This window comes from Arachis hypogaea, chromosome 14 (assembly GCF_003086295.3).
Source record: "Arachis hypogaea cultivar Tifrunner chromosome 14, arahy.Tifrunner.gnm2.J5K5, whole genome shotgun sequence".
NCBI classification, from domain to species: Eukaryota; Viridiplantae; Streptophyta; class Magnoliopsida; order Fabales; family Fabaceae; genus Arachis; species Arachis hypogaea.
This window is the reverse complement of record NC_092049.1, coordinates 7,964,221-8,108,399: the sequence shown is the minus strand read 5'-3', so window position 1 is coordinate 8,108,399 and position 144,179 is coordinate 7,964,221. Positions and strand designations below refer to the sequence as shown.

General features: G+C 31.3%; 14 protein-coding genes, 1 long non-coding RNA gene and 2 other non-coding genes across 25 annotated transcripts; 8 read left to right on the top strand and 9 right to left on the bottom strand.

The window, feature by feature from the left end:
* Positions 1 to 3,511: 3,511 nt before the first annotated feature.
* Positions 3,512 to 5,812, bottom strand: LOC140178455 (uncharacterized). The gene is made up of 3 exons (XM_072215538.1): positions 4,993 to 5,812; positions 4,696 to 4,887; positions 3,512 to 4,056 (listed from the first exon to the last, which is right to left on the bottom strand). Exons 1-3 carry the CDS (start codon positions 5,810 to 5,812, stop codon positions 3,512 to 3,514), a joined length of 1,557 nt encoding a protein of 518 aa, XP_072071639.1.
* A 2,470-nt stretch (positions 5,813 to 8,282) lies between these two features.
* LOC112742175 (uncharacterized) lies at positions 8,283 to 11,095 on the top strand. The gene is made up of 4 exons (XR_011871654.1): positions 8,283 to 8,352; positions 8,783 to 9,052; positions 9,162 to 9,276; positions 10,989 to 11,095. It is a non-coding gene; the product is annotated as an uncharacterized lncRNA (long non-coding RNA).
* Positions 11,096 to 30,987: 19,892 nt separating this feature from the next.
* On the bottom strand, positions 30,988 to 31,970 carry LOC112741337 (putative lipid-binding protein AIR1B). Its single transcript, XM_025790276.3, has one exon. It carries the CDS (start codon positions 31,891 to 31,893, stop codon positions 31,501 to 31,503), a length of 393 nt encoding a protein of 130 aa, XP_025646061.1. The 5' UTR covers positions 31,894 to 31,970; the 3' UTR covers positions 30,988 to 31,500.
* A 1,046-nt stretch (positions 31,971 to 33,016) lies between these two features.
* LOC112741333 (uncharacterized) lies at positions 33,017 to 35,192 on the bottom strand. The gene is made up of 2 exons (XM_025790272.3): positions 34,761 to 35,192; positions 33,017 to 34,076 (listed from the first exon to the last, which is right to left on the bottom strand). The coding sequence occupies exons 1-2, from the start codon at positions 35,072 to 35,074 to the stop codon at positions 33,275 to 33,277; spliced, it is 1,116 nt and encodes a 371-aa protein (XP_025646057.1). The 5' UTR covers positions 35,075 to 35,192; the 3' UTR covers positions 33,017 to 33,274.
* Positions 35,193 to 36,632: 1,440 nt separating this feature from the next.
* On the top strand, positions 36,633 to 40,164 carry LOC112741334 (nudix hydrolase 2). 5 transcript variants are annotated; one of them, XM_025790274.3, is made up of 9 exons: positions 36,633 to 36,978; positions 37,762 to 37,973; positions 38,059 to 38,124; positions 38,240 to 38,377; positions 38,692 to 38,769; positions 38,852 to 38,902; positions 39,032 to 39,066; positions 39,285 to 39,393; positions 39,759 to 40,164. In XM_025790274.3, the coding sequence occupies exons 1-9, from the start codon at positions 36,846 to 36,848 to the stop codon at positions 39,951 to 39,953; spliced, it is 1,017 nt and encodes a 338-aa protein (XP_025646059.1). In that variant the 5' UTR covers positions 36,633 to 36,845; the 3' UTR covers positions 39,954 to 40,164. The 5 variants fall into 5 exon arrangements, with proteins under 5 accessions (XP_025646059.1, XP_025646058.1, XP_072069779.1 ...); XM_025790273.3 differs by having other exon boundaries at positions 39,282 to 39,393; XM_072213678.1 differs by lacking the exon at positions 38,240 to 38,377.
* An 8,113-nt stretch (positions 40,165 to 48,277) lies between these two features.
* On the bottom strand, positions 48,278 to 49,940 carry LOC112741335 (nuclear transcription factor Y subunit B-3). The gene has a single exon (XM_025790275.3). It carries the CDS (start codon positions 49,519 to 49,521, stop codon positions 48,982 to 48,984), a length of 540 nt encoding a protein of 179 aa, XP_025646060.1. The 5' UTR covers positions 49,522 to 49,940; the 3' UTR covers positions 48,278 to 48,981.
* A 7,031-nt stretch (positions 49,941 to 56,971) lies between these two features.
* Positions 56,972 to 59,486, bottom strand: LOC112741332 (acyl carrier protein 3, mitochondrial). 2 transcript variants are annotated; one of them, XM_025790271.3, is made up of 4 exons: positions 59,172 to 59,425; positions 58,166 to 58,264; positions 57,565 to 57,770; positions 56,972 to 57,412 (listed from the first exon to the last, which is right to left on the bottom strand). In XM_025790271.3, exons 3-4 carry the CDS (start codon positions 57,757 to 57,759, stop codon positions 57,218 to 57,220), a joined length of 390 nt encoding a protein of 129 aa, XP_025646056.1. In that variant the 5' UTR covers positions 57,760 to 57,770; positions 58,166 to 58,264; positions 59,172 to 59,425; the 3' UTR covers positions 56,972 to 57,217. The 2 variants fall into 2 exon arrangements, with proteins under 2 accessions (XP_025646056.1, XP_025646055.1); XM_025790270.3 differs by lacking the exon at positions 58,166 to 58,264 and having other exon boundaries at positions 59,172 to 59,486.
* A 2,392-nt stretch (positions 59,487 to 61,878) lies between these two features.
* On the top strand, positions 61,879 to 65,504 carry LOC112741331 (SNF1-related protein kinase regulatory subunit beta-2). Of its 3 annotated transcripts, none has more exons than XM_025790266.3 (4): positions 61,879 to 62,563; positions 63,497 to 63,675; positions 63,760 to 63,922; positions 65,025 to 65,504. In XM_025790266.3, the coding sequence occupies exons 1-4, from the start codon at positions 62,375 to 62,377 to the stop codon at positions 65,349 to 65,351; spliced, it is 858 nt and encodes a 285-aa protein (XP_025646051.1). In that variant the 5' UTR covers positions 61,879 to 62,374; the 3' UTR covers positions 65,352 to 65,504. The 3 variants fall into 3 exon arrangements, with proteins under 3 accessions (XP_025646051.1, XP_025646053.1, XP_025646054.1); XM_025790268.3 differs by lacking the exon at positions 61,879 to 62,563 and adding an exon at positions 62,771 to 62,929; XM_025790269.3 differs by lacking the exon at positions 61,879 to 62,563 and adding an exon at positions 62,863 to 63,371.
* A 2,777-nt stretch (positions 65,505 to 68,281) lies between these two features.
* Positions 68,282 to 72,663, bottom strand: LOC112741330 (heavy metal-associated isoprenylated plant protein 7). Its single transcript, XM_025790265.2, has 5 exons — positions 72,449 to 72,663; positions 72,157 to 72,334; positions 71,236 to 71,456; positions 69,657 to 69,747; positions 68,282 to 68,832 (listed from the first exon to the last, which is right to left on the bottom strand). The coding sequence occupies exons 1-5, from the start codon at positions 72,455 to 72,457 to the stop codon at positions 68,465 to 68,467; spliced, it is 867 nt and encodes a 288-aa protein (XP_025646050.1). The 5' UTR covers positions 72,458 to 72,663; the 3' UTR covers positions 68,282 to 68,464.
* Positions 72,664 to 87,104: 14,441 nt separating this feature from the next.
* LOC140178454 (uncharacterized) lies at positions 87,105 to 87,674 on the top strand. Its single transcript, XM_072215537.1, has one exon. It carries the CDS (start codon positions 87,105 to 87,107, stop codon positions 87,672 to 87,674), a length of 570 nt encoding a protein of 189 aa, XP_072071638.1.
* A 6,326-nt stretch (positions 87,675 to 94,000) lies between these two features.
* Positions 94,001 to 95,907, top strand: LOC112741329 (uncharacterized). Its single transcript, XM_025790264.3, has 3 exons — positions 94,001 to 94,724; positions 94,815 to 94,896; positions 95,000 to 95,907. Exons 1-3 carry the CDS (start codon positions 94,713 to 94,715, stop codon positions 95,659 to 95,661), a joined length of 756 nt encoding a protein of 251 aa, XP_025646049.1. The 5' UTR covers positions 94,001 to 94,712; the 3' UTR covers positions 95,662 to 95,907.
* A 2,466-nt stretch (positions 95,908 to 98,373) lies between these two features.
* LOC112745553 (U6 spliceosomal RNA) lies at positions 98,374 to 98,476 on the bottom strand. Its single transcript, XR_003173473.1, has one exon. It is a non-coding gene; the product is annotated as a U6 spliceosomal RNA (small nuclear RNA).
* A 61-nt stretch (positions 98,477 to 98,537) lies between these two features.
* Positions 98,538 to 101,830, top strand: LOC112741327 (pentatricopeptide repeat-containing protein At4g16390, chloroplastic-like). The gene has a single exon (XM_025790263.3). It carries the CDS (start codon positions 99,620 to 99,622, stop codon positions 101,711 to 101,713), a length of 2,094 nt encoding a protein of 697 aa, XP_025646048.1. The 5' UTR covers positions 98,538 to 99,619; the 3' UTR covers positions 101,714 to 101,830.
* A 478-nt stretch (positions 101,831 to 102,308) lies between these two features.
* Positions 102,309 to 102,411, bottom strand: LOC112745435 (U6 spliceosomal RNA). The gene has a single exon (XR_003173364.1). It is a non-coding gene; the product is annotated as a U6 spliceosomal RNA (small nuclear RNA).
* A 5,042-nt stretch (positions 102,412 to 107,453) lies between these two features.
* LOC112741325 (pentatricopeptide repeat-containing protein At4g16390, chloroplastic-like) lies at positions 107,454 to 110,006 on the top strand. The gene has a single exon (XM_025790260.3). The coding sequence runs from the start codon at positions 107,572 to 107,574 to the stop codon at positions 109,702 to 109,704; it is 2,133 nt and encodes a 710-aa protein (XP_025646045.1). The 5' UTR covers positions 107,454 to 107,571; the 3' UTR covers positions 109,705 to 110,006.
* Positions 110,007 to 111,102: 1,096 nt separating this feature from the next.
* On the bottom strand, positions 111,103 to 114,478 carry LOC112741326 (microtubule-associated protein 70-5). Of its 2 annotated transcripts, none has more exons than XM_025790262.2 (11): positions 114,064 to 114,478; positions 113,647 to 113,732; positions 113,501 to 113,566; positions 113,228 to 113,398; positions 112,990 to 113,160; positions 112,746 to 112,901; positions 112,518 to 112,664; positions 112,320 to 112,391; positions 111,710 to 112,222; positions 111,460 to 111,607; positions 111,103 to 111,383 (listed from the first exon to the last, which is right to left on the bottom strand). In XM_025790262.2, exons 1-11 carry the CDS (start codon positions 114,161 to 114,163, stop codon positions 111,376 to 111,378), a joined length of 1,638 nt encoding a protein of 545 aa, XP_025646047.1. In that variant the 5' UTR covers positions 114,164 to 114,478; the 3' UTR covers positions 111,103 to 111,375. The 2 variants fall into 2 exon arrangements, with proteins under 2 accessions (XP_025646047.1, XP_025646046.1); XM_025790261.3 differs by having other exon boundaries at positions 111,193 to 111,383; positions 111,460 to 111,622.
* Positions 114,479 to 124,644: 10,166 nt separating this feature from the next.
* Positions 124,645 to 127,901, top strand: LOC112741324 (putative protein FAR1-RELATED SEQUENCE 10). The gene is made up of 4 exons (XM_025790259.3): positions 124,645 to 125,059; positions 125,244 to 126,358; positions 126,438 to 126,881; positions 126,980 to 127,901. Exons 2-4 carry the CDS (start codon positions 125,339 to 125,341, stop codon positions 127,589 to 127,591), a joined length of 2,076 nt encoding a protein of 691 aa, XP_025646044.1. The 5' UTR covers positions 124,645 to 125,059; positions 125,244 to 125,338; the 3' UTR covers positions 127,592 to 127,901.
* Positions 127,902 to 144,179: the final 16,278 nt, after the last annotated feature.

The window sequence follows — 144,179 nt, the reverse complement described above, 5'->3', positions numbered from 1 at the left end:
TTGAGTTAAAATAAATTTCAACTTATAATTGTGTACCTTGTATATCAGCCTACTACTGCCACTCAATCAGTCACTTCACCTGTGGCACCTGATCAACCAGCTCAACAACAACAACATGACCAGGAATAGACCACCTCTCATTCCTCAATTCAGGTCACAGGATCTATCGAACCGCTGCAAGTTGCCTTTCCTATTCCGATTGGGATGCAAGTAGTCGACTTGACAAGAGAGCATACTTATCAATCTCCAACACAAACTTTGATCCTTAGAAATATGTCTCCAACCAATCAGGCTGCACTTTCTGTTGAATATCAAGTAGCTCCTGATTCTGACTCCCCATCACGAGTTGTGGAGACTACTGGCCCTGATTCAGATTCTCCATCCCGAGTCCTAGAAACCTTGTTTTCACCTCAAAGAATCTACAGTCTCCCTCAACAAACTGAATTTCAGACCCCCTTGGTCAAGGATCTAGACATTCGGGTGCTTCCACTGAACCTACAAGTGCCACCATGGCCAACTTGGTTTCCATTCTGAATCAGGCTATCCAAGAAGACGAAGACCTATTCCTGACCCTGTATTCCCCGGTCCTTCTTCATCTGGCCCTCCATTCGAGCTGAATATTGATGCTTGAGAATAACTTCGATCACTTCTTAAACTCCTAGACCATTCACCTGCTGCCTGGACTAATGATGCAACCCTCAACAAGCTTTTAATCGATATTTTAAATTCTGCCTTTGAATTTCCAGCTCCAACTCCTCACTCTGCCATCGTCCACCAATTTAAACAAATTGCCAACAACAGCTTAGCTACCCAGAACCAACTTCAAGAAATCGAAAATGAAGAAGATAAGATCAGAAGTGAAGCAGAAGGCTATACTGCAGCCCTTCAACCAATCAAAACTTCTCGTGAAGAATTCGATTTGAGAATATCTCAGGCTATTTCTGTTCAGACCCATTATGATAGAGAAGAGATAAAACTTGAAGCAAAATTGGTCCAGATTAATGAAAAACTTGCAAGAGAAGAGCTGACATAACTACGCCTCTGGCCACTGCCCAGCAAGAACAACAATTCATCCAAGAAATTATTTCTACTGAGACCAAACAAGAAGAATGTGGGAGACAAGTTGGCAAGGTCCAATACGAAAAATTTAGGCATGCTGAGGCACTTTCAGCTCTGGACAATGAAAGGGTAAGACTACTTCAGACTTGGCGAAACTCCTGGTACCTTGAGTTTCTTCACCTTAGGCTTTAATTTTTGTAATGGTTTTCCTTTTCCCTGGACTTATGCATTTTGATTTTAATTTGGCAAACAATAATATTGCTTTAAGTACTTTCTATTGACCCAGTTAATTATTTTTTCTAACTCGATATCCTTGATTTGATATGCATTTCCAGAATATGACCCTATCACTTGAAAAGGGCCTTCCCAAGTATGGGACCATTTGCCAAAGAATTTAAATTTCTTTTTCATTGGCAAAATAACTTTTAAAACTAACTCGCCTATACTGAAATATTTCTCTCTTATTCAACGATTATAACTTCGAGCAACACTTTCTTTTTGTCGAATCATATTTTCAAGTGCCAACATTCGCTCTGAGTCTAATTCATTCAACTCATCAAACATTGCATTCCAATAGTCATCGACTGGCAAGTCATTTTGCTTTGATACCCTCAAAGTATTCAAATTAATTTCTAGTGGTAGTACCGCATCATGGCCATAAACCAATTTATAGGGCGAAGTACCTATCAACCCCCTTGGTGAATTTCGATAAGCCCATAATACTTGGCTTAAAGTTTCATGCCACGTTCGAGGTTTATTCCTGATATGCTTTTTGATCAAACTTATCAGGATTTTATTTGTTGCGTCAACTTGCCCGTTAACCTGGGCATAGTAGGGAGTTGAAGTAACCATATTAATATTTCTCGAAGCTATAAAATTTTTAATTCGCTAATCAGTAAACATAATCCCTTGATCAGTACTCAATGTCTGAGGAATTCTGAACTGATGGATTATATATTCCTCGATGAAGTCTATTATTTCATTTTGACTAACTTCTATCAAAGGAATTGCTTCAACCCACTTTGTGAAGTAATCGATTGCTACCAAGATAAATTTATGTTATTTTGATGAAGGGGGATGAATCAATCCAATCAAATCCAAAGCCCAACCTCTAAACGGCCATGGCTTTATTATCGAATGCAACTCAGATGCTGGAATCTGTTGTATTGAACCATGTTTTTGACATTCTTGACATGCCTTTGCATAATCGATACAATCTTTTATCATGGATGGCCAATACATGTGGTTGCGATATAACACCCATTTCATTTTCTTTCCAGTTTGATGGGTACCACATATCCTCTTATGAACTTCACCTAAAGCAATATCTTTATCATCCTGACTTAGACATCTCGACAAACTTCCATCGATCCCTTTCTTGTACAATTCATCAGCCATTATGATAAAATTCATCGCCTGTAACTTTATTTTTCTTTCAACTGGGATGCTGAGATTCTTTAAATACTCAACAATAGGCTTTCTCCAATCATTATCTTCCCATTTGCCTATACATAAAGCTTCCCTTTCATCTGCAGGTACTAAAATCTGATGAATGCTAGCCAGTTTTCTTATCGTTTCTGGACCGATCCTGTATCTTGAAGCAATTTGGACTAACTCATTAGCAATCTCATTATGAATCCTTGGGATGTGAACCAAAGAAACTTTTCGAAAAGAAGTTAACAACTCCCAAGCCATTGCTAAATATTTTTGTAACTTCTCATTATTGCATTTAAGCTCTTTCGATAATTGTTTTAGGACTAACTAAAAGTCCCTTAATATCTGGACTTCCAGAGCCCCTTTATCGATCAATATTTCAAGACCCAGAATCAAAGCTTTATATTCTGCCATATTATTCGAACAGGGATACTTTAACTCGAAAAAGAACTCCGATGGAATTCCTTCTGGCAAAATAATAAGAATCCCTACTCCTGCGCCATCTTTGTGCTTCAATCCATCAAAATATAATTTTCAAAAGTCAACTTTAACGTCGACTATATTTGTCCCCTGGTCATCAGATTATTCGAATTATCCACTAAAAAAATCTGCAATGACCTAACCTTTAACAGCCTTAGCAGGAACATATTGTAAGTCGAATTCTGTCAAGACTAACATCCATTTCCTTATTCGACCTCGCAACATTGGAAAACTCAACATATATTTGATAAGATCGGTTTGTGCTACAACCTTTACCGATTTAGCCACCATATAACACTTCAACTTCATACAAGCATAATACAGGGATAAACATAATTTTTCTATCGGGAAATACCTTGTTTCGATATCAGTCAAGACTCGATTAAGGTAATAAACTGCCCGTTCATGCCCATTCTCATCATCTTGGGCTAACATACACCCGATCGTGCTTGTAGATGCTGCAATATACAATTTTAGGGGCTCAAATGGACGAACATTTGCTATAATCGGAGCCTTAGACAAATAATCCTTGATCGAATCAAACGTTTATTGTCCATTCGAACTGTGAATCATTCTTTAGTTTCACTAAAGGTGCAAACACTCGATTTTGATAAGAAAGATTCGAGATGAACCTTCGAAGATAATTCACTTTTTCCAGGAAAGACTGAACTTCCTCTTTCGATTTTGGGGCAGACAATGCCAAAATTGCATCAGCCTTGCTTTTATCGATTGCAATTCCTTTTTTATGAACAACAAAACCTAGAAAATTTTCAGCAAACACACCAAACGCACATTTTAAATGATTCATCTTTAATCCCTTCTTTCTCATGGTGACAAATGCCTTCCTTAAGTGATCAATATGTTGATTCACTGAGATCGATTTAACCATAACATCATCAATGTATACCTCCATAAATTTCCCAATGAATTCATGGAAAATAGCATTCATTGCGCACTGATAAGTTGCACCAGCATTTTTCAAACCAAAAGGCATAACCACCCACTCATAAGTACCTGATGCCCCAGGACAATGGAAAGTAGTTTTGGACACGTCATCTTCTGCAATGAAGATTTGGTTATATCCTGAATAACCGTCCATAAAACTTAAAATTTTATTTTCCACTACAACATTGATCAACATATCTGCAATCGGCATAAAGTATTCATCCTTCGGAGTAGCATTATTCAAATCTCGAAAATCAATACATACTCTGAACTTCCTGTTTTTCTTCATCACAGGGACAATATTCGAAACCTACTCAACATAACGTGCAGTTTGAATAAATTTTGCTTTAATCAAGCGTTCTATTTCTTCTTTAATTTTTTCATTGATTTCTGGAGCAAAACGTCGTGGAGTTTGCTTCACAAGTCGAGCATTTGGTTTTAATACTAACCGATGTTCTACAAGAGAACGATTGAGACCAGGCATCTCATGATAATCCCAAGTAAAACAATATTTAAACTCGTGTAAAAGATGGAAAAGTTTAGTTCGAAATGGATCAACAAGATCTTTACAAATATAAGTGATTTGAACATCCTCAGAAGACTCCAAATTAATTTCTTCTAAGGGATCTTGAGATTCAAACCCTTTGAAATATTTCTCATCTTTTATAGAATGTTTTTTGAAACCCAAAGGTTCTAGATCATAGATGCAATCAAAAGTGAAATCAACAACTTCGTTAGAAATAGGATGAACTTGATTGTTTACTAAATTAATATTACTTCGATTTTCAACACAATGTGCCTCTGCTATTAAATCAGCAGTTTGACTCGTAACATCACTTTCATTACATAAAGAAGAAGAAACATTTAAACTATGACCAAAATCAATCGATGACATCGATTTGTAACTACTAATAGAAATACTTATATTCCTACATGATTCCACCCTATTAGAAGAACCACTTTTATTCCCTACAGAAAAAGAATTACTTAAATAATTAGGCAAAGTTACCAGGTATCGGAAACATCCTGAACCTAGTCCATAGGGTGATCCTTCAGAAAATCCTGAAGAGAGACAATCCCAACTAGTCAGGCTTACATTCAACTGCGGGTAGCGCAACTTCACCGATAGGCCTTCTGAAGACAAGTAACAACCTTCACAATTATAAGAGTTCAATGTCCTATCAACATTCAAAGGCTTCAACTTAGGATTATGCATCCTGAAATCAACATGCAGTAGTTCGACATAAAGATTCGAATCTGCCTTAATAACGTCAGGCTTGCCATCCTCTGTCCAAAGAAGAACACTTTGATGCATAGTAGAAGGCACAACTCCCACACCATGAATCCAATCTCGCCCCAATAAAGTATTATAACTTGCTTTTGATGGGACCACCACGAACACAGTGTTTTGTTCGGATGATCCAACCTTTACATCCAAAGTAACCAGACCTTTTGCTGGAGTCGAAGAACCACTGAAGTCTGTTACAGCAATGTTTGTAGGGACCAAGTCATCGAGATGCTTTCCAACCTTCATCAGCATCCTCTCTGGTAGGAGACTTATTGCTGCTCCACCATCAATCAAGACTTTGTTCACTCTAATCCCACTCAGAGTAGTGGTGATATGGAGCGGGCGGAGATGAGATTTTTGTCTTTCAGTAGGTCTAAGAAAATAACACGGTTCATCCTCATATCGGATGAAGGAGAAAGCTTCCTCAGCTTCCATGTCATAGTCTTCCTCTAGGTCACCTTCATATTCACCCAGATACTCAGTTGGAATAATCAAAATCGTTCCAACCATCTCGTCATCTCCTTCTTCGAAGTACTCTTCATCCAAATCAACTTCCTTTCCTTTATCAACTCCCGAAGACTGAGCTATTGCTTTGCCTTTCTCCATCTTTGCAGGAGATGGAATTCTCTTTGGGCACGTTTCTTCATCAGAAGGAAAAACAATTCAGGAATGCACCAGAGGCGTTGCCCCCTTGCTTACATCTGCTTGAGGCTTCTTGTTTTGATTGAAGTTTCTTCTTCCTCTACCTCTTGGATACCCTCTGGCTCGACCACGATAATAGGGATATTGGTTTCGAGGTGGTCCTCGATGTCCCTACTGTGGGTTGCATCGATAAAGAACATCTCGCTTCTGGAACTCCTGACAGTTTTGAATCCATTGAACACCTATAGCCTGAGACCGACTCAAAGGTGTCGTAACATTTTGTTGAGGGGTCTTAGAACTTTGCCCATCCATATGCCTAATTGGTTGCCTTTGTCGAGCTTACTCTTCTCTATGGGCTAACTCCTTCTTCATCCTTTCTTTTTCAAAAATTGCTGCAGTTTCAGCATCGAATACAGCATTACAACATGGACTTAAAGATACGTCCCGATCTTTAATCTTTTGTTGTACTAAGAAATCTAGCAAACCATCTCCCGCTCGGGGATGCACCGACCGAACTTGTGACTCAAAATCATCAAGAGCCATATCAAAGTCATAAGACATTCCAACCATGTTCACTCCGAAACATGGTTCAATAAAACTAGCATCTGCATCAAAAGGATCTACATCCACTTTCATTTCCTTCTTTCCATCATCAAACTTCAAATGTCCATCCATTATTGCTTCCTGAATTAAGTCCCTGAAACGAATACAACTGTTAGTTTAATGACTAGTTACTTGCTGAAATTTGCAATAAGGTTTCCCTTTTAAATCTTTCACCAAAAGTAAAGTTCTACCTTCAGGCAGAATTAATTGTTTATCTTTAAGCAACACATCGAAAATCTGATCAGACTTTGAAATATTAAAACTATACTTGTTTCCACTTTTAGTTTTGATTCATTCGACTTTTCATTACTAGAAAGCTTTCTAAGTAAAGAGCAAAAATATGGAAGACCCTTCTTGAGCTCGGCCAAATCGATCTCTGTTTCGAAATCAAATTCCTCTTCTGAGGACTCCATAGTGATGTAAGCAACTTTCTCTTTTCGAGTAAAAGGTTTACTCTTTGACTTCTGCTCATTCCTATGTTTATCCTTTTATTTTTTCATGAGTTCGACCTGACGAACCTTTTCAGCTAGATGGACTAAGTTAGGAATATGCACATTAAGCAACTTTCGACGCATATAAAATCCTAACCCCATAACTGCTATTTTCACCACTTCACTCTCAGGTAATGAAACATAGCATCTACTTCTAGCATTTTTGAAACGTATCATATAATCATCGATGGTTTCACCATCCTCTCGTTTTAAAGCTACTAAATCAGTAACTGCCACATTTAATTTCCTTCGATAAAATTGGGCGTGAAAAGCAGTTTCCAACTGATTCCATGTTGTTATCGAATTTGGTTTGAGATTCGAAAACCAAGTAAACACATTCTTCGTCAACGAAAAAGGAAAAAACTTCATTTTCAAATTCTCATCATTGGCTAAATTTCCAATCTTGACCAAGTATCGAGCAACATGTTCAGTGGTTGATTCTCCTACTTCCGCTGCAAACTTTGTAATTATTTTTGGATTGTTCATCCCTTTTAGCACTTCAGCCATTTGAACAACTTAGGGAAAAACATACACAAAATGGGGTTGATTCATAAAACCAACATTCAAACCAACTCGATTGAGTACTTCTTCCACAATTTGTAAGACCCAAGACTTTTGAGAAGTCCTATTTTGAACTAATCTCAAGTCATATATTTATTTATATTCTTAATTTCATAAATTATCTTATTGAAGGTAATTAAAGGTAGTTTTGATTAATTGGATTTGAAATAAATTAAGGTTTTTATCCAAACTCTATGCTTATGGAGTATTTCTCTATTTACAACTTAAAGTTCTAGAAATCTAAAAATAATGAGTTTGGGCTATTTAAATTAAGATTTTATCTAATTTTATAATTATTGAGTTATTTTATATATTTAAATTGTAAAGTTTGTAGTTGTGAAATAATAAGGATTTTTATATGATTTGGACTAAATAATTAATATTTTAAAATATTGATACTACTGTTTTGGAAAAACAAAGGATTTAAGTATATTATTTCTAATTATTTTATTTGGACATTTTATTGAAAATAATTTGTAAAATTGACGAGCAAATAGTATTTTCTATATACAATTAATGTTGGATTTAACTTGGGTTTCAATTATTATATTATTCCCAATGTTATTTGAAATTACCAAGTTACCCCTAACCCTAATTTTCAAAATAATAAAACCCTAACCCAGCAACCCGTTACCCGACCCGGTTCCCTTTTTCCCCACACCCAGTAGCCACCGAAGATTTCCCTTTCCCCTAACTCATCAGCAAGCACCCAAGGTTTCCTTTTTATGAAAGAAAGAAAAGAAGAAAGAAATGGGGGAGCTGGGAAAAGGAGCGCCGGTATGAGAAGAGAGAAAGGGACGGCGCCGGCGGGCGTCACTGCCGCCGCGCCGCCGTGTTACACTGGGGAGGGTGAGAGAGCGAAGAACAGGCAAGAGAGGGAAGAGAGCTGCGCCGGGAGAAGAGAGGGAAGGGAGATCTGAGGGGAGGAGGTGTGTCACCGACCTGGTGCCACTGTCGCCGTCGCGTCCTGCCGTCCCTGCCACTATGAAGCCGCCGAACTAGGCTGAGGGAGAGGGAGGAGGAACGAGCGTGGAGAGCTCAGCCGCGAGAAGGGGAAACGCGGGTCTGACCCGTTGCCGCCGATCCGTCCCGACCCAACACCATCGCGAGGAATCTGCCACCGTGGGTGAATCGCCGTTGAGGAGCCGTCGCCACCAGATCCGCCGCCGCCTCTGTTCGTTGCGTCGTCACCTCTAGCCGCGCCGCCGTCCCTACGCCATCGCAGAGCAAACAAGAGAGAGATCTGAGGCTGAGTTGGGAGTCTAACCATCGTGCCCAGCCGCCGTTCGCGTCGTCGGCGCTGCCTCCGTCGGAACTGCCGTCGTAGGTGCCGCTGCCGGAGAAAGGAGCTGCGTCTCCGCCGGGAGTGGTTCTGTGACTTCTGGGACCACCGCCGGAGCCTCTGGCCATTTCTGCCGTCGCCGGAAAACTCTGCCGCCACCATTGCCGAAGTCCGGGTCGCCGCTGCCATTTGAGGTGGCTGTCGGGCTGCCGCCAAGCCGGTTCGGAGACCGCCGCTGTTTCGGTTCAGCCGTTCCTTCTTCGTTCGGTAAGCGTCTCGATCTGAAAGCCCTCTAGTTACTGCTCCATTATACGTTGAGGTGTTGTAGCATTCGTTGTTATGAGAGTTAATCTCGGCTATTATATGTTGCGATTAGAGTGGTTGTGGTTGCTGAGAAAGCGGGTTGGAGCTGAGGTTTTGACTGCAGTCGATTCGGGTCAATACGAAAGGAGTCAGTTAGCGAGTTTGGGTTGTGATTTCAACGTATCGAGGTAGGGCCTTTTTATACAAACTGATTCATTTTAAAGTGGAAGTTGTTATAAATAGATATGCTGTACAAAATGCATTTCTGGTGGTTATGTGAGTCTTATGAATTGTCTGGTTTTATCTTGAATGAATATGGGTGCTTGTTTGATTGTAACAATGTCTGATTTTGATAAATTGGAGATTTCTGGATTGGTTGATTTGAATGATTTTTGATAATTTGAAAGTTGAGTTTTGTTTTATTGGAAACTGATTTAGTCTTGAACCCGTCAGAAAGGATTGATGATTGGTTTTGTTGGGACCCGAAAAGGGTGGCAAAGTCCAAGTTTTAGGGGAGATGCTGCCGAAATTTCTAGAAAATCTGAGATTTTGATTGGAATTGTTATTTTGGAAAAGAATGAATTATGCTTTGACTTAAATATTTGAGAAATAAATTATGTTTGAACTTGCCTTAGTAGGAAAATCTCTATATCTTGGATGTAATTATTAAGAAAGGAATTATGCCTTAAAAATCAATTTAAATATGAAATTTTTATGTTTTGGAAATTGATTTACGTAAACAGATTTTGGAGGGGGTTTTAATGGGTTTAAAATAAACGTGGTTTTCAATTAATCTATTTCACTTTACGACATTTAGGAAGAGCTTGAAGTATTTTCTGGAACTTTGATTTATTAAAATTGAAACATTTCCCGAGCCCTTGGAAACAGATTTAAGAATGAAATTGAAATTGGTTTTCGGTTTAAAAATGATTTGGTTTTGGCTTAAGTTTGGTTGGTTTTGAAATTGGTGCAGAATAATTGGAAACACGATTTGGTTTTGGGTTTAAACCCTATTCTATTTATTCAACTCAAGAAGTTAAAGTTTCGGAGGTTTTCAAGGAATTTAAGAAATGAGTTAGGTTATTCTCCCCTGAAGTCTTGAGACTCCGCTGAAGAATCTTACGACCAAATCTTGATTTAGAAATGAATGATTTTGAGTCTTTCAAAGAGATTTTGAACTTGGCATGGTTTTGAGATCTTTGGAAGTATTGGAAAGATGTGGAAAGTGGTTCCGTTTTGAAAAGTGATTCTTGGCTAGCTGTGAATTAACTACGTTTGTTACTTAAAAGTAAATGGGCCAAGAATGATTTTGAATTAAGATTTTGAGCCTGATTGATTGTAGATATCATCAAGATTGATGAGTTATTGTTTGGTAGGCGTAAGGGCCGGGTTCGTCCCGCTTATGCTGAGAGATTTGATAATTGACGAGATTGTTGATAAGTCGTTTGCGCCTGGCAAGGACGGTAGTTAATCTCGCTTGTCGAGGTTGCGGCGCCCGCGTAAGGACGGTGGTTAATCCCGCTTACGTGTAGATGTGAGGTCGGAGGCAAAGTATCCCGCTCACATCCTTTCGGATCACAGGAGTGTGCAGGCACTGACATCCTGGACCGTGTGGCGGGCACGTTATCCCAGAGGGTTCCCATTTATGCGTGATCGAAAGGCAACATTCCCATGGGAATGTGTCAGGTTGGCAATTGAACCGATAATGTGATATCACAGCCAGTAGGACAGGCATTCATCATTTGCATCTATGTGATATTGTTTGGGTGTGCATATTGTATTTGGTTTGCCTATGTGAATACTTATGTTAACTGCTAACTGTTATACTTGTTGTAATTGCTCTTGATTGTGCTTGAACCACATTAATTGTGATTGTGTTTGAATTGATTGGTTTGTGAAGAGTTGGTTGCTGATCTAGCTGTTTGGGCCGGGGGCCGTGTTGGATTGGATGGGCTTGAGGCCGTGATTGGTATATTGAGTCCTAGTTCTGTATAAAGTATCTGATCGGTTCAGCATAGACTTAATGAACCTATGCTTAGAACGGGATGATCATTTATACCGCGTAGGTAACTGCTTTCATGATTGCGGTCTAGGAAAAACTTTTCAGACATTTTTTTAAGGAAAAAGGTTTTGTTTTAGAATATTTGAGAAATTTAGCAAGTCTTCAAAAATGAATTTTCTGGATTTCGAATGTGAACCTATGGTTTTTGGAAAGACTCATAAGACGAGCAATGATCACTGAACTCTAAGAATGATCTTATCTTTACGTATCTTGTTATAGCAAATTCTGTAATCCTATAATGAGAACAAGCGAGGACGACGTTCTCACTCCCCTACAGGTTATTCCTTTTCAGGATATGGAAGACGAAGCTTCAGGAGAGTTATGTTTACTTTCTGTTTATTCGGTCTTTTTGTATCACCGTAGCTATTATTTTTCCCTCACTTTTATCTTTATGAAGCTTGTAAGAGGGATAGGAAATTATGATATGTATAATTTTAAACTAGTGTTATGTATATGTATATATATATATTTTGAGGTTATATTTGAATTGTATGTGCATGTATGTTTATGTTTTCACGAAAAAGAGTTATCGAAGTGTTATGCGGTTTTAAGTTTTAAACAGGCTCATATTTTAGTCTTAAATATTATATAAGTCGTGGTAATACTCGAACTATCAGAGTGGCGCAGCCGAAAGCGTGACATTTTGATAGTTAGGGTGTTACACAATTCTTGTGACTTGATAACATTCACCGCCATGATTAGCACGTAATCTGGCGAGAATCTCATCTGCATTTTGCCCACGAGGAATAATATGAGGATTTTCTCTGTTAAAAATATTGTTTTCATTTTGAAACACATTTTCGAATCCTTCATTATTACCCCTGGCATTATGCCTTTCACCTTCCTCATAATCCACAATTCGAGCAATCTGTTTGACTTGTCTAGCAAGGCGTTCGAATTTCGATTCGTGATCAGCCATAATAGGATTTAGAATTGTGGTCATTTGCTGAGTCAACAAGTTGACTAAGTCATGATGACTTTCCTCTACATGTTGTCGATACACTGCCATGGAGTTAGCGGCGTTCGATGTAGAGCCCACATTATAATCACGAGAATACTCGTAATGCTGTTGTGGGTCTTAAGCATTATTCACTCCACTTATACCTCCAAACCGAACATGAGGAGCAAAACCACTCACTGGTGGAGTATAACCAGGAGCAAGACCATAAGGAGGCCATCCAGTGGTCAGTGGGGGCTGGATTGGTGGCAAAGTGCCACGTGGACGAATGTTACGTCCGATACTTCCAGTTTGTACAGTAGTAACTACAATACTTTCATTTCCAACCACACCTTCCGAACGTGAAGTCACGTCTGCAGATTGCACAGTTACTGGTATATTGTCATCGGTGGATGAACCACCATTCACATTTGACAATTCATCAGCCATGTGAATGATCTTTCCACTTCGCAATCACATACACCAAAATGACACTAAAATTTATTTGACACACTTCGATTTTAAAACTATCCCACTAGGCGTGCCAATTTGTTTTTTCGATTTTTCGCAAATCGCTGGTGGTTCGATATCTAATAGTCTGGGAAACCTACTCCTCTTTTGCAGGTACCAGTTTTCTATAAGTGCATCAAAGCGTCTCGAATTAGACGAGTATCGAAATGGAAAATAAATTGAAATTTGTAAAAGAATAAAATAAATGAGAAAATAAAGCTTTCGAAAAGTAAATTGATTGAAATCAGAAAAGATCGCGTTAAAATTAAACGAAGCGATAAAATGCCTTCGAGTGAATCAAAGGACTTTCGACATGGAAATTAAAAGATGTTGGAATGTAAATTTGACAAGAAAACTAAAGTTGCTTGAAAAATAAATTGAACACGGAAAGTAAAGTTTTACAGAAATTGTAAATTGAAAATAAAGACATGTGAAAAGAACCCTACTGATAATTGACTCGAGGCAGACTCAGAAAGTCGCTGGGATATGAGTGTGCGTGAGTAATTTCTGAAGCAAAGTTCCTACCTCTATTTCCTAAAATTTTTAGTATTTATAATCCACTTCTGTAACCGATCATTAATCACATAGTGCTATCTTGTGTACGCACTCCTAGATAACCATTCCCACTTCTTTGCCAATAACGTTACCCATAAATTTCTCATATGGTAAAAGCCCTCAACTTCTCCACTTATATAACCGTTCGATTCACCTTTCAAACCATTATTCAATTTCTAATTCAAATTCCTTTTCGACTAGACCTGCTCGATTTGGTCAAAGTGTCCAAAATTAAATCTGTGCCGAATAACTTCTGACTAATACTTGCACGTGCTTCTTTTTGACATCTACTTCTATTTCGAATTAATTCATCTTAATCGAAAATATTTTTCAACTAACAATAAGCTATATATGTCCACAAACGTTGAGCAATATGGTCAAAGGGACACCGCTGTTTCAAGGTCAATTAGACCACTAATGAGGCTACAACATGATTCGATGGACCCAACCATGATGTTTGCCAAATTCAATCAAACATACAAACTTATGGTGTCAATGGAACAAGTAGTAGTGACCTAATAGATTCTTGTGAAATGATTAATTATTATTAGTATTCTCTTTTTTTTTAATTATTATTATTATTATTATTATTATTATTATTATTATTATTATTATTATTATTATTATTATTATTATTATTATTATTCCCTTTTTGTGAATTGGTAGTAGTTCATGAAGTTGTACATAATTGCGAGTGAATTTATAGGCTAAAGATTTATATGTGTGTTCTTTTATCCATAGAAGATAATTTAAATGAGGTGAAAATTTATGTGCAGTTAATTTTATTGCACATACATTTCTACCTTCAAATTAAAATAATGTATGTTTTATTTGGAATTCTTGTAAGACTTCTCGTTGATAGACTTCAATTCCAAATGACACATCTTAAATTGGAAAAACAAAATATCAAACTCAACTCAACTTAATTCAATTACGTATTACAAAAAAATTATGAATATTTTGATATGTTAAATTGGATTAGATTAGTCAAATTCCTCATCATAGTATGACTCGTATGTTGCTAGTTAGTTCAATTGGTACCAAAAACATACACCAATAAATATTGCTTATTTTTTTGTTTTCATCAATAGAAATGAATAATCAATTTGAGAAAATATAGAGAATTAATTTTAGTTAGTCTATATTAATCAATTCTAGAATTTAAAATTATAATTTGAAATTTAGAATTAATATTTTATAATTTAAGATTTAAAATTAAAGAAAAATAAAATAAATTTAAAAAGATCGATTAATGTTAGCAACAAAAATTAATTTTCTAATATTATTCCATCGATAACAATGGAAGATTGTGTCTTAGACTCTTAGTATGTAATAATTAGTGCGATCTATGTTAAATTTCATTTTATCTATCTACTTAATATACTAAAACTGGGTTTTCCCCCAGCTAATAAAGGTGACGTGTCGATCCCTCGTGACTCCATTTTCCCTCCAAAATGAATACAATTTTCTTTATTCTAAATTATTTTATAAAAATATCTTTATTATAATTTATTATAGTTAATATTTAATGAATAATATATAATTATACTAATTTAGAAACATATCTTCATTATAATTATATCAAATCAATATTTAATGCGTAATTACTGTATATAATAAAAAATTACCTTAATAATAAGTAATTTACATATTTATTTTTGTTTTACTAAAGTCTATATATAGTGTTTTTCTGTGGTACATGAATCTAAATTTGAGAGTCAACTCATAATTTTTTTTTTTATTACTTCATGTAATAAGAATGTATTCTTCGTTTTTTATTGAAGTTGATATTTTTTTATAATATTTTTTATATACTCATTCTATTATATTATTCTTTTGATAATTTATTAATTGTTGTTACTCTAAGTTATTCTTATCTCTAATGTTTCAATTCGATTGTCTTTTGCCACAATCGTTTTACAATGCATCACATCCATGAAATAACTTATCGAGTTGTCTTCACTGATTCGGATTCCAACTACATGGATGTAAACGTTCAAAGAAGGGGCAATAATCTCTACTTTACTGATAGATGGTTGGATCTACTCACCTATTATGACCAACCTCCTAATGGAATGTGGTTAAAGTTAGCTTTTTTGGGAGGAGCTCGATTTTTTATTGAGGAATTGTTTTCACGAAACTTTATAGGCCAAGTTCAAGTTCCATCCCCTCCATGCTTTTTACGTCTGTCCGAAAATCTTTGAAGTAGAGCACATAATGAGATTGAATTTCTTTTGTTTAAGTTCAATTTTGCTAAATTCATGACAAACTCAAATATGCAATTTCAACGATTAGTAATATATTTAAATTTTCTTATTTTAAATTTTGTGAGAGAGGGGGTAAATAACTAGGTTAAATAACTAGGTAAGATTGAAAAATTATCATAAAAATTTGTCTTGATAAAATTGAATCAAGAGTTATGAATAAGTTATTATTTTTTTACTAATTATACGGATTAAATTATCAAAGAAATTATACGGATTACACGGATTATAATTTATTTGATAAAATTGAAAATAATTAACTTTAAATATATTAATTAAGTAATAATCAGTACATGATATAATTTAGAGTAATTACCCGTGGCAAGAATAATAACCCATGTTAATAGTTTCAACAGCTATCTAATAATTTTTTCCGTGATAATATAATCTTATATACATAACACGGATTATTACTCTTTGATAATATTCTCATTTAATACTTTCATAATATTCTCTAAACTTAACCTTATCTATCTACTTAATATGCTAAAATTGGATTTTTCCTCAACTAATGAAGGTGAGGTGTGTCGATCTCTCGTGACTCCGTTTTTCCTCCAAAATTAACTTTTCTATTCTCTATTCTAAATTATTTTATAAAAAATATCTTTATTATAATTATATTATAATTAATATTTAATAAATAATACATAATTATACTAATTTAGAATATCAAATCAATATTTAATGTATTATTAAACTATTTATTAATTATCAATTAAAAATACTTTTAATCATTTTAATAATAATAATAGTAATAATAATAATAGTAATAATAATAATAACAATAATAATAATAATAATAATAATAATAATAATAATATATGATAATGATAATTATCCGTGATATCATTTATTGAAAAAAATATAACATAAAAAAATATCGTTTATTTAAAATATCATTTATTGTATATAATTCATAAAAAAATATATTTCACTTTTATTATTAATTAAAAGATAACTTATTTATATTATTTCATTTATTATTATTAATTTACAGAAAGATAAATTAATAACCATATTATTATTTATCAATATATTAATATTGATAATGATTACATACAAATTATTTAATATTTTGATATATTTATAAATATTTTTTATTATTTTATATCAACTAATTGATTTGATTAGATATTTAAATATCACACGATTTATTATAATTCATATCAATCAAATAATTGTAATTTATTATATCAATTATTTTAATTCATTAATTTATAATGTACATAATAGCATAGATGATTTGTTACTTATAATGATTAAATACAATAAATAAAGATTAATTTAGTTAAAAAAATCATTGTCTCATATGTTTTTCTATTTATTTTTTTAATTTATTAAATCCAATCAATTATAATAAATTAATTATATCAACTAATTAATTTAATCAATTATTTTCTAATTTATTTTTTTGAATTCAATAAATCAAATAAAATCAATTATACTAATTATTTGTATCAACTAACTGATTTGATTAATTCTTAAAACTATTTTTGTTTATTTTATTTTATTTATTTAAATATATGAATTATAACTGATTAGTTATTTAATTTTATTACGATAAATATCAAATTCTATTCCGAATATAAAAATATAAATTTTATTCCTTCTATTTTTATTTTACCACTATAAAAGACCATATATGCTAGAAGAAAATATCATTCATTTACCAATTATTCTTTCATTAGGTAGCTTTTACAACAATTCTTTTTCTTCTTATGAAGCGTCGTCGCAAGAAGTCAACTATCGTGGACACAAACCACCACACACTCTTCAACTCCCGTGCTCATCATTCAGAGCAATATATGATATGTTATCCATGGTGTTATCATGTATGCATAAATAAAAAAAATTCCGTAATTAAGTTCAAGTCATTTATCTGTTTGTGTGGTATATTATATTGTGAAATTACTTTCAATTTGTGTTGTGCAATGATATTATGGTTTAATTTAAGCTTTTGTTTTAGAACTGTGTTATGATTTTATCTCATCATTTTCTCTTAGATATCAAGTTGATGTATTTTTATTTATTATTATTGAAACGGATGTGATATAAAATTTGTAAAAGAAAAATAAAACTCTCACACTTCATATCATTTATTTTATTGTAGTCTTTTATCTCTTCTATTTCTTTTTATTTTCTTCTTATTCATTTTATTTTTTTTAAATATCATATAATTTATTATAATTCATACCATCTAATTAATTATAATTCATTATACAGTTAGTTTAATTCATTAATTTATAATATGCATGATAAAATAGATTATTTGTTACTTATACGTTTATTCTTCTAAAATCTAAATCTGAATAATTATATTTTTAGTTTTAGTTATGAATAAAATATTATTAATAATAAATGATAATTAACCACTCATACTTTTAATCAAAGTGTTTGGATGATTTTTATATTTATTAATATTAATTATTGATTATTTTTCGTCAATAAATTGTATTATAATTTTATGTTAGTTCATAATTGATTAATGATTAATATTCATGAAGCTATATTATTCTAAATTTTATATTTTATTTAAATGTATTTTAAACATAAAAATGTATTATTTTTAATAATATCATACTTTTACTTTTTTTAATTATTCTAAATGAATATTTTATCAAATACTAATTAAAGCCATCCTTCCATTTGCTTTTACTAATTTATTATCTAACTATTATATAAAATTAAAATTGTATTAATGAATTTAATATTAAAATTAATTTGGCTTTTTATTTAGAGTGATTTTCAATTTTTTTAGTCTAATCAACCAAAACTATTCAATTATAAATAGTCACTTCTATCTTTTTTTATATTATTAACTAATTAAAATTACTAAAATTTAATAATACAATTCTGTTTTATATTTTTATATTTAGTTCAATCCATCTAAGCTATATAATAATCGTTTTAATTTTTATATTTTATAATGTAATACTTCATACATTAATAGTAAAATAACATGGTAAATTTTCATGTTTTAATATTAAATATAAAATTAATACGTACAAAAATTTTTAAACTTTTAAATTAATACAAATCATTGTAAATAATATTTATTTATGGCATAAACAAAGAAATACAGAATCTTAAGTTTAGCAAATAAAAATTTAGGAACATATTATATGTACAAATATAATTGTATAGTATTATTTTTTTAGTGGTGTAGACCAACAACTCTAATTTTATTTCACGGGTCAAATTTTTAAAAAAAGTCGTAATTTTAAAGGTAGTCAGAAAAAATAACAAAATTAATAAAAAAATAGTTAACTTATATTATTCTATTAATTTATTTAATATATTAAATTATTTTTATTTATATTAAGATTAATTTTAAATATTTAAAATAAAAAGGATAATTAATTATAATTTGCATTTTAAATTATGTTAAGTACATGATATTCTATTGTGCTGCTAAAAGTAAAAATAAGATAACAAATATAATTTTATCTCTTAATTTAGTATATTTATCTATATTTTATACTTTTTTATGATTAATTTTGTACGGTGTTGTTGGTATATTAAATAAAAATACCTGTTATAATAACAAAAAATAAAATAAAATTTCAATCAATAATTTTATATTCTTTACTTTTTTTTCAATTTTATTTTGAATTTTAATTTATTACTAAAAGGTAGTGAAATTCTATTGATACTGAAATAAAGTTGCAAAAAGGTCCATAGGATAGAATAAGTAAAATAATGTGATACCCATATTATAACATCCAAATGAAACAACCTAAGATCTAAAATGTTTATCTTTTTCTTTCTCGCCGTCTATTATATTATTGATTCTATTATATAAAAATCGATTTTTTTACATTTAATGATAGAGTCAACGTAGCATGTTTCTGAGAGTATTTCTTAATTTATTTTATTTAACTCATTAAATACAATTCATTATGATGCATTAATTATATCAACTAATTGATTTAATTAGATATTTAGGTATCACACAATTTAAAATTATGTATATTGATTTGATTTTTATGATTTATAAATTTAAGGAATAAATTAAAATAATATAACTTATTACTTATTTAATTTGAATACAACAAATACAAAATTAATTTAGCCAAAAGTTTATTATTTTATAATCTTCTATACATAAAAATGATAAAACAAAATTGTAAAAATAATTTTTTTTATCGTTTTTGCTATTTTAATTTTATTTTTTTTGCTTTTTTTATGTGTACTTTTATTTTACATTAACTTTGTAAATTTAATAACAAAATATACTCATATTAATTCTATCATATAATAATATATTTTTCTCCTATGTTAATCAAAGAATTTTAATAGTTATCAACTACATCTAATAGAATGACTGAGAAGTAAAAACTACGACAAGTTAAAACCAGATTCAAAATGCTGAAACGAAGGAAAGAAAACAGTGGATATATGATTAGAGAAAAATATATAATAACGAGAAATATATTAAAACTGAATTTTTCCTCCAACTAATAAAAGTGATGTGTCAATTTCTCATGAATTCATTTTTCCTTAAAATGAAATCACTATTTTCTCTTCTAAATTTATTTTAGAAAAATATCTTTATTATAATTATATTACAATTAACATTTAACGAATAATGCATGATTATACTAATTTAGGAAAATATCTTTATTATAATTATATAAAATTAATATTTAATACATTATCAACTAATAAAAGTGAAGTGTCAACTCCTCATGAATTCATTTTTCCTCCAAAATGAAGGCATTATTCTCTCTTCTAAATTTATTTAAAAAAATATATTTATTATAATTATATTACAATATTACAATTATATTACAAGTAGCATTTAATGAATAATACATAATTATAGTAATTTAGAAAAATAAAATAAAGTCCAATAATTTATCTTTCGACTGCACACGTATGTAGAATAACTTTTAAGAAGGAGTCACGTATAGTAAATACAGTCGATGATTGTAAAACTGTATACTAACATTGATATAATATTATTTCAGGTATATGTTTTGCAGGTATCAAAGAAAAGTGTTGAGTTATTTTTTAGTTGGTTTAAATTATTTATTGTTTATTAGAGAATTTTGTGCATTAGAATTCTTTAATAATTTATTATTTATTTTGAGCTGATTTTGATATGTTCTTATTTGACAGTAAAACAACATATAAAAAATTATTGGTGGGTCTAAGTATTACTAGGTTATTTATGGTCACATTGAGCATATATGTTTGATTTATTAAAAAAAGTAAATTACTAAAACTAATTAATAACTATTTTAGAGTTAATACATTTAATACTAGATTAAGAAAAAATAAACAATACATAATATGTTATATTTTTATTAATCAAATTATTATAATTCAAATTAATCTTAATAAAAGAATTTAAAATTATAATTTCAATCTTATCACATGCATGGCACGGGCTATTACACTTATTAATAACTATTTTAGAGTTAATACATTTAATACTAGATTAAGAAAAAATAAACAATACATAATATGTTATATTTTCATTAATCAAATTATTATAATTCAAATTAATCTTAACAAAAAAATTTAAAATTATAATTTCAATCTTATCACGTGCATGGCACGGGCTATTACACTTGTTTACAATTATATACGGGTTTTTAGAAAATTGTTGTACTGCTAATTAACAAGTTACTCTTATTATAGTAGTAATTTATAAATTATAATCTTATAGATAAAATCCAAAAATTATATATATAAGTTAGAGTAATATTATATATTTAAGTTTTTTTATGAACTAAGTTAACCAAATTAAATAATAAAACTTAAAATAATGTTACTCATAATTTACTTATAACTCATTTTTTGTTGATGTTAGATTAATTTAATTAGATTTGATTAACAAAAATATTTGAATGTGTAGAATTTTATAAATTAATAAATAATAACAATAACAATAATTAGACAATTTTATGAAACAAAATATCTTTTGAAAATGATGATTTTCATTGTGAAAACGGAAGCTGGAAAGGGGGGTTGCAGAGTTGGAATGGTGAAGAAGAATAGAAAGGAAAAGTAGAGAGAAGGTTCTGAAATCTGTTTTGGTAGAGAGAGAAAGTGATGTGGATAAAATGGAAGCTAACAGAATCAGTTAGCAAACCCTGCTTTATATAACAACTTACATGATAAATATCTTAGACTAATTGAATATGCTAACTAGTGACTAACTATCAATTATAAATGCTAACTACGCTAAGTATGCCAATCTGCTATAGCTAATACATTCAGGTAACATGCCCCCTCAAGCTGGCAGTGCTTGGTTGATGAAAATCAAGCATGCCAAGCTTGGCCACATAAGAATCAAAAGGAGCAGGGGATAGAGGTTTGGTGAATAGGTCCGCCACTTGATCTGTAGTGGTGACTGGTAGGAGATGAAGCAGGCTGCTGAGAAGCTTATCTCGAACAACGTGACAGTCGATATCGATATGTTTGGTGCGTTCGTGGAATACAGGGTTAGCTGCAATATGCTTGGCTGATTGACTATCACAGTACAGGGAGATTGGGAGTCTGTGATTTATGCGGAGGTCCTTCAACAAGTAGCTGAGCCATTGAACCTCACAGGTGGCCATAGATAGTGACCTATATTCAGCCTCAGAAGACGATCTGGAAACAGTAGATTGCTTCTTACTCTTCCATGAAATGAGTGAAGAGCCCAAGAAGAAACAAAAACCAGTAATGGAGCGTCGCGTGTCGGGGCATTGTGCCCAATCTGAGTCAGCAAAGCCAGAAATGCGAAGCTCAGAATCTGCTGCAAAGAATAGCCCCGAGGCCGGAGCTGTTTTGATATAACGAAGGACACGATATGCTGCTTAGAGGTGAATATTAGATGATTTGCTGAGAAATTCACTAAGTTTACCCACTGCAAAACTGATATCTGGACGCGTGTTAGTGAGGTACACTAATCTGCCAACCAATCTGCGGTATTGTGATACGTCAGAGAGTAGCGTTCCTGAGTCCTTAGAAAGCTTGAGACTATAATCCATTGGCGTGTTCGATGGTCTTGTGCCTAATAGGCCACACTCATCCAAGAGATCTAGAGCATACTTCCTCTGATAAAGAGCAATTCCTTTGGCAGTTCTTGCAACTTCAAAGCCAAGAAAATATTTCAAATTCCCTAAGTCCTTAATCTTGAATCGGTGATCAAGGATGGTCTTGATGGATTGAATCTCAGCGAGATCATTTCCAGCAAGGACGAGATCATCAACATAAGCAAGTATCACAGTGAAGGAGGTCTCGGATTTGTGTTTTGTGAACAAAGAATAATCATTCTTCGATTGTTGGTACCCGTGAGCACGGAGAACAGAGTAAAGCTTAAGATTCCGCTGCCTACTAGCTTGCTTGAGTCCATAGAGGGACTTGTCAAGTTTGCAAACCAAATCGGGAGAGGAGAGCGGTAATCCCGGGGGAGAGGCTTCATATATACTGTTTCCTTCAACTCACCATGAAGGAATGCGGTGTTTACGTCCAATTGGTGGCAGTGTCAACCCTTGATTGCAGTCAGAGCAAGTACCAATCGCACAGTAGTGATCTTAACCACTGGACTGAAAGTGTCCATGTAGTCTAAACCATATCGTTGTGTATAGCCCTTTGCAACCAGGCGTGCTTTGTGCCTCTATACTGATCCATCAGGATTGAATTTGACTTTGAACACCCAACGGCAGCCAATAGTTTTCTTCCCTGGTGGTAAAAGGGTGAGAGTCCAAGTTTTAGTTTGCTCAAGTGCCAGAAGTTCTGCATTAATGGCATCTTTCCAACAGTCTTTTTGGATGGCTTCTTCATAGGTTTTTGGCTCATTGTGTGTGGAAACAGCAAGAGAAAAATTCAATTGGTTAGTGGATAGAAAAGAGTAAGACATTGAATCTGAAATTGGATATTTGCATTTTGAAATTGGCATAACTTGTTGAGCAGTGGTATTATTTGCACAGTGAAAGTCATTTATATATGCTGGTGTTCGCCTAGTCCTACTAGACTTCCTAAGAGGTGCAGGGTGAGGTGATGCATGAGTGTCCATGTGAGTATGTGAATTAGACAAGGATGAGGCTTGTGCATTAGGAATTGAGTTTGCAGTGTTATGAGAAATAGAATCAGTGACGGAAGTCGGTTGATGCTGATGCAGAATTGGAGTTGAATGCACATGTTGGTAAAACGAAAGATGATCATGATATGCAAAAGGGTCTGTCCATGGGACATGTGATGTGGTTGTGACAGCAGCAGGGTTGACATCTGAAGAGGCAGGGTTGGTTTTGAATGGAAACTCAAACTCATAAAATATGACATTTCTAGAAAGGAAAGTTTGCCTTGTTTTTAGATCATAGAGAAAAAATCCTTTGATCCCTTCTTTATATCCGAGAAAACAACATTTTTGAGCTCGTGCATCTAACTTCTTCCTATTTTGAGTTAAAGTGGATGTAAAGGCAAGACAACCAAAAACTTTGATGTGGTTTAGATCAGGTAATTTACCATGTAATTTTTGAAAGGGGGAAAGATTTTGTAAAATGGGACTAGGGACTCTATTGATGAGATGCACAGCGTGTGCCACTGCTAGATCCCAAAAAATCTTTGGAACATTTGATTGAAAAAGTAGAGTTCTAGTCACCATAAGAATGTGTTGGTGCTTCCTCTCAGCTATCCCATTTTGCTGAGGGGTTTCCACACATGACTTTTGCTGTAAAATTCCTTTAGAAGCAAAGAAATTATGCATGTTGAATTCCGGACCATTATCTGATCTGACACATTTGACAGTTTTTGAAAATTGGGTTTCAACCATTTTAATGAAGTTGGGCAGAATTAATGAAACCTCAGATTTATTTTTCATGAACTTAATCCAAGTAAAACGGCTATTGTCATCGACGATAGTAAGAAAGTACTTAAAACCAGAGGTAGATACAATTGATAGAGGGCCCCAAATATCAACATGTATTAAATCGAAAGGCGAGTCAGCTATTGAACTACTGATAGGAAAAGGAATTTTCTTCTGTTTTGCAAAATGACAAGGTTCACAAGCTAAAGCATTATTGTTACATTTGATGAAAGAAAAATCTTTTTGCAGTGTTTGCAAAGCTGAATTATTCAAGTGTCCTAGTCTGTTGTGACTGTTGTGTAGATGAGACCGTGTTCTCACAAGTGTGATGTAGTGTTTGTGATGAATGATGTGCAATGCAGTAAGCTACAGTTTGATCATTTGAGTGACCCAGTACATATAAACCAGTGCTGCTTTTAGCTGTGCCAATCATCTTCAATAGATGGTGATCCCAAATCTGGCACCATGTATGTGAAAATAAAAATAGACAGTTCAATGCCTTTGTAACTTGTGAAACTGACACCAAATTGAATTTAAAAGTAGGGATGTAGAGAACATTCTCTAAGTAAAAATTTGTATTAAAAATCACTGTACCAGCAATGGTAGTAGTAGCAATAGAGCCATCAGGCATGTGCACAGTAACAGGTTCAATATTTTTGAAAGATTGAAAAACATTTAGAGAAAAACAAACGTGATCAGTAGCACCTGTGTCCACTACCCAAGTATCTGATCTAAGAAATTTTTGATTGACAGATAATGATGCAACTAAAAGGGTACCTTTAGTGATCTGTAAGTCTTTTGGCTCAGTTGATGTAGTGAGTTAGTTGATAATTTGATTAGATTGGGTTGACTGTTGTAGGATGGACATTAAAGTAATCCGTTGATCATTGGTCAAGCTATAACTTGGATTCTCACCATTTTTAACAGCAGTTGAAGGTAATGCACTGATTTTATCATTCTCATCAGTGAAAGTGTTATTGATGCTTCCACGTTTCTGCAAATGCGGGGGAAGGCCATGCTTCTTGTAGCATGTATCAACAATGTGTCCCGTTCTGCCACAAAAGGAGCAATGCTTTGTGCTATGAGACCTGCCTGGACTTCTTCCTCTACCATTCACACCCCCTCTACCTCTGCCTCTGCCTCTGGTGGAATTGTGACCAGAATTAGCAGCGTATAGAATTTGTGAATCTGGAGTGGCAATTGAAGGGTTGAGTTGGCGTTCTTGTTGGGTTAGCAATGCAAACACAGAATCCATGTCAGGGAGGGGTTTCAAGAGCATAATTTGGGTTTTGGCAGTTGCAAATTGATTATTGAGGCCACGCAGAAATCTTGCAATGTAGTCTTCATTGCGGTACCGTCGCATTTCTTCCAAACCACAGATACACTTGCTAGTGCAGGTAAAACACATGGGAATTGGCCTGAAGTTATCAATTTCTTCCCAAATTGCTTGCATCTTGGTAAAATAGGAAGTAATTGAAAGATCACCTTGTTTTGCACTATACAGCTCCTCATACAATTCAGAGACATGGTACAAATCTCCCTGGTAATAGCGTTTCTTTAAATCATTCCACAGATCTGAAGCCACCTTTCTCCAGATGACACTCTGAAGAATATCGTGTGAGAGAGATAAGTGTAGCCAAGAGAGGACATAGGTGTTGCAACGGCCCCAAGCCGCATACATTGGATCGGTAACCTCCGGTCGAGGGAGAGAGCCATCAATGAAGGGAATTTTGTTCTTGGACTCGAGCACCAATGAAATCGAGCGGGACCAATTGGTGTAATTTTGAGAATTGAGGCGGAGAGAAATTAAAAGATTACCAGGACTTTCAACTGGGTGCAAGAAGTATGGACTGTTCTGATCAATAGGAGGATGCACCGTTCCTGAACTCGTGCGATTCTGCAGTTGAGTGAGTTGGAGGAGAAGCTGCGAAAGAGTGTTAATATCGACATTGGAAGCTGCAGTGGAGCTGACGTCACTGTAAGTGGAATCCATTGAAGAGAAAAAGCAAGAATGTGAGAAAAATCCAAGAGGTGATTCGGTACAAAAACAGATCACGATTAATGAACAAATTCTGTCGAATGAGTTCAAAAGAAGGGGAAAGAACGAAGAAGAAAGCAATTCCAAGACATGATTCCCTAACTCGCTGATCGGAACACTGTTACCGAAACCCTAGAGATTCCATGAACAGCTCTCATCAGTCTCTACTGTGTGAGTCTGGGAAAGATGTTGGATCTGGAGGTAGATGAAGAAGCTTAGAATATGGAAGATGCCTGGGGTTATTTCCGGTGATGATACCATGTGAAAACGAAAGCTGGAAAGGGGGGTTGTAGAGCTGGAATGGTGAAGAAGAATAGAAAGGGAAAGTAGAGAGAAGATTCTGAAATCTGTTTTGGTAGAGAGAGAAAGTGATGTGGATAAAATGGAAGTTAACAGAATCAATTAGCAAACCCTGCTTTATATAACAACTTACATGATAAATATCTTAGACTAATTAAATATGCTAACTAGTGACTAACTATCAATTATAAATACTAACTAAGCTAAGTATACCAACCTGCTATAGCTAGGGGTGGCAAGCGGGGAAGCCCGCCCCGCCCCGCCAGAAGCCCGCCCTTTGGCGGGCTGGCCCGCCCCGCCCCGCCTAGTGAGGCGGTCCCAGAATCCCAGCCCACCCCGCCTAACGGCGGGCTGGCGGGCCGGCGGGCTAAGCCCGCCAAGTATCCTCTTTTTTTTTTTTAAACTTTTAACTATTAAATAATATATATAAAAATATAAAAAAATCTTTTCTATTTTTTACTTTTAACTATTATAATTTCTAAAGGCATAAAAATTATATTTTTTATATTCATAAACATTAAAATCTTTTTAATTATAAATATCTAATAAACATAATTATAAACCAAGTTTTCATCCAAAACATAAGTATAAATATTCTCTCCAAAGCAAAATAAACATAATTTAAAACATAATTATAAATATTGTCTCCAAAGTAACATAAACATAATCCAAATCACTCAATTTTTATCTTCATACTCTTGTAAGTTAGGTTGGGGGAAGTTAGGTTTTGGCAAAAAAATTGTAAAAATACCCTCTCACTAAAAAAACACAAAGCCCGGCGGGGAAGCCCGCCCCGCCCCGCCAAAGCCCGCCAAAGCCCACGGTTTAAGCGGTGCGGGTTAAGCGGGTTTTTGTTATTTGGCGGTCCCAATTTTCCAGCCCGACCCGCCTTTTTTGCTGGGTTACGCGGGACGGCCCGGCGGATTTAGGCCCGTTTGCCACTACTAGCTATAGCTAATACATTCAGGTAACATTCATATTATTATTTTTTAGATGCATGTTTGATTGTTAAGGAGCTAATTACAGTTATTTACTCAACTAGAGATATATTTAGAAGTACAATATCATAAATTTGGGACTAGTGAGTGCTACGTACGTAATTAATTTGAGTTCTCAGTTAATTATCAAAAGATCTTAACTACTGCAAGCAATTTTATTTTCTGGTTACGTTAATAATTAAAGAAAGATATAATAAGTATAAAATAGTATTGAGATTGGTAATAATTTAAAATTATCTTAATTTGTATTTTTTTAATTTTAAAACTTAAAATAAAGCTAAGAGGCAGGACATATATACTTTCTTCTCATCCTTTTCAATAAAATAATTTATAATCCAATAATTTGGATTTTAAGGTCAGCCACAGAAGGTATCTGTTAACGTCTATCCCACGTCATCATTAAATAGCCTTATTCCCCTTTTAATTAAAAATTGCATTAGCGGTCATAAAACATAAAACTAATCGAAATAAAGTAAGTCTTATGCTAAATAAAAGACAAATATGAAAAGGAGAAGAAATAGTGACAACTGACATGCATGCACTCACTTTCCCGAGTAAGAACCTGCAATTTTAGGTAAAATAATAATGTTGCACATATTAATTACTAAGGGTGTGTTTCATTTAGGAGTATCTTTAAAATCAGTCCAATCATTTTTTTTAGTATTTATATTGTAATTTTAGATTTTTTAAATATTTTATTTTATTGTGTTGAATTTTTTGTTTAAAAAAAAATTAGTATATAAATACATAAATACATTTTAATACAGAATATTTTAAAAATGGTAAGTATAATCTTTTACTTTAAAATAAATAAATATAAAACATATAAATACATACAAAAATATTTTTATTTATTAAAATTAATTATTATACAATACTAAATAATTTAAAAGTTAAATTATTTTATATTACTTAAAAATAATTAAATTATTTTATATTATTTAAAAATAATTAGACTATTCATTAAAAATATTTATTAATAGTTAATTTTATTAAAAATATATTATTAAATAATAACTTTTTATTCAAATATTTGTAAACATACATTTTTTAAAAATAGTATATATAATATTATTTTAACAAAATTAATTATTATATAACTATATATTTTCTAATGTTACGGATAGTTTTAAAGCAAAAAAGAAAAGAGATAGAGAGACTATTTTTTGTACTATCTATGCCAAATTGTTTCATCACCCCATAATTTTAGGAAGATTTTCAAGTATACTGTCATACCGGTATATCAGTGATTTTTAACTGTTGATCTTAATTATATATATTATATATATTTTTTATAATTAAAATCAATGGTTAAAAATCACTGAAACACCGATATTACGGCACACTTGAAAATTTTTCATAATTTTATATACCTGTAAATCATAGTATTTCGCTATTAGTACTTTCAAAGTCTATAATCTGCTCTACTTTCTATTCTCTTTGCACCATATTCTTGTAGTAATTGGTACCATAAGTCCACAACTATCACGACGTTGTTAGAAAAAGAAAATTTATATCCTTTGATATTAATATATGTTTAATATATATATATATATTAATTTATGATTTTTATAAGTTTGTGTACAATAATTTTTTTGTATTTATTAAATCTCAAATGAGTCACAATAAATAATATTTATAACAAACAAAAAAATAGATAAACACATTTTTAATTATATAAAAATATTAATTATCATTAATAATTTTTATGTCATTCTATAGATTTTGTTTGTTGTGTAGAAATAAATTTTATCTTTATTTAAAAAAGTAAAAATTATGTTTATTTTCTATTTCTATTTTTTAAGAGTATAAATAAAAAAATTCAAAAATATTTGCTTAAAAGTGTGAAAAAATAAAAAAATAACATTTTCATATATTATATATAATATTTTAAATAAAATACATGTTTACAAATATTTGGATAAAAAAATTGTATTATACAATGCAATAATGCGTTTTTAACAAAATTAACTATTACCATGTCTTTTAATTTTTTTATGAATAAACTAATTATTTTTTAGTAATAATAAAATAAATTATTTTATATTATATAATTAAAAATAATACTATATAATAATTAATTTTAATAAATAAAAAATAATTTTGTATGTATTTATATGTTTTATATTTATTTATTTTAAAATAAAAGATTATACTTACTATTTTTAAAATATTTTATATTAAAATATATTTATGTATGTATATACTAATATATTCTATATTTATAAAGTCTATCAATACTCCTCTTTCATAATATCATTTGATTTTCATTTAATAAAATCTAATTGTTCATAAAAAGTGGCACATCTAATGCACACAAAATAGTTATGCTGATTTTAGACATACCCTTGGTTTAGCGTTAAAATTATAAAAAATATTGTTTAATCTTTTTGAAAGATAAAATTTTTTGTTTAACAAAATTTTTTTCTAAACGCAAATACGAGTCTGAGTTTTAATTCCCATTCACTAGAAACAACAAATGGTAACTTTTGCATTTAGTATTTGAGTTTAATTGTTAGATTAAAAAAATAATTTAAAAAAATTATTTTTTTTTGCCAATTTTATCATTTAATCTCATTTGTAATAAGAGATACTAAAAATAATCGTTAGTGTTCTTGAATTTTTTTTATTGCTATATTTAATAAATAAATAATTTTCAAGATCATTGTTAGTATTCTTTGTTAAGTTTTATCATTTTTAATTTATTTTTCTTGTTCATAGTATAAATATTTTTATTTAGAGTTTTTTTGTATGTTCACTAATGTATATTATTATATTTTTTAATAAAAATTTTAATATTTTTTGTTCATATAAATTTTTTTAATCATTTTTATTGATACATATTTTTTTATAAAACTTTATTATTTTTTTATTTGACTTTGTATAATTTTTACTATGCATTTATAAAATTAGTATATATTTTATTTACTACTGTTATTTTTTTATAATATAAATAATTGATTCTATTAGAAAAATCTAATTGAATACAAAAAGAATACTAAAAAAATTATGACTGAAAGAGTATTAAATTTCAACACATAAATTTAAATTTTTTTAATTATAATTGAACAGTGTTAAAATAATATAATTTTAAATAATTTAAATTCATATTTTTTTTTAGTAATTTTTCATCCAAAACTTAATTTTGAATAATGTATTTCAAACAATATTTATTTTACTATAATACACTTTGATACAAAATTAATAAACATAAACTATATTAACACTAACTTACTTTTTATCAAAATTAAATTTGTAAAATTAATTTGATACAAACTTTTTTTTACAAACTTTAATCCAAACATGTGCTCCTCTAAATTCATTTGGACATTTGGTACACTTTTTTTACTCATTTTTTTGAACTGTTAGATGTAAATTATATGAGAAATATTTGCATGCAGGTTAATTCAATGAGAAAAAATATATGCAAATGCGTAACAAGAATAATTACAAGTAGTACATTTTTTATTTTACTCAATATATACATTATTAAACCATGCATTAATTAAATAGACAATAGAAGAAACTGATGAGAGCAAGGAGGATGAGTAATCTTCCATATACACTTGAAAAACACAAACATGCATGGTAAGCACTCAAGAAGAAAAACTACATTAACACACAACTAAAAAAAACACACACACACACACAAAATTAGCAACAAACATGCACATATATACTTGTTTGACAAATGAGATATGATATAAATACAAAGACAAAGAGACACGAAAATATATTTAGAGTTAAAAATATGAATATAAAATAGCCTATTTCTTAATAAATATTTTTTTAAAATAGAAAAGTAATTGAAATACATACATTTTCGATCTCTCTGTCTTTGTATTTGTGTCATGTCTCAATGACCAAACGAATACCAGACATACTAGATATATATATATAAGAATACTATATAACAAATTAATTAAACAACAATGATGAGTTTAATACTTAATTACACTTGAAAGCACTGTTGTTAATTCCACAATTGTTGAGAATGAGGCTCAAGGAAAGAGGAACATCAAGGTTGAGTCCAAGGACATTGGCTTTGAGGGCAGTGCAAAGGCAAGCAGCAGCTTCAAGATCAGCCAAACCCTTAATGAGATTGCAACATGGTAGGGTTGGTGGTGACCCTAATTTGACCTTAGCCAAGTTCAACACATTGGCACACACCCCTAACTTAAGGGCATCTATAGGGCATGTACCCTTTTCAATAGGTATTGGAATTGTAGGAATGACATAGTTGGAACTCACCTTAGTCAATGATAGTAGATTGAAGCATAACATTAAGGCTACTACATAAGTTGATGCAACATTGATGCCCTTATAATAAGAAGCAGCCATTGATGATATATATCACACAATTTTGTTAATTGGTTTTTGTGTTTGTTAATTTGATATGAGTGTGATGAATGACTAGATGGTTGAAAGGGGGATTATATATAGAAATAAATGTGATGAATGATTAGTTTTATTATATTATTTGTTAGCAAGCCCGTGAACACAATTGGGATTATAATTATTGACATTCACAAAGCTAAGGTTCATATGATAAACAGTATGTACTAAATTAAAGTTGCTTTAATCTCCATAGCACTAATATTATTAGATTATTGTTATCTCAATTAGTGCCCATTGTTTCCTTTCAACTGTCTTAATTTTGGCATTTCATCCCATGCATCTTTCTGACAAACAAATTTGATACATCAACATCAAATTCCACAATGATATAACTTTAATTTTCCTGTATTTTTTAAAAGCCAAATCAGTATATCAATAAGCCTTGGGTTCAAAACTTCAAATGTAACTCTGAAAAAAGAAACTAAAATAAAGAATCCTTTAATAGTGACAGTACTAATGAATAAAAATACTTGGAACCGAAAAAAGAATTGAGAGAGAGGGAGGAGTAGCTTTTGCAAACTCATGTGCAACTCTGTTTTCCCTGTTTCTAAGTTCTAACATGATTAAATGAACAATTTTCTAAGATCACTTAAAAGCATTAAGCTTAGAACCTCTGCTACTGCCACACCAGCCCCTTAAAGCGGCGCTAGTAACGCATCAAGGAGGCCACCTTGAAGTGAAGGCGTCGCCGGTTAGAACTCTGCTGGTAACTCTCCATTTTCCTTTATCAAAAGATGTCAGATGACACAATCTAATGAAAGGAGTAATGGATCTGTCACCATTTTTGAGCTGCCATTTGAAATTGCCTTTCTGAGAAACTGCATTATTTTAACCCAAAATTTCCATATGCTTGAAGCATATGAATAATCATTCCCTTGCATTAATTTGAACTTAGTCATTCTATATAAAAAAAAAAAAAAAAACCATTCCGTGCTAATACTACGGGTCTTCAAGCAAATAGTTGGTTTAATTGCCAGAAAAGCAAAGGAAAATGAAGAACTTGGTCTGTATATCCTTCTTATCCTACTACAACAGTCATGACAATTAGACAGTTGCAAGTAACTGCTTTCTTTAAATAATATTTAATAATTTTATTTCTATCAAATAAAATTTCAAGTATCATAGGATCCTTTGTCACTATGACTTTAAATATACAAGAATCATGTTTGCTCCTACAAAGTACAATCAAACAAAGTTCCCATTTTAACTAGATGGATTATAAAATGTTTCTAACAAAGTTTCATATAGATGAGATGACATAATAGAAAAAATCACTAGCACATTGTAAGTGAAAGAAATTTCACATCATCCATCTTTGTGATAATCAAGTTTCATTTTCCTCCTTTTCAATCTTGGACACATCATTGGTACTACTGCTCAAGGGATTTCCAAGATTGAGGAGACCATTGCTATATAGAACATCCAACTCATTAAAGTAAGGGCAGGATTTACTATTTTGACGCCGCTTCTTGCCACTCCCTATCGTCCTTTTATAGTACTTGTTGATGTTCTCCCATTTTTCCTTGCACTTCTTTGCAGAACGGTGGTATCCCATTTTATTCATTGCTTCAGATATCTCCTCCCATATTGATACCTTGGATCCCATAAGATGAAATTTCTGCTCCATTGAAGTTCTCAAGGTTATCAGCGCTTGAACTTCAACATCAGGCCACCTGTTGTTACTTCCCTCACCACTGACGCCGAGACTCTTTTGAGCATTCGCTTCCTCGCCTTCGTGTCCCGGTTCGTCCTCTTCTCCTTTGCTGCTTACCTCTGCCGGTTGCGGGATTTGAATCTCATGGCCAAGCAGATTTTGGATGACAGATATGAGGGCTAAATTTCGTGACCTCTCTTGGGTTCTGGCCTCTTCGTCCTTCCTTATTCTCTCGATCTCTTGCTGCTTCCAAGCTTCTTCTCTCATTACTCTTTCCTTCTCCTTCTTTTCAATCATGTCCACTAACTGTTTATGCATCTGGTCTTGCTTTTCCATCACCTTCTTTACCATATTCTCCACGAAATCTTCGAGTCTTCTCTCCATCTTCCTCTTTCGCTTTGGCATGCCTGGGTGTTTGCCACTCCCAGATGAATTTTCAATGTCATTACCATCATCATCATCCAAAGATGAGCTGAAACAAAGAAGAACAAATCAAAATAACAGCTCAAAACTTACATGATTATTAAGAACATTGATTAAAGGTGAATAGTTCTGCTCATTATGTCATCTCCCCATGCTGCAACAACATGAATTATGCAAACAAAACAAACACGTTGATCAACATTATATTGTTTTCTCTAAACTAACACAACTTTTACACATAAATAAAACAGTTCCAATCAAGAAAAGTATGAAACAACTTAGTGCCCAATTACAGCCCCATATGTTCTCTCTATCATAATAATGAAGCATCCATCAAAAGGACAAGAATTCTCCTCCAATAAAATCTTCATGGTACAATTCCCTGTTCCCCTCTGTGCAGCAGGGTTTAACTTAAAAGAACCACACACTTTGTCATCACCACAGAACACAAGTTTCACACAATATCCAAAGGCTAAAAAGTTCAATCATTTTTCTGTTGGAAGTTTTAAAAAAATTTGTTTAAAAATGAAAAAAAATAGATCATTTTTATTTATTGGTTGCCCTGCCACCATATGGCAAAGATGATATTAATATAATAAAAAAAAGACATTTAAAATAAAATAAAGGAAGGAAGTGGAGCTGGAACTGAAAGAGCACATTTTTTTTAATATGATAATAAAATTCAAAGTTATTAACTTTGTGCTATGATTCGATTAGGAGAAGTGAAACTCACCCAGATTCCTGACACAACGGAACAGTGCGCCCGTCATCGTGACCCGACCCGGAACCAAGCCGATCTTCTTCAACCGAAGGGGAACCACCGGTATCGGGAGGTTCTGGAAGCTGGCCGTTACGGTGGAAAGAGGATGCTCTAGCGGCAGCGACGGAGCGGATTGGGCGGAGCTTTTGGGGGTTGTTGCTGCGGAGGGATGTGGGAATGGCGGCGTAGAGGAGGTCGCCGGAATCGGGGAATGGGGCGACGTGGTCAGGGACCGGGAAGTTGTCGCCATCGGCGGCGGCGGCGGTGGCGGCGGCTAAGAGGTCCATGGTGTGATTGGGTGGTAAAAAATTGAAATTTGCGGCGCGAGGGTTTCGGAGAAGGGTGAAAAAAAATGAAAATGGGTTGGTAGGGTGGTTACTGGGAAGTGACTAGCGAGTAAACTTGGTAAAGTAAAAGTACTATTTAACCCAACTTAATTACCTGGACTAGTATGTTTTCAACTCCATTTAAGTTTATGGCTAGTAAATAAATTGTTACATATATAAAAAAATTTAACTCTTTATATTTGTTTAAAGTTTAAACAGACAAATCTTACTAACTCAGGTTAGTTTTTATTTTTTCTATTATTGTATGGTATGTAAAGTTCTTAACTTTAAATACACACACAAAAAATCTTTTATTTTATCAAAATATACACAATTATACATTAAAGTTATTTTTGTTTATTAATTATAAAAGATGTCACTCTAATTATATAAAATAGAGAAAAGGATAAATAGGTCCCTGACTTTTTGTCGCGCGGATATTTTCGTCCCTAACCATTGAAAAATACTTTTAAGTACCTGGCTTTCACAAAATTTGGATGGATCAGTCCCTCCATCCAAATGCCTCCGTCAGGGACTGATCCGTCCAAATGCCTCCGTCTGATCCGTCCAAGTTTTGTGAAGGTCGGAGACTTAAAAATATTTTTCAATGGTCAGAGATGAAAATATCTGCAGAACAAAAGATCAAGGATCTATTTGTCTTTTTCTCTATAAAATATGTATCTAGCATCATCATCCATAATTTCATATAAAATTATTATTTAAATTTTAAAGAATCAAGTTAAACAAGATTTAAGAATTCAAATCTAGTTTGTTTTTTTACCGTATCTTATTGGCCAAGAACAAACCAAAAACCATATAAAATTGTTAATTAATATTTATAAGAAAAATGAATACAAATTATAAATATATTTCAGATAATTCTTTCTATTCTTGTACACGATGTATGAAATACGGACATTTCATTGAGTTGCCGTATCCGCGTGTCGAATACACGCGTATTTGCCGAGTACACTTAAATACCATCACGCGTCAGTGTGTCCAGTCTTATTCTTAACATATATTTTTGAAATAAATTTAGATATAATATATATTATTATTTATTAAAACAAAAAATATTTTAAATATTTAATATAATTAAAATAAGACATTAAAAATAATTTAAAAAATTAATTTATATTTTATATGTATACATGTCCCCGTATCTTATAAGATTCTAAAATTCGCATATCGGAATGTCCCGTGTCGTGTCGCGTTATGTGTCTTTGTCAGTGTCCATGCATCATGGCATACGATTAATATATATATATAAAATATTAATTTATGTAAAAATAAATTTAAAATTATAAAGTTTAATTTAATACTCCAAGAAAAATATTTTTTAATAAAAAATAAAAAAAATTTATAATATAAAAAATATCATATATAATATATACTTTTTAAAAAAATTTAATTACAATCTTCATTCTTTATCCAATTATTTTTTCACCAAAAAAAATTCAGGAAAAAAAATGTAGTGAGGTTTGTGTAATATAAAATTCTGAAGGGGCAAAACCGTAATATTGAAAACCAAGTGGAAAGTCCGTCGAATTTGATCATTTTGTGTGGCATTGCTTGTGCGTTGTGGCTTCGTTTATCGAGTAACGCCAATCTCGTTGGGTTCTTCAACTTCTTCAACCTCCAACTTTCAACGTCAATATCTGATTCACTGAGAAGAAAACCACAATAAAGTTGTTGTTTTTCTTGTTGGATTATATTCACACGAAGACCAAACATGCTGAGATCGCTGCCAAAACTCTCACCATTGTTATCCTCAGCCAGAACCACCAACATTCCTCGTTTCCTTGCAAATTCTCTCCGTTTCGTCTCTTCAGCCCAGACAATAACAAGAACTAAAACTTCAACAGGTATTGTAAGCTATGCTTTCTAATTTCATTGCTGAATCTTTTTTCGTGGCTGATTGATTTGACCCAGCTTTAAATTCTGTATCCTTTTCATTTTGGGTGTCGCAAAGTTTGGCCTTTTTTGTCTATTGGCTCCAATTTAACTTCTTCTATGGTTTTTGATTCTGTAATCAAATAGTGTTATCCATTCCCTGTTAGAAAGTGCTCGTTTCTTTCACATGTTGGTGGTGGTAGACTGGTAGGTAGAGTAGAGGTAACCGAAAATTTTGAGGAAAATGAAGGGAAGTTTAGCTAATTTTTACCCCTGTATAACCTTCCTTTTTCTTAAGCTTCATAGCTGTCTTCATGTTTTTCTTAAATTAAATTTGAAGTTTGTGATTCATGCATCCAATGCGGTAGCTTCAAATTCTATAGTTTTCGTAATCAATCGGTAAAGTGTTAACAAGGAATTGAGATAAGAACTGCTAGCTCCTAACTTTTTGTTTCCACTGGATGCTGGTAGGTACTGTTTCCATTTATTATAGAGATTGCTTGGTATTCTGCAGGTTTTGTTTTGAAAAACTAAAAGATAATTGATTGCTGGTCTTTGTATGAGGTCTATAATTGAGTTTGATTTCGATGCACGAAGTCAAATTCCTTTTCTGGACGACCATTTAGATATTAGTGAGTGTCAAAGGTTGTTTATTTTGTTGACGTAGCTTTATATGATTGGATGCTTGCATGAAAAGCTTTTACACGGATAATGTATGCAAATTAAATCCTAATTGTTTTCTACTTTCTTAATAGGCAGGATTGCAATGACGACCCGTGCTCCAATTCGACCTATGTCTTCATCTACAGTTTCATCAATAACTGCTGAAGATCATGTTCAACAGCCTAAGTTACTTAAATCAACTGATGATGATCATGATGGTGTTATCGTGGAAATGGATCAACCTATGGATGCTGCAACATTTGTACTGATTCTCAGATCCTCAATCTCTCACTGGAAGCAATTGGTAATATTTACTCTTTAATACATACTGAGAATCCGGAATCTATCATTATGGTTATTTGAGTTAATAAATCAGCATTCTCTTGCAGGGCAAGAAGGGTGTATGGATAAAATTGCCGATTCATTTAGCCAGTCTTGTTGAACCTCTAGTTAAGGTGACTACCTTGATAAGTAAAAATTAATGAAAATTGGAGTTTCCTTAATTGCCATGTATCGATTTTAATTGTATAATTTGTATTATCCAATATTTCTTTGGAACTTCTGGTGTAGGAAGGTTTCTGGTACCACCATGCAGAGCCAAAATATTTAATGCTTGTATATTGGATTCCTGAAACTGCAAATACCATTCCTGTCAATGCCACACATAGGGTGGGCATTGGTGCATTTGTCATGAATGAAAAACGAGAGGTATTTCCCCACAATTAGATGATTTGGTTACTGTCCTAAGATAGAGATGTTGGGAATAGAAACATGTTTGGAGACAAGCACTTAAAATTTTCTGTCTCAAGACAATCTACAAGATATTTTCTGTACTTTCAAAATAAAGGCATGCAAGAGAAAATGCTATCATAGGCCCTTAATACCTAGTTTCTGTCTTCTTCATTATCATTGTTTTTACTATAAAAAGAGTAGTAGCCTCATACTATGTAAAGTTTTTCAGAATTTAGTCCCGTTTGCATTTGGTGTTCACATCCAATTTTCTAATTATTTGATGATCTTAGGTCCTAGTTGTTCAAGAAAACAGTGGACATTTTCGTGGATCTGGAGTCTGGAAATTCCCTACTGGAGTTGTTGATCAGGTAAAATGTCTTGAATTTCTTTCTTGTTATGGTATAAGATGGTATGCTGTCTTTGTTTAATGTACTCACTCAACCTATACAGGAAGAAGATATTTGTGTAGCAGCAGTAAGAGAGGTGAAAGAAGAAACAGGAGTAAGTAACCTTGTTGCCCTACCAATTAAATGTAGGTTAGCCCTGAATTTGGCTATTTGATTAAGTCTCATTGAAGTTTAATGCTGTTCTAAGCTTAATAATTCTGTGTTCTCAAATATCAATTTTTAGGTTGACTCCGAATTCGTTGAAGTATTAGCATTCAGGTAGCATGTCTATCAATATATATTGATATTAGATGTAGGGAATAGTTGTGAAGCAAATGTGTTGAGACCTGAAACTTGTATATTTTCCTATTTAATTTTTAACTGCTGATAAGTTTTGAAACTTTTTTCTTATATTTAAAGTTTCTTGAATTCTCATGAGTTTACAATTTACTTGACTGAGCATTCCTTTATTTTCCATCTGAATATTTGATCAGCAGACAAAGTCATAAATCATTCTTTGACAAGTCAGATCTATTCTTTGTGTGCATGATGCGGCCCCTTTCTTCCGACATCCAGAAGCAGAGATTAGAGATAGAGGCATCACGGGTATGTATATATTAGTTGAAGCTAAACAGCAATGATGATTTGATTTCCAGGTCTTAGAAAAATTTCAATGCTCATGGATCACAAAACTATCACCATTTCTTCTAAACCTTCCATCACTAAGTAAATTTTCAATGCTCATGGATCATAATTTCTGTATCCAAAATAGTTGGACATAAGACACGTGTTGCGGACTCTAGGATAGGAACAAAACACCATCTAACTCTGAATCACTTCGCCCTCGTTTAGGTTTGAAAATGATTTATACTTTCGGAAAACATACTAATTCCTGGGGAAAGGGAAAATCATTGAAGCTTAAGACTGAAGACTGATAGCTATCTGTGCTTTATGTTTTCTCTCTGCTGCAGTGGATGCCATTTGAGGAGTACTCAGCTCAGCCATTTGTCCAAAAGCACGATCTTTTGAAGTACATAAGCGATGTATGCTCGGCAAAGATTGACGGGCGATATTCTGGATATAGTGCTGTATCTACTTCATCAAGCTTCTCTGATCAGAAATATTATTTGTATTTGAATGCTGGGGCCTTAAAGAGTTCTTTGTAAGCATAGTTAAAAGACTACACAGTATACACAACTAGGAAGGATATTGAAGCTTAGTTACTTGAATTTGTACCATTTGATTCATTATGGGAACAAATAATACAGATCCTCATCAGGCCAATTACAATTACTGAGTGATAATCTTCATTAGAGATAGTTATTTTGTGGTAATTCATTATGATTATTCAATAAGAAAGCAAGAAATATTTAAGTACCTTTGCCCCAACATGCTCTACTAACTAACGGTAACGGAACTCATTATTGGTAGTATGTTTGGTTGAATTTTCTCTCTCTTTGGGCCACAATCATAGTTTTGGTGTTTCGGTTGAAAATAGAAACAGTACACAAACAACAAAGTTTGATTGATTTAGCAGTTAGCTCGTTAGTCCATTTAAACAGTGTCGGAATTTCGAATTTTGTCTTGTGTATGTAGCAATTTATTGGTCAGTAGTAAATTCTTGAATAGAGCTCTGATCTGCGATGGATTAATCCAAGTCTATCGGACTGAAAAATACCGTAAAAAACTGAAAAAAAAAAAAGAAAAAAAAAAGAAAAAAGGAAACAGTACCCAAACATGTAGCATTATTATGTGGTATGATGATCAATGAATGAAAGCTAAGCAAGGTGGGGCTTGTGTGTACTTAGAGTCATCATAAAAGAAGCTGCATGAAAAGTTGACATCATCAATAACTTGAGTGTCTAGATAATGCGGATTATAATGCGAACATTGCAGTGCACAACATTATACTATGTCATTAATCATTAATTGATTAAATGATTAGTTTGATAATGTTGAACAAGAAGCAATTGCCATTTGGCACTGGACTGGACCACACACCTCTCCTCCCAAGTTATATATATAAAATTTTGATGTCGGATCATTATAAAATAGTTATATATATATATGGGTGGAAACTCAGGTGCAGTTGACTTCACGTGAAGTTGATAGTTGAGAAGCGTTAGATGGTTTGACTGATTGGACTAAATTTTCATCTAACGACTCTCAACTGTTAACTTCACGTGAAGTCAACTGCACTTGAGTTTTCACCATAAGTTTTCACCATAATTATGTAATATTAAATAAAAAATAATAATTTTTTATATTAATCATGTAAATAATTATCTAAAAAAATATATAATTTGACAACTAATAAAATGTTTTATATTATTAGCGTATTAAAATTAAATTATATATTATATTGTGTTGTTTTTATGCTGCTCCTATTTAAATGCTAAAATGGTCAATTAAAAATGTTTAGATATTTGTCAAAGTAAAAGGTTTTGTTTATATATGTTAGGAATTTTGCTAACCAATATTTTAAGGGCACTTATTAAAAAGTAAAAAACAAATGTTTTTATTGAACACATGAGCTTAGAGTCTCATATATTGAATACATTGAAATTTTTTTCTAAAAAGAAATTGTCTTTAGGTTGACCTTTATATAAGGAGAAATGATATGTATTCCAAAATTAAGATATTTCTAGGTTTTTTTTTATTTTTAAATTTGTATAATTATTACTGAACAATTAGTTGAAACTATATATATATATATATATATATATATATATATATAAAGAGTTTCAAGTGTATCGGAAATATCAGTGTTTCAATTGTTTTAACCGTTGATCTAAATTATAAAAAATATATATAATATATATTAATTAAAATCAACGATTAAAATAATTGGAATACCAGTATTTTCGGTATACTTAAAATTTTTCCATATATATATATAAGAGAATATATACAAATACTTTTAATTTTTCTTTTCACATGCCTAGCTAAGGCTTAAGGTCAAATGTAATTTTCTGCTATACAATTCTTTAATTTCACACATTATTTTGGTTGGTTATTATTGTCTCCTCTTTTCCTTACACTTTTAATTAATGCAACTACTAATAATGTGCTAATTAAGGGAACATGTACATATGTACTCCATCAAAATAATCTAAAAATAAATAATTTCTCATTTTCTTATTTTACAAATATTTTCATTTTAGAAGACATTATTTCTAAAGTAAAACTTTTCTCTCCTGTACATATACTAAAATTATATCTAAAATTTTCATTTTTGCCCACTAATGTATTACCCAAGTTCCTGAAATAATTATCTCCTCTCGTATTATCGTTATGTCATTATTCAGGGCCATGAGTTTCACAGAAGTCATTTTCATATAAATTTTAAAATTATTTTGGGCATTTATTCAAGCACGCACTTGATGCGTATGCAACTGCCAGATCAAAATTTTTGGTGTAGTTCAATATAAAAAAATTAATTTAAATATACTGATAATTGTTAATTATGAAATTTTTTTAATGTATTTGTTATATCAGTTGCTAACATACTATCATCAATTTAATTTTCTAGCTCACTATATACCCAATATAAAATCATTTTACACTATCATGCATACTAACTAAATTTTAAAAACTGTATACTACGTCAAGTTATTTACATATGAGAAATTAAACATGATGTGAATCCTGGTTTTATTACAATTTTGATTAGTTTGTTGATTTGGAACCCAAGTTTTTATTTTCTTTAATGTAAGAGAATATAAATATTATTTTAGCCAATTTTATAGTGCCTTTCACTTGGTGTTTGATTTTTGATTAACTTATTTTTTTACAGTAAATTTTAATTTTTTTTATTTTTTTATACTTTTAAAATTAAATTAAGGGTTAAGAACATTTTTTTTTCTTTAACGTCTTAGGTCAAAATTAAAATCATTTTAAAATCATTGTTTTCACCTAAAATATTAATTACATAACAATTTTGCCCCTAATAAAACACCTTTTTCATTCACTAACCACTCCATCGTCATCGTCTATTTATCACCATTATCTCTTCTTATTTCTCTTTTTCTTCTTCTTTCTCTTTCTCTTCAATTCAAGCTAAGCTTATGTTACTGTTGGATTCGAATTTCGACTTTCTTTAAGATAGTATTATTGAAACAGCCAAAATAGCTGCGGTCTCCAATGACGACAACGAGAGTGATGAACAAATGATGATGATGATGGGGTGGCTAGTGAATAGAAGAGGGTGTTAATTAGAAAAAAATTGTCCTATAATTAATAATTTATGTGAAAAGGATAATTTTAAAATAATTTTTAACGTTGAAGCTAAGATAATATTAATAAAAAATTAATTAGGGACAATTTTAATTTTGACTGAAACAAATGTTAGGAATGAAAAAATACTTAATTCCTTAAAATTAATTATTTAACCTTTTGTTATAATTAAACAATAATTTTTAAACACCATAATAAATATCTATTATTTTACACAATCATATCAATGTTTGAAAATTTACTCTTAAAATGTAAATCCAATCTTCTGTGAAGCTTCCCTAATCTTAAATTCAAAGAAGGTGGAAGTTTTTCCTCTATAAACTAATTTGTCATGATATATTTTCACCTAATTAATTCCACTTTTCCTTTTCATAGACTTAGAATTGAGAAGAAAGTTATTTTGTTTTCTTCGGTAGCGCTAACCAATTTCATAGTCATTTCTCCTTATTTTCTTCCATCTATAAGAAAACCACATCCATTGACAATTTTTTTTTAATTGAAATAAACTAAACAAAGAAAATCTCTTATTTTAAGCACTAATGGATGAATAAACTCAAAACTATCTTAGTGATTAGTAATAAGATTAAATACTTATACACAATTCATCTCACAAATAACATCTCGTTAATATTCACATCCCAAGTTAAGAGATATCCTCTCTAAATAACAAACAATTCCCCTTAAAGAATACTATTACTCTCAATCATTCTCAAACACCCTCTTTGTCAACTCCTATTACAATCTCTAATAACACAAGCAAAACTAACACTATCACCCAAATCAAGATAACTAGCATTATAATTAATCTTAAAAGTACCAATAGATGGAGAATTCCAAAAATCATTTAGAGTAGAAGAAAATGACATACGTTATAATTCAAAAATATTCTAAGCTCGTCATTTGAAGTTAATGCCAGACAAATCATTTTTTTTTTAGGCCAAGTTTCATGAGGATTAAAAATAGAGAAAGTATAGGGAGTTAATAGAGTATCAGTACAATATGTACAATGGGATATAGAGATGTTTAATTCAATAGAATATTACATGTTTATTATTCCTGGTACCCGGATGGTTATGCTGGATAGTATGAGTATATTGTGTTTGAGAAATTAGCAGTATTTTACTCTGAATATTTATTTTTTAACTCATATTAAACCAAATAAATAGCTTATTATACACATTATATAAATACTCCATTGACTACTCAGCGAAATTTTTAAAAATATCATTATTCTTTGTTCGCCAACATCCATTGACAATTATCATCACTTCAAACGTTCAATATAATAGAAAGGAATAAAAAATAATAAAAAAATCTTTAATCATCCTTGTATATGATTTTACATATATTAAACTAAATCAAGTCCCACTTATAAGACGTACCCTTTTTGCCATATATCATGGCACCCATTACCGAATTCCATATGTTAAAAGTTATCTTATTCAACAACCTTGTTCCTCAATTGCCCTCCATTCATCAACTAACAACTAATAAGTCTTTTAAATTTTAAATATGATAGTGATACAAGATTTTGATGTTCCACCAAATCATGTGTCCATAATCTATTCACCATGGTAAAAGACTAGCTCCAATATTTAATATAAAATATTATGAAATTATTCGTTTCAAAAATTAAATTAACAGAAAAAAAATATATGAATATTTTTAACATATTTTTTTAAGTAAGGACTTCTTCTTTTTTGGATTTGTATGAAGTTTGCTTAGAAAAAATATAGAAAATCAACTTTTACTTAGTCAATATTAATCAATTTTTTTGCCATTCTAAACATTTTTTTAGAGAATTTAAATTTAAAATAAATAAAATAATTTTAAAAATTAACTGATATTAATTGGAATTTAAAAAATGGCTCTTTAGCATAAATATTTTTACTTTTATATTTGTCTAAAATTCTTTCTTTTAGGATTCACAAAGATTGAACTCAAACTTTTTTTAGTGATAAAAACTTTAATATAATATTATAAGATCACTTATTATAAATTAATAAAAAAATATAAATAGTTATATTGTTAATATAAAACAACATATTAAAAAACAGTTTATGATTTTTATAGATCCACATATATATACAGATATGAAAAAAATTAATAGGGATTGAAGAAATATTCTTCGCCCATTTACCTATATTCTAATCTAATTTCAAATCAACCTTTTCCATCATTTTGAATAAATAACAAACAATCAATCATCAAATTGAGATAGATGTGCTCCATTATTTTTAAGCTAACTTGGACTTTAATGAGTGTGGTCCTGCCTTCACACTGAGTTGAAGCGTCAAAAGATAAAGTTTAATCTTCTTCAAAAACAAGAAAACTATTAATTTACCCAACATTATAATTAATTAATTAATTAATTAATTAATTAATTAATTTAGCCTAAGGGAGTGGCTAATGGCCAAAACCTCTTGTCAACATATTTAAATAATAAATATATTTATTTTCATATTTTTTTTGTTGTTGACATTAATTTGATGACCCCGCCCTTCTTAATTTTCCATGCGAAATCATCGAATGTTTATGGATCATTATAATTAAATTATGCTTATCGTTATATTATATCATTTATTTCAACTAATTAACATATAAGATAATACAAATTAAAAGTTATTTTCTATATTTATTGATATAAACTTGATTCGTGGTTGAACAATTAACAAATATTGAGTGCGATGAGAACGTCTTTGTCTATTTCTATTTCCTTTGATTTGTAAACTTTACACATGGATGCATATTTATGGACATGGAGATTATTATTGAAGAACATGCAAATATACGTGGAGGATAGAAAACATTGTTGAAAGCAAAAAGCCAATAATCTTCGGATAACGCCAGAAAAGGAATATATTTTCCTGTTGAATACTTATATCTTTATATAAAAACAATTTTTAAAATTATTAGATAAAAAACACTTAACAAGTTAATTAACATATAATAAGTATTAATTTTTAGTTATATCTTTATATGAAAATATTTCATGTAAATAATTATTTATTTTCCTACACAATTATATTGCCTTTAGATTTATGGTAAATTTTATAATCTCTAATTTTATATGACTCTTTCAATGAGGATATTGTAGTTAATTGTTTATTCAATTTAATATATTTTTTATTAAAATAGTTATTTTATATGAGATAAAAAAAAACAGTCAGAACTTGCCTTATTTAGCATTTATTAATTGTCGCAACAATTAATGAATGCTAAATAAGATAAGTTATGATTGTTTTTTGTTAATTTTCTTTGGTTACCAAATATTTTCGTTTCTTTTTCGCAGATGGAAGAAACAAAAAGGCATAGTTTCACATCCACGTATACACTATATTAATTTATATCTACCATATATATTTTGCCACTTTTCACATATATTTGTTTGTTTATTGTGATAAAAAGAAAATGAAGGCTAATAATCACATTAATAGACGTTTGATTTGAACCAAATGAGAACAAATTAAACAAGTATACATTATACAAGAAAAGAGGAAAAATTAAAAAAATAAAAAAGGGATGAGCCAGTACCTGATTGCTATTTTTATATAATTTTTAGGGACTTATACATATAACTATATACATAACATTATTAATATACATAACATTATTAAAAGAAGTTTGAATGTTTTTATAATTATTTCCATAATTATAAAAACTAAATCAAACTTATCCAGTTAACAGTTAACACCTTCTATCTTAGCTTCTATGCATTATGATATTTTGATACTTCAAAGTAAAATATTTATACACATACTATCAAATCTAATAAATGAATAAAACACAAAAACTTAAAAATAAAAGTTAAACGAATTGGAGTAGTCGAGTGACAAATTAGTCTTTAACATATCGAGTTAGAAGATATAATAAAAATCACAAAAAAAGTGTTGTTAAAATATTTGTTAAGAATACAAGAATAATGGAGACTTTATATAAAATATTTTGGGTCATATAAGTTTTTAATTCCTACATTTTTTTTTTTTTGCTTTAGTCTCTATAAATTTTTTTTGGTTGTTTGGTCAAGTAAAATTTAAAAATTGTCTATTTTAATTTTTGTCATTATTTTGCTTCGTCAAGTGCTAAATTCTTTATTATTAATTAATTTAATATATCATGTCAGTATTTAACAAAATAAATTAACAATAAAAACTAAAATGAATAATTTTTTAATTTTATTTGAAAAAAAAAATAGATACCAAAACTAAAAGACAAGTAGTCTATAGAAAACAAATTCAAAATTATTTAAGCCAAAAAATTTAAGATTATTTTGATAATTCTTCAAGAAAATATAATAACGGATTACAATTAAAGTTTGGTGTATATATATACAAAATTTCAAGAGTATTCTTATTATAGCAAAAACAAACCCTAATTAAAAATAATAATGTGTGGTATATCCTAATTAATTGGACAAACTCTTCCTTTATTGAGTTATTCCTCGGATCCTCTCCTCTTATCCTTCTACTTTCATGGCCTACCACTTCACTTTAACCCCTTTAACTCATCCACCGACAACTCCTTCCATTAAATAACATGTAATCTAATCTAAACTAACAATTCTAAGATCATATCCCCCAATTTTATGGATCATAGAGTTTCTCACAACAAGCATCCAGGTACCATATACGATGATCATATTTATATGGTTTGAGGAGTGAAAATACAAGTTCCCTGATGTGATGGACAAATTTTGTGTGTATTGTAGAAATAGTCTATTTCTTAATTGAATTTTATAGAAAAAAAATTAAAAAATAGTAACATTTTTTTAATGTTTTAAAAATTAATTTTTTTTTTATATTTTATTTAAGAAGAAAAAAACTTTTTATTTATCGCCTCAAACTCATATTCTATAGATATGGTAAATTGATATCCACCTCAATCCACCCATATGTGAAAATAAAATGCAAATTGTTAAAATAATTATCTAAATCCCAAAATATAATTAAATAATTCACTATACACATATATACTAACCAATCTTAGATTATTCACTATAATATATATATCAATAATCTTAAAATCTAACTTATATATTTACAATGTGTATATTATATTATGTTTGGAATATTTTTTTTTATTCGCCTTTAAACAGTTGGGGAACAAATAAAGAAGTTAGCGAGTTTCAAAGTGTAACCACACCGTCATTTTATAATTAAGAATTGAAAAAATTAATTGTGAACCACCAATAATACAGAGTCAATCACGTCATAAGAAAAAACAAAAGATCAGTCCTCTCACCTTATTACTTTAATTTCGTGAAATGAATAATATATCCTCAGTAGAATAATGTCATTAAAAAGCAAATACAAAAATAATTATCTGTGTTCAAGTAAAATTATAATTACACATACATCACCATTCCAAATGTGTTCAAGTAAAATTACAAGCAAGCAGCAAATCGGTGTGCATTCTAAAATCAAACACAATATATGAGCATCATTCAAAGTACTAAAGCTTTTGTGTATAGTTTTCAAAACAGAAATACAAAGAAAATAGAAAATATAATTTGTCTTCATATGGTTTGTTTTATAATTTTTTTTAAGCGACATGAAAAGATAATAAATAAAAATTATTAAATAATTAATTATTTAATTAAATTATTATCTAATAATTATTTATTATTATTTTCACACGTAAATAACTTCGTACCAATAGCCAATGAGTTATAGCTCAAATGGCATAATCTCCCCATACTCAATTAAGAGGTTGCGGATTTGAGTCTCCTATCTTTAGTAAAAAAAAAATAAAAAAAAAAACTTCGTACCAATAGTTACTGTTTTGTTTTTTTTGAAAAATTTTAATTTTATATAAAATTAATAGTTAAAAACCGTTAAATAATAATTTATTCAAACTTATCAAATTATTTAACAGATTCTTAACTATAACCTCGTATAAAGTTAAACGCACTTGAGTTTTCATGTTTTTTGCGAGAGAATCCAAACGCAATGAATAAAGCTACCTAGTGATCCTTCGAGAAGATGCTGATCCAGTGCCTCCACCAGATCCAAACATGTGTCCATGAGACTGATGCTGATGCTGATGCCCCATCATCATCATGATATGTGATGGCACCATCCCGCCACCACCACCAGCACCACCGTCGTTGCTCTGATCAGCACCAGCATGCTGCCTAGTCCCTCCAATCAAAGCAGTCCTCTCACCCTCCATCTCCCTATACTTGTGTAGATACACCTTAAGAGGCTCCACGTACTCCTCAAATCCAAGGGTAGTCATGGCCCACAGCAGATCGTCGCCGTTGATGGTCTTGCGTTTCTCCTTCTGGCACTTATCGGAGGCTTCACCCGTTATGAAGCTTATGAACTCCGACACACACTCCTGCACCGTCTCCTTAGCCTCTTTCGAGATCTTCGCGTTCGCCGGCAGCGCCTTCTTCATGATCCTGCTCACGTTCGCTATCGGCAGGAACCTGTCCTGCTCCCTGAACTCGCTAGTGTTCCCTCCTTGTCCTCCTGACTCGTTGTCCGATTCAGCCATTGAAGCCCACAAAAAGCATCTATATATTAGGGGGAAATTTTAAATTAGGGTTCATGCTGTAGAATTATGTGTGGAAATATGTATATATAAGTAAGAAGTGAGATTAAATATTAGGCTTTTAAAATGGATAAAGGAAGGAAGGATGGTGAAAAAAATTGGCGGGTTGGACTTAAGAGTTCACAGGTGAGTAGGTATGTAAATTGGTGGAGACTTACGTGCAATTTCACGTGAAGTTGATATCTGAAAGTCTTAGAAAAAATTTAGTCAAATTAGTTAAATCATCTAATAACTCTCAAGTATCATCTAAATTTTTATCTAATATCTCTCAAGTATCAACTTCAAATGAAGTCGACTTTACCTGAGTTTTCACAATGTAAATTAGATCATACTCTATAAATTAATATATGTTACAATTGTTATATTAATTCCTTTGTTGGTAAACATAATGATTTAAGTTTTAATAAATATTTAAATTTATGTTCAAGAAATTTCGGATCCAACACTTTACGTTCTAACAATTTTTAAATATATTTATTGGATAAATTAATTTATGGCAAATTTAATTATAAGATAATTAAGTTAAAAAATTATTTATTTGTCTAAAATTAATTATCGATAATTTTTAGAAAATAAAAATGTCATGTCTAAAATTTTTTAAAAGTTAATTTTAATACATACTATTTAAGATTTAGTTTTATGTAATATTAATAGTAAAAGCATATTGAAAAAAAAACACACATTTAAAAAAAAAAAAGAAAAAAATTCTATGAATAGCTCTGGTTCTTCATTTGAAATAATTAAGATTTAACATTTTAAGGTTGTTTGGGGATTCATAATTAATTATATTACAGCCTGTTCTTAAGAGCAACGTGGATTGTACCATGATTAAAGGTTTTTGAGATATGTAATAAGAAATTGGCATGTGTCCTTTTATGCTTAGTGTTTGATTAATAAGGTTAAAATTAAAAAGATCATTGTGCCATGGCCCGGCTGGTTGATAGGTTAACAAAGTTTGATTAGTTATTTTTATGCAAACTTTGATGTTGTTCCTCTGATGTCTTCTTTTTTTTTTTTTTTTTTACCAAATATAGACTTAAACTAGCAACCTCTTAATTGAGTATGAAAAAATTATGCCATTTGAATTATTACTCATTGACATTCCTCTGATGTCTTGCTTTCTCTGTGTTTTGATACTCACACAAAAATTAAACATTAATAAAAAGGATCAAAATAATCAAATAAAAATATATCAATAAATATATATATATTTAATTAATATCCTATCGTTACACACTTATTAAAAAAAAAGTAAAAACATTGTGTTTAATTTCATTGCCTTTCCACGTATTGAAAATGAACCTTGGTTTTTGAATAATAATAATAATAATAATAATAATAATAATAATAATAATAATAATAAGAGAACAAAAGAAAATATTGGATTTAAAATCATTAGGGGTGGTAAAACGGATCGAATCTGTCAGGCCAATCCGCCGAACCGTTAAAAAGGCGAGTCAAACTAGATTTTGGAATCCGCCAAACTCACACCGCCAATTTTGCGAGTTTTGGCGGACGGGGAGGGCCGGCCCGCGCGGGCCACGGATTTTTATTTTTTATTTTTTTATTAAATAAAAGAGTGACTACTACTACAAAATTAATAATTATATAATTTTTAAACACTTTTTTATTTTTTATTTTTATTCTTCTTTTAGTTATTAACTTTATTTATTTTATTTTACAATTTCGTATATATACTTAAATTATGTGACTTATTTTTTAAAGTAAAGATGATTCTATTGATTAAATATTATTTTGAACAATTTTATTAAAGTTAAAAGTTAAAAAAATATAATAAAAAAATTATATTATATTTTGACTATTTTTTTATTTGTATTTAATTTTTAATTATTATTTTTTGATTAATTTTAATAAATTTTATTAAAAAAAAAGAATCAAGGGACTAACCCGCCAGCCCGCCAATCCGCCATAAAACGAACAAACTAGCAATTTTTTTTGTACACTGGAGACCCTAAGACTAGGAACAAAACAAAAAATAAAACAGATTAACGGAAAAAAGAAACCCCACTTCTATCAGCAAATAAAATTAAAGTGGTCACTGTTTTGATTTAAGAGTGAATTTGTAATGCCATCAGCTAATTGATTAGCCTCTCTATATATGTATCGTATGTGCATTTATCATTTTCTACTAAAAAATTTTCTAATTGATGAGACGTACTAATCTGTCCTGTTTATAGTACGAACCTAAGTGAAGTGAAACGGAACGGAACGGAACGAGACTATCCGCTTTGTCACTCTTAGAAATAATAAGCCTTGTGGAGTTGTGTTCGTCTTTGTTATTTGTAATGTTACTTATATATTACATATAACATTAGTAATAATAAAATAATGTATAGTGAATAAGAGAAGAATTTAAAAAGTGCAATAAAAGAAGTAGAAAAGAGAGACATATGTTGATGAGTGTGGTAGAGTATATGATTATGAAAACTCAACTTCCTTCTGTAAAACTCTTGCAATCTCAAGTAATTATGGCAAGTACTATTATTAGTTTGACCAATCATGAGTACAAGTTATCATGACTTGTTCATAAGTTGTTAACCCTTATGTTTTATTTTCAGCTACTTCCTATTTTATAATCTTACAATTTCAATATTGAAAAAGTTTTTCTCTAGTTACATATGTCAATTTATATTTTAAAAATATTCTAAATAGTTTTTGTATAATTTTTTTATTTATTGATATCCTTAATCTTCTTTTATTCATTTGCTATTTATTGAAATTCTTAAAAATAAAATAAATATTTAAATTAATCTTTAGAAAATGGTAAATTAAACATTTTGATTTCTAACGATTTTTATGTAGAATTTTTTGAGAATCGTTTTTATTTGACAAATTAGTGCTTCTATCATTTTTAATCAAAATTTTCATATGTGTATTGGATAATAAATAAATTATTAATAAATTTTATTATAAGATAATAAGATTTTTAAAATATTATTATAAAATAAATTACTCTCTTTTAAAACAATGACAAAATCATTTTTTTGAATTTTTAGAGAATAAAAATTTTAAAAAATCAAAATATTTTATTTAAAATTTTTTAAGAATTAATTTAAGATATTATTGTTAAAACCATTATAATGGTGGAAAAATTATATAAAAATGTATTTGAAAAATGAGTAAAGTGCCAATTAGGTTTCTAAAGATTTTGACTTTGAACTAATTAATTTTTAAAAAAGGTATCAATTTGGTCCTCGAGGTTAGCAAATGGTAGATACATGATGTCTTTCTATCAATTTAATTAACTAAAATTTAACGATGATATTTATATGTCTTGTTAATTACTTTCATGTGTCTATCTATGAAAAATAAGCATATAGATTATAACTTTTGGAACGAAATTTAACTTGTTTTAATAGCATTTATGATAAATAGAGGGGAGTGGATCCTCTCCAATGAAAAAAAAAACTAGATGCTGTCCAGGTGTTTAATCTAACCATTTATTGCTTTTTCTCTCCTATTTAATTTTGGTCCCACTTAAAAAATTAAAGGTGAAAGATCGCACTTTATTCTCTCAAGTGTTTTTTCACTGTAGTGGATCCATTTCCTAAATAGAGAGTAATTGATAAATGGCATATAAAAACTTAAAAGATAATAAATATTTCACTGTCCAAAAGTACATCGTTTTCATGCTCATGTAACAGTAACAAGATATGCACTATTGTAAAATATATGGACAATTCTATTTTGTTTCACACTATTCATTGACAGAAGGATATACATGTCTACGATTTGCTATTTTGGAAGACCTAATTAGTACTTTTTTTATCTTTCAGAACTAATTAATCCATGTTCAACATCTTTAAGGATTTAATTGTCACTTTATTCTAAAAATCATTAAAAAAGTTTATATTAATAAAAGATATTATTCGTACACTAAAAATAATCACTAAAATTAAGCATCAATATATTTATGTATAAATACATATATGGTTTAGTTTATTTTTGAGTAAAATACTGTTTTGTTCTCTAACTTACGAGGTGAATTCTATTTTGGTTTCTAACATTTTAATCGTCTTATTTTTATCCTAAAACGTTTAAAATGACATCAATATTATTTCACCATCAAATCTCTCACTAACAAGTAACTGAATTGATGTACTGTTAATAATATTTTTGTTAAAGTTACTTTGGATCAACTCTCTTTTCCTAGCTTTACCTCAATAAGTTTAAATCTCATTCTTTTATTCTCTTCTTTCTTTTTTTTTTACACTATTAATTCTCTAAAAAAGATTAGAAAAGAAAGAACGAAAAAAAAAAAAAATTGTTGAAATGATAAATATAGAAATAGAAATTGAACAAATATAATTTTAACAAAAATATTATTAATAATACATTAATTTTTTTAAGTGTTAATGATAAATTTGACGGTAGAATAATATTAATGTTATTTTAAATATTTTAGGATAAAATTATCACAATTAAAATATTAAAAATTAAAATAAAATTTATCTAAAATATTTAGAATCAAAATAATATTTTATTTTTTATTTTTAATATGTATTTATATTTTAATAGTTTTATTTTAGTATAGATATAGTCTAATCGTATATTAATTGGGGGCTAATGAAGTTTGTATGAGCGCAAGCGAACAGGGAAGAAGCTAAAGGGTCGTCAGCGTTACGAATTAGCGATAGATGAGAGGCATATGATGGCGAATGTGGGTCCCTCTCATTGATTACCGTGGATGCTTCGTCACTCAAATCCAACGGGCACTGTTCACTTGATTGCCACTAATTTTGATGGTCCTGATGTCAATACTTGATTCCCAGAACCACCTTATATTCCACAAATACCATTCCACCTGTCCCTATAATCATCTCAACGTGATAGTTTGGACCCCACTATTTTTTTTTTTTTCTTTTAAGGTCACCGTTGAATTGTTGATCTAAACCCCTTTCACTACTAATTACTAATTACTACTCCTACTCGATTAGACCTCTTGATTAATTATAAAGTGTGATTTCCGTGTAATTTTATTGGCCACTATATCCTTTGTAAAGTAATATATCATTTATTCTTTGTGATGTGTCACTTTTTAATCAGTTATTAGATTAACTATAATTAAATTATTTTATAATTAAATTAATTTTTAAAATAGATAATTATGCAAATTTTTAAAGTATTAAAAATTAAAATATGACTTTTTTTTTTCAAATCATTTTTAGAAGATGTTTTCTAATCTTCTGTAATGGCTTTTGGCCTTTAGCTCTTCCCCATTCTTTCATTCTCGTCGCGCCTCCCAAGTAGCACTGCCTTGTTGATTGTAATCAAATTATAAGTCAACTGAATAACTAACAAAAACTGATAGGGAGTTTCAAGAACGCAGAGAAGAGAGAAAACCAACCTGTCCAAGCACAGCAAAACAGACTCTGGCCAGGGATGACAACAATGACAGACGAAAGACGCATCGGAACAAGGAGACGCGACAACACAGAGCAGGGGAGTCACAGATGCGACGGCGCAGTGTTGGAGACGCATCAGAGCTGGCGAGACGAATCAAAGGAGCAGATCGTTACTTCTGGACTCTGAAATTCGGGAGAGACTGACCGATGAGGAAGAGTTGCTGAGTGACATTGAGAGAAAACGAGGAAGAAGAATTTATGATTAGAACCACCGTTAACGTGATTTAGAAAATAAAAAAAATTAGTTTCTAATCTTTTAATAAATTATACATTTATCCCTTTTAAAAATTTAATTACAATATAATCTAACTATGGTTAAGATAGTAACTCAAATTAAAAGTAAATATCCAATTAAGATGTGATATACATAGAAAATAATTTACATATTATTTTAGAGAGAATTGGATAGAATAATTCACTAATTTTATTTTGATATTTAACTGGATTTAATTAAATCTAATTATGTAAATTAAAATAATTTAGATAATAAGTATAATATTTGATTGATTTTATTTCTATATAATAGTGCAAGATTGAATGTTAACAGAAAATAATTAAATATATATGAATTCTAATTGTTATTGGTTAGTACTTAGTAGTATAGTATTAAGGTTCTCATGTAATTATTTTTATATAAAGTTAATAATTAAAAATTATTAGATGATTTAATAAATTTAATTAAATTATCATCTAACCATTTTTAATTATTAATTTTACATAGAAATAAATTACATATGAGTTTCTACATAGTACTAATTAGTACCTGCTTATGGTGGTTTTTAATGTTGGAAATAAGGCAGGTGTCTCCACTTTCACAACTTATACACCAAAAATTAACCAATAAATTATTTACTTATATAAAAAATTATTAAAATATAAAATATATATTTAAAACCAATTTTTTTTTAAGACAATATTTAGATGATGATGATAAAAGAGTCATTTTACTCTAAAATATTGTAATATTGTAATTTTGGACGTTAGTTTCGGTTTTGTGAAAAAAATATAAAAAAATATATTAAAAATAAATTAAATAATATATATATTTATATATAAATATATATTAATTAATTTAATAATTAATTTTTTTAGAATAGACTAGAAATGTAGATGTGTAATTCAACTCGGAAATTGGTAGTATAATTCCTCGTCCCAATTCTTTTTGTTAGAGGTCATCGACAAAGTATAAGTAGTACGTATAAACTATACCTTGAATTATGGTCAAAATAAAATCATAATAGATGGGGTATATCTATTACAAATTTGAAATGAATTATAATGTTAAGACCAACAAAATCAAGTATAGTATAACGGATTGTACTCATATTAAGACATTGATGTCTTTTTTTTTAACTGGGACTAAATAATTAATTTCTTAATTTTAGGGGTTAAAGTGAAGTGTGCATACAATTCTATAAAATCAAGTGAATATTTAGCCGTCACCAAAAAAAAAAAAAAAAAAAAAGTGAATATTTAGCCGTTATTATTATATACTAATAGATTCTTCAAAACACCTCAGCATGCAATTTATATTTTCTTCTGGCTTATTGCCCTGCTTATTTATTTTTAGGTCAGCGGATAATATAGTATCTCTATGCTCTATCCCCAAATAATTATCATTTTGACCTTACCAAATTGATACTTTCAAAATATTTCTGCAGGGGATGGAAGTAGTAGTAATTGTGTTTGTTGCCTATCTGCTTGTTCTGTGTTGACAGTTACCCGGTGTGAATACTGATTCAAAGATAAAGAGAAAAATAATGTCTCTACAGAATCTCAAACAATTCGAACATAATTAACAAGGTTAGTGAATTTTCATAATTAGGTCACTAAGATGAGGCATTGAGTGATGATTCACATCATAAAATGAGAGTAGAATTTGAAAATTTTGTCGAGCTCAATGGCGTCATTTAATCCATTTAGCCATCTCCACCTAGTAGGATAAGGCTTTGTGGTTGTTGCTCAAATTAAACCTTGAATAGTTGATCATATAGAAAACAAAGAATGATCATACAAGTGTTCAATATTAGCTAAGATCAATTATTTGGTATTCTTCAAACCAATTAAGGCATTCCCATATGAAGCACACTATTAAGTAAACTAACATCAAGTAATATATGCTACTAAGCATACTTAACATAGGTTCATATATCACAATCAAGGAAAAAGTAAACTCAGAATGCCACATCCTAGGAGAATAACAGAGTGAAGTTTCAGGGCTTTTCCCCAATCTTCTGGTCAGCTTTAGCCGAGGCTATGTATTTCGCAACATCAGCGCAGCAGGCAAGCTTATCAGCTTTCTCATCCGGGATTTCGACTGAAAACTCTTCTTCAAGAGCCATAATGAGTTCCACGCGGTCCAAGCTGTCCAGGTTTAAGTCCTTTTGAAAATCAGCTGTTTCAGTAACCTACACAATGGACAAGTAGAAAAATGTAGAAGTAACAGTAAGCTCCCCACGATGTTATCCCTCAGCACAAGAAACAATTCAGCAATATCTTGAGGTATTCATATATAAATACAAGATTTTCATATTAATCATTAATTGTTTTTTTCTAATACCTTTGAGGCATTGATTTTATCATAGTTCTTGGCAAGTGCAATTACTCTGTCCAGTATCAAATCAGAGCCCGATCCTGTTGAAGAGCACAAGTATCTGAATTGCATATTGGCACACTCATTCCCAGAAAAGCACCATCTTTCAATTGACCTCCTCAAGTTCACATGACTCAAGATAGATTTCCTTATGCTTTGCATATTCAAGATACCTAACAATGCAAGTATATATAACCTGGTTAGTTTCAAACCATAGAGCAACAATCTAGAGCTCTGAGGTTTCCACTCAATAGGGACCCAGTTTGGCAGACGCAAGCCGAGAAACTGTTTCCAAAATTTGAACCTTTCAAGATAGTAACCTTGCTAGGCTCATCATCAAGTTTGAGCTACTTCAAAAGAGTGCTAATTCTTTTACACAATTAAAATAAAGGCACTTGTCCTGCCCCCTACATAATGCTGACACCCCCTCCCCCCCTTATATTATTGGATGGGGATATGGAACACTAGAATCTGATATAAATTTTGTAGGACCAATACCTGAAAAAGAGTCTTACATGGAGGGGCTAACATTTGAAAAAAAAACTTATAAGATCTTAGGCTCTCTTACCATAATAGCCAGCTTTTGTGGTGATGGTTTTTCCAAGTTCTTTCGGCTCGTTAGAGAATCCAAATCGGATAAATCCTACACTCTGCTCGACTTAGTATACTAGACAGACAGTGCATGAAGAGAAGTGGTTAATTATTTAGTATGGTCCTTCAAAATCAAAACATATGCAGATAAGGTAAAATAAACTTCACAGGATCACTATTTTACAGGCTAGCAAGATATGAAACACCAACACCCACACCCCTTCATTTGTTTTCAAAGATATCACCATTAAGAAACTATGGTAGATTTTGTCTTGTAGCTATTTACACTAAGATATCACTGGTGGTTGGTCATCACATAGTTGACAGTAAGCAGCATGTAATAGTTACATCAACAAGTTTTCCTTTGAGCTTTATTGAAAGAGACACTTGCAATATGATATCATTTGCTCACACATACCACACCCATATTATTACCTGTCCACTTTAATTTCAAAATCAATATCATTCATTGATTTTTCAACGAATTAAACTAATTAAAACGACAATTATTTTAAGACGAAACAACCAACTTTTTTTTTTGCTTTCCATGGTATCTCCCAACTCGAACTAATCCTCGGAGCTCCATTTAAGGAATGGATTGCTACATGCACAAGGCGGGATTCGAACCCCGATAACCACTAGACCAATCCAACTTAGTTAGAGGAAACAACCAACTAAACTAGCAAGAATGACTAATACACTTAGCCTGGTAGTAACAAAAGAAATTGGCCAAACCTAAGAGCTACCGAAAACTCCATCTATGTTACATAGCCGGATCCAAGTCTAGATAAACGAAGAGGATTGTGTTAGGTCGTCGACAGTTAATATAAAAGCTTTGTCGAATCTTCGAGTCTTCACATCTAAGAGCTATTGAAAGTGACAAACAGTAATAATGGCAGGCACCAAATAAAAATATAATATTATTATTAGCACGAGTGCGGTGAAAGCTTGAAATGAGACAGAAGAGAGAAGTGGGCACTCACGAGATTCTCCGCAGGGACTGGGATTTGATCAGATGTATGTATATAGTGACAAAGGTGTTTGATAAAATGTCACAGAGAGAGCTAAATGCTTGATATGATATGATATGCACTTGTTATTTCTCTGCCTCAAATCATTTTAATTTTCATTGTCTCCTGTTCCTCTTATATGCACATATCCTAGCATCTATAGCATAGCATCTAGGTCTTGTTTTCTTAAGGCACCACAATATTTCCAGTGATGCGTTTGAAATGTGAAATGTCATATTTAGGCATGATATATAATACAATACTATATGTTCTAATATTATTTGTTCTATGGTTAGTGCATTGCACAAACTTATTTATTATCAATCTTGTTAGGTATATACAAAAAATTAGTTTTTTTTTTTACTAAAGATAGAAGACTTGAACCAGCAACCTTTTAATTGAGTATGAGAAAATTATGTCATTTGAGTTATAACTCATTGGCTACAAAAAATTAGTTATTACATCAATTATTTGTATAAAATATATATTAAAATATAAAATATACACGTTAAAAATAAGTTAAACAACACGTATATTTATACGCAAATATAAAAGCAAATATAAAAGGAGTTATTTTAAAAATGAATTAAACACCGGGGTTATTATTGATTATTTTTGCCATGGACCGTTTTGGCTAACTAATACCATGTACTAGAGAAAATAAAAAGAGCGAGATCTTTAACACTAGAATGAGAATGTAGTAAAAAATTGATGTTTTTCAAGAGTTAGAATTTAAATTATTTATACACTGCTATAGTTAACTCAAATTTTAAGAAGAAAGACTCTAAAAATAACATAATTAACTCTAATAGTTAAAATTGAATCTTGTAAAATCAAGAAACTTGCATTAATACTGAGATACTACTAGAGCTATATATGCTAATATAAAAAAAATTAATAAGAAGTAGATTATTTAAGAATTGTTTGATATATAATTATTCGTATTTTTTTTATTAATTAAATTTTTTATAATAAGTAATTTTATAATATAGTATCAAAATTTATAAAATATTGATATTATATTATTATAATATCTTATAAATAATACTATATTTTATAATATCTTATATAAATTTTAGGACTTCTTAAAATTCAAAAAGATAAAAAGAAAGTAATGAAAGGCAAATATCAAATATCACTGAAACTCATACTTAGGATACTTAGGAGTGTCCAAGGAAAAGACATGGTATAATACTAGAGTGGTGATTTCTTAATCGTCACATCAAATCAAATGATGAAGTAATTAATTAGTCCTTTGAAACTAACTAACAATTTCTAAAATACAAGAGAATCTCAATCTGTGAGGTCAAATTAGATTAACTAAAAACACTAAAGAAACAAAAGTTTCTTAATTATTTAAACAATCACAAAATAATTGTACCTAACAAGTAACAAACATGTTTAGTAAGCAATGATAAAGTCGTCACAATCAAATGGGAAAATGATGGGAGGGAAGATGGTAACGTACTGCCTCCTCCATTCTTTAATTGGAAGAAGAAACAACAAACAAAAACAGAAACCTGAAAACAAGGCACACCCATAATCACGTAGACACAATGTTCAAAAATTTCAGAATTTTTTTCCTAAATATACTTATGAACATACCAAAATGCCTAAACAATTATTATTATTATTTTACAAACTATAGGGTTTTAGGATTGAGTTAATTAGATGCACTCAATTATGAGTTGTTGTTAATAATCAATAATATGATGATGTAACCAGCATCCCCAACAGAGTCACAAGTCTTCATCCCATTTCACTCACAACCCCATTCTTCTTCCTAACTCATCGGACAAAATTATTATAATCCCACTCACACTCTTTGCTTTTCTTCTCATTCACTTACTCCCTTATTATTATTTTTATTTATTTTCCTTAAATCATACAATCACTAGTTAAAAAGATTAAAAAAAAAAAAACTCTTCTGATCTTTGACTATTTGTTTAAAAAGATAAAAATATCCTTTTACAATTCCAAAATTTTTAATCGATCTTTAACTATTTAAATAACTGATTGAAGTGTTTTTTTTGGATAAAATATATTTTTTGTCCTTAAAATTTGGTAAAAGTTTTAAAAATACTTCTAAATTTTATTTTGTTTCAATTTTGTCCCAAAAGTTTTCGATTTGCATCAACTATATTCTTGACGGCTAAATTTTCAAAAAATTTAAGACCAATCTAACAATAATGCATAAAAATTATGCTTGATTTGTTTGTGTTGAGGGTTGTTCTTATAAAATTATTGTTGAGTTGGTCTTAAATTTTTTAAAAAATTAGTCGTTATGATGCAAATAAAAATTTTTTATGAAAAAGTTGAAACAAAATAAAATTTAAAGATATTTTTAAAAACTTTTATCAAACTTCAGAGACAAAAAGTATAGTTTACTTTTTTTTTTTTTTTTTTTTGTTAACTCTAAGTAGCCTCTAATACATGAGGCCATGAGCAGGTCATGATTTAAAGGAGTTGTTAGATAGTTGAAAATTGATTACGGATTTTTAAATTATAAAAAAATAGTGTATTTTAGACAGATAATTAGAGAATAAAAATGATATTTATAAAAAAGAATTACATAAACAAACTTAAAAACATGAATAGGGATAGCTTTATATTTTTATAATTTAATTATTTTTGTGTATGAGTTATAATATAAATTAAAATGGTTATAAGTTATTATTTGTCAATACATAAAATTATTGATATTCTCTTAATATCACCAAAAGATAGATATTCTCTTAATTATTCTTGACTTGGGTAGTCTTATTCAAATACAAAAATTTAAATATTAACAAAATTAAATTTAAGAAATATTTTTAGATGATATTTATAAATTTTAAAAAATCTTTATTAATTGTCTCTAATAAACTATATTTTTTACCATAAAAACTAATGATATAAATTAACTATATAAGTATCAAAATAAAAAGTTGATTGGGTGGTTTACTCAATTGTGGTGAATATATATATTGTTTTTTGGACACATAGAATTGCCCTTTTTATTGTTACTCATTTTCCTTACAATATTTTCTATTTTTTCTTACAGCGTCACCCCATTTTCCTACTCCCAAATGGAAGCATCTTCTGTTTTCTGCTGAATCCTGTGTTTGCTGCTTGTGGGAATCAGCATCACATTTGAATATTTCTCACCAAGTCCCTCTCTCTCTCTCTCTCTCTCAATGGGAAATGTGAATGAGAGAGAAGAGATGAATGGAACTCAAACAGGTGCAGAAGAAGAAGAAGAACAAGAAGGTGCTGAGAGTGTTGTGAGTGATGGAGCTGCCAACCTTCCCTCTTCTGAGTTAATGGGTCACTCCCCACCTGCTAGCCCTAGAGCCACCCATTCTCCATTGATGTTCACTCCTCAAGTGAGTTCTTCAATTTCCCACTCTTTCTTCTTTTTACCATTAATGGCTTTATGGAGTTGAATTTTTTTTTTTTTTGGAGAGGGGGGGGGGTGTTCTATTTTACTGCAGATTGTAAATAATAATAAAAAAGGTTCTTTTTTTTGGGGGTGGTGGTTCTTCTTTTTGTTTGCTCCCTTTTTTGTTGAGTGGAGTATGTCTAAATCAAATAATCAAAAGCAACTATGAGGTCAGATTGCATTTTGGAAGGTGAATGGTGATATCACCCTACAATATAATTTCTTTAAAAGAAAATTTCTGGGGATATTTTTGGGGGCAAAAATTTAACCACCATTGATGCACACTAGGTGTTTGATGCAAAGCCACAAGGTAGATGAGGATGTTTTCAATCAAATTTCTCCAGCTCTTTCTTCTGCTGCTGCTTCTTTTTTTATTCATATGCTACTTTAGAGTTGTATGCTTTGAAGTTGTGGGTTTTGGTAATTGCCTCACTGAATCATAGCTAGTTCACAACATGCTGACCTATGAGTATGACTAAGACTAACGACTTTGGCTTTCATCAATCAGTGTGTATGAGAACGTGGTTTGGTATAGCTGTAATTAATTGTGAAGGAACCAAGTTGCTTGTGGTGTTGGGATTATTGAAAGGAACTATATTCGAATCTTTATAGGTTCTTGTCCATTTCAAACCATATCCTACTAACTCCTTTCTATCTCCGTGTTGATTATGGAAAGTACTGAATGAGACATTTGAGCCTCACCGAAACCTTGTTGTCAATCATATTGGATGTGCTATTTGTTCTCTTTTAGAGTTTGGTTCTGAATTTGTTCTTTTGGTTATATACCTTTGGCTGTGGCCTGTTTTATTCACTGCTTTTGTGGAATCTCTTTTTGTTAGTTGTCACTTGTCAATCACCCCCCTTTTCTTGTGTTTAGGTCCCGGTGGTTCCACTTCAAAGACCTGATGAGATGCAAGTTCCAAGTCCTTCCTGGATGCAAACTACTTCAGGGTATGAAGATGTGGACAGTGAACTTGGTATTCCAACAATGATTACTTGGATTTATGATGGCAAAGAGGTAGCTGTGGAGGGATCATGGGATAATTGGAAAACAAGGTTTGAGAAAATATGGTTTCTTGTTTATTTGTCTTCAAAGGATGCTATTATGTGATTCATATTCTGATATTCCTTGTTCATCAGAATGCCTTTGCAGAGATCGGGGAAGGACTTCACAATTATGAAGGTACTGCCTTCCGGTGTTTATCAATTCAGATTTATTGTGGATGGACAGTGGAGGTATGCACCTGACTTGCCTTGGGCTCAAGATGATGCTGGGATTACTTACAATATTTTAGACTTACAGGTACTATCTCTTTACATATTTTGTATGTGATCCAAATTATGTAATTGTGATTATATGCTTAATAATTGATAGTTGTTTCTTTCAAGTTTAAAAAAGAAAGTGATGATGCTCTGAGTAACTAACGTATACTGGTGATTACTTTATCTCTAGTCCAGTCTTGTTCACTATATGAGCCCTGTATGAGTGAATTTGAGAGTACCTCATATTTTGTTTGTTTTACTTTTTATTTCTTTCTTTAAGGTGAAACACTATTTCGGTCTAATTTACCCCTTGCATGCAATTATCTCCTCTGGATGCCATTTATTTTATTTTTATTCTATTTTTCATTCACTTCTTGCTTTTTGTTTCAATTATGTTTTTGCAAGAACTTTGTTCTGAATGCACATGATAGATAACTCATTTCAGCAATGTCTCTTTCCACTTGAGGGAAAGTACTGGCAAGCAGTGAGACTATAAACTGCTTTCTACTGTTTCTTTTGTATGCTGGTACTGCTTGATGGTGCTTGTTCATGATAATAGATGTGATTCTTTTAACTTGTACTGTTTGTGTGTCTGAGCTTGCATTGAGGGCTGAATGCATTTAGTCCTTTTTATAAACGTCATTGATAGACAACTAGAACTAGATTCATTGGAACAGAAGTCATTACAAATTGAAGTTCTGGTATTTGTAATTTGTAGGCTCAAATGCTATCACGCTGCCTACTGGACTACAGTTTCCCGGGTCTGGCTGTATGGAAATACAATTTTTAAGGGGGAAAAAAGGGTAGAGTAAAAGAAACTTAAATGCTAAAAACTTTATGTTGCTATGGAAGCTGTATTATTTATCCAGGATAAGATATGATATTGCTAGTTATACAATGTGTGGTCCATGTTATTCAATTTTGTCTTGATAGTTTCCGTCATTTTGGGATAATCATTCTTATCGCGTGCGAAATTGATTATTGTGATACCTCATATTCAGAAACTTTTCTCATGGCACCCTACTAAAATTGATTGAGTTGTGATTCTTGTATGACAGAGTAATGTTGGCATTATGTATGTTCTACTGCTAGAAGGGATTGAAATCTAAACCTAGACTAACAATATTATTGATTATATGCAGGATTATGTTCCTGAAGACATTGGAAGCATTTCTGGTTTTGAACCTCCTAAATCACCAGACTCTAGTTATAACAACTTACAACTTACTTCCGAAGATTACGCGAAGGAACCGCCATTGGTTCCTCCATTCTTGCAAATGACACTTCTTAATGTTCCTTCAACAAATATGGAAATCCAACCTCCTATATCAAGACCTCAGCATGTAGTGCTCAATCATCTGTACATGCAGAAAGGAAAGGGCAGCCCTTCAGTAGTTGCGCTTGGTACAACTCATCGGTTTCTCGCCAAATATGTCACTGTAGTGCTGTACAAGTCTTTGCAGAGGTAGACATAAAATGAAAAGCTTTGTGGTGTAGCCTTTTTATGAGTTAATATAGCTTCCTGTAGTACAGTTATAAGGGAGAGAAATTGTGAGCTCCATGAGGATCATTGCATTAAAGTCATGATTATCTTACACATAATGCAATTTCTTGCTGATCAATCATCAGGCAAATTTGTCCCCCCCCCCCCCCCCCCAATTTTTACCTCTATATATTCTTTATGAATATTGATTGATTTAGCCTCTAAAATAAAAAAGTTAAAAAATAAAAAACAATTTTATGACAAACTGTTTGATCAGTCATTTTGCACTCATAATCACCACACCACTTAGTTTTGTGATATGTAATTTTCTAAGATTTATTGTTTCTCAATTGTTGGGTTCAGATTTCAAGCTTAAGCACATGTCTTTGTAACATATAAGTAGACATGTTCCTGATGCATCCTTGAGAGTTGGTGGTAGAAGGTGGCATATAGTTGGTGGTAATAAGATGTCAATCTGATAAGTAGTTGGATTTTGTGAAATGTTATAGGCTTGATCTATATGTTTGGGAAATTGTTTTAGTGAAAAGTAGAATCACTAAGAAAGAAGAAAATTAATTTAAAAAAATAATTTTCATATTATAGAAAAATATATTTTCTACAACAATTAAAAAATGTTAATAAAGGAGTGACAAGTTTTATTTATATCCTAGAATCTAACTCAAATGATGTTGAATTTTGTGAATGAAAAAAAAAAAAGGAAAAAAACTCTACTAGTCTTCCCCTGCATATTGAAATATTAAGTTCAATTAAGAAAAAAAAGGTGACAATTTATTAACAATGAATCTGTTTCCCCTTCCATTGGAATAGAAGTTATAAAATGAAAAAAACCCCATAAATTTACCCCCTTTAAAAATTCATCATTTATCATAGTGAACATCTCTTACTTTATAATTATAGGTAGGTCAAAACAACCATGATCTATGAATCTCCATAAATTGTTGATAGAAGTGGAGCTGACAGCAAAGCTAATTCAAGCATTCATGTAGTTTCACTTTCAATGCATCAATGCATTGTCATCAAGATTAGTCATTCATTTCATAATGAATTAACTTGAATTGTCCACAATACACAACTTACATTCATAAATGTTTTTTTGCAAAGAAAGGCATAGTTATCTCATATGGTGTCTTATCAACAAATTATCATGCAATGAAATATAAGCTAGTCACTAACCAACTTGGGTTGGTCGAGTGGTCAGCTCACTCGTCCGCTTAAGAAAGTGTTAGGGGTTTGAATCCCACCTTGTGCATGCAGCAACCCATTGGCCAGCGGCAGACCCTTAAATGAAGCTCCGATTCTCAACGGATTAGTCATTGGCTTGTCGGGCTAGGAGATACCATGAGCAACAAAAAAAAAAATTATATAAGCTAGTCACTAGTTTTTTTATTTTTTTTATTTTTTTTCCCTCCAAAATTTTTTACTATCTAGTCAAATCATTTAATAATGATATTCCAAATCCATGGCATCATTAGAAAGTAGAAAAATCTGAAGCACTAGCTAGAAATTTTTGAATGAAGATCTGGAATAAGGGATCTGAAGTAGTGAGTGGCTCTTTAATGATTCAAGTTGGTTAGACACAAAGTACAATGAGATGTACACAAGGCCTAAATTTGCCTTTAGCACTATTCAAGATTCATCTTTTGGTATATGGTACCACTACTCCAATATCTATCTCTCTGTTTATAAACCCTAATAATCAAACCTCCTCCACCCTTTGTTTTCTTCTTCTGTATGTAAGCATGTGTTTGTCCCCACTATATATACCAAGCAACTTTCATTTTCCATTATCAAATATTGTTCCTCAATGCCCTTGTGGTCCAAATTATTGCACATGCCACACCCTTAAACGTGCTCCACTACATTATTAGTCTAAATTTTATTTAGCAAATACAAATAAAAAGAGACACAAAAATGTGTTTAGATTTGAAGACAAGTATAAGACATTATGTTCTATGTTATAAATTTAATATTTTTTTTATATACATTTTTAGACTTAGGACCAAGAGACATTTTTTTTTTTATTCTGTTTTATCTCTAAAATCTTAAAAACAATGTTGTTGAGCCCTAAAAATAATTTTATTTTTTATTTTTCCATTGCTGATTTCTCAAACAAAACAAAGTAGGAAAAAAAAAGATAGAAGAAAATATCAAAACTTCCAACTAACATAATTAAACAACACGATTATATATATATAATTAAATAAAACAATAATATTGTCGCTCTTATTTTTTAGGGTAAAGTATACTTTTTGTCCTTGAAGTTTGATAAAAATTCCAAAAATACCCCTAAATTTTATTTTGTTTCAATTTTGTCCTTTTCGATTTGCATCAAATATACTTTTGGCAGCTAATTTTTCAAAAAATTTAAGATCAATTCAACAACAATTTCATAAGAACAACCCTCAACACAAGTAAATCAAGCATCATTTTCATGCATTATTGTTAGATTGGTCTTAAATTTTTTGAAAATTTAGCTGTCGGGAGTATATTTGATGCAAATTGAAAACTTTTGGAACAAAATTGAAACAAAATAAAACTTAAGGTATTTTTGAATTTTTTGCCAAATTTAAGGGACAAAAAGTATATTTTATCCTATTTTTTATAATGTCACTCCACACATACTTTATACATAATTTTTTACATTGCATATTTACATAAATTTATGTATAAAACATAAGTGACATTACCAAAATAGGAGTGATAATGAGTTCTCTATTAAATATGATCAGAACTTCATTTGCTTCATACAGAAGTATTTGCAGCCTATGAATACTTAAAATGGCTACTGCTAAATGCCCGAACAAATTCTAAAGTTGGAAGATGCAGGTGAAGTGGGATTCTCAAAGTAAACCTAACCACTAAAAAAATAAAGTAAAATTTTAAGTGCAGAAATCATAGGCCAAAATTCAGTGATACATGTTAATTGTTAAACACATACATTTAGCTAAAGGTCCATAATTTTCAACAACTGACATTACATTATATATTATATAATGTTATTGATGACCATAGCTCTAAAAACATGATGCCTAAAAATACATACATACAAATAGTAGAGAAAGAAAAACCAAACTTTGTCTACATTACAGAACATGCATTTGGGTTCTCATCACTGAAAATTTGAGGATCATATGCATAGTCAACAAAGGATCTTGATGGCCAATATTCACTCCTCTTGATGTCAAACTTATTATGATCATCATCATCATCTTCTTCTCCTTTCTTTCCTTCTCCTTCACCTTCTTTTTTCTCTTGTTCTTCTTTCTCTTCTTTTTTCTTCTCCTCCTCTTTCTTCTCTTCTTCCTTCTTTTCCTCGTCTTCAGTCTTCACAACAGAAGCATGCTTCTTGGTCCTCTTGTACACTTCATCAACAAGCTTTGCAGCTTCAATCACACCCTTTACTATCACTTGATCTTTTCCTAATTCTGTTTCCACCGACTCAACTCCTGCACTTACAAAATACAATTCTCAATTACTTCACTTTCTCTATACCTACCTATAAAGAGAAGTAACACATCTTCGTTTACATTGACTGGGTGTAAAACGTTTTATACAGTTGTGTAATTACAACCGTTATTTTTTATGACTATTTACGCAGTCAACGTAAAAAATAATTATTTTTGTTAATACGACATTATGTGATTGAATGCACGTATAACACGGCATTATGTAATCACAATTGTTCTCTTTTGATGACGATGACCATTCACGCGGTCATGTAAAAAGTAATTATTTTTGTATGAGTAAAACGATTTTACACTGACTGTACATTAAAATTAAATTCTTATTATTATATAAAAAATAAGAAACAACTCAAATAAAACCGTCTGAAAATCAAACCGATTATTGAATTAATAAAGTTAAAGGTTTTAAAAATTTAAAGATTCAATTAAGATTGAATTAGATATAATAAAATAATATGTGAGTTATTATAATTTATTTTTTACTATTATTGTGAATGTAAAGACCCTTTTTGATAGACGGTTTTATGAATTTCTAGAAAGTGCTCTTTGAATGATCATAGAAAGATGATTGAAATGAAATCTACTAGTTACTATACATGAATCTAGGCCTCTAGGGTTGGTATGTTCCTCGAGATCCCATAAAAGTGATGAATAATGATCAAATCAAAGGTTTTTTTTTTTTTTTTTCAGTCAAAAGATTGTGCGGTAAAACATCTAAAGAGACGACATTAGTGCCATAGATTATGATTATTAATAAAAATAAAAAGTATATAGAAAGACATAAAGTAGTGAATTAATATTGTTACCTTGAATCTTACGGATACGCTTTTGTATACCTTGAGCACATGCTTCACAATGCATACGCACTTTGAGGACTATTGTTACCACTGGAGGGGGCTGAAATAATATGAAATTTGATTTATCATAACATACATTATCAAAATAAAATGTACCATAACCAAAAGGAATGTTGGAGAAATGGTAGTGTGTCAATATTTTAGTTAATATTTTAGCGTATAATAAGGAGGAGAAAGTGAGTGGTGTTACTATTGGTGTATGGAAGTGTAGTGTGACAACACATTCAAAGAAGAAATGGGGCCAAGATTGTACACAAAAAAAAAAGACCAAAGAGGGAGGAGGGACCATGCTGATTTCATATCCAATGTATGAACATGATTCAGAGCTTCACCTTCCCCACATCACATGCTCATGTTTGAAGCATACTTTTTATATATACATATAGTATTTAACATTAGTTACATTAGCTATACACTTATATCAAATGGTGTGAAAAATGTGGGACGGTAAAACTCTAACTCTCTAAGAGCCCGTGACCCCGTACATAAGAAGGGTGTGTGGTAGGGTCAAAGGCTTCTTAATTGTCACCATAATTTGGGCCTCGTTACATGTGCCTTTATTGGATTGCCATCATATTTTTCCTGACTCTGTTTCGTTACTTTCATGCCAGCATCCTCCATTCAAACACAATTAAAGGACTATATCGTCATTTCATTACTATGTCATGCCCCATGCTCACTCAATTTCTCTATTTGCATCCATACAATAAGTGATGTTCTAGTAATGTACCTCTATATCCCATTTAATTTGTTGGATCTTGTTACTTTTATTCTTAGTTTAACTCATTTTTAATAACAATTCCGCTACCTTACCAACATTTCTTCCGACTTCTGCCAACTCTTATTTATAACTGTGTTTAATAAAAGTGTTTTTGTGGATATGTCTAATAAAAATATCTTTTTTATGACCAAGTCTAATAGAAGTGTCTTTATAAAGGTATTTTTTATATGTATCTTTTTATACATGTGTTTAAAATATAATAATTAATTATTGTTGACAATAAATTGGCAGATAATCTATTGGTGTCCTATACTTTTCTTTTTAATAAATATTTCATATTTCAACCATACTAATAGTTGATTTTAAGAGTTAAATTTTAATGCACTAATAGAATAAACCATTTTACATTGTCATTCAATCATATTTGTTCTTTTAGATGATCATTCACTTGTTGATTGTTAAAAATAGTTATATTTTTCTAACATGATGATATATAATCAGATGGACGTGTAAAACTCTTTTACATTATTATTACATTAAAATTTAATAACTAATTTTAGTGTACACTTAATATAATTATTTATATAATAATTAGCATTTAGCTAATATCTGACTTAAAAATATTATTAATAAAGAATTAATTTTTAAATAAATACATAACAAATATATTTAAAATAAAAAAATTAAATTTTAAATATTTTTTATTGAAAAAATTCAATTGATAATCATAACACATATTTTTGTAACAATGTTAGCATCATAAAGAAAGGTTAGTAGGTGACAAAGAGAATGAATAAATTGAAGTACCTGATCTTTGTTCTCTTGAGGTGGCTGCTGAGGTTCTTCTTTTTTGGGTGGTTCTTCCTTTTTTCCCTGTTCTTCTTGTTGAGGTTTAGGCAAAGGTGAAATGAGCTCCACTTTTTTACCACTTTTCTTTTGAAGCCTCTCAACCACTTTCATGGGGTCTGCTTCCTTTCCTTTCACCACCACTTTGCTCCCCTTGCTATCTGCACTCACCTCCTCCACTCCTGTTTTCTCCAAACATTACAAATATTTTAGAAATATCGGTGTTCCAGTAATTTTAATCGTTAATTTCAATCATTCTTGAAATGTTTGAAAATAATGACTAAAACTACTGAAAAAAACAGTATTTTTTTTTAAATTAATTTTTTTTCTATTTTATTTTGAGACAACTAATTTGATTTAATTTAATTGAAATTCTAGAAAAAGATGAGTAATGTTTCTTTTTTCAAAATTCAAATCAGTAAAGCATTTATAATATAAGATACTACTTTCTTTCTTTTTTTTTTTTTTTTTTACTATCATTGATCTTTTCCACCACCTTAGCTTAATCTTTAGATATGGATATCCTTTGATCATTCCTTTGTATGAATCTAAATGCAATGATGAACATTGTCTTTATTTGAATGAATAAAACATGTGAAAATTGACCTGTAAAAAGTTCAGAATAAAGCACACATGACAAACTTATTTCACCATTTATGTTGTGAAATTCAAAATCAATAATGGAAAGTAGATCCCCTCTTAACAAGTAAATTAAAGAAAGAGGTAAAAAAGAAACATACAACTGTGAAAAAAGAGTACTAGCAAGCTGACACAAACCCATTAATAAAGAAATAACTGAATTCAAATATTGTTGCTTATAATTGCAATATAGGATTAAATATTTATTTTTTTTAAAAAAAGAAGAAGAAGAAAATGAGTGACCTTGAAAGCCTTTCAATGCTTTTGCAACTTTCCTTGCACAAGCTTCACAATGCATATCAACCTTAAGTACTATTTCTTCTGCTGGAGACTCTTCTTCCTTCTTTTCTTCCTTCTTCTTCTCCTCTTCCTCTTTTTTCCTCTCTTCTTTCTTTTCCTCCTCCTCCTCCTTCTTCTTCTCCTATAACACCAAAACACAAAACCTCATTTAATTTAAATGCATGTACCAAATAAAGAAATAGAAAAAAAGAAAGAAACAAAATGAATGAAAGTAGAGTGTAAGGAGAATTCTTACTTCACCCATTTCTGTGGTTCTGCTTCAAAACTATTTGCAACTAAGAAGAGATATTATTATTATAATGGAAGCTAGGGATAGTAGTAATTGAAGTTGGGTCTTGTTTTTTATTTTTGAACTTTGCTCTCTGTGTGTGTTGTTAGTGGCTTGGATCTTAGAGAAGAAAACATTTATGTAAGGTGGTGGGTGGGATTCTCAAAAATCTGAGGTGGACCAACTTATTGAGAAATAATATTTCAATTATTTATTTTACATAATCTTTTTATAATTTTTTTCCATTATATAAAAAATAATTTTTTGTTTTTATTAATTAATTTTTACATTAGAATTAAGAATAATAATACTATATGGTCAATAAGTATTATTATTTGTTATCAATATTTAATCAATAATAATTTACACATAAAAATATATAATTTATATTTATATTTACCATAATTTTATATAAATAAATCAATACAATTTGTATTTATATTTTTTAGAATTTGTATATATAAATTAATAAAATTTATTTATTAAAAATAATTTAATATTTATATTGATTAAATAATAATTAAAAATATTAAAAATTACTAATTCTAAGAATTTTTCTAAAAATATATATAAGTGATATAAAAAAAAATGGTACATTGCTCTACATCATTGGATGTACCACCCCTTAATTTATTATTCTTCGTTTTAATTGCTTATTTCTCTTTGTTTTTTTTTATAAAGAGTTTATCTATCATGTATTTTAAGGGTATAGATTAATATTATAAATTAAAAATTATTTTATTAAAAATATAAAAAATTTAAATTTTTAATAGATTTATTTTATATTTATTAAATAAAAAAATTTAAAACTTTTTATTAATGACAAATTTATTATATATCTTAAAAATAATAAACAATTTAAAAGAATATTATTATTATTTAAAGTAATTTTATAACTTATTTTTAACTTTTATTATTTTAATATATTTTAGTTTTTTTTCTAATTTACATAAAAAGGAAAAAATATATATTTAATTAAAACCGAAAGGAGTACTAAAGTCTCTTGGATTGGAGTCAAATATACAGGAAACTTGTAATAAATTGATTTAATTGAAGTTAGACTAATTGACTAAATAACCATAAAAAAGTTACGTAGAGTAATTTGTATCATGATGTATGTGCCAGTGCCACATCATACCTGACTCAGCATACGAAACTACTAGATAACATTGTTTATATTTATTTCATGGGATAAACTAATTTCTTCTTTTTATTTATCTATTATTTATTATTTTCCTTTTTCCTCTTTTTTATTGTATTAATTTTTTTTTCAGATAAATATATGCGCTTTTTGTTTTTACTATAGAGAAGGGATTAGGATAGGACATGTATATATATATAGAGAGTGTGTGAATTTTACAACAGTGTGAGATCAGGTAAGAACAAATCGGATGGTCCGAAATTTCTATTACAAATCGAACGGTCTACATTAAAAAAAAAAACAGAACAGACAGTCCGATTTACTATATCCAAAATTCAAATTTTTTTCTATGCAAATCGGACTATTCAATTTGTCTCTATTATTTTCCTTTTCATACAATTTGCATGGTTCGTTTTGTGAGCTTAGCATGTCAAAAAATTCTGTCCCACATTAATATTAAACACCACTATAATAACATAACTCAGCACAACACATTCATCACTCCAATATAAAAAAAATGAGCCAAATATATGAGATCATGAGATTCTTCATTATTTTATAAAATATAAAAAACTAAATTGTGTGTTAGAGTGACTTACATAGTCACATGTAGCTAGGCCGTAGAATAGATATAGATACTGTGTAGTAGTAATGCTCCCAACATATAGATACTAGAATGTTCTGTATTCTCATATTTTATTTATTTATTTATTTATTTTACCAAAGTTAAGAAGATTGGAATTCACGACTTCTTAATTGAGTATTTTTATATTTAATGGTGATAAATTATTTTAATTTATTATTTAATCAAGTTTGAGATTTATGAGAAGTAAATTTTGTATTATAGCTTAACTAAGTATTAATATATAAACTAAGAAAATTATAAATAATACATATTTTTTATCAATAATATTACACCATTAATAAATATTATTATTTTAAATTAATATTTAATTAATAATAATTTTTATATTTATATTTATAAAAATTTATACACATAAAATATATAAAATTTGTTCATATAAATTAATATAATTTATACATATATTTATTTTTAATTTATACATATAAATTAATAAAATTTATATATTAAAAATAATTTAATATTTATATTAATTAATTAATAGCTAAAATTATTAAAATCTGCTATTTCCTATATATATATATTTCTTTCTCTCACACCACAAATCCGCATTCATATGTCATGGCATAATGGAATTGCAAATATGGTGGCTGGTTTTTTTGGTAATGGAACTTTTAATTGTATTATTTATTGTTATTGAAAAAATTAGGCTAAAAGAATTTTGATAGGGAAGCAAAATAAGTTATATATTTTAACATGGTAATTTTTGGTGTTTTTTAAAATGGTGGGAGTACACAAATCGGAGGCGATTTGTGTTTAAAAGTGAAAAAAATTCAGAGTACATAAATTGGACCATGCGAGTTGTTTGATTTTAAAATTTTGCTTAAGAAATTGCATGGTCCGACTTGTGGTTGGGCAAATATGAATTTCGGAAGTTAGAAAACGGATCCTCCAAGTTGTTTGTTGTTGTCAATTTTTTCACAAAATGGAATATCCAACACAACTTGGACCCTCCGAGTTGTTCTACTGACACCACATGGCTGTGAAGCACTGTATTCCCCATATTTGAGTTCAACACCACTTTTACTTCCATATTCAAATTAAAAAACGGAAAAATTAAATGTTTTAATTTATTATGAATATTAATTTTTATTTTAATTTAAACTTTTAAATTTGAGTTTCAGATTTACATGAAAAAAAATTAACAAAAATTAGAGGTTTAGAATTGTTGCAAAATAAGTTTAAATTTTTAAAGATTCTCAAATCGAACCCTTACAAATTAGAGAGGATTCGATTTATGGTAAAATAATTTTTTTTCACAAATCTAAAGTTAGATTGTGATATTCATAAAAAAAAAACTATCTTTTTACATTGTTAAAAAATATCAAAAAAATATATATATCAAAATAAAAAAGGGGAATATGGTAGATAGGTCCCAACTCCCAACACAATTTGAGAGAAATAGACTAGCTAGCTACCAAGTAAATCACTCAAACATGTGCCATGTTTTGTGACATGAATTTTTATTTTAATTGATAAAACAATTTAGTGTTCATTTTTTTTTTCCATGTCTTTTAAACTTAGTCACGTGTTCAAGATTCTCACTTTAATTTCGTCTCAATTTATTTTGGGGGTAAAAAATGGGTCCATGTGGCTATAGCTAAATAGCTATATATAATGCTCCTTCCTCAATGAGTGGTGCCACGTATACTTCTGATTTGATCTCGAATTAAAATCCTTGGGTTGATTTTCTTCACATCCTATCATATGATCATATGACAGTCACACATATTTAATTTAAGTAATACGCGAGCATTTCTAAAATTTTAAAAAAATTTCATAAAATTCAATAACAGACGCTGAAATTTCAGAAATTATTTTTAATATAAAATAAAAATAATATTTTGGTTGAATATTAATATTTGAAGTATATTATAGTATTATGAAAGTATAAAAAATGAGTCCAACGCACCCGACGTATTGTCAGGATAATACGTGTTGACTCTCTACCTACAAAATTTACTTACATATAATTACATTAGATAATTTATTTTTAATAAAAATACCAATATTTTTTCATATAAAAAAAATTAGCCCTAAAATTTGATCAATATTTTAAAAAATATATACAGTATATACTGGTGAAAAATGAAAGCTGAGAGAAGGGGAAGCAGGTTTTCAAAGAGGCATGCGATAAGAGCAGAAGCAACCAGATATAGAACAACAAAAGCTGATGCTGAAATCTGATGTGGATTTCCAATAAGAGAAATTAACATACATCATCATCCATCTGCTACTCCTGCAAACACAATCTATCTTGTTATTTGTTTCTAATGTTTTCGTTGAGGTACACAACTTGATTTAAGGAGTAAATTATCATTTCAATATATATGTACAAATTTCAAACATTGATACATTTATTAACGACTACATAGTTTTATTGTATGCACCATCTTAAATACGTACAAAGTTAATTTTATTTGTTTATAAATAATCTTTTGTTCTAAATTTTCATGGATAAGAATAGTTGTCTACTCTAAAATTATCAAATCTATGCTATTTTAAAATATGATCTATGCCTTAGAAATAAAAATAAAAATAAAAATATAATTTTTGGTTCTATTCACCTTTTTTAGGGAGATCAGTTCTAACCTAGGTTGGATTTTTTGAAAGAAAGATAAATAATGGGCTTTATTTGGATGGTGAATCCAATACAATAATGGGCTTTTGATGGACCTACCTAAAAGGATGGCCTACAATAAAAGCCCAAAATCCTTAGTAGCTGATTCTGCTTCTCTCTTTCTTTCTTTTTTTAGTCATAATCTCTCTTTCTTTTGATCCTCTTGTGGAACAGCAAAATTTTTATCCAAGACTTTGCTTACAAGACCCAAAAAAAATGCTAATAATATTTTTATTCATGTAACTATTTCAAGTCCAAAAAAAAAAAAATGTATGTAACAATTTGCACATCAGCTTTAATGGTGAAATTCTTTGTCTTGTAATAAATGTATTTGGGTTTGAGAGTTGGCTGAGGTCAATAATAGATAAAAATATTTAATATTGTGGTGTGAGTGTGTAATGTGTATGAGTATTGTGATGCTGTAATATATAAGATTGGAGATTGTCCAACCCAATCTGATAAAAAAATATAACAACCAAATAATAATAATAATAATAATAACAATAGCATAAATTGCATAATTTAATTAGATTTTAGTTCTTTCATTTCATGTTTAATCAATTAATTATTCTTATTCTATAATATCTTAAAATATTGATTTTTAATCTATTGTTAGTAAATCTAAGGACGGATTCAGAAATAGTATTATGGGAGCCAATAATATATATAATATTAAAAAATTATGTAAAAAATTATATAATGTAAAATGCATTACAAAAATATACTGATAGAGAATATATTTTAAAGTACAAAAAATATATTTATTAACAAAGTGGTCGATTCCTCATTTCATAAAATTCATCGATAATAGAATTTGTGTCAAATTTTCTGTAATTTTCTTTTCAATATAATTAAAAGACAATTAGCAAGAAATTTATCTTTCATTTTGTTTTTGAATTATTCTTCACAATATTCATAGCTGAAAAAGAACTCTCAGTTATAGTAGTTGAAACAGAAAAAATTAATACCAAATAAATCAAGAAGGACGCTCACAAGAAGAAAAAAATCTACTTTATGGGAATTGAAAAATTTTATTTAATTAAAAATATTAGTAATAATATCTTTTCATATTTTTTTAATATTGTTATTTACTTTTTAGATATTAGAAATTATCAATATTTAAGTTAGACTGAATTTTTATTTATATTAGACTAAATACTAAATAAATTTTTAAAAAATTAAATTGTACTTAATAACTTATTACTATTAATCTTTTTTAAAAAAGTTGCGGGTGCCCGAGGGCTCCACTCGCCCGTAATTCCGTCCCTGAGTGCATCCGTACTCTAAGAGTTTATTTGGAGTGTCCAAAATCAAAATTCATACAAGAATAGAATTCTTTTTTTTAAATACATAAAAATAAATTCTTTTAATTTTTTCGAGAATTTCAATTCTAATATATTTATCATTTATAAATCAGACTAAAGAGAGATCTATTTTTAAATCAATTCTCGCAACATACAAGTTTAATATTTAAAATAACAAAAATATCTTTATTTATAAATAAATATTTAATAAAAATAATTTTTCAAGAATAAATTAAAGCTATAAAAGAAGAAAATTCTACTCATAAAAAATTGAATTCAATTCTATCAATATATTAAATTTATTTCAAATCATAAAATTAAATTCTATATAAAAATTAATTTCTTTCTCAATAAAATAAAATTCTTTTTTCACCTTAAAAAACTTTTCAAACTCACTCTAAATAACAAAATCCTTGTTGTGCATGACAGCATGCAATTAGATTTTCCTCTTCCTCCTGGATAAAAAAAAACTATAAACAATCATAATTTTATTTTATTACTAGAATGACATTATATTGTTAATATTACTGGATAAAAGAGTTAGTGAGTTACCATTAGATTTTAATTACTACATGCTACAAAACTTTGATTCTGACAATGTATACTGTGTATAGCATACATTTCTCTAATGGCCTGATGGTTTGAGATATCTATCATTCACTCATTGGCTAGAAGGGAAAAAAATATCATCAACAACTTGCTTGTCAATTTTCACTAACTCATAATTAAAAGGTGATTGCTATGGTACTTAAAAAAGTGTTTGTTTAATTTATCAAAAAGAGTTAAAAATTAATATTTAATTTTAAAAATATAAAAATAAATAAGTATTAAATATTCAAAAGTTATTATAAAAAATAAGTTAGGCTAAAGTTAGACATCAAATTATATCAAATTATAGGCACCATAGAATTTATTCCGTGACAATTAGAAAAACTTAAAATAGTAATAAAAAAAAAAGATAAATTATTAACATTATAATATGAATTTAGATCCTCTAAATTTTAGATTTTTACTTTAGAGGATAAAATAAAATCTCTTATATATTCTCTTAATTCCACCTATAAAATAAATGATAATAAATTATATTTATCCTCTAAAATTAAATTCAAAATTTAGTCGATCCAAATTCTTATAATATAATGACATGGAATTTTGACTTGCCAACATACATGCCAAATAATAAAAACACAGGTGCTACTAGTAGATAAAGAAAAATAATTAAGATGCCTCTTTTTGGTACACATGATATGCTTATTATTTGGATTTTAAGAAGAAAAGACAAATCTTGATTCAACCCTAAACCAAATAAAAAATAGGGTAAAGTACTGAATTGGTCCGTTTGGGCGTAATTCTGTTTTAGTCCTTAAGGTTTAAAGTGTTCTATTTGAATCCAAAAAAGTTTCATTTAGCATCAATTTAGTCCCACAGTGAGGTCAAAATTAAATAATTAACAAAATGTCCTACATAACAACAGTTCAAGAACAAAATCAATAATTTGGAGAACAAGTACAAGCTCTAGAGGCACAAAATCAACCATTGATGCATCAATACATTTATTTATCATTTTCTTTAGTTTTATAGAAAATATTTTATTTATATTATAAAAAAAATAATAAATAAATGTATTGATGTATCAATAGTTGATTTTATGCCTCTGGAGCTTGTACTTGTTCTCCAAATTATCGATTTTGTTCTTGTACTGTTGTTATGTAGGATATTTTGTTAATTATTTAATTTTGACCTCACTGTGAGACTAAATTAATGCTAAATGAAACTTTTTTGGATTCAAATAGAACACTTTAAACCTTAAGGAGCAAAACAGAATTACGCCCAAACCTAGGGACCAATTTAGTACTTTACCCTAAAAAATAACACAATCAAATAAAGGCAGAAGAAGCGTGTTATATTTTGGCTAAGGAATACTACTCATATTCCTCCCCTATCTTGCAATTGCATCTGGGGCGAACCCTACCATAGTTTACAATAATATACCCCTACACTTCTCTTAATTCAAAACTTTCACAATTCTGTATATACATTTAGCTATATAATTTACATAATATCCATGATAAAGAAAAAAAAAGGACAAGAAGTCAAAGGGAATAAAAAAAATACATTCAAATTGAAAATAAAAATAATCGATGGAAATTAAACACAAAGAGTTATTTTATGTTTTATCTAATTTTTTGATACAATAAAAAAAAATTCTTCAATCTGGTTCATATTTCATATCATAATTTAAAAATTGAATAAAAAAAACTTATTCAATTTTTTTTATCGAATTTATTGATACAATAAGAGAGGGACTCATCCAACTATCCACATCATGATTTTATCAGAAAATCTAAAAGGAGGAATTTTATTTACACCTCTAATCACTAATGACTAGTACATAATTTAAAAAGTATTTATAATCTCTTATTAAGTTAAAAAAAAAAAAAATCCTAAGTCCACAAATATAAAGCACAATTTAGTAACTAAATAAATAAAGTCAAAATACATCAAATTAAATTGAACATTCTAAAAATATAAACTAGTAATTTCTAAATTAATAATGCTAGAAAGACAAAAAAAAATAATTCAAAAATTTGTCTTATTTATCTTTTATTAATTGTTGCTAAAATTAATGAATATTAAATAAGACAAATTGTAGTTGTTTTAGTTAATTTGTTTTGGTTACCAAATATCTTCGTTTTTAAATACTAGTTAAATCCTTCATATCACAAATATTTATAATACGTATTGATCCAAGTACTATTAAAATAAATGCATTAATAACATAAAAAAATCATATGATTATTTGATTTATATATTTAGTTAACCATTTAAATAAGGTGAATTCTACTTAATTCTTTCTAAAATAACATATAATTTATTCTCTATGACATATCAATTTTTTATTGGATGATATCTTAATCATAATAGGAATATTTTATAACTAAATTATTATTTAAAATAGATGATTATATAATTTTAGGTTTAATTATTCTGTTGGTCCCTATAGTTTTGCAAAATTTTTAATTAGGTCCCTATATTTTTTTCCCTTTTAATTGAGTCTTTACACCAATTTTTTTTAATTAGATCCCTATATTTTTTTTTCTTTTTATTTGGGTCTATGTACCAATTTTTTTTTAGTTAGGTTCCTATACAATTAAATCAATTACTGTCAAAAGAGACCTAATTAAAAAAAATTGGTACAAGGACCAAATTAAAAGAAAAAAAAGTATAAAAATTTAATTAAAAATTTCGCCAAACTATAAAAACCAACAAAATAATTAAATCTTTTTAAAATATTAATAACCAAACTCCTCTTTTCTCCAAATTATTCTTCTTGAAAAAAAAAATTCTACTCTCGTCTTTCTAAACAACACCACCATCTTTAACTATCTATCTCAATCTCAGTCTTGCCACTTATAATTAATTAATTTTATCAATGAAAAATTAACTTTAATTAAATTATATAAACAAAACTAATAAATTACACCATATATGAAGTAGATTATGCTAAAAATGTTATTCATTATTTATTTGTGATTTTTTATAAGAAGGTGTTGAAGTGCAAAAACTACTCCATGAATGAGTATAAGTTTGTGATTAATGTGCCACTGAATATGAATGCTGCTGTTAATTTCAGTAGCTTATTACAAATGAATTACACTAAAATTTTAAAAATAGAATTTCTTTTAAATCGTACTGCACCGATTATCAAACTTTGAGAAAAGTAGTGGAGTACGGTGCAAATGTGATGGTGATCTATTTGGTTATTAATATTTTAAAAAATTATATAATAATTTATTTTAAATAATAATTTAATTATAAAATAATTCTATTATGATTAAGATATCATTCAATTAAAAAGTGACATATTATAGAGAATAAATTATAAACTATTTTAGAGAATATTGGATAAAATTTATCTATAAATAATTATTTAAGTAATTAAATATCTGTATAGAATTTTTTTTAATTAACACTTGTAGTATATTAAATAAAAATTCCCTTAGACAAAGTAAATAAAGAATGATTTTTCATAATGGTACAACCAATACTAATGATATATCCATTTTTTTAACTGAAGAGATTGATGTCTTTACATCATTGCTAAAATCAGAGTAGTTGCTTGTATCCATTTATTTTGAATAAACAGACATGATTATATATGTTAAGATTTGTGTATCTCTAACTCTTTATTCAAACAACAAATTAAATTTGTGCATGTGTATTGTGTACCTTTTCATTTTAGTAGATTAACAAGATAAGTTTTCCTTTATATATGGAGTATGGACAATAGAAATATATCTATTTATGGATGCACACACATCTTTAAATAATTCAGAAACAATGATTCACATAATAATTGATTATAGCTGTTAAAAGAAACAACAAATTAGTACACGAGATGATCCACAAAAGGTTGGTACAACCAAAATGTTTTCCAATATTCTCTTTTTTTCTTGATAATATAATAGGCTAGTTATGTATACAAAAACTTATTTTATTCACTTTTAAAAAAAAAGGATATTGCTAAACATAATTATCAAATAAGAAAAATGTAGCATTATTTGTCTATGGATCAAACTAGCTTCTCCAAAATAAATGAAGATGGGTTAATTAAAAAAGTGAGGAGTTTAATTATCCTTACATATGAAAATCACAAACTTAATCATAATTAATTCTTTATTTTTTTACTTTATTAATCTTCTCAGTTTAAATGATTTTTTTTTTTTTTGGTTTAGGAGTAGGGACGAAGTTAGGTTGAAATTGAGAGAGGGGCAAAAAATTAATCTTATAATAGAAAAAGAGTAAAATAAAATTTTGAAGGGAAACTAAAATAAAATTTGTACACAATTTATAAAAAAAAATTGAAGTTTGGGAGGGGCCATTGCCCCCTTTTGTTATATGTGGCTCCGCCTCTGTTTACGAGCTAACTATATATATATATATATCACCTTTTTCTGATCTTTATATATGTTAGCATCACGTTTTATATTATTTATTGATTTTAGAGGTTACGAGTTATTGTGACAAAAAATACTATTATTAAGCTTATTGAGGTAATACTCAAAATGATTTTTGAATTTTGATTATGATTTAATTTAATTTTTTAATTTTTAATTGATCTAAATTATATCTAAAAACTTTAAAAATGACTTAAGTTGATTCTTCTATCTATTTTCATCAAACAATGACAATCTGAACAACAGATTAAAAAAGGAAGGTAAAAATATAATTAAAAATCAGATTGTTAATTAATTATTTAATTTCATATTTTAAAATTTGAAAAATTAGGATTAGCAATTAAACCTATTCATACTACGTATAATTACTCCTAATCTCATCACAACCTCCCAATAATCTCCGGTTTTCCTCTCGCTGCCGCAGCTTCACCTGCGCCGTTGCAACCCCCTCCCCCCGCTGTTCTTCTGTAATTGTGACGGATCCCTCCGCAGCCGCCCCGTGCCTCCCCCTTTCTGCTGCACCCGCCATCAGCCGTGCCGTCGCCGCCACAGCCACCTGCCGACACCATTGTAGTCTCATCGTGAATAACAACCCCTGTATTCCCCTCACGTAATCGTGGATGGAGTTTACTATAGGTGAATAAATTTTTACTGTACTATCCTCATTAATCATTGATGATTCTATTCTTTCAGATGGCAAGTGCGCTGTACTGGGTAACAATTCAAGCAGGTAATGAATTAAAGTTTTATTTTGGATATAGAGGTTTAGTTTCCTATAAAATCGGATAGTTGTTGTTGGTGCAGATGGTTGTTTTAATGAATAATTGGATAGTTATTTTATTGGATTCGGTTTAAGTGTAAATAAGTGGGATGTTCAGTTCTCTAGAAAGTTGGATGGTTATTTTAAGTGTTACGTGAATGGTTGTTTTGTGTACAGGAGAGGCAAAATCCATTCACTCAACTAAATACATTTCATGAACACCCTTTTGAAAATTAAAACCCTGGCCATCAACTAACCTATTGAAGTAGCAAGTGGACAGAGTGCGACGCTGGTGATGGTGTCTGCTGTGCCAACCCACGACGAATGCAAGAAGGGGTCCTGCAACAAGTATCTCCAGTGAGCGGGTGAGCGTCGCGTGGTTATGGTGGATGGTGAGCCAAGCAGTGCGTCAAGGGGGAGCATGGAGCTGACCTTCTTTCCCGCTGTGGTTGAAACCGATGCCCAGGTTGGCTTCCAGGGAGGGAGAGAGAGACGCGCGGGGAACGACGGACGCGCAACGGGAAGGAGGAGTCCGTCGGCTATGTTGGCTGCCAGTGAAGGAGAGAGAGACACGCAGGGGAGGGGGCTACTTGTGTAAAACCCACGAAATTAGTGAATAATTAGCTAATAAATTAATTATAAATAAAATAAATTAGAAAATAGAATTTTATAATTTAGTGAGGTAGAACTAATTAAAATAAGAAATTTAACACTACTTTATTGAATTTGGCCCAAAATTGGGCCAAACGGATCGAATCGGGCGAACCAGACCCATATTGAGCCCAAGGCCCAAACTAATCCATTAAAGTACCAAGAACTTAGCTCTCTTTCCCTTTTCCAAATGAGAATCACGCTGGGAAACTTTGGGGGTGAAGGAGCAAAAACCTAACCCTTGTTTTGATTTCAAATTGTCATAACTTTCAATTCGGAGATCCGATCGCCGCACTGTTTACGACCATACTACCACGACAAGTTCTACAAAATCCACCGAACAATTTAGTCGGTAAGTCACATTTTATCACCCAGCTGCTCCTCCTATAATTTCGAAAATTCTTGAGCCTTAGTGTTGAGATTTCGTTAAATCTTGATGTTTAGGAGGAAATTAATCTTGAGATATTGCTGGGTCTTGCTCCAATTTCGCGTTGGTAAGGTGAGACAACTCTAATCCTTGTGAAAATCTTTGATATAGTGAAACCCATATTAATTGAGTGATGTTTAATTGGTATTAGATTGAGTTGTGGGTCATTTGAAGCATGTTGATGGAGTTTGTGATGTTAAAAGCTTGAGGTTGGATTATTGTTACTGGAAATTCTGTTTGGAGTACATTTTTAGAGCTTTGGGCATTAGAGAGAAATCGGCCAAGGTATGGTTTTGGTTTCTCATATTTAATATGTAATATCTCGTAAAAATATAGGCTAGATGACCATAGGATAGGTTGGAATGTATGTTTATGCTAATGATAGTGGCATTAATAAAAATTGATAAATTGTGATGATTTATTATGGATAATTGTGAATACGAATGTTGATAAGTTGAGAATTGATGTATGATGACGAATTATTTGAATTTGAAGGAAAAATGGGCATTTGAGTGATTAGTTATGATATAAAGATAGATATGTGTATTGTTGAATGTTTGATGTTGAATTATTGAGAGAAGAAAGTGAATTGAATTGTGAAGGTTGATTGTTGAAGTTGAAGTGTGATGTTTATAATGATATATATAATGAGCTAAGTGTATGTTGATTGGGATGGGGAAGGTTGACTTGATTGAGAAGGTTGAGGTAAGGGTGTGATAGATTTTGGAGCTATGATATGGTATATCTTGGTGTTGATTATGAGCATAAAAAGTTGGTTTTGAATGATGAGTTGATGAAAATAGAGGTTAGAGCATTTTTGTGAAAATCTAATTTTTGGCCGAACTTTGGTGAGCCATAACTCGGATTTTGGACTCCCAAATTGTTTCAAACTTCTTTCATATAAAAATACTAATATAAGAGTCATTTTAATAGGAGATTTGAAGCAGAAGCTAACAAGGCTCCTACAAAAAAATTTCGACCTCTTCGCTTGGAAAGCCTCCGACATGCCTGGGATAGATACCGAGCTCATGACACATAAATTGTCAGTATATCCAGGGTCCCGACCTGTCCAATAGAGAAGACGGAAGCTCGGTCCTGAACGGGCTCAAGTGGTCAAAGAACAAATACAAGCCCTCTTAGAGGCCGGCTTTATTAGAGAAGTCAAGTATCCGTCCTGGCTGGCAAACGTGGCGCTAGTCAAGAAGCAGAATGACAAATGGAGGATGTGCGTCGACTACACCAATCTAAATAAGGCGTGTCCAAAGGACCCATATCCTCTTCCAAATATTGATACCCTAGTAGATTCCAACTCGAGATATCAATACTTGTCGTTTATGGATGCATACTCGAGATATAATCAAATCCCGATGTATAGACCGGATCAAGAGAAGACATCCTTCATCATGCCTAGAGCGAATTACTGCTATGTAGTCATGTCCTTCAGGTTAAAAAATGCAGGAGCCACATACCAGAGGCTGATGAACAAGGTGTTTGTACCTCACCTTGGGAATTTAATGGAGGTATACATGGATGACATGTTAGTAAAAACTAAGGATGAAGCCAACCTCCTGACCGACCTCTCACAAGTCTTCAGCACCATAGGGTGCACGGGATGAGATTAAATCCCGCAAAGTGCACCTTTGCAGTAGAGGCCGGTAAATTTCTAGGATTTATGATGCTAACACAAAGGGGGGTTGTAGCTAACCCCAATAAGTATAGAGCAGTCTTGGAAATGAAGAGCCCAACCTACTTAAGGGAAGTCTAGCAGCTGAATGGCCGACTCGCAGCTCTCTCTAGGTTTTTGGCAGGATCAGCATTGAGATCCCTACCACTTTTTTCTGTACTAAATCAGGGAAGAACTCGTCTTGTATTTGTCTGTAGCCAAAAAGGCTGTGGCATCAGCACTAATACGGGAGGATGAGGTCGGACGGCATCCTGTATACTTCACCAGTAAAGTTCTGCAAGGCCCTGAGTTAAGGTACTAAAAACTCGAGAAGTTTGTGTATGCCTTAATAGTGGCATCTCGAAAGTTGTGGCCTTATTTTCAAGCTCATACAATAAAGTTCGAACGAACCAGCCCATGAAGTATATTCTTCTAAAAACAAATATTGCGGATAGAATGGTTCAATGGGCTATAGAACTATCCGATTTCGACCTAAAGTATGAAACTCGGACAGCGATTAAAGTCCAGTGCCTGATCGACTTCATGGCAGAATACGCGGGAGATCAAGAGGAAGCCTCCACAACTTGGAAGTTGTGCGTGGATGGCTCTTCCAATAAAATCAGAAGCGGTGCAGGCATAATACTGGTCAACCAAGAGGGGACCCAAATAGAAGTCTCCCTGAAATTTGAATTCCCGGCCTCTAACAATCAGGTTGAATATGAAGCCTTGATTGCCGGGTTGAAGTTAGTAGAAGAAGTCGGTGCAACCAAAGTAGTGGTCTTCAGTGACTCTCAAGTGGTGACTTCTCAAATCAATGGAGAGTATCAGGCTAAAGACCCAAATATGAAAAGGTACTTGGTTTTGGAGTACCTTAGGCGATTCTCAGAGACCGAAGTCAGACACATAACTCGAGATCTTAACAGCAGAGCAGACGCTCTCTCCAAATTAGCAAGTACCAAACCAGGAAAAAATAACAGAAGTCTGATCCAGGAAACTCTCCAAGAGCCCTCTGTCACGAAAACATAGGCTAAACAAGATGTCCTAGAGGTATCTGGCTTGGACCTCGGGTGGATGACCCCATTAATTGAATACATAAAGTTCAACATCTTACCCAAGGAAGAAAAAGAGGCCAAGAAAATTCGAAGGGAGGCACAAAGTTACACCTTGGTGAAAAATATCCTCTATAGAAGAGGAATATCTACACCATTGTTGAAGTGCGTCCCGACCTCAAGGACGATAGAAGTTTTAGAAGAGTTGCACAATGGTATCTGCAGAAACCATCTCGGAGCAAGGTCTTTAGCCGGGAAAGTTATCCGAGCCGGGTTCTACTAGCCGACCTTGCAGAAGGATGCCACAGACTTCGTGAAGAAATGCCAGCCATGCCAAGTTCATGCTAACTTTCATGTCGCTCCCCCCGAAGAGCTTATCAGCATAACTTCTCCATGGCCTTTTGCAAAATGGGGGCTGGACCTACTTGGACCTTTTTCCCAAGCGGCTGGACAAGTAAAATACCTCATAGTGGGAGTAGATTACTTCACGAAGTGGATCGAAGCAGAGCCCTTGGCCACCATCACGGCTCAGAGAAGTCAGAAGTTCCTCTACAAGAATATCATTACCAGGTATGGAATTCTCCATTCCATCACCACGGATAATGGTACCTAGTTCACCGACTCTATATTCAGAAACTTGGTAGCCAGTATAAAGATCAAGCACCAGTTCACCTCGGTTGAACACCCACAAGCAAATGGACAAGCCGAGGCAGCCAATAAAGTCATACTAGTTGGATTGAAGAAAAGGCTTCAAGATGCAAAGGGGGCTTGGGCCGAGGAGCTCCCTCAAGTGTTATGGGCGTACCGGACTACACCTCAGTCTGCCACTGGAGAAACACCCTTCCGACTTGCAAAGTCCAAGGGTAAGGTTCTATGATGAAGTCGGCAACCTTCAAGCACATAAAGAAGAGCTCGAACTACTCCGTGAAGTCCGAGAACAAACCCGGATAAGGGAAGCAACGCTCAAGCAAAGGATGACGAGTAGATACAACAAGAAAATCATTCGTAGAAACTTTGCTTTAGACGACTTGATTTTGATTCGTAATAACATTGGTGTAAACAAGTCAGGTGAAGGAAAGCTCGCCGCAAACTAGAAAGGGCCATATAAGATAAGTGAAGTCCTTGGAAAGGGATATTACAAAGTATCCGACTTGAGTGGTGCCGATCTCCCTAGATCGTGTCATGCCTCCAACATGAGGAGGTATTATAGCTAGAAGTGAACTCCGCTCCCTGATGTACTCTTTTTCCCGACTTCATGGTTTTTTTCCAAAAAAGGGTTTTCCTGAAGGGGGGTTTTAACGAGGCATCAAAGTGGGGACTAAGGGTTAAAAGTTTTAAATCCCTTAGTAGCTAACAACAACTTTTATAAAAAGTTATCTCCATCAATTAATAAACATTTATTTTATCTCTTCATAATTCCATTAGTAATATTATTCTATGAAACGCACCGATTTAAGTTTGAAAAAGCGTGAAAATCCCTTGACCGACCTGAGTGGTCGACGAGATAAAACGACGAGGTACAAATCGGTGTAAAGATGTTATAAAAGACGATCATGATAACTCAGAAATAATATCGCTAACGACTCATAAAGTCGGAAAGCCCGAGAAAAAACAAAATGCCTTGCAAAAATGACCTAAGTTATGAAAAGAATTTGATAAGTAAAATTGAATATGTAAAGTCAAAATAATGGAACACAAAAAGAGATACGAAAATTCCTCAAAAATAGAAGAAAAGGTTTTCTCAAAATTTTCCTACAAAAAGTTTTTGGAAAGTTCTAACTTAGAACAATTCATATGACGAAAAACTTTTTTCATAAACCGGGAAGATCAAAACAACAAAGGGTTTTTTCGCAAAAAGCCTTATACAAAATCAGGCAACAAAAATTATTTTTTCCAAACATCAAAAAACGCCCGCAAACATACATAATCAAAATATTTTGTTAAAAGGTCCTTATTCAAAAAAGGACCAGCGAAAACAAATAAATTTTGTTAATGTCCGTATTAAGGGACAAGTGTCAGAAACCACCACAAAAAATAAACATATAAAAATAAATTGTTTGAAAAGGGCCCACAAGCCGGGCCCTAGTAACTGGAAATCATTGGAAACCGAGAAGAGGATTGGAATCATTGGCAGGAGTGGAAATCGGGTCTGCTGCAGGAGTCGGAAGGGTCTGAGGGGTCTCTTCGGCAGCAGAAGTCGGAGCTTCAGAAAAGCTCGGCAAGAATCCTTCCTGTTGCTCCACCTCACGAGGAGGAGACTAAACAATACGCTGCCCACGAGTCTTCAGCTCAGAATCGGTTTCAGGACGAGGAGGAGAGACAATTGCCCCATCAATAACGACCTTATCGGGATGGAGAGGTGAAAGGTCCAAGTCAGGAGCGATAACTCCGACTTGTTCCTTGAACACCCTAAAAGCCTCCTCCGAGCTCTCAACAATAGAATCATCCAAGTCCTGATAAGCCTCCCGATTCAACTCTAGTTGCTTCTGCAGATCAATATTCTCAGAAAAAAGCCTAACATAATATTGCTCCGCCTTCTCCTTCAACCCCTCAGCCAGTGCACATTGAGCCATAAGCTTTTTTCCCCTATCCTGGAACCGAGCGAGCTCCTCCTTCAGTCAGGAATTCTCCTCCTGCAGCCTATTCTCCTCTTCCTGATACAGGACAATTCTCCCCTGAAGGTCTTCTATGGATCTTTGAAAATAACTCAAAGGAGTTTTGTCGAGTATGTCAAGAAGGGCAGTACAGACCCCAGCCGTCCGAATTTTCCCCGTGCAAGAATTTGAAGATGGTTTCGCAAGGAAGCATCATCCATGAAAATTTGTCTAAAAGGAAGGATGTGCTTCCTTGCAAACTTCGGACCATCAAAGTTGGCCTCCCCAGCAGTGGAAGAACCAGTCTTCGAGGTCTTCCGCTTCTTCTTTTCAGGCTCGGTGGAGGGCTGAACGGGTGGGGCAGGAGCAGGAGGAGGAAGAGAAGAAGTATGAATATGGTTTACCAGAATAGGACGAGAGGAGGAGGTCCCCAAACCCGAATCTCGGAGAGGAGGAGTGCCAGAAGCTCCGACCTTTGCAGCATCAGTTCGGGTGCGGGCCTTCTTCTTCGCCTCTTGTACCTTTTGATAAGCAGCACTCGATTCACTCTTCACCATTTCTGGAAGGAAGACCAAAAATAATTAGTATACAAGCCAGATAAATGCTAGTCGGAAGATATCACAAATGGCGACAAAATAAACCAAAAAAAAAAAATCTACCTAGCTCGATTTGGACGAAACTCGGAGGGCCAATGAGAAATTTCTTAGTATCCAGATTGGATCTCTCCCCCAGGCCTCTCGAAAAAATTCAACAACGGCCTCCTCTACCTCATTCAAGTCATCTAGGCCATATTTATCTATGGGGGAGGCCTCCGACCAGTACAGAGGAAATCGGGGCTCGTTATTCTCGTTTAGGAAAAAATGATGATGGCCCTCTACAGCTCGGACCTTGAAGAAAAAGTTTTTGAAGTCATGAAAGGACTCGTCAAAAATGAAAAATACCTTCCGACCCTAGATAACTCGAAAAGATACCCATTGCTGTGTGTTCTGCTTACTAAAAGGTCGGGTAAGGTGGAAGAGATAGAAAAAGATTTTTAAAGAAGTCGAAAAGTCAAGCTCTTGGTTGACAAGTTAGTAAATCTTCAGGAAACTCCAGGAATTGGGGTGAAGTTGAGTAGGAGCAACTTGGCAGTGGGACAAAACTTCCATTTCAAAATCAGAAAAAGGAAGAAAAACCCTCAAACGGGTGAAAAGGCAGTAATAGATGAAGAAAAAATGAGAACCAGAATCAACAATCCTCCCACAGCAAACCCGGTCCTTAGGATCCGGGGCCACTAATTCATACTTAAGCTCGTCAGCCTCAAAACTACAAATCCTATGATGGGTACGAAGCTCGGTTATGAAGTCAGTATCCACTAGAGGTTTCTCAATAAGTACAGAATTGTCTACCCATCTCAAAAGGGTCTCAGGGATACGAGAAGATATTTTTTCAGCAATAAGGAAGTGTATATAAAAGTAATAAAACCTACAAGAAAAAATAAAATCATAAAAAAACAGGAACTCCAAAGACAAGACAGTTTCTTCCAAAAACAAATAAAGAAAATAATCACCAAGCGACAAAAGAAGCGATTTTTGTAAAATAAACATACAAAAATTCTAAAGCTTCGCACTGCAAATAAAGAAACAATAAAGGCATAAAACCCCCGTCAAACACACAAGTGCACCAAGCAGAAATAAAAAGAAAGCACTACACGAACGATGGAGGGAAGCAAGGAGAACTAACCTTCTTTGAAAAAAGGAGGGGGTTCCGGTAGCCGACCTGAAGTACCCATGAACGAAAGGTCAAAGGGATTTTTGGAGCAAAAAAGTGAAAGAGCAAGAAAGAAACTTCGAAGAGAAGACGAAAGAAAACAAAGAAAGAAGAGAGAAAAGTATTTATAACAGACCAGGAGCATAACGGTAAAACGACGCAGTCATTAAAGAAACGCGCCGTTACCAATGTAACTGCCCCCACGTGTAAATGCAAAATCCCAAACGGACGCGACGTTTGATTAGACACGATGATTGAGAAATTAAAAATCACGTCAGTTGCTAACAAAAATCACCTCGTTAACAAAAATCACGTCGTTTTCCGACTTGAAAGAACCCGAGTTCAACTAATACTCGAATCCAACTCATAGCTAAGAGATCGGACTCGAGTAGGGGCACTGTTCATGCCCTGATCCAATATTATGATCCAGGCCCAAGTAAGCCAAAAAGGACCAATCCAAAGGTTGGCCTTTACCCCCTACCCGACCTCTTCAAAGAGGTCGGGTTCGACATAAGCTCCTCTCAAAGAGGTCAGGTTCAACATAAGCTGACATATAACACTTATTCAAATAAGTAACTGCCTCCTAAAATCTTTCATCCACTTCTAGAGAAGATATCTCAACAACCCTAAGATAAATGGACGGTTACCACCTTCAGAAGTGGAGCTAGTCCAACAGTGGTTATTGGATCATCACCTATAAATACACTGACACACTCAGGTAAAGTTAAGTTCCAATATTCTCTGAACCTGCTTACCCCCTTGTTAACTTAGACATCGGAGTGTCTTTGCAGGTACCACCCCCCATTCTGCCAAACGCTTACAGTTCGGGCGGCGTCTCCCAGATGTAAAGCAAGTCGAAGACTATCTTCTTCTAACGTTTGGATCTAGCCTTCAAACCCAATCCACTTATCTCACGTTACCCACATAACAGGTAGGTATGAAGTAATTTCTGCTTATGTAATAGTACTACTTAACTGATGAACAAAAATATTAGTTTGAGAGTCATAATTTAAGAACCATAAGTAGTCATAACTCTTCTTTTTTTAGTTTTTGTTTGCATTTATTAATTAGTACTAGAATATATATATATATCAAATATAATAAATATGTAATTATAAATATTATATACATAAAATTATAAATATTAAATTAAATAAAAATAATTTTTGATTACGATCTCTCTAGTATTACTCAACTAAATATATTAGTATAAAACACTTGATAGTTAAATTAATAAGAAACTGATCTGGATAAGAAAAATTAAAGGCGATCGAAACCTGGAAGAATGAAGAAAAAGGCACCAATTATATATGGGTATGGGTATGAACTGCAGCCAAAAATCACATTTCATTTGTAATTTGTTGATGAATGGATGATGATAGATTGAACCGTGTTTACACCAGATTTGGAAGAAGTGTGCATCACATTCTGTTATTATTGCAAAACACTCGGTGTCTCGGTGAGTAGCTCAAAGGAACATGTGGAGACTTTCTTGGAGCCCACAAATTTCGACTGGTTCCTTCTCCTAATCCTAAGGCATATATAATAATTATAATTAAATATAGAATAAATAAATATTGATAAAAGTATAAAACACTAGGTATACAGTATTTATAAATAATAAAAATATTATTTTGTACACTAAAATCAGCTACTAAAATCAACTATTAATATATTTGTATATAAATATATGTGTGGTTTAATTTATTTTCAATGTGTTTCAGTAAGTATTTGTGTATTTCAGGATATATTTTATACTGATGGTTGATTTTGGTGTACACGTAGCATAACTCTTATAATAAACACCATCTTGACACCAAATCTTATAATAACTGAATACGCATTTTTTTATTTTATTAATTAAAAAATAATTTAAATATACAATTAATTAGGAGCAATTGTATTTTTATACGAATATAAAAAATATTTGGTTTATAAATAATATTTTTCTTAAATCTTTGATTCTGAATTAGGTAGTAACATAATTCAATTCCCAACCTCTTCAGCTAGAGTTTGGTTATGGTCAGTGATTACTGATTACTGATCGAAGCATGATCTCATTTAATATACTGTATGGAAATAGCTGACACTATTAGTAAAAATGAACATTGGGAAAAAAATCTTTCAAATACCTAATTAAAATTATTTGTTGTGTAATTATTATTATTATATGTTTTCTGCTTCTTTGAAAGAAATTGCTCTTAACCATTATTTTTGTTGCTGACAGAACTAATAGAGTAACAAAAATAGTCCAATCCAAAAAAAAAACCATACAAACAGTATTGAGCCAAAAAAAAATAATATAGAGGGTGAAAGCAGTATTTGTGTTTCTCTTAAAGCGAATTTTGACATGATTTGTTACGTTCCAAAGTAGAGTTGACACGTGTGTTTGTGTGAGTTGTGGGCATTAAATAACCATGGTAATTGGGAGCGAGTGATATAGGGATTGAAGAGAGAGCATGCATTTGCATTGTGAATTAAAAGGAGCACATGGTATTCAACCTTCTCTGCTGATTCCATCTCAATCCAAGCACAAGCAGAAGCAGCTCCACCTCCCCCACGTGTTGTCATCTCATTGGTTTCAATAGCGGTAGTGCTCAGCTTGCTTTCTTACATTTGCATCCCATCATCATCACCCTCAGATCTGAACCTTTAATTTCACTCCCATCACCATGGCTGAGAAGGTATGTATATCGTATCTTTATCTTATAGATAATCAATTAATTGAAGTCACTATAGTTTCTAATTGGAGCACATTCATGCATTCAATATAGGTGACTGTAATGAAGCTCAAGGTTGACCTTGAATGCCACAAATGCTACAAGAAGGTCAAGAAGGTTCTCGCTAAGTTCCCTCGTCAGTTCTCTTCTCTCTTTTCTTTCTTAACAATTTCAATCTCATTTATTTTTTTTGCATCAAATTGAGTTTATTTTATTTCCTGTCATTTTGTGAACAAGAGAAATTCGAGACGAGAAATTCGACGAGAAGCAAAATATCGTGACCATCACGGTGGTGTGCTGCAGCCCCGAGAAGATCCGGGACAAGCTTTGCTACAAAGGCGGAGGCTCCATCAAAAGCATTGAAATCGTCGACCCGCCCAAGCCCGAAAAGAAGAAGGATGCTGATGACAAGCCCAAAGCCCCCGCACCTGACCCTCCAAAGAAGAAAGATGCTGCTGCCGACAAACCAAAGCCCAAGCTCGCAGATGAGCCCGACAAGAAGAAGGATGCCGGGGACAAGGAGAAGCCTAAAGATGCTGCTCCCAAGGAAAAGGCTGATAAGCCCAAGGGTGACTCCGAGAAGCCTAAGGGTGACCCCGAGAAGCCCAAAGACAAGCCCGCAGAGGCAAAACCCGCACCTCCTCCCGTTAAGATTGCGGATCCCGTGGCGGCGTACCCGCCCGCGCCGCAACCGATGATGGTTCCAGTGGGTATATGCGTGACGGGCTATGAAGGTGGGCCTGGGCCGTGCGTGAATGGTTACGCTGGGCCCGTGATGTGCTACGATGGGTACTATGCAAGGCCCGTTTACGATAGTTACGGTGGAGGGAGACCGTATTATGTGAACCGTTGTGATCAATATTTCAGCGATGAAAACCCGGCAGGCTGCACCGTCATGTGATGTGATGATGTCATCACATCTCAATCATGTTTATTATTGTTCAATCAATCTTTTTCCATTTCTTTCTTCTTTTCTTATTTGTTATCTAAATGTGCCAGCGTCTCATTATCATAGGAAAGAAACAAGTGGGGGAAATAAAGATGAACACAATATGTTTTTCTTTTTTATTTTTACTTTTTTGGTTTTGCAATTTGTAATTTAATATATGATATAATAAACTCATGGAATTCACCAAGTGAAGTATAATTCCTGTGTCGGATTTATGAAAAGCATACCTAAACTCTTTGTTTATTTAATTTATTTATGTGTTGATATCTGAATGATGTGGTAATTAATAGTATCTGAAAAGCTAGTGTCCAAATATGACGTTAAGGGAGATTATCTTATTAATTAAGTTCTTTAATTTGATGTCACTACTATAGCCGAAGGAATTAAGGTTAACCCTTTTCCCATAACGTACATGATTTAATTATGTATTGGTCATTTTCGTGCAAACGTATGTGCACTAAAAAAGTTGAAGTCACAAGGAGGGGCCTAATAATAACTAGATCAGGTGGCTATGGAAGGCAGAGTTTGTTGTATGTATATAGATGCTTGAGAAATGAGAATGTTTAGTTAGGAAGCAGCCAACAAAAAATGATCACATCACACATTGTATCGTTCGGTCGACAAATTTGAACAAGTGTTTAGATAATTGCTACTCACTGAGTCATATGTGCTTTAGACTTTAGTGGTTATAATGGCATAATGTATAATATGTAGACAAAGACAAATTGACAACCATGATTCTCTTCTTTTCGGTAACCACTGTTTTGGCTTCACCACCTCATCATTAGATCCATGAACCTACATTACCAAATTAGCCAATACAAAGAGATATATATGACTCGCATCTTGTCCCACTTTCAAATAGATTATATGTTTACATGTGAGTGATTGAGATTATCCAGTTATTAAATAAAAATAATAATAATAGGCGCAACAGCAACCAGAAGCTAAGTATATAATAATAGGGACCAAATTAAAATTTGAGAACGAATTGAATAAATGAAAGGGTCATAATATAATATATAATGAAATGATTCGGTAGTATTCTTTCGAAGTTACGATGCCACAAAAATTTGTCTCCTTGCTTCTGTTGCATCACATGCTTTTGCATAGATGATAGATGTTGAAATCGATTAAGTAGTATATTTGAAAAGAAAAGTACGTAGGTAGGTAATGAAAATACTAAATAATATGAACAATAGATATATTAAATGTTTAATTTAATAAGTATGCAGATGATTATATTTATTATTTTTAATTAGATGATTATTTATTTTGATTTGATTTACATAATTAATAATGATTAGATATTCAATTTACTAGGTATATAGATGATTATCATAATGTTAAAATTTAGAAAGCAATTGTAGAGTAAAATATTTTTTTATTTTATTAGATTAATTCTAAAACTCATTATTCATATTATTTACAAAAGTTATTGTCTACCTAACAAAACCAACTTTAAAAATAAATACTTGTAATCATAAACAGCATATATATATGGTCAAACTACGTTTGCAGATCCTAATGTATGTGTCGGCACCGTCGCGTAACTCGTGCTAGATCCATATAATTAGAGGAATCGAATCAAAAGTTTAAGTTGAACATTTTAATTTTTGATTAATTTGATATATAATATAATTATGTATATATTTTTATTTGATAAATAATAATTTAAATTTTTAAAATAAATAATTTCTTTATATAGAATATCTGTGTATGTCTAGTGTCTACATACAATTCACACTTTAAATCTTAAATAGTGTAAAAAAATTCCGCATGATGTTAATATTTTACGTTTGAACTCATATTATAATTTTATTTTTAATTTTTTTAATTCATTCTTTTGATTTTATGTAAAATTTTCATTTTAGGAACTTACATAATTTTAGCAATGGTTACATAAATCATATACAAAAATGTTATGTATACATTAAAATTAGTAACTAAAATCAGTCAATATATATATATATATATATATATATATATATATATATATCGTTTAACCTATTTTTAATATATATTTTATATTAATAGCTAATTTTAGTAACTGAACTTAGTGTGTAAGTATAATTGAATTATATATGTGTAGAATACAAACAAATCTTTCTCTCATTTATTTTTTTACCTACCTAGTAGATAATTATGCTTGGTTAGTATACCAACTTGGAAAAAGAAAAAAAAAATCTTACGTCAGCATTTTTTTATCAAAATTTGATTATCTTATAGAAAAATGTGTATCCTCTGCAAAATTTCTGGTAAATGTGTGTAGATCTTGTTACCATTGTATCTTATCTAACCACATTCTTGATTTGCAGTGAGAAAATCTTCAAACTGAGTAAAATTTACATATATAAAGAACAAGACTACAAATAGAAAAGAAGCATATAAATGTGGATCAACAGCCAACTCTACACTATATTTTCTTAGCCGAGTATTCTGCACAATATTTTCTAAGCATAAATATTCTGCAGCATCCAATATTCCAACATCTGAAGCAATTTACATACATGAACATGATTACATGGAGAGCAAGAACCATGCATTTTTTAAATGTATATGAACCCAATGAATTTTCTAAGCAGAAGTATAAATATTCTGCAGTATCCAATATAAACATATGAAGCAATTTACATACATGAACATGAAGAGGATGGACAGGAAAAAAATTTGGACCATTTCTCGATTTGTGCGTGTCATCCTTGCGCAGGGGCCATGCTAATCTTCTCTGTATCGTTCCAATTTTATCGGATGTCCCCGAAGGGACGAGCCTTCTTTGCACCCTCTGCTATATATATTGTCAGAGTTATATGATGCTACTCGATGTGGTACTTCTAAAAGAGCTTCTTTTGATACCCACAGGCCACAGCACAAAATAAGGAGGATATCATACATTTGGGTCAAGTTCTACCTTCCACTCAGCTGAAAATAATTGGAATCACCTTCATGAAACCAAATAATGGAGAACCAGAGGCATCACCTTTCTCTCAGAAGCAGATGATTTGCTAGCCAGAATGTATCAAACATTTTGATGTAATTTCAGTATCTATGAAATCATTTTACATCAATCTCCATATCTATGAATTAGAAGAATGAGAAGAGAACATTGTAGCTAGGGAACATGTGTATATTTCTATTAGAACTTCCCATTATTAAGGCTCTACCAAGAAAGGATACATTTGAATCATACCTCATTTATAAGTTGGAAGAAATAAAAATCAAAGCTTTGCCAGCATATGAACATCATCTATCAAGGAAAACCAGTCCAAGATGGATAATATTTGACAAAGGTTTTTTGCTGAGATGCTAGATTATATTATCAAATTTTTTATTGTAATGCCAAATCTTAATTCTATGGACGATAAGTGGAAGAGGAGGAAAGAGGACTCATAACATGCAAAGAAATAAAACTAGTCTTTATGTAAGAATTAGAGTCCATGTTCATTATTCTTTTCCATGCAAATACCATATTCTCTGTGTCTAACCTTAGATTCATTCATTGTTTTCCATGCTAATCTAGATTTATGTACATGAATTTTTCTACTCCATCTCCATATTCCTTCCCTGAACCTGAAGTTCTTTCTACCATGCAGCTTTCTCTAAAATAAGATTACCCAACATCCTAGTTCCTATCATATTTAGTTACCGAATTCTACTAACACCATGAATAAAAACGAGACTAAAGCTTGCATAACCAGAGGAAGAAGCTAAATTCTACTAAAACCATGAATAAAAATGGGAATATAGCTTGTGTAACACTTACCATAGGTAGAAGAAGAGTTGCAGGGGCCATGCCTCTGTATATATTCTGTCAGAATCATTTGATGCTACACGATGTGGAACTTTGAAATCAAAACATGAAAATAGCTTTCAGTCACTGTCCAACACAGAAGACAGAACACACCCAAACATGGCTTCGCGCCTCTGTTGTTCTTCCCCTTCCCCTCTCTCCCATCAACATCGCTGTTCTCAAACCCATTCCCGCATCTCCCCTTCTCCAACCACCAAACCCAAAACCTCCCTTCAACTTATTCATGTCTCCTTACAACAACACCAACACCCAGAACAAGAAGCACCCTCGTCTTCCTCCAAACCCCGCATCTGGGTTAACCCCAACAACCCCTTAGCCAAACGCCTCCGCCGCAAATCCAACTCCTCCAGGTACGTCTCCCTTGTCAAGTTCGCCCAATCTCTCGATTCCTGCGACCCCACTTCCGAACAAGTTTCTACGATCCTTGCTTCTTTCGGGAACACTGTTCTTGAACGTGATGCGGTCTTTGTTCTCAATAAGATGGAGAATTCTAACACAGCGCCTCTTGTAATGAGACACTTCAGGGACAAGATTAAACCCTCTAAAGACACCGAATTGATTCTCTATAACGTTACCGTCAAGGTGTGTAGGAAATCCATGGATTTCCAAGCTGCGGAGAAGCTGTTTGATGAAATGCTTCAGAGAGGGATGCAGCCTAATAACATTACATTCTCCACTTTGATCAACTGTGCCAGGATGTGTGCTTTGCCTGATAAGGCTGTCGAGTGGTTTGAGAAGATGCCGGGCTTCGGATGCGAGCCAGACGGAATTACCTCTTCGGCTATGGTGTATGCTTATGCACGCACTGGTAATGCTGACATGGCCCTGAAGCTATATAATCGAGCGAAGGAGGAGAAGTGGCGCCTTGATGCCGTGACATTCTCGGCATTGATTAAGATGATTGGAGTGTCCGGAAACTATGATGGATGCTTGAGTGTGTACCAAGAAATGAAGGAACTTGGTGTGAGGCCTAACATGGCATTGTATAACACGCTGTTGGAGGCCATGAGGAAAGCTAGGAGACCCCGGCAAGCCAAGGCTATATATTCAGAGATGATAAGTAATGGGTTCTCACCAGATTTGGTAACCTATGCATCTCTTATAAGGGTGTATGTAAGAGCACAATTTAGTGATGATGCTCTAAGTGTTTATAAGGAAATGAAGGAGAAGGAAATTGAGATGAGTTCAATTCTTTATAATGTGCTTTTGGCGATGTGTGCTGATGTTCACCGTGTTGATGAAGGTGTTAGGATTTTCAAGGACATGAAGAGTTCTGGGACTTGCCAGCCTGACAGTTGGACCTATTCATCCATGATCACCTTGTATTCGTGCCATGGCAAAGTTTCAGAGGCAGAGGCAATGTTGAATGAGATGATTGAATCCGGAATTGAGCCTACTATCCTTGTTCTGACATCGATGGTCCAGTGCTATGGAAAAGCCAAGCGAACTGATGATGTTGTGAAGATATGTAATCAACTCTTGGATTTGGGGATGGTTCCGGATGACCGCTTCTGTTGTTGTCTTCTGAATGTTATGGCTCAAACACCAAATAAAGAGATGGGTATGCTGACAGATAGTGTTGAGAAGGGTAACGCAAAACTTGGGTCTGTGGTTAGATATTTGGTGGAAGAACAGGAAGGTGATGGAGATTCTTTTATAAAAGAAGTATCAGAGCTTCTTAGTTCAGTTGATGCTGAAGCGAAAATGCCCTTATGCAATTCTCTCATTGATCTTTGTGTGAAGCTGAATGCAAATGGCAGAGCACATGACCTTCTAGACTTGGGACTGAAACTTGAGATATATGTTGAATTACAGCTCAGGTCTCAAACTCAGTGGTTGTTGCACCTGAAGAGACTCTCGGTCGGAGCTGCTCTTACTGCATTACATGCTTGGATGAACGACTTGTCGAAGGCTTTTGAATGCGGGGAGGACCTTCCACCATTGCTTGGAATTAATACTGGGCAGAGGAAGTACAAGCCTTCAGACAAAGGTCTGTTTTGTGTCCTTGAATCACATTTGAAAGAGCTCAATGCTCCATTCCATGAGCATCCAAACAAGGCTGGCTGGCTTTTGACCACCACTGCAGAAGCCAAGTCATGGCTGGAGTCTAAGGGTTCAACCGAATCAATCTCCACTTCAAACTCCCTAACTCAAACAAATGAACAATGGCCTGTCACCGTTAATAATGTTTAGGAGATGTATAATGTAGTTATGCATTTTCTGATTCATTTTTGCAGAAACGTTGTATTAGTTTAATAAAGAGTAAATTATTTTTCGTATTAATAAATTTTGAAGGTCTTATATAGAGTACATGGATGCTGTTATTACTGCAATATTCATGAACATGCATTATAAATTTATAATCAAAGTCTTTAACCTTTTTATCCTCATTGTCATTGTACATGAACCGGAAGAAGACAACAGCTTAGGGCAATTAGGAAAGATATGAAAAGTACTTCAGTTTCACTTTCATGTAATTTCACCAAATCAAATTACCCAACATTTTATCATCTACTTGTGATTTGCATGTTTAGTAAAACGTTCAGCAGCAAAATAAAAACGAATTAGTAATGGATAATTACTCTAACAATTCAGGGCATGTAAATCGATATAATAGATATAAACAAACATCTTCGTCAAGAAAGTGGAAAACACTTATAGTTAATATACCATGCTAGGAGAGCATCCAAAATCTGACTGAACCTGATAATAAAACCATAAATGGGTCTAAGTTACTTCGAAAACATGATAATGGGTTTGCAAGGAAGGAAGAAAGAGGGGTAGAAAAAAAAATTTGGACCATTTCTCGATTTGTGCGTGTCATCCTTGCGCAGGGGCCATGCTAATCTTCTCTGTATCGTTCCAATTTTATCGGATGTCCCCGAAGGGACGAGCCTTGTCTGCTCCCTCTGCCATATATTCTGTCAGAGAGACGCGATACTACCCGATGTGGGACTTTACCGAGTCAAGAAGAGAAACTGAACATGAAAATGGAGGACGATTAACATGTCCATCACAGTTTGCATGAGCTCATAACCGAGTTCTTTCACTCAGTTGCAGGGAGGGAGCTGGGACATGAAGAAGAAGGTGACCGAAACTCTACAGTGGTAACTTTTTACATTTGTGTGGGCTCCATTATATGCGAGAATTTACCTTGCTTTGCTTGTGTGATTACAAAAATTTAGTGACTTTTAAACAAGTTTTTTAAATATACTAATTAAGGGAGAGATTTTATTATTTTTTATGGAGTTTAAAAGTTGAATAAATTATCAAAAATATTTTTTAAAAAATTAAAATAATAAAAATTTTCTAAACAATTTAAAAGTGCCTTAAAATATAACTAAACAAACTATTTTTTTATAAATAGTAAAAAAAATTGTATTTAAAAAATAATTGATGCATTTCGTCTGAAATTTATTGGAAACATATTTAGAATTTGTATGAAAAATTGAAGCAAATTTCATTTTTTAAATCTCATTTTTTATTTTTAAGATTTCAACCATTCACAACATAAAATTATAAATATTTTTTACTTGGTATAAAATCAACAAATTTTAAAGATAAAAATATTATAATTTTTTAATTATATTTGATAATAAATTTTATCTTTAAAATTTATTTTGATATATATAATATAATATAATACTTTTTCATATTTTAAAAATTTTAGGAATTTAAGTATTATGAGTCTTTCAAAAATGTTAGAAGTTTATCCTATAAAAGTTTTATGGTTTATATTTAATATTTTTTATTAAATAAAAAGTATTGTACTTATTTATCATCTTTAATAACAGGTAATTTTTTTAAAAAAAAATACTACATTCTTTATTTTTTTAAAATGCATTAATATTGAATTCTTTTATAGCACTTCTTGAGGTTCATTTTTTTAGATATTAAATAAAAATTAGTGTAATTTTTTAATATTGAAACCACGATATTTTATAAAATTTTGGAGACCGTAAAATTCGCAGAAGGGGAATTATTAGAACAGATTTTTTTTAGTTCATCAACAGAAATATTTATAAATACAATACACAAATTACGTATTGTAATATTTTAATATTAAAATTATAATACACAAATTGCGTATTATAAATATACAAACTGCGTATTGTCAGTACAATATGTATTCTGTGTATTGTGCTTGTACAAAAAAATACTCTCAAAATAATGTAAAATTCTATTTTTTATAATATCAACGTAAAATTTTATTCATTCTCGAATATTAAAATAAAAAATCCACTTCTTGATAATTCATTAATAGAAAGAAGAATAATTTTTTTCAAAGTGTATATAAAAACTTTTTCTAATTAAAATTATTACAAGCAAAAAATTTGATAAAAATACACGTTAAGTATTAACCTTTTATATTTATCTTTTATACATTAAATTATTAAAAAATATTTTTTTTTCCATTTAAAATACCTTTTAGTATTGTGGCTTAATTTTATCGTTATAGAAGCCTTGTATGTGATGTGTCTGGATATAAATTTATGGGGTACAAGACAAATTTATGAGACAGCTTTTTGTAAGTGTCAGGAGGTAGAACTCGTACCGTGCGAGTTGTTTGTTAAAAAAATTTGCTGAACAAATCGGATGGTCCGATTTGATAGAGAGAAATTTGAATTTTGGAAGAAAAAAATTGGACCGTGTTGTATGTATATCTGAATTTTCATATGAATGGGAAAATCAAATCGCATGGTCCGATTTGATTATTTTAAATTTTTTTGAATCAAGTTATGAACTAATTGAGGGGTCCGATTTGCATAGACGTACATATAAAGTGTGTAACTGGTGGAAGAAATCAGTTTGCGTCTTGTTCGGCTTCTTCTTTTGGTTTCTTCTTATTGTGTTTCTCTCTTGCTTGGTATGAAACAAAAAAATCTGGTAGTCAAGTTTCTGTTCTTGTTTAAGTGAGTGAGGGAAATTGATGACAGAGTTCTTTTAAAAGTGTATTATTTTGGTCAGATTTTGTTACAAACATCTGAAGGAGTAAAATTTGTTTGTGAAAATCTGTTAGATGTTGTTATTCCCTTCACAATCTCATTTGAAGAGTTCAAAGGTGTGATATGTAAAAAGATTGATTCGGAGAGGTCAAAAAAAATATAATGTATTTTATATAGATATCCCATACCGATGTTTGGTGGATTCGTCCAATTTCAAACCAAATATGTAACGGACAAAGCGAGCTTGGAAGAGATGTTTTCAATGTACATTGAAAGCCGGGCTCAAATCTCGTTCATCGAGTTGTACGTTGAATTCGAACAATTTGAGGCTGACCGGAATATTGTACGGGAAGATTACAATAGTGACAGCGAAGAAGAGTTCGAAAGTAATTACGAAGTTGTTGTACGTAATTACCCATATTTATAAAAAGGATTAGAATTTTGTAATAATTTATCTTGATCGATGGGCCAAATAGTTAAGTGAAGTGCGAAAATATACTCAATTAGTATTTGTTTAAAACGAGATACCCTACATAACGCCCTGTAGTGGTGTACTAGGCATGCCGATCCCCAATTGTACTGTCCAATACTGCCAAAATCACGAAATAAAGATAGAAACTTCCAGTGCACAGATGCCCCAGACTTATCCCCAAACAATTGTCTCGATCAACAACATAATGTGGCACTTCACGTACCTCTGTATACTGTTTTCATCATTCAACTGTAAATTTTCTTTTAGATCCCGTAGCCACGTCAGTTTTATGCAGCTTCCTCTACAGTTCGACTTATGCGGTGCAACTCCAAATTGGTGTAAACACTCCGCCTCCAAGACTTCAAAAATACTCATTGTCATCCCTGTGACGGGAAGACTGTCCGTCGGAAGACCAAGAATTATAGCCACATCTTCAAGCGTCACAGCACATTCACCAATCGGAAGGTGAAACGTATGTGTGTCTGGGTGCCACCTTTCGATTAGAGCATTCACCAGTGCTTTCTGACATTAGACTACCCCAATCTGAGATACATGATAAAAATCAGTAAATCGTAAATGCTCCTCCACCCTATCATTGTACCGATTCGGAGGGACTGGGTGATCACGTGAACATTCTTAAACTCTACAAAAACATAACAAATTATTAGTCAACTCAGATAACAATTACTAACTTACTACTAAAAGATAATAATTTTCTAACTAGAGGAACTAAAATATTAAATTCATGCTAAACTTTTTGTTAATTACAAAATTTAGTAATTACCATGTACTAACCTACCAATTAATGAACTCTCATTATTAAAAAATTTGCACAACTGACTCAACAACACATTAATTGAAACCGCATAACTATCATAAATTATTTTACTAAATCCAACTAAAACAAATAATTCTAACTTCTACATTTAATAATTAATCCTTAAAATTATTCATAACTAACTATTAATAATAATAATAACTAACTATTATAATTTCTAAAATTAATTATAAAAATTAATATCATAATTATAATTTCTAAAATTATTATAAAATTTTTTTAACTATGTAGTAATTTTTACTAAGCTATTATTTTAGTCTAACTCAAATATTATCATTCATTCAAATAATCTCTAATTACGTTTAAACAAACATTCTAACTATTATTTAAATATATATTCCTAAATTTAAAAAAATAATAATAATCATTCTATTTATAAACCTAAATTCGTCTTCTAACAACAATAATAATAATTCAGTTCCTAACAATAATAATTACAATTAAAAAATATTAAAAAAATTTCAAAAAAACTTACATATTTTTAAAAATTAATAATAATCATTCTGTTTATATTCCTAAATTCAAATTCTAATAACAATAATAATAATTAACTTTCTAACAATAATAATTATAACTAAAAAATATTACAAAAATTTCAAAAAAAAAACTAACATTTTTTAAAAAATAATAATAATCATTCTATTTATATTTCTAAATTCATTTTCTAACAATAATAATAATTAACTTCTTAACAATAATAATTATAATTAAAAATATTAAAAAAATTTCAAAAAAAAACTTACTTATGTTGAAAAATAATAATGATAATTCTGTTTATATTCCTAAATTCAATTTCTAACAGCAATAATAATTAACTTCCTAACAATGATAATTATAATTAAAAAATATTACAAAAAAAAAAAACTAACGTTTTTTTAAAAAATAATAATAATCATTCTATGTATATTCCTAAATTTATTTTCTAACAATAATAATAATTAACTTTTTAACAATAATAATTATAATTAAACAATATTAAAAAAATTTCAAAACAAAACTTACATATGTTGAAAAATAATAATAATCATTCTGTTTATATTCCTAAATTCAATTTCTAACAACTATAATAATAATTAAGTTTCTAACAATAATAATTATAATTATAAAATTAAAAAATTTCAAAAAAAACTTACATAATCAGAATAGCTGAGATAATGTATAATATAAAGTTCGGAACTATCAACATCTCTAACTTTATGTTTCTTTGGCATTTTAATTTTTTTTCCAGCATGCAGAACAAGAAACAGTGGAGAAAGGAAAAAAAATAAGAGTGTGAGCTCTTTGGTATGAAAGTGAAAGTGATTGTTCACATGATGGGTGTGGGTCTCTACTCTCTTGCATGGGTCTATATTGGGATTAAAGGTACCGTTGCAGGGAGGTGTCTGTGCACGACATGTGTTTAGGGCGTCACAACTCGAACCATGCATTTTGCCCTTAACAACTCGGATCGTCTGATTAGCACTCGCATGATCCGATTTGTGTTACTCTGACACTATAAGAATGTGAAGTACCCGTGTTCTCCATATCCCAATCCAACTCCATTGTGCTCCCATATTCAAATTAAAAAGCGTAGCATGGTTTAGATTTATCTTTTTTTTTTTTATTTAACAAATTGTTTAATTAAAGCAAAAGTAACTAACGCTAGAGTCAAAAGTGCCAATCTTTTTTAACACTAAAATTAAGGTTGACTAACTGAAAAGTTCATTCGTTGTACTTTCCCATAAACCACCAATACTTCCCTCTATCAGAAATTCCGAATACTGAGAGGCAAACTGTGTGACGGTTGAAGGTGCAAATGGCTGAGTCTTACCGTCTACGCTTTTCTCCTTCATCCACCGCCACCTCCACCTCCACCTTCAACTCTCGCTCTTCCTCTTCCCCTCACTTCAAACTTCTAAACTTTCCTTCTTCCTCCCACAAGCTTTCTTACCTCCACACTCAATCCAAAACCCCTCTCCACGCCTCCTCGCACAACCCCTTTACATTTACACAACATCATGAACATCCCAATTCTCCAGAAGCTGCAAATCCTCACGACCCACATGCAAAGTCTCAACCTTTATCCAAAAACCATATTTGGGTCAATCCCAGAAGCTCCAGAGCCAAACACCTTCGCAAGAAGAAATCCCTCTCTTCCATTTCCGGTTCGTCGTTTTCGTCTCTCTTGAGACTTGCAAAGTCTTTAGACTCTTGCAGTCAACAAGATGTCCCTAAAATACTAAACTCCCTAGGGGGCAAGATTGTTGAACACGATGCTGTGTTTGTTCTTGATAACATGCTGAATCCTGAGATTGCACTGATTGTACTTAAGTACTTCCAGCAGAAGATTAAACCCCAAAAGCATGTTGTTCTTTACAATGTGACCCTTAAGTTGTTTAGGGAGGTTAAGGATTTTAAAGGTGCAGAGAAGCTGTTTGATGAAATGATTCAGAGAGGGGTGAAGCCTAGTATTGTTACATTCTCTACTATGATAAGCTGTGCTGCCACGTGTTCGTTGCCACATAAGGCTGTGGAGTGGTTTGAAAACATGCCTAGCTTTGAGTGTGAACCCGATGATAACATATGCTCAACTATGATTTATGCTTATGCGCGTGTTGGTAATGCCTATAAGGCTCTCAGTCTATATGATCGTGCAAAAACTGAGAAGTGGCATGTTGATAAAGTGGCATTCTCAGCATTGATTAAGATGCATGGCAAGGCAGGGAACTATGATGGATGCTTGAATGTCTACAATGATATGAAGTTTTTTGGTACAAAGCCTAACTTGGTAACATATAACAGTGTGTTGTATGCCATGGGGAGAGCAAGGCGCGCCTGGCAAGCAAAGGTTATATACGAAGAGATGGTAAGCAATGGTGTTTCGCCAAATTGGCCAACCTATGCAGCTCTACTGCAAGCCTACTGTAGAGGTCGGTTTAAGGAAGATGCTCTCAGTGTTTATAAGGAAATGAAGGAAAAGGGAATGGACATGAATGTAGTTCTTTATAACATGCTTTTAGCTATGTGTGCTGATGTTGGCTACACAGATAAAGCTGTTGAAATTTTCGAGGACATGAAAAGTTCTGCAGCTTGTCGGCCTGACAGTTTTACGTTCTCATCCTTGATTGACATGTACTCTTGCATTGGGAAAGTTTCAGAGGCAGAAGAGACACTGAATGAAATGATTGATAATGGAATTCAGCCCAATATTTTTGTTCTGACATCGCTTGTGAGGTGCTATGGAAAAGCCAAGAGAATAGATGATGCTGTCAAGATACTTAATCAGTTTTCGGGTTTGGGGATCGTTCCGGATGATCGCTTCTGTGATACTCTTCTGAATATCATGATCCAAACCCCAAAAGAAGAACTTGTTAAGCTAACAGATTGTGTTGAGAAGGCTAATCCGAAGCTCGGTTCTGTGGTAAGATGTTTGTTGGAAGAGCAGAAGGGTGATGTAGTAGATTTTAGAAGGGAAGCATGTGAACTTTTCAACTCAGTTGATGCTGAATCGAAGAAGTCCTTTTGCAATAGTCTAATTGATCTTTGTGTCAACCTGAATAAACCAGATAGAGCATGTGATCTTCTAGACCTGGGGCTGAGGCTTGGGATATATACAGATATACAGTCCAGGTCTCAAACTATGTGGTATCTGCATCTAAAGAGACTCTCACTTGGAGCTGCTCTGACTGCATTATGTTTCTGGATTAATGACTTGTCGAAGGCTTTGGAATCCGGGGAGGACCTTCCGCCATTACTCGGAATTGATACTGGGCTTGGGAAACACAAATTTGCAGATAAAGGTTTGGTAAGTGTCTTCGAATCACATTTGAGGGAACTTAATGCTCCATTCCATGAGGCTACACATAAGGCTGGCTGGTTTTTTACTACAAACAAAGCAGTCAAGTTATGGCTGCAGTCTAGGTGTTCAACTAAAATAGTTGCTGCTTAGAAACTTCAAGGTTTTTTAGGTGTTCTAACAGTGTCTCCCTCACCATTGATGGTGTTATTTTAGGGAGTCATTTGCCAAGTAGTTTTTATGCATTTTCCTATCCCTTTTGCAGAAATTTTGAACTAGTAGATTAGAAAATTAATATCTTTCAAATAAATTTTGGATTTATTAGAGAAAAATGAAGTTCTGATTCTAGTATACACTATACAGTGTAGTGGCTAGCAAAATATGAGTGTTCTTTACTGTAAAGATTTTAGTTACAAAAGATATAATAAGACAAATTTCGTATTATTTTGGACTCTTTTACCTCCTCTTTTACAAAGTAACTATCAATTTGGACAAAGTTGTACATTGAAAATCGATGTATTTGAACAATTTATATATTAATTGAAAATACAGACGACAAAATATTTTAATCTCAAGAATGAAGTATGAAAGGGCTTCTGATTTCAACGCCAAAAGGGGCTTCTGACTTTCTGTTAATAATAATATTTGGGAAGTAGTGGACTTAGAACTTGAAATCTTATCTAAAGAAGCTCTCATATATATATATATATATTAGAAGTCAAAATAAGAATGAATTGTGTGTGATGGCATGCACGTTAAGAAGACCTTCAACTAAAAAATTGACCTAAAGCTCTTTATATAAGGGAGAGAGCTTTTGTTCATTTCATCATGCAGAAAGCACTATGGGAAACTGTATGGCTTGTCACTCTCAACCAAAGAAGCAAACAAGAGGTCCTCTAGTTGAAGAAAGACGAAGAGAGGTCGATGCCTCGGCGCCAGTCGAAAAGATGAGCCCTGCTGATTCTAAACATTACATAACGGTTTGCTCGAAGCTGCAGGATGGGGAGATTTACCATCTTGTGAGAACAAATGACAACAGAAAGCTGAGGACAAGCAGTGTGAAGATTGTGGTGACTACAAAACAATTGGCACTGCTTTTAGGTGGACCAAAGAAGTTAAAAATCAGAAGTGGTGTCGACCGTGTCCGGGAAAGTCCTGTATATCGAGGCTGCAGAAAATGGCTGCCTTCTTTACCAACTATTCCTGAAGTGCAGAACTATTGAATAGTTGTATAGTTTTTGCAGTTAGTATTACAACATTTTCTGAGAGGTTCTGGGTTGTATGTATCTACTAAACAATATCAAGGATGTTTACTTGTTTAAATTTTTAAAAGTAACAGCAGGGAGAACCAATAGTTGTTAACTTTCATTGCTTTAGAGATATTACTGGTAGAATCTCCATGTGTTCAATTGTTTTCAAATAAAAGATTGTAATAATCCATGATGAACATAGGTAGACATCCTTATGGCTATGCAGTTTAGAATTTATATAGAATGAGTCTTGAGATCACTGGGGAACAATTTTCTTCACAACCATCATAATGCAGAAATGTAACTGAAATTGTTTTCTTCATATTAAGTATGCTCATATTCTTGCCGATGTTTTTGATAAACTTGGCTTGTATATAGCATTCCACAGTCAGAGAAAATCAAATATCAATATTATTTATCTAAATATAGTGGAAGACATAGTAATCCTTCTGTGTGTACATTCAAATCCCTGACTCTCTTTCTCCAATTGAGAGTTTATTTCAACACAAATGAAAATCTCATGACAATAAATCTCCTTCATTGTTCTCTAGATAAAGAATCTTCAGCGCTCGCTTTATCGCCCTGCAGTGATTTTGTATCGATGTTAAGGTACTTAAAACAGTTATAACAGTTATCAGAACTTAAAATGTTACAGAACCTTTGAGAGGAGTTGAGCTTCTGTTTCTTCTGTTTATTTCTGACTTTGTTGGTGTAGCCTCCTTTTCTCTAACAGCTGCTTCTCTTCTCATTTTCTTACACTCCACTTCCATTGCCTTTGTAAGTGCATCGACTTTCTTTGTAAGCATCTGCAAGCCATATACCTATTTATCTCATAACAGAATTCAAAGAAACTTGTTTGGAGTAAGAGACAAATATAGAAATTGATTGAATAACTCTGTTACTAGTACCTTTATTTCCTCATCTTTGGTTTGCAAACTACTCTCTTTAACTCCACAAAACTTCCTCAAACTGATGACCTCTTTTTGAAGCCTATCATACAGAAAACCTGAGACCATATCATCCTTGGTTTTGGAGTCATCTGCTTCTCTCTCATTATTGCAGCTATCTAAGTTCATTCCTGTGTTGTTCACCTGCATCTCATTTTCCTTTTCACTACTATCACCAACTTTACTTCTTGCCCATATACCTTTCTTCAACACGTTTTCCGCAGAACCGTGTTTCCTTTTTGTAGTTCCACCTTGTCCTAGGTTCCCAGCAGCAATGTCTGTGTTGTTTTTCATGCTTGGTTTCTGGAACAAAGAGCTTCCAACAGAAGATCCTCTTGGTTGTGATGTGGATCTGCTTCTTAGTCCACTATTAGTAGCTAAAAAACTCAAGATGCTAGACTTTTCTGTTTTTGGAGATTCACCAAACTGTTTTAAGCCTTCTTCTAGTGTTTTCAACCTCAGCTTTAGTTTGTCCTGAAAAGAAAGAAAGAATGAAATAACAAACAACAATATCTACAATATAAGTTGATGCAGATGCTTCTATAATCTATATCAATCTATATAATTTTACCTTCAATTGTGACTCTGCCTTTGCTGTTCTCTCTGATATAGCTAGCTTTTCTTTCAATCGTTGCATCTCGGCCTACATATGTAACAGCATACTTGATCATAAAACATTTCTTGCTCATACTTGAATGGCCAAGTTTTAGGATAAAAGATTCATTTGAACTGCTTTCTTCAGCATCTTTTTTTCATTATAGTTATGTACCTGCATAATCCTCCTTTCTTCTAGCCATTGCCGGACCGGCATGACCTTATCCTTTTCATCCTTCCACTCATTAGCCACAACAGTTGCAACTCTGTTAGCTGAAACTTTCACTCTTGCTAGCTCCCTCTCCAATGTCCTCTTCTCCTCCTGAAAAGTTTGTGCAAAATCATGTTACTACAAAGACCAACCATAAGTTTCAAAATGCAAGAATTCATAACATATGCCTACTTGCAGTTCAGAAATCTGTCGCTTATAGTCTCGAACGGCGTTAGCAGTTGTTCCACTAGCTAATATGACCTCCTCAAGTTCATGAATGGTTTGGCTAAGCTTTTCAACTTCCATGATCTTTTGGCGATGCGTTTTCTCTAAGATTTTGTTCTCCTCCTGTCAATGGTAAGATGAAAATTGATTGAACAGCATAATAGTTTCACTATAGAAACCAATTGTGAACAAGAATCATAGAAACTCATGCCTGGCAAATCTCAATCTGTCTCTTCAGATCAAAGTTTTCATTCTGTACTTCCTCAACTATTAGAGCCCTCTCTAGTGCACTTCTTAATATCCTCTCTGCTTCGAGCAATGCCGACTCTTTCGACTTTGTGAGCCGTTCCAATGCCTTCTTATCTTCTTGCAGTGCTTTAATCTGAAGCAAAGATGGGTGTTAGGACTATCATTTTATATAATTCTCCTACTTTTCAATATAATCATACCTCATTTTTATACAACTTGATCTCATCCTCAAGAGGAGTGATCACACTCTCAAATGGAATATAATCATCATCCTTCTCATCTAAATGTACCCTTCTAAGAGCTGCTTCTGCTGCATATTGCGCAGCCAAGGCGTCTTTCTTTTCTTCTGTCAGTTTCTTGATTTCTAGATTCTTCACATGAACAGATTTTGAAGTAAATGGATTTTAGAACTTAGCATTGTTTGACATGCTTCTATCTATGTTACAATCTATACTATTACTATATCAGTGTACCTTGTCCTTAAGATGATTCTCGGTTGTTCTAAGTTTCTGATCCAGTTTACTAACTTCATTTCTCAGCTGGAATTGGAGAAAAATTAAGTTTCAATCTACTGATAGTGTAAGCAATAATAAATAAATAAACTAAGCATTAAAAGTACCTCTTCTATGGCCTTATCCTTGAGAGCTTCAGTTGCCCTTAAGGCCTTGACTTCACCCTGGCAAGTTGCAAGTTCCTTACCCTTTTCTGCAATGGTTTCACAACTTAGTTATCATATTAATAGATGAATACACACTGAGATATGAAATTCTCATACCATATTCATTTTCCTATGTTGTGACTCATTTATTATATAATTGAAGTTAATGATTCCTTTCATGAACAAACAATGTGTGCTATTGTTAGTTAAATCCTTCTATTATATAATATCTCTCTACCAACTTTTGAAGTTTTAATAAAATTGATTTGCAGTGCTTAATTGACTTAAAAAGCCAACATTATTAAAGTCAAAAGGAACCATATGCTGAAGCATATAATAGAAAACAATATGAGAGAGATAGATATATGTATTGTGAACCTATGAGTTGGTTTTGGAAACCATTAATCTCCAAGACCAAAGGGTTATGTAGGACAAGTGGAACCTCCTCTTCACCATTTAGCTCTCCCAAAGTCACCATCTCAAACACAAAAATGGTCACACTAAGTTCAACTAGGCTTAATGGATATGTATATATACTTGATTTTCCTTTTTCTCCTTTGGTTTTCTTGTTTAGTGGTGGTAAATGCACACAAGAGATATATGTGTAAGGCTTAGTCCAAAAACACCAACAAGAAATGATGATTCAAGTGCAATGTGTATATATATATATATGGTGGAAATTCAAGTGCAGTGAACTTCACGTGAAGTTGATACCTGAGAGCTGTTAGATAATTTAACTGATTTGACTAAATTTTCATCTAACGGCTCTGAAGTATCAACTTCACGTGAAGTCGACTTCACCCTGAATTTTCACTTATATATATAATACTTAGTGTGTGTGTGAGAGAGAGAATTATGGCTGAAAATATGAAAGTCTATTCTTGTAAGGAATTGACCGTAAAGAGTGGCAAGGCATTCCCCTTCAGTGAAGCAAGCTTCAGAACTAGTAACTAGTTTAGTTCATTGGATCCTCCTAAATTCTTCCATGATAGCAACCCTTACTTTCTTTTTCTTCTTTTTTTTTTTGTTAATTTTTATTTTAAAAAAACATTTAATTTTGATGCATTTAGAGTGTAAAAAAATTTATTTGATCATCCAATCAAAAATTAATTATTTTTAATAATATGACATTACACAATTAGTATATAAAAATTAAATTCTTTTAAAATGTTTTCAAGTCAAAAGATAAATAACATCAAAGCTAGTTCAATAGGTGAAATTTGTCTCACACTTATAAATATTATAAAGATCATACTTTTAAGTCAATTTGTAATATCTATAATTAATTGTACTAAGTCAGATATGATAATCATGTTAGGAAAATGGATTAGGTGGATGCTTTTATTCAGTGAAAAATGATAATTACAGTGATGCCAAATGTTATTTGTTGGTTACTACTTATACCTTCTAGAACAAAATTATTTTTCCTACCTGAATTCATTACCAATCATATAGCATAAAATAAATAAATAAATAAATAATAAAATAAAAAGTACTGCACTAGTGGTTGGTCACATTTCTGCATAGTTTTTCATACAAATATACAGTCATATTGTTTTTTCAGCTGACATATTTTGCTTCAATCTCAATTAACATTAATATTATTAGATATACAAAGAAGTTCTCGAATATGAAGATAAAAGACTTCATAGAACTAGAGTATATGATTGAATTTTTAACAGTTTTAATTGAAAACAACATGGTTATATACTTAAAAAAATTGTAACTCCTATGGTAAAACTCTCCTCTATTTTTTTTTGGGTTAAATTACACCGTTGATCCCTACACTTTCAGTGAAATTGCAAATTAGTCTCTACACTTTAAAAGTTTGTAATTAGATCTCTAAAAAGAATTAAAATTTATAATTTAGCCTCTGTTGTTCAAAAAATGTTTGATTTAACAGAATATTCTCAACATATTCTCTATTTTAACAGAATATTCTCAACATATTTTGAAAATATTTTGTTAAATCAACACTTTTTAAACGGCCGGAACTAAATTATAAATTTTAATTCTCTTTAGAGACCTAATTACAAACTTTTAAAGTGTAGGAACTAATTTACAATTTTACTAAAAGTGTAGAGACCAACCGTGTAATTTAACTTTTTTTTTTTTTTAAATGCTATGAAAAAACATAAGAAAGCCTTAAAAAAATTGTAACTCTTTTTGGCATAGTAACTAATGCTTCATTCATTTCATTTGAAATCTAAAAATTGTCATATCAATCTTGTTTCATAAAATAATATATATCATTTTGGACTATTGTATTGCTTAAGCGCTAAAAACGTTTTTAGATCATTTTTTCTTTTACTTATTTGAAGCCACTCAAAAGGCAATGATATATATATACTACTTAATTAAGAGTCATGACTCTACTTTGAAAGAGACCAACTAAAGTGGCTTCAAAGTACAAATATATAAATTTGAAAATCAATATTAAAAGTTGTCATCTTTGCTTATAAGTATATTAATTAAAAAAGGTTAAAGAAAAGAAAAAGAAAAACGGCTTCTACACACAAAGAAAGGTGTGTGTTTTGCTTATTCTATGTTTGGATATATGTTACAACAAATGGAAGGGTTTACCTACAACCACAAATCTTCTTCACTTTAAAATAGACAAGAGTCACATAGATACATACTAAGTTTTTTTTTTTTTTTGGTTTGCACCAGGGTACGGGTATCCATCAGGCCGGAAGCCCAATGACTAATCCCTCGGGTACTGAGGCAAAGTGGGCAACCCTCCCAAGCAAGCAAGCTCCATTTCCATCCTCGAGTGAGTATCGAATCCGAGAGAGATGGTTAAGGGATACAAACCCTCATCCATCTGTGCTAACTTGCGTTGGTAAATACATACTAAACCCTAAACCCTAAACCCTAAACCCTAAACCCTAATTCATTTCAATTAAAAAAAAAAACAGAGTTAAAAGGAGTTTTTTTATCATTGTATATAGTTGTATAGTTCTATACTTGTATATAATGAAAATTATGATAATTTACTTTAAATTTTGATCTCTTTTGTATTTTTTATTTTTCAAGTAATTTTTTTTTGGTAAATTGTTAACTATATAAAAAATAAAAAACGATCCAATAAGCATGTGAGCACTAGTATTATATTATGTAATTGAAGTTAATGATTCTTAATTTGATTTTACATTATTACTTACAATAGTTTGATAGTGATGTGATATAATAGTGGGATCAAACTAATTTTATAAGTTGGAGTGATTGTTATTATCTTTAAGGCACATATTTTATATATGTTGGTTTAAATTAGTGGAAATAAAAATTAAATAATCTCTCCAACCAAAAACAAAAAGGATCGGATTAACAATATGAACTAAGATGACGAACACATATATAAAATAGAAAAATAATGTATAGCATGAAATATATAAATATTTACGTGCTCAAACTTAAAAGCTAAACTAAAATACTTGTCATCAACTAAAATATTCAGCATTTGTCTAAAATCTAAACGTGCAGCGACTTCTAAATAAATATATTTCAGCAAATAAAAAATGAAACTCGATGACTAAAGACAATTTTTTAAAAAATAACCACTCATCCTGACTAAAGACAAGTTAATAAAATAACGGAAGCCTCTACCCAAAATGGTAGTTGTAGAAAGGGATGTTTTTATCTTTGTCCATCAATTGTAATGTATAAGTATGTAATTTAAAATAAATAAATGAAGAATTATTTTCTCAATTGTCTTCTAGTCGTAACATTTTTTTTGAGAAGTAAAAAAAATTAGAACAAAAGTCATAAGACAAGGTAATGATAATAATAATAATAATAATAATAATAATAATAATAATAATAATAATTATTATACAATTATTTTATAATCCACAATCCAAGTATGTTGGTACTACTACTAGTCAAATATTCCACATGACAGTTTTCATTAGAAATTGAGTTTTCATTAGAAATTGGGCTCCATGCTATGCTGATTTTATTTTATGGGTCAAGGATTTAATTGCTTTTCTAAATTGAGCCCATTCTAACTTCATGAAGTATTCACTATGGTATAGTGCTCTTTGGTTCAATATCCACAATGTGATGCAATGATATGAAATCCAAGTTTTCTTGAATGGACTCAAAAAGGGTATCCTTAGAACCAAAGCAAACTAACTCTTTGGTGGGCTTTGATCCTTTTGGGTTGGTTATCCAAATATAAAATAATTAAACTAACTTGCTTAATTAAGTGATAAGTTCATTCGTCTACTTAAACAAGTGTCAGGAGTTCGAATTTCGCCTTGTACATGCAACAACCCATTGTCCAGCGATAGACTTTTAAATGAAGCTTAGATCTGTGTCATTGATTTGTCGGGCTGAAGGATACTGTAGGCAACAAATAAATAAATAAATAAATAAAAGTGTTTATGTTCATCTGAAGTTGAATGTTGATTGACTTTTCACTTTTGTCTCTTTTGCCATGTCTTTTTTACATAAGATTGAAGACCACTTCTCACCTCAAATTGGTCACAAATTTCATCATCTACATCTTTATCAGCCACTCATGAGATTGAAGGTTACCCCATACCTCAAATTTAGACATTCATCTCTTTTGAATATAAATGGCCACATATAGTTTTTTTTTTTTAATTTGTTTGTGAGTGTGGAAGATTCATTAAAAAGTCTTATTTAAAAGTTAACATCTATTAGTATGTGAGAAAAAAGTTTGGACTACTTGAGTATGTTATCTCAAATTCAAGTTTTGCCTATTTGAGGGGACAAAAAATAGTAAAAGAGAAATTACTTTGTATAAACAATTAAATTTAAGTATATAAATAAAATAGAAAAATATCATTTTAAGTGGTAAGATGAATAAAAATAATTATTAAAAAGAATAATAACCATCATAAAATTAAAATAAAAAATTATCAAACAAAAATATAAAAATTCTAATATTATGGCATAAAATTATTCATCTTAAAATTTAAATTATTAAATAATATTACATTACCCTAACATTCACAATTTTATTATACTATCATTAAATTTACACTAAGCTTAATATTTTTTTTTGGTGACACACTAAGCTTAATAATATGTCTTCAACCTTAGCTTTTTCTAAATGAGAAACAAAATCTTTGTATAAAGATTTCTATTTCTTACAAAATAATAATGATTTAAAGGCCTGTCCTCACACGTGGGTGGTGGAGAGTGATGGCACCAAAGACTAAAGAAGAAACCTTAGATCCAAAGGAATAACAAAGCTTTGCCAAAACCCAAAATGACTCTCAAAATGTTCATTGATTAATTTTTGAGTTCTTGATTCCAATCACCATTAACAAGAATAAGTAGAGTTGCTTGTCCTTGTGGACTAATCTTCGTTATCTCAAATTAAAATCTCCAATTAAAATAAAGGGCATCACCGCAAACCGACCAATCAAGAATCAATACCAAAACATTCCATCAAGGTTGTTCATTTACTAATATGCCCTTCAAATTTGGTCCATAAAGCAATTATTCAAAAGTTTATTATCCCTTCCCCCGTCCTGGCCGTCCATGATATGATAAGAATATTTAATTTGGAGTCATTATTCACTTCTTAATGCAAATAGTTTTCATCATCTTTCTTGTCTCGTTTGGGAGTTATACCTAATGCTGAGATCGTTAATCATAATTTTGGAAAGAGATGTTTTAATGCCAATCTTTTTTCTAAAAAAAAATTACAAGGACAGAACAAACAGACGAAAAATATAAAATAGACAATTCGTTATTTAATTAATAATTATATTACATGTATAGTAAAAATCAACTAATAAATTAACTATTAATATAAAAAATATGTTAAAATATAAAATATATATTAAAAAATATATACAACATCATATATATTTATATATAAATATATAATAACTGATATTTAGTATATACGTAATATTTTTTTAACCAATTAATTTTAAGTATTGTAAATATAATTAAATATTTCACATAATTTAGTTATATATACGTATTATCTTTTGTTTATACATTTTTTAATCTCAAATTTTATTAACAAAATGGTGACTTCTACAATTCTAAAAATTTTGATTGCTTTTTTTAACAATTTTTTTTATTCTAAGTGAAGTTGATCCATTTTTCATGTGAGGGCAGTTTGGGAAAAAATTCATATACTTTTTTATAAATTTAATTTTAATATACTATCAATAAAAGATAATTTTATACGTACATCGAATTACGTATCATCACATCAATAAAAATAATTACTTTTTATATTAATTTCATAAATAATCATCCAAAAAATAAATATAATTATATCACTGTGTAAAACGTTTTATACAATCAGTGCATTAAAATTAAACTCCTCCAGTATGTTAAAAATAATTGGCATATGGGGCAAGTAACATTTGAAACATCATTGAGAGCATAAAGAATCTCTTCACACATATATAATACTTTGCCAACTCCAATGTTGTTACACTATACACATCTTTATTTATTCTCCCTTTTTCCCTTATTATTCTTCTCTCTTATTTCTCTAGAGTTAATCAAGGTGCTTGTTGTAATACTAATCCATGGATGTATCAGAAAGGCTTCTAAGGTATAGATACCATATAAGCACAGTGATAGCAATTTCAGTTTTATTGTCTTTGATGTTGTATGCAGCACCAAGATTTGTTACAATATTGGCATATTTCTGGCCATTGTTTGCTTCCACAACAGTCTTCTTGGTTGCAATAATAGCCTTTGGAGGGGTTTCAAAGTTCTCAACTGATGAATTATCTCACCATCATGATCTTCATGGTGAGAAAGCTGGTGAGGGACTCTTGGATTATGTAGCAGGTGTAGGATCAACATCATAGTGAGGATTCTCACAGCTTCTAAAACATGTTAATGATGACGGGGTGTTTATGTAATTTCATGAGGCTTAATTAGTTTAGAAACCCTTTAATTTTCATGCTTGATTTCTGGTGACCTGGTTGATGCTCCAAAAGGAAATTGTATCAATCTAATTTGTATAATAATTGTCACAGAAATATCAAAGAAAATAAGCAAGTGTAAAAAACTGTTCTGTTCCACCTCCTCTTTTACTTTGTCTTCACCTTCTTATATATGTTTTCATTGCATTTGTTACTTAATATACATTCATGGAGTGTTACATGAATGTATATTCTTCCATGAATGCAAGGATTTTGCAGCAAAAGTAAAAAAAAAAATATATATATATATATATATATATATATATATTATATAATTATTTTTATATAAAATTTATAATTAAAAATTATTAAATAATAATAATAATTTAATTAAATATATTAAATTATCAAATTATTTATTATCAATTTTATATAAAAATAAATCTACGAAACGATTCATAATATTATAAATTACAAAGTAATAGGAACATATATTATAATTTTAATATATTTTAAAGGTTAATACTTAATAGTCAAATTAGTTCTTGAAAGATAAGACATTCTTTAAATTCGTTCTTAAAAGATTTTTTTAATTAAATTAGTTCTTTAAAGATTTCAAATTAATCATATATGTCCTTTAGATACTCCACTCACAATTTTCATCAATGATTAATGATGTAAAATATTAAGTGATAGTATACATGACACATAACATGTTTAATTAGACGTTAATTAAATATGTTTATAAAAATCTATCAATTTAGTCACTAGGTCATATTTGGAATAGAATTTTTGTAATTGAAAAAATGATTAAATTAATAAATTTTCATAAACATATTTAGTATATCCAATTAGACATATCAGGTATTATATATGTTATCAATTAATATTTTACAACATCAATTTTTGAAAAAAATTGTTAATGAAGTGACTGGAGGACAAATATGATTTATTCACGATCTTTAAATGACCAATTTAATTCAAAAAGTCTTTTAAATATAAATTTAAAAAATGTCTTATCTTTCAAAACTAATATGACTATTAATTCTATATTTTAATATATAAGAACATATATAGGAACATAATATTGTAAATTGTAAAGGGCTAAGGCCTAAGGATAACTATAAGTCTATAACTAATACTTTTAAGATAAGTATGAGTTTTATTGGGGACCATATAGAATGGTCAGTTATAATTAATTAGAGAATTACAACTTGTGGCTTTAGACTTTAGAGACATGATATCATTGTTTTAGTTCTGAGGTCATCTTTAGGAGTAATAAAGTGATTTTATTTTATTTTTTCCTAAAGCATCTACCTTATCAAGCTAAGTGTTGAAAACACCGCCTTTAATTTCTGAATTTATTTAAAAAGAATTTAAGATACCACTATATCCTGTTAATTGGTCCTACACTTGCACACAGAAATTTTTCTGCATTTGTTCACTTTTCAAAATAAGACTCTCTAAATATTCTGATATAATAATATAATCCTTGATAGATGAATGTCTATGACAAGTTCATGCATTTTGCAATTTTCCTTAGAACTTTATAAATGTGGGTGATATATTATATAAAAAATACATTGCAAATGCAAGTAAAACGAGGAACATTCATGTGCCTTTGCACCACTTCCCTTCCATAGACATTAACTTCTTTAACCATATTGCAAATAAACACAGATTGATTAGTATTAATCTATAGAAAAAACTACCAAAAGTAACCATGACATTTACGAATGCTGACAAAAGTACCCATAAACTAAGAAAATTAACGATGTATCTATGGAAAATGAGTTTTGTATGACAAAAATATCCGAACACTAATTTTTTGTTGATTTTTTAATAAAATTTTTAAATTATCTCACCCTCAACCTTAACTCACTTTTTCAATCTTCCATAACTCAACATGCACCTTTAAAATCATTGCCATAGAATCCAAACTACTCCTACAACAGACAAAATAAACCTTTATGGTGCAACATAGAATTGCAGCGCCGAGATTAACAAAAGAATCAATCAATACCGATGAAGAATCAGAGAAAGAATTATAAAGAAGCAGTTTTTAGTCGTTTCAGTTGTTTTTTCCTTTTTTTTTTTTCTTAATTTGGGGGCTTTCTTTGTGTGAAGGGATGTGGTAAAAAAAATGAAAAAGAGCTCACCATACTAAATTTATCTGCCAAGAACCGGTCGAAGTCCTCTACCACCACTACCATTGATTTCGGCCTGGTCTATTATAGAAGTAATTTTGAACTCCATAACAAAGATTTTAAAGGTGCAGGTTGGGTTATGGAAGGTTGGAAAAGTGAGTTGAGGTTGAGAGTGGGGGTAGTTTGGAAATTTTATTAAAAAATCAACAAAAAATTAGGATTTGGATACTTTTGTCATACAAAATCCATCTTCCATAGGTATATCGTTAATTTCCTTAGTTTATGGGTACTTTTGTCAGCGTTCGTAAACTTTATGGGTACTTTTAGTAGTTTTTCCTAATCTATAAAACATGGATACTTTGCTGGGTTGTCATGTCTGCGTATTGAATACATTTCGGATACGACATTCGTCTTACACGCGTGTCTTATAAGAATCTAATATTCGTGTGTCTGCATGTATGTCGTGTCGTGTCCCGTGTCCGTATTCATCATAGGTATTAATACTATGTCTATATGTTATAGGAAAAATTTAAAGTGTGTCGGGAACACCAGTATTCCAGTTATTTTAACCGTTGATTTCAATTAATATATATTATATATATTTTTTATAGTTTAGATCAACGGTTAAAACAACTGGAATATCGGTGTTACCAGTACACTTGAAACCCTTCCTACGTTATATTGTGTTGTTATGTTTACATATAACTTTATTCTCAATCCCCATTGCCTCCATAGTCCATTGATGAGGTGCAATTCTTGGTTTAAAGCACTTTCCATATATACTATTTATGAAGTTGTTATCTTTTTTTTTTTCTTCGTTTCATACTGGAATTCCTTTTACTCCACCACATATAATACAGTATAGATGAATGAAAGATAGAGTCTGAGTCTATTTGAACATTTTTAATCAATTTTTAGTACTGAGTGAAGAAGTAAAAACATAGAAATGAGAATTTTGTTTGTGTCTCTCAGATGTCAGATCCCTTTTTATGTGTGTCTTGTGAATTTAAATGCATCACTTTAATTTGCTCTGATTACTATGAGAGTGACAATTTTGTTGGAAGGCCCATTTTTGCCAGTGTTCTTCTTCTGTGTCTAACTGTGCCACTCAATATATATTCAGATCAAAGTATCAAACAATGCAAAACATGAGCTTCATTGATTGAGACTTGAGTGGCTCTAGTCCCCATGACTGATAATATTCCCTCTCTTTCCAAAGATTTGTTATGGAAAGTAATCTTGTAACTTAATTAGTAACTTTTATAATTCTAATCTAACACAATTCAATTATTTTTTAATCTAAATGAAAAGTCAAAGATAGACACTTATTTGAGATGGATCAGAATCATGTTGAAACAATTGCAGTGAAGAAAAAAAAAATGCATAGCTACTTCCAAGAGAGTGGTTGCTGGCTGCTGCTAAAATCATGTATGTATTTGGCAGTGTTAGGATATAGGTCCAAGAGAATCTCTGCATGAGTCATGCCCAATTAAGACATGAATGCATATACATAAAGAGAGAAAGATACAAAGGTGAAGATGAAGAAAAAGAGAGAATCTCTGCATGAGTCTGCTCCTTTTGTCACCATGTATGTATTGTCCAAAAGCCTTGTACCATTTCTCCTTTGGCAATAGGTAATAAGAACAACACTATCCATATTCAACAACATTAGTTCACAATATCAGAAGTGAGAATGTGCATTATTGTTGGGGGAATACTGAATAAGAAAACATATAATGGTAAAACTTTTCATACATTTTCTAGTACAATCATGGGATCACAATCACTTTAATCCAGCCTTTCCAAAAAATGAAAAGCAAACTTCTTTTTTTTCCTTTTGCAAAATTCACATATGAATGCACTTTATTCTACAGCACCTTTTTAGGCCCAGTTGAACAATAGCAAGAGTGTCATTAAAAAGAAAGGGCATAACATCAATTAGGCACAAATCAAGAATAGGAACCTCAGAAAGTTGCATCTAGTATTTCAACTCAGAAATTGACTTCCATAATTGTGCAAAATTCTGTCAAATTAATGAAATTAACCAAACAAGAACAACCTCTCCTCTTGTTTTCTTTTTTTTTGGACTGGATCCTTTTGGTTTTTCAATTGGCCCATAAAAACCCTAGCCCAATATCCAAAGTGGATTTCAATTTAGTTGAGCAAAAAGCGAAAATTGCCACCCCCCCAAAAAAAAAAAATCCCCTTTCCCACCCAAAAATGGTTTCTTTCTTCAATTTTGAGGGAATTCTCGGAACCTGTAATAAAGAACAGAAACAACAGGAGGATCAAGAGACAAATCAGAATTAGAGAAACAAGGAAGGGGTTTAAGTACTCTCTGCTACTTTATCTCTGGTACGATTCTTCAACTCATACCTACTTCCCTCAAACTTTGTAGCTCAAAAAATTCACTCATTTCCGCAATTTTCAATCTTTTGCTTTGAAAATTTCGTGGTATTAAAAAAGTCTCTCTTTTTCTTAAAAATAATTAGGTTGCCCACTTTTTCTTTTTCAATTCTGTCTGTCTTTTTCTTTCTAGGTGTTTGCTTATGCTTGTAAATGCTTACATGGTTCTGGGTCGCTTAAAAGTGTGTAACTTTAAGTGATTTCGACACTCAAATTTGAAGCTGGACAATGACTTCCATACCTTCAAAAAACTTATGGATTAGGAGGCAACAATGCCCTTGTGGGGATTGGAAGTGTTACATTACATATGAGGGTGATTCTGATGAAGGTTCTAGAGCAGAAGAATTGGTAAAGGCAGAAAAAGCTTCATCCGGTGCCATGATCACCCCATATGTTGGAATGGTATTTAAGAGTGATGATGAAGCTTTTGAGTATTATGGCAATTTTGCTAGAAAGAATGGGTTTTCTGTTAGGAAGGAAAGGTCTAGGGTTAGCCCCCAGTTGGGGATTTACAAGCGTGACTTTGTTTGTTACCGTTCTGGATTCGCCCCGGTGAAGAGGAAGCCCAATGGAGAACACCATAGAGATAGGAAATCGGTTAGGTGTGGATGCGATGCGAAAATGTATCTGTCTAAGGAGGTGGTTGAAGGTGTTTCCCAGTGGTTTGTTGTGCAATTCAGCAATATCCACAATCATGAGCTATTGGAAGATGACCAAGTGCGCCTTCTTCCGGCTTATCGAAAGATTCACGAGGCCGATCAAGAGCGCATACTATTGCTTTCTAAAGCAGGGTTTCCGATACATCGGATAGTGAAGATGTTAGAGCTGGAAAAGGGGATTCAAGGTGGGCAATTGCCCTATTTGGAGAGGGATGTGAGGAACTTTGTTCAAAACCGTAAGAAGGTTGTTCAAGAGAACGAGGCATTGCTCAGTGAGAAGAGAGAAAACGATCTATCAGAACTTCTTGAGGCATGCAAAGCCATGAAAGAAGTTGATGTTGACTTTGTTTATGATTTTACAGTGGATGAGAATGATAAAGTTGAAAATGTAGCTTGGTCATATGGTGACTCTGTTAATGCAAATGCTATGTTTGGGGATGTAGTTTATTTCGACACGACATATCGATCAATCACTTATGGATTGCTCTTTGGAGTGTGGTTTGGTATTGATAGCTGTGGCAGAACCATCTTTTTCGGTTCTGTTTTGTTGCAGGATGAAACTCCTCAGTCCTTCTCATGGGCATTGCAGGTTTACTACTAGCATACTCTCTAAGATTTTACTTCTGCCTTTATAATTATCCTCTTATGATGATTATCCCTCGATACAGACTTTTGTCCGATTCATGAACGGAAGATGTCCACAAACAATTCTAACTGATCTTGACCCCGGGCTTAAAGATGCCATTAGAAGCGAATATCCAGGAACTAAACATGTCATTCCACCATGGAATATTCTATACAAGGTACCAAGTTGGTTTTCTCTTCATGTTGGGCCACGCTATGCAGAATTTAAATCCATGTTTGATGCATTAATTCAAATTGAGAATACCGAGGAGTTTGAACTACAGTGGAGAGACATGATTTCTGTGTTTGGATTTGGTTCAGATAAACACATTGGTTTACTGTATTCTGTTCGAGCATCCTGGGCACAATCCTATGTGAGAGGTTACTTTCTAGCTCGAATGTCTACAATAGCTTACTCAAAATCAATAGATGCTTTTCTGAAAGGGATCTTCGCCGCACAAACATGTTTGCGTAGCTTTTTCGAGCAGGTATGTATACTAGTAAGAAGTAATTTGCCTCCTACGCTCGCACTAGCATTGTTTACTATACCAGTGATATAATTATTCACTGTTTCAAATTGTTGCAGATTGGCATTTCTGCGAACATCCAACATCAAGCGCATCAGGAGACTCACTATATGCATCTGAAAACTTGCATACCTGTTGAAGAGCATGCACGGAGTATCCTCACGCCTTTTGCTTTTAATGCTTTGCAGCAAGAGTTATTGCTGGCCATGCAATATGCTGCATCTGAGATGGCCAATGGATCGTATATTGTGCGGCATTTCAAAAGTATGGATGGAGAACGGCTTGTAATATGGTTGGCCGAAGACGAACAAATTCACTGCTCTTGCAAGGAATTTGAATCCTCTGGGATATTATGCAGACATGCTCTTCGTGTGTTCATCTTAAAGAATTACTTTCAGCTGCCTGACAAATACTATTTAAGCAGATGGAGACGGGAATGTACTTTACTGATTGATGATGATCACAACAATCAAATTACTGATGGGGAGTGGTTTCAAGAGTACCAGTCCCTAGCCGAAACTTTATTTTCAGAATCCTCGATTACAAAGGAACGATCTGACTATGCTCGAAGTGAACTGACAAAAGAACTTACCAGGATTCTCAATGAGGTCAGAAATCTGCCGGACACCGATGAAGTCCTAATGAACATGACTGTATCGCCGACCAGTTAGTTAGAAGTGTTGGTTTTTATATACATGATTACATAATATGCTAGTTTGAAAAGAGTTGCAAAGCAGAGAATGGCAGAACAGTAAGTTTTGAAGGGAAAATTGCCAAAACACTTTCAGCATGTGTTTGAAATGGCTAATTTACATGTACATGTACATTGATATGATTTTTCTTGTATCATTTTTTACATCATTGTCTTCTCAAATCCATGAAATGTTTATGATTTTGCTCAAGATTACAATAAATGCCCCTAGCTATCTGTTTGGTTGGATGATAGATAATAAAAGTGAATATTGTAGTGTGTTGAGGATACTTCCATTGTTGAATTAGTTGAGTAAAATTTAGTTATCATCTAGTTGAGTCAGTTTTTCTATGTTGCTCCAATTAATGAAATGTTGTCTATATCAGATTCTGATTTTAAAATTTTACTATTTTGTGATTGTATCCTGCACTTTTGGTGGCATGCTAAACATATATTTAATGTTTTTAACCTTCTTTTTTTTTTCACAAATTACTAGAAATAAAAAACAGCAACTCAAACAAAAAAGTGTTCTAATTATTTGGTCTGCATGAGTCCAATAATGTGTGATTGTCTTTTTACAATCAAACACCATATTTTCACCAAGTTAGTGTTTAGTTTGGTCAAGTTCATGTGGACATGGTGTTTGTTGCACTTGTCCATACCATATATCAAATATATTGATATTGATTGAGCAATTTCATACATATATATTTGTCATAATGTGGTGACAGATTTGTTTGTGTGCTCTAAAGTTCAATGATGAGCCTTCTAGATTTCTCCTTTTAAGGCTTGTTGTGTGTACCAGAAAGGTTTTAATTTGACATGATTTGTTCAACTTGAATCCTCACTTAGAGGAGTAGGGTCCCTCCCTTTAAATGATTTGGCCACAACTCACAAGATATTTCAATTGCTAAAGAATAATAATGTGCTTAATTACTTTCTTAATAGCCACACACGAATGCATAGAAAATCCTTATTGTTGAGTTGTCTAGTGTCTGTTCTACAGTTAAAGTAGTATATGACAAAAAGTGCAACATATAATTTCTTGTTATGGATCTGATTAAATCTTTTCAGTTTTCATATAGTACTACTATATTTCATATTTTTGGGGCATAAGCTAGGTATAATAATAGCCATGTTAATTCATTTTCCTTATTCCTTTGTGAATATTATGAGCCTGAAAAATATGTGGTCAGTGGTGAGAGTTGCAATAATAATCATTGAGCTATTAGATGAATAACAATGGAAGCACGTGGAAAGTATATGTCTCAGGAATTTGTTATATTTCTAGTTTCTACAATGGATTCATTATAGTATAGACCGTATCTAAGGGTGATTGAAAAGATTTTAATAATAATAACAATAATATGGAGATTAAAAGAACGTTTAGTCTTAGTATTAAAGTTTGTTTAAATGTCATTAAATTGTTAAAAAAGATTTTTTTAATAAAAAATATATTTTTTATTTTTTCAAAATTTTAATAGTAAAGTAAAATTACTAGAAAAAAAAAATTTAAGTTATAATTTATTTTTTTTAAAAGATATTTGTTATGGCTGTCGGCATTGACTAACTTAATTACAGCAGTTGAATATCATGTGAAGTAAGATTATAAAATTATCATATGCATGCCACAGGAGTTATTGTGTCCATGCCTCATGTTCATGTAGGAATGGCAACACAATTTGAATTTGTGGATATTCATTTTATTTTTATCTATTTGGGGCGGATTTTTAATGAGATAGAAATGGGTCAGATTTAGATATTATTCGTTCTTATTTGTTCCAGTATATATATAAAATATAATTTTAATGTATAATATGTATAATATATATAAATAATTAGTAAAATAATTGATAATATTGTATTATATTTAAAATTTTATTTTAATTTATGTCATGTATGTGATGATGTTATAAATTTTAAATTTTAATTTTATTTATTAGATTTTAATATAATAATTATAAGAACAGGTAGGAACGGGACAGGTTAGGGTTCAACCATTTACTACTTACGGGACAGGTTAGGGTTCAATTATGTGTGTGTGAACTAGGAAAATTAAATGTTAGGAATGGTTAGAGATATAATTATTTATATTGTCTTTTTCTATTGGCTTAAGTTTTTGGCATAAGTTATTTCATAACATAGTATTAGAAGTTTTTATATAAAAATAATAATTGAAAATTGATAGATAATTTGACATATTTAACTAGATTATTTAATATAATACATATTAAAATCTTAAATATAATTTTTTCTTAATATATATTCACATCTTAATGTAGTAGTCACTACTATAACTTATTCTAATTAAGTATTTTTTTTCTTTTTTTTTTTTAAACTAATAATTAACCACATCAATGAATGGGATAGAATAATAGTAGTAGACAGTATAAATTATTCTTTGACAAGTCAATTGAGTCGCTGTATGTATGTATGTATATTGATTAATGTAAAATTGAAATGGTGTAGTCCATACAAATATAGTAGGCACTATCGTCTTCTAGATATATATATACTTTATGTTGGCCAGAAACTAGAGAATCATAATAACATATGGCGAATTGTAAATGACCCATGTTCAATAAAAGCCGAGGAAAACGCACTTTTATTTTGTAAATATTCTTTCTTCCATACAATAATTACTTGCATGTATAAAAAGGACAGTTCTATGTATAAGTATTTTTTGTAATGCAGGTTTTGCCGGTTTAAAAAAGGACTACTTTAATTGAATGATGTAATACAAGCAACTTAACAAACCAATAATAAGCTACTTATTATATATCGTATGTACTCAAATATTATAGTACGTTCTTGTCGTTTCTAGTATGTTCATCCTTAATAAGTTGATATTCTTTATTATCTGAGGATGATCATGGTTATTTCGTTCATATTTTTCTTAATTTATTAAGAGCAAGTAAGATGTTATTTATTATATGATGATTGTTCAAAAGAAAATAAGGTAGAATTAAAGGAAAGGAAAGTTTTTATTATTAAAAAAGTATAAGTAGACAATGAAAATACTAAACAATGTGAATAATGGGTTGAAAATTTGGCCGAATAAAAAAAAATTACCACTTAAATTATTCAAACCAAAAATTCCATTTAGTTATTACAAAATTTTAACCATCTCCTATATTCTAATTTACTAACTCAACATCTTTTTTTCCAAACTCTCTACCGTCGTGCCTTCATCAACCATCCCCTTTCACCGGCGTCAATCTTTTCCTCATTGAACATCATTGAATCGAACAAAATAACCATCTAATTAAAAATTAAAATAATCATCTATATACCTACTGAACTGAATATTTAGCATGTTTTACTTGTATTTACTTAAACTAACCATCCTCATTAAAAATACAATAATCATCAGCCAACCTAGTAAACTGAACAACCGTCATATTATTCATTATCAATGCATGGACTTTTGTTGCTTACCTTGTTAGATTGTTCACCCTCTACACCAATGGACACGTGAGGGTGAAGGCATGGGTGCAGCTGTGGCTGCGGAGGGTGTGGCCGCGCACAGTGAGACTGCAACGGTGTTGGCGGGGGGATGTGGTGGCGTTGGCACGGCCGGGGTTACAACGACAAGGGAATGCACGGGTGTAACTGCGGAGGGATGGACTCCATTTACGTGCATGTGAGGGTGATGCACTTATGAAAATGTTGCTACGTGTGTCCCTTGATGTCGATGGAACTGCAGCACACAGTGAAGCAACGGTGAAGGTGGGGGCTGCAATGGGGTCTGCACGGCCGGCGGTAGGTGGGCAGCGGGAAGGAGGATGCACGACACTACTGCGGAGCAATCTGACATTGCTACGGAGCGCAAGCGAGACGAGGAGATGCTTCGGCGGCATCAGCAGGAAGCTGGGTGGCGACGGCAGAAGGCTGGACAGCGTCGGACCGGACAGCGGGGAAGTGCAGCGGTGCCACCGGAGATCACAAATGGAGAATGGGAAGGAGCGTGAAATTGAGAGTAACTATGTCAATTGTTATTTGGTTTAATTGGAGTAAATAGCCATTTCTGACCATGAAAGATTCAAGTGCGGACAAAATTAACCACGAAAAATTAAAACTAAAGTTGTACCCATAAAAGATAAGTTTTTTTCGACAAAAATAACCAATCATTTAATTTTTATTAAATCCATTAAAAAATTAATTAAAATACCTAAACTATCCCTACCTTATTATCTTCCATCTCTTCCATCTTTACCTCATCTTTACATATAATCCCATTGTTAACCACCTATTCTTAATTTCTTCCTTTCCCTTTCACGATTAGCTTTCCCTCAAATACTTTCTAATTGTTACAGCTTCAAATCCACAAACACCCCACGGAACAAGCACTCAAGACAATCACATATGTAGAGGCAATCATCACGGAATTGCCGAGCCAGAAGCTTCGAACCTTATTCCCTGTTCAAACTCCAAAACCCAGATGTCAAGTGTTCTTTTTTATTGCAAAGCTTTCACATTTTTTCAATTGGGTCTTCGGATTTAAAATCGGATTCAAATACGACGAAGCGAAAGCAATAAGGTCGTGGATTGGAGCAAATGCGAGAGAGCAAAGTCAAGCGCGTTCTGTAACGACTAACGACCATGCGGGAACGCTGGAACCGTATAAAGGGACGTGCTAGGATTTTGGAATGTGACGGCGACTTCCTCGGCGGCAGTTTTCTTCGCCTCTAGAATGGTAGCAGTATCGGTGAATGTACATTCTTGAAAAGTAATCCAAAAACAAAAAGAAAACCAAAAAACACTAAACGAGAACAAAAAAAATAAGGAAAACTCCACCTTTCGATGGCTCTCCCTTCCTTGTGACATCCTTTCTCCCTTTTCTCCTTTACTGTTTTTCCTTCTCTATTATTCGCCTCTTTGCTTGTATTTGTTGATGCGTTATGTTGATATGATAGTGGCATTGATGGTGGTTTGCAGTGGTATGGGTGTGAAAGACGGATGTTAAAAATTTGAAAAAGAAGAGGTAATTTAAAAAGTTGAAGATAATAAAATAGATAAGGGTAGTTTGGGTATTTTAATTAATTTTTAAATAGATTTAATAAAAAATTAATAATTGATCATTTTTATCGAAAAAAACTTATCTTTTATGGGTATAATTTTAGTTTTAATTTTTTATGGTTAATTTTGTCAACCTCCAAATTTTTTATGGTTAAAAATAGTTATTTGCTTGTTTAATTATTAATTCTTATTTTTTAAATTTTAAAATATGAAATTAAAAATAATTAATAAATAAATTAAAAGAAAGAATGGATTTGATTCATCTTTTTAAGGTTGTTTGTTTTGGTAAAACAAAAAAAAAATGATAATCTTCTAAATTTTATAAGATTTAATTTATGATTTTAATTTTAATTTTTTTTATTTTATTATTTCACATTATTTACTATTCTCATTATTTTCTTATATTTTTCTGTGAGAAGGTTTATGGAGCCAGCAGTTTTATTAAAATTTGGTTAGTATTTTAACTAGCAAAGAAAATAAATAAATAATCTTATACTATTAGATGTAATCTCGTACAATTAAAAATATTAATCATAACTAATTAATGGCTATAAATTATAAAATTTGCTGGCTCTCTAGCACTTTTCTTTTTTTATATTATTTATTACTATCTTAAAAACAATAACATATACCCCGGAACAATATTGAAGCATGTTTTATTTCAGAATAATATTAGATGCAGTGATTTTTGTTAATTTTTTTATAAAAAATGTTAGACAATTAGTATTTTTTATTTTTGCCTTGTATTTAAATTAAGACTAGTTACTTTTCTAATTTTTATCGCTGAAAGCGTTGGTTTTCAAAATTTTTCATATTAAGATAAGATTTTAATTTTGATGCATTAAAAAAATTTTTCATACCATAATAAATTAAGCGGACTAAAATGAGCAAATATAATTTAAATTTTATTTTAGGAAAAATTTAGGGACCAGCAACTTTATCAAATTCTAATCGGCATGTAACCAGTAAAGAAAAGTGAACTATTGGATGAAATCTCACACCAATCTTATACCATTAAAATCATTGTTGATGGCTATTTGATGACTACAAATCATAAAAGTTGCTGTCCCTAACACTTCTCTTTATTTTATTATTCCATATATGAGATTAACGGTGGTCTGATCTGATTACAAGGTAATAAGGTGTGTTTGAGCTTGAATCCGGATTTCTTGTTTCATCTTCCTAATGAATTCTTCAAACTTCCTGTTGAGTTCTTCTGCATTTCCTACTTCTTCTACTTGTTCGTTATTCGTTTCCATAATGGATGATGACGTGTCTTCTACTTCTTCCTCCTCATCTTCTTGTTCTTGTTCTTGAGGCAGAGCCATAGCAGTAGGAGGAACTAGCGCGTGTTGTTCATGTTGATGATTAGAAGAAGAGGAGGTTTTGGCGAGAAAAGCGAGAATGGCGTTGCAGATGAGGAACATGTACTTCCTCTGGAGGGTGTGAGTGAAGAAAGTGGAGAAGTAATCATAATTGAAGGAAAGAAGATAGTGTAATGTGAAAGTGCAACAAAGGAACACAGATACCACATTTAGCGACATAACTAACTGCAACTTTCGTTTCATCATTACTACTATGCCATTTTCATGATCCATCCTTAGAACAAAATGATGATGATTGATGTATGTGTATCTTAGCTTGTATGTATTCTTTGTGATGATATGTGTCAAGAGTGAACCAACTCTCAATTTTAGGGACCATTCTATTTATAGTAACTCTCAACCTACACTATTTTTTTAGGTTTAATTATTCCATGGATTCCTTTATAAATTTATTAAATTTTTAATTAAATTTTTATATTTTTTTAAGAAAAAGTCTAGGAGTCAGTAATTTTTGTGTTTTTTTGCCAGCACTTAACCATCAAAACAAAAGTGATCTTCCACTATTAGATGTAATCTCACACCATTAAAAATATTATTGATGGCCAATTGATGATTACAAAATATCAAAATTACTAGCTCCTAACATTCCTCTTTTTTAATTAGGTATCTATATTATATTAAATTTTATAATTAAATATTTATCATGATAAAAATGTTGATATTAAGTTATTAACAAAATATTCTGTTAAAATTATATAAAATATTTGGTCAAATATTAGATGTATTTATTTTATTTAACAAAAAATTTTGTTACTTTCAACATTTTTATTATAGTAAAAACTTAATTATAAAATCTAATATGGTATAGAAATTCAATTAAAAAAATATATAAAGATCTAATTAGTAGTTAAATATAGCTTGTGTGTCAATATTTTTTAGTTGATAGTTAAATTTAGAATACAGTATAGTAGTAGAAAAAAAATTAAAACGTTAAAAAATATCAACACACGTGAAGTTATTAACTATACTATACCACATTGTTATACAATTTATGATATAGTTATCAAAAGGTCTAATTAAACTCTCTAACATTTTCCTCTATTAAAATGCCTAATAATTTGTATTACTTGGATGGTACGGATAGAAGCAACGAGATATATATTAACAAGTGGAGCAAAGTGGGTATGAGCAAATCAAAAGTGGGGGTGGTCATGTATTCAGTGAAGAAGGTTCTAGTTGTCACCATTCCCTGCCACAAATACAAACTAAGCTAGATATATGCATCATGGTGAATTAAAGAAATAATCAAAGATAAATTATTAAAATTCATGTTCTACTACTGTAGTAGTAGTGCTGGCTAAGTAGCTATACCTAGCTCAATAATTTGTGTGCCAACATTGTGAAGATTGTGGGGCCAATCACACCTATTATTGTTACTTTTTTGGTGAATTTTGATCTCACACTCGGTGTAAATATATACATAAGAAAAAGATAAATAAATTTTTTATTTTTCAATTCAAACACAAATAATTTTTTGACGTGATTTATTTTTTAAAATACGAAATATTTAAATTTTTTATTTAAAATATACAAAAATAAATAAATTTTTTAGAAAGATTTAAATATTTTATATTTTAAAAAATAAAAATATTTTATATTTTTTAATTAATTAAAAATTATATTTTTTTTCGAGTTAAAAATTCAAGATCTATTTATCGTTTTTACTATATTTTTATAACATATTTATAATGAAATTATATTTTATTTAAAAAGAATAATAAAACTCATTTAATTGATTTATTATTATTTATTTTTATTTTTATTTTTTTGTATTCTCTCTATAATTTTATTCTGTATGAAAAGTGTCCTAATTTGCTCACCAAAAAAACATTATCCTATTACCAGTTAGTTTCATTCCTGTTATTAGAGGGTTCAAATTCAAATCGATCTAAATTAAACAGTTTATTCAATCCGATTCAAACCGAAAATCGATTAAAATCGCACTAATTCGGATTTGATTGGATTTTATTTTTTGCAAACTATTGGATTGGATTGGATTTCGGATCTATTTTTTATAACCGATCCAATTCAATTCAAACCGCAAAATGTGCTATAATATTATTATTTTATTATTATATTTACAATTATACGTATAACATGTTCAATTTGTTATACATTTTTCTATTATTTATGTATTATTATTATTATTTAATAAATATTTTATGTTCAAAATACTATTTATTTATTTATTTTAACTAACCTATAATTTTATTTCTATTGTTATGTTATCGTTGGTTTTTTAAGATATTGTTAAGACTTGTTATGTCATTGTTGATTATTTAAAATTTAATGTTAAGACTTGTTATATGTATTTAATTTTTTTATTTAAAAAAATCGCAAATCCAAACCGATCCAAACTGCTTGTAATCAGATCGGATTGGATCGGATTTTCAAAAAAATTTCATCCAATTCAAATCATACTACAAATAAATTAAACGTTCGAATCAGATGACTTTTTCCCTTAAAATCAAACCAAACCGCACTGCAAACACCCTTACCTGTTATTAAACTAATTCCATATTTGAGAGGTTAATTCATTCGTAACGGCCTATTATTATATAATTTATGCAGGAGAAACTAAGAGAAAAAAAATGAAAATGATGATGATGTGTATATCAAAATTTTCCGTGCATGCATGCATGTTTGTCTGATCTTACAAAGAACATTCTGTTTTTCACGGCTAAGCCCACCAAACATTGTGAATTATTGCAGCTAAAAATGATGATTGTAACACATGTCGATCGCGTGTCAAATTCTAGTAGGTATATATTTTCCACCAAAATAAAAAACAGAAAATTTCTGGATCAAAAAATTGGAATATTCATAATTTCACATGTATAAAAAAATTCATTCCATATGTATATATAGCCTCTCAATAAATTTTGGTGCACGCAGCTATATAATTATATTATTTTTTAATGATTATTCAACGTATAATAAAAAATAATTCTTTTTACTAATATCATCACAACTATTATAATTTTGAGAATCAAACCAAACAACTAAATTTAACTAAAAATCGATCATTAATCAGTTCTAATTAACTCAGATAAAAAATCAATTCGTAATAAATCGGACAAAGAACAAAAAAATAAGTCTGATTAATGGGTTGAATTGATCTAACTTTTAACGATTAACTAATTTAAATTTTAAAATAATAAAACATAAAAAATTACTTTTTTTAAAACAATATATATTTTATACATAAAAATATTATTTTATTATATATCAAATTTAATTATGATTAAATTTAATTGAACATTTAAATCTTTAAATTTTTAATCCTACCTATTCGAATTTTGATCACAACAAATAAATAACTAAATAAATTTAAATTGTGTGTATAATGTTCGTTTAATTGAATTTAAAAGTACTACATGATTTTATTCGGATGATTGACTAAGTTAGGACCACGTACCTATGCACACAATTATTGGGATATTTTGTGTAATAATGTATTATACTTTATACACATAGAAACATGTAGATGGAGACTTTTGATGATTAATATTGTTAGTATTTAATTATTAAAGCATATATATTCATTCTCACAAAACTTCGTCAGCCATACGTGTCCAATTTGTCCTTCAATTATGGCTGTCCCATAAGAAGCAATGTAACCAATTAAATTAAAACATGAAAATTCGTGGACCTTAATTCATCCTTGAATCATGCACATATATGCATGCTGAGAGGACTGTTGATGATTATTCTCCAAATCGAACCCGTTACTCTTCCCTGTCTCCAGCAATGTAATAGGGAAACACCAATCAAGCAACATATATCTTAAGTAACAAATTAATGCAAGTTCAAATTCTCTTTTGATTCGATATAATTAATAACCATTTTTTTTTCATGTCATTTTTTAAAGATCAAGAATTAATTTATTTTTAATTAAATTTTATTTAAAAATTTATCATTAATTAATAAATTATTACATATATAATAACCAACTATTAGTGAATTAGTGAGTTAACTATGAACTCAACTTAAATTAGTTAGCTAATAACCAATTTAACACCCTTAGTTTCCCAATACTAAGTTTTTAGGCATTTTTAATGCATACGTTTTGATAAACTCTGAGATAAAGAAAATATAGATCAATATATAGGATAAATAAGTTTTTGAAAAATTTTGTGATGAATTTTATAGATATCTTTTGGAAGGGAAAAAACAATTATTAGGTTTATAAAAAATTACGATGCTAGACTTATGGGTCTTAGGATACTAGCTAGTTATGTTTCATCTCACCAGTTTCCATTTCATTTCAATTTGTTAGAAACTTTTAAGTATAACTATTATTTTTAGTCTTAATAATATTATGAGAATATAATTTTTTTAAATTTTATTAATTTTATCTTGATAGTATAAATTATAACATAAAAAATTTATAAAATTAAATTTTATAGAAAAGTCATAGGGAACAAAAATCTCCATCGACTAAGAAGACCCGAATATCTGTCCATAAAAAAAATAAAATAATAAGTTTTTTAGTTATTATTTTCATGTGAAAGAGTTTAATTTTTTACTAATAATTAATTTTAACATTTATTATCTAAAATTTGAAAGAATTTAATTTGATACTTTTATATTTGATTAGATGTTAAGTTTGATCTATTGCACAAATAAAAATACTTTATTTTCATACTTATTATTTAAAATTAATATTTTTTTCTCTCTATATATAAAAATATAATTAGATATTAGTATAAAAAATTATATTAATAATTATAAAATTAACTTAAAATTTATTTTTTTTTGAAACAATTGAATCTTAGTTCTAATTATTAATTATAAAATTAGCATTCTCTCCAAATTATATGTAATAAATATTTGAAGAAAGAGAAGTAAAAATATAGATTAAAAAAATAAGAGGTAAAAATTTAAAACTAAACAAAAAAATTAAAAAATATAAATTTTTTATGTGAGTAATGTTATAAAATTATTTTTTAATTATATTTAATTATAAATTTAATGTATTCGGTATAATTTTATGAATTTATTTGAATTATATTATTTTATTAATTTATTTTTTTAGAATAAAAGGATAGAAAGAGATAGAAAATGAGAGAAAAAAGAGAGAAAAGGATAAAAAAAGGAGAGAGAGAGTTTGTTAATTAATTTTTGAGAAAAAGATTATATTTTAATTGTAATAAAAGAATATCTTGTGACACATTTTGATTTATCAAATTAGTAATATAAAATATATATTATAAATTATATAGAGAGTGAAAAGAGTAATAGAGAGAAATAGAGAAGGAGAGAGATAGATAACAGGATGTAGGACTCTGGGCTTTACTCTCTTTTTTTTCAACTCTCTTTTTCTTTATTTTTTTTTACTGACTCTAGTTTCAACTATCCTCTGGTACCTTTCATATGGTATCAGAGCTACAGGCTCGATGGATCCAGTTCAGCACCTTCTGCGGATACAGTGAACTATCAAAGCTCAGTTCAAATGACGAGTTTTCCTAGTTTTACTGCAATTCCGATCTATATGAAACTTGACAAAAATAATTTCTTACAATGGAAAGAAGACTAGGGGTGTTCGCGGTGCGGTTTGGTTCGGTTTTTGAGAGAAAAGTCATCCGATCCAATCGTTTAATTAAACCGCGGTTTGGTTTGGTTCGATTTTTTTATCGAAGCCATCCGAACCAAACCAAACCAATTAAAATCAGTTTGGTTTAGTTCGGTTTGTTCGGTTTTTTCAATTAATTCAAAAAAGATACTACCATACTATTTCACAAAGTCATAATATTGAAATCGAAAAACATAGATATACAATAACTAAGAAAGTCTTGATCCAATGAAATTTAACGACAAAAGGAATTCAAATACAACAATTAAATAAGTTTAAAAGTTAAATAGTCAACACAACTGAAAATAAATATAAATTTCCATCAAAAGATAGCCAAGTTGTGGTGTCTTCTCCAACAAAACAGTATAGACCATTAGAAAGCTGTATAGAAAAGTTCAGTATAGAACATTAGAAAGCTGTATAGAAAAGTAACCAACATCTACAACTACTCTTAGATACAGGTTATTTGTGTAAAATCATATAACCACAATCCAAAAATTAAATGAATAGATTAAAAAACAAATCACAACGAAGCATCATAACTAAAATCAATTTGACCTTGAAACAGACCACATAGGATTCCAACTTTCAAGATGAACTACAGGAACAGGAGCAGCAAAACACAAAAATATTAAATCAAAATCAGTATTTCATAATATTAACTAACTTGTGCTATACTAGATAAAAGAACTTACAATCACTCATAGACAAACAAATCTTTTTCTGCGTCATGAACCGTCCATTAGGTGTAGTCATGCTACAATATAGAAAGTACACATTGAGTCAATATCATGATAAAACACATTTGGAAATGAGAATTGACAAGCATACAGTAGCAAGAAAGATCACCTGATTCCAGGAGACTTATATGGATATTTCGGAGGAAACTTGATTTTTCCATAGTAATATCCACCTAACAAGAGGAGGAAAACATAAATAAGAATTGATAGCAATACATAACCTTGGACATTTTAGAAATAACAATCCCAATAGAATTAAAAAGTTGAAATGCAATAATCACAATTTGCTAAATTGACAAACCTGCAAAAGGTGTTCTTTGCTTCCCTCCAACCAACAATAAAGTAATTCAACAATATCCAGTTTCTTATGACATATACTAAATCATTAGATACACTGACAGAGATAATCTAATACTTCAAACATGCTTCTATTATCTCATTATTCAAATTTATCTTTTACCATACTGATTTCAATAAACCGAACAATGAATCAATAACCAGCAACAATACCAACAATAAAATAATTCAACAATACCAACATTACCTGACAAACAGCAACAATGACAATAAACAGCAATTGGTAAACAATAAATCAACAAACATTAAGTCAGCAACAATGAATCAACAAACAATAATACCAACAAACCGCAACAATAAATCAATGATTATTGAACAGAAATTAGTTAATTTGCATACCTAACTCGGTAGCTCAGGATCCATATCTGACTTGCATTGGTGGCTGGGTGGGAGACTGGGAGGTGCTGTGCTGTGGGTGGCCAGAAACGCTGCTGGGTGGTGGTGTGGTGCTGTGCTGGCCTGCTGGGTCAGTGGATGGTGGCCAGAAATGGTGCTCTCTGCTCTGTCCGCTGGGTGGTCTTGGGTGAGTGGGTGGTGGCGTGGTGCTGTGCTACTGTTGGGTGCGAGCCTGTGAGGATGGTGTTGGCTGTGACTGGGGCTTCGTGGGATTCGTGGGGCTTGATGGGGCTTCGGCGTTGGGAGGAAGGCTTCAAGGTGGTGGGAGGAACGGCCTCTTGCCGGCGCTGGTAGGTGTTGCAAGAACGTGGGTGCACCAGTGCAGAGGCCAGAGAGTGAGACTATGAGAAGAGAGTGCTAGGTTTCGATAAGGGTAGGGGGCGGGGGGTTAGGTCGCGCTCATTTGGGGAATTGGGGGTGGGGGTGGGGTTGTTTTTTTAGGGTTTTCAACTCACCAGTTCGGTTCGGTTCGGTTGGAGTTTTCATGGTCAGAACCAAAAATCGAACCGAACCGCAAAAAAAAAACAGCAAAACATGTTTAACAGTTTTTCGGTTTTCGATTTGTTCGGTTTTCGGTTCGGTTGGTCGGTTTAGTTCGGTCCAGATCGGTTTTGAACACCCCTAAAAAAGACCAAGCAGAAGCAATGATTGAAGGTAACAATCTATTAGGAAAATGAAATACCACAACAAAGATTGGTAAACGGTAAGATTAATCCGGAGTTTCAAAGATGGAAAAGACAAGATGCTCTATTGAAATTGTGACTACTGGCTTCAATGTCAACAGAATTTACCACAAGAATGGTTCGATGCACCTACACATTTCAGATCTGGAACAAGTTAGAAAATTACTTTTCTTCACAAATTAAGGCTAGAGCAATGCAATTGAGGAATCGGTTGAGCAATACTCGGATAGGAGCCTCGGTAAATGACTATGTGCTTTCTATCAAAGGAACAATTGATGCTCTGGTGTCGGTTGGTAAGACTGTAAGTGAAAGTGATCATGTGAATGCACTACTCCACAGACTGACTGAAGATTATGCTCCATTACTTACTTCATTGCTGACGAGACCACAAGGTATCACTGTTAGTGAGTTAGAAGCTGTGTTGTTAGCTCATGAAAGTATGTTAGAAAGGTTTAGAAAGCCTAATCTAGAGTTTATACAAGCAAATATGGCTCACTCTAGGTTTAGCAATTAAGAACGGTTTCAAGAAAGTAATCAAGAACGGTTTCAAGTGAACATGGTTCAACGGAAAAATTTTAGAGGAACCTTTAAAGGCAGAGGTAGATCTTTTAGAGATGGTAGACAAGGTATGAACTATGGAAAAGGCCAGTAGTTGCAATTTTCCTCTGATGTGAATTTTACGAATGGTCAGCAGTCACAGTTCAACAGTGACAAAGAAAAATTTCAAGATTATGGACAAGGCTATGGAAGGTCTCAAAGTTACAGACAGAGTTATGGTTGAGTAAACTTTTGCAGGGGTGAATCTCAAAAGAGCCCATAATGCCAATTCTGCAACAAAATTAGGCATACGGCAAGAAGTTGTTGGTTCAGATATGAGGAGGATCAACAATACTCACATGGCTATGCAGAAAAATCGGTGCACTAACCTATGGCTAACTTTACAAGTGTCTTAGCAGAATTGTCTATGATTCATGATGTAGCCTGGTACCCAGACTCAAGGGCCACACATCATATAACTTTTGATCCACAGAATCTTGCTAAGAAAGAAAACTCTAAAGGAAATGATCAAGTAATGGTTGATGATGGAACATGTTTGAGCGTTAATTGTGTTGGAAAAGCCTTGTTTAAAACTAATTTGAGCTCTAAAAATTTTTTAATGTAGAAATTACTACTAGTGCCTGATATAACCAAAAACTTGCTTTGTGAAGTGAAGTATGAGTCAAATAGCTTTCACCTTTGGCGTGTTCGGTTGGGACATGCATCATAGAATGTTTTCAATAAAGTGCTGTAACAGTGTAATGTTACAGTACCTTCCTTTCATAAGTCTATTTGTGAACCTTGTTGCAATGGCAAGTCTCATCAACTGCCTTTTTCAGTGTCTCAAACCAGATATAATGCTCCCTTAGAATTAGTCTACTCTGACATTTGGGGTACAACTCCTATTAATGATACTAATGAAAACTATTACTTTGTTAATTTCATTGATGCATTTTCTAGATTCACTTGGTTATATTTGATTTGAAATAGAGCTCAAGTTAAATCAGTTTTTATTCATTTTCAACATATGACTGAATTATAACTTAATGCCAAATTAAAAAAGTTTCAAAGTGACAATGTTGTAGAATATGTTAGCCTATCTAAATTTCTAAAGGAGTAGGAAATAGTTCACAAGTGTTTTTATGCCCTCACATTCATCAACAGAATGGTACAGTTGAAAGAAAGCATCGATATTTAATGGAGATGGGACTGACCATGCTGGCAGCAACATCTCTCCCAATCAAGTTTTGGGGAAAAGCTTTTATCACAGCTACTTAATTAATCAACATACTGCCTACACCAGTCTTGGATGGTGTATCACCAGCCGAGAAGTTACTTAAAAAAAGTCTATCCTATGAGATTTTGAGGGTCTTTGGGTGCTTATACTTCCCTCACCTAAGACCCTACAACAGAAACAAATTAAACTTCATATCCTTTCCTAGTGTCTTTCTTGGATATGAAAACCAATTGCAAAGGCTACAAGTGCTTAACAACCTCTGATAAGGTGATTATCACCACGAATATAATGTTTGAAGAGAGCAAATTTTCTTTTAAGGAGGCAGATTCTGATTTTGTTCCTAACTCTAAAGCAAGAATGCACAGTAAGCAAGTCACCTACATGTCAAGAATTCCCATATTTCTGATAGCTCAATTTTCTACACCACAAATAAGCCAAATTCAAATCCGCTTGACTCACACCAGCCCAATCCTGTACAACCTCCCTTAGTCTTTAGGCCAGCTACAGTGCCAGTCAATCAATCAATGCCCTCCTCAACCTCTCAACCACAAATCTCTATAGTCAGCCTCATTCAGTTACACCCAACAATTATTTCACCCCACCACACATTGCCTCTTTAAATATTCCAATTCCAGTCCC

Coding starts and splice junctions, on each gene's coding strand:
- LOC140178455 (XM_072215538.1), bottom strand. CDS start 5,812: ATGGAGAAAGGCAAAGCAATAGCTCAGTCTTCGGGAGTTGATAAAGGA. Junction 4,888..4,992: donor AAGCCTGACTAGTTGGGATT/GTCTCTCTTCAG, acceptor CTTTTTCTGTAG/GGAATAAAAGTGGTTCTTCT. Junction 4,057..4,695: donor ACATTGTGTTGAAAATCGAA/GTAATATTAATT, acceptor ACGGTTATTCAG/GATATAACCAAATCTTCATT.
- LOC112741337 (XM_025790276.3), bottom strand. CDS start 31,893: ATGGCTGCTTCTTATTATAAGGGCATCAATGTTGCATCAACTTATGTA.
- LOC112741333 (XM_025790272.3), bottom strand. CDS start 35,074: ATGGACCTCTTAGCCGCCGCCACCGCCGCCGCCGCCGATGGCGACAAC. Junction 34,077..34,760: donor CCGTTGTGTCAGGAATCTGG/GTGAGTTTCACT, acceptor TCTTTGTTTCAG/CTCATCTTTGGATGATGATG.
- LOC112741334 (XM_025790273.3), top strand. CDS start 36,846: ATGCTGAGATCGCTGCCAAAACTCTCACCATTGTTATCCTCAGCCAGA. Junction 36,979..37,761: donor AAGAACTAAAACTTCAACAG/GTATTGTAAGCT, acceptor CTTTCTTAATAG/GCAGGATTGCAATGACGACC. Junction 37,974..38,058: donor TCTCTCACTGGAAGCAATTG/GTAATATTTACT, acceptor ATTCTCTTGCAG/GGCAAGAAGGGTGTATGGAT.
- LOC112741335 (XM_025790275.3), bottom strand. CDS start 49,521: ATGGCTGAATCGGACAACGAGTCAGGAGGACAAGGAGGGAACACTAGC.
- LOC112741332 (XM_025790270.3), bottom strand. CDS start 57,759: ATGCAAAGCATAAGGAAATCTATCTTGAGTCATGTGAACTTGAGGAGG. Junction 57,413..57,564: donor ATAAAATCAATGCCTCAAAG/GTATTAGAAAAA, acceptor TCCATTGTGTAG/GTTACTGAAACAGCTGATTT.
- LOC112741331 (XM_025790266.3), top strand. CDS start 62,375: ATGGGAAATGTGAATGAGAGAGAAGAGATGAATGGAACTCAAACAGGT. Junction 62,564..63,496: donor CATTGATGTTCACTCCTCAA/GTGAGTTCTTCA, acceptor TCTTGTGTTTAG/GTCCCGGTGGTTCCACTTCA. Junction 63,923..65,024: donor ACAATATTTTAGACTTACAG/GTACTATCTCTT, acceptor GATTATATGCAG/GATTATGTTCCTGAAGACAT.
- LOC112741330 (XM_025790265.2), bottom strand. Junction 69,748..71,235: donor CTCAAGAGAACAAAGATCAG/GTACTTCAATTT, acceptor ATATTATTTCAG/CCCCCTCCAGTGGTAACAAT. Junction 68,833..69,656: donor GCGTATCCGTAAGATTCAAG/GTAACAATATTA, acceptor TTGTAAGTGCAG/GAGTTGAGTCGGTGGAAACA.
- LOC140178454 (XM_072215537.1), top strand. CDS start 87,105: ATGGTTCAATGGGCTATAGAACTATCCGATTTCGACCTAAAGTATGAA.
- LOC112741329 (XM_025790264.3), top strand. Junction 94,897..94,999: donor GGTTCTCGCTAAGTTCCCTC/GTCAGTTCTCTT, acceptor TGTGAACAAGAG/AAATTCGAGACGAGAAATTC.
- LOC112741327 (XM_025790263.3), top strand. CDS start 99,620: ATGGCTTCGCGCCTCTGTTGTTCTTCCCCTTCCCCTCTCTCCCATCAA.
- LOC112741325 (XM_025790260.3), top strand. CDS start 107,572: ATGGCTGAGTCTTACCGTCTACGCTTTTCTCCTTCATCCACCGCCACC.
- LOC112741326 (XM_025790261.3), bottom strand. CDS start 114,163: ATGGTGACTTTGGGAGAGCTAAATGGTGAAGAGGAGGTTCCACTTGTC. Junction 113,161..113,227: donor TCAAGTTGTATAAAAATGAG/GTATGATTATAT, acceptor TCTTTGCTTCAG/ATTAAAGCACTGCAAGAAGA. Junction 112,902..112,989: donor GACAGATTGAGATTTGCCAG/GCATGAGTTTCT, acceptor TACCATTGACAG/GAGGAGAACAAAATCTTAGA.
- LOC112741324 (XM_025790259.3), top strand. CDS start 125,339: ATGACTTCCATACCTTCAAAAAACTTATGGATTAGGAGGCAACAATGC. Junction 126,359..126,437: donor CCTTCTCATGGGCATTGCAG/GTTTACTACTAG, acceptor CCCTCGATACAG/ACTTTTGTCCGATTCATGAA. Junction 126,882..126,979: donor TGCGTAGCTTTTTCGAGCAG/GTATGTATACTA, acceptor AAATTGTTGCAG/ATTGGCATTTCTGCGAACAT.